General features: G+C 36.3%; 9 protein-coding genes, 1 long non-coding RNA gene, 1 other non-coding gene and 3 pseudogenes across 14 annotated transcripts; 7 read left to right on the top strand and 7 right to left on the bottom strand.

Moving 5' to 3' along the window:
* Positions 1–8185: 8185 nt before the first annotated feature.
* Positions 8186–11672, bottom strand: LOC137739991 (indole-3-acetic acid-amido synthetase GH3.10-like). Of its 2 annotated transcripts, XM_068479768.1 has the most exons (5): positions 11624–11672; positions 11081–11405; positions 10742–10843; positions 9698–10518; positions 8186–8831 (listed from the first exon to the last, which is right to left on the bottom strand). In XM_068479768.1, the coding sequence occupies exons 2-5, from the start codon at positions 11386–11388 to the stop codon at positions 8293–8295; spliced, it is 1770 nt and encodes a 589-aa protein (XP_068335869.1). In that variant the 5' UTR covers positions 11389–11405; positions 11624–11672; the 3' UTR covers positions 8186–8292. The 2 variants fall into 2 exon arrangements, with proteins under 2 accessions (XP_068335869.1, XP_068335868.1); XM_068479767.1 differs by lacking the exon at positions 11624–11672 and having other exon boundaries at positions 11081–11582.
* A 4462-nt stretch (positions 11673–16134) lies between these two features.
* LOC137739423 (pentatricopeptide repeat-containing protein At1g03560, mitochondrial-like) lies at positions 16135–18301 on the bottom strand (annotated as a pseudogene).
* TRNAQ-CUG (transfer RNA glutamine (anticodon CUG)) lies at positions 18294–18365 on the top strand. The gene has a single exon. It is a non-coding gene; the product is annotated as a tRNA-Gln (tRNA).
* Positions 18366–25661: 7296 nt separating this feature from the next.
* On the top strand, positions 25662–33633 carry LOC137741086 (S-linalool synthase-like; annotated as a pseudogene).
* Positions 33634–36497: 2864 nt separating this feature from the next.
* LOC137739422 (aspartic proteinase CDR1-like) lies at positions 36498–37240 on the top strand. The gene is made up of 2 exons (XM_068478989.1): positions 36498–36768; positions 36861–37240. Exons 1-2 carry the CDS (start codon positions 36498–36500, stop codon positions 37238–37240), a joined length of 651 nt encoding a protein of 216 aa, XP_068335090.1.
* Positions 37241–37647: 407 nt separating this feature from the next.
* LOC137740054 (uncharacterized) lies at positions 37648–40978 on the top strand. The gene is made up of 7 exons (XM_068479843.1): positions 37648–38236; positions 38774–38914; positions 39015–39128; positions 39215–39388; positions 40008–40123; positions 40273–40357; positions 40464–40978. The coding sequence occupies exons 1-7, from the start codon at positions 37814–37816 to the stop codon at positions 40467–40469; spliced, it is 1059 nt and encodes a 352-aa protein (XP_068335944.1). The 5' UTR covers positions 37648–37813; the 3' UTR covers positions 40470–40978.
* A 523-nt stretch (positions 40979–41501) lies between these two features.
* On the top strand, positions 41502–42218 carry LOC137738765 (uncharacterized). The gene is made up of 2 exons (XR_011069053.1): positions 41502–41896; positions 42013–42218. It is a non-coding gene; the product is annotated as an uncharacterized lncRNA (long non-coding RNA).
* Positions 42219–51027: 8809 nt separating this feature from the next.
* On the bottom strand, positions 51028–55612 carry LOC137739749 (probable protein phosphatase 2C 52). Of its 3 annotated transcripts, none has more exons than XM_068479439.1 (6): positions 55409–55612; positions 53307–53813; positions 52873–53220; positions 52678–52795; positions 52364–52587; positions 51028–51713 (listed from the first exon to the last, which is right to left on the bottom strand). In XM_068479439.1, exons 2-6 carry the CDS (start codon positions 53565–53567, stop codon positions 51249–51251), a joined length of 1416 nt encoding a protein of 471 aa, XP_068335540.1. In that variant the 5' UTR covers positions 53568–53813; positions 55409–55612; the 3' UTR covers positions 51028–51248. The 3 variants fall into 3 exon arrangements, with proteins under 3 accessions (XP_068335540.1, XP_068335543.1, XP_068335541.1); XM_068479442.1 differs by lacking the exon at positions 55409–55612 and adding an exon at positions 55197–55220; XM_068479440.1 differs by lacking the exon at positions 55409–55612 and adding an exon at positions 53962–54292.
* A 10275-nt stretch (positions 55613–65887) lies between these two features.
* LOC137739619 (photosystem II repair protein PSB27-H1, chloroplastic-like) lies at positions 65888–66850 on the top strand. The gene has a single exon (XM_068479251.1). The coding sequence runs from the start codon at positions 65906–65908 to the stop codon at positions 66518–66520; it is 615 nt and encodes a 204-aa protein (XP_068335352.1). The 5' UTR covers positions 65888–65905; the 3' UTR covers positions 66521–66850.
* Positions 66851–85802: 18952 nt separating this feature from the next.
* Positions 85803–89486, top strand: LOC137740060 (uncharacterized). The gene is made up of 6 exons (XM_068479847.1): positions 85803–86833; positions 87001–87221; positions 87608–87830; positions 88259–88344; positions 88640–88731; positions 88867–89486. The coding sequence occupies exons 1-6, from the start codon at positions 86744–86746 to the stop codon at positions 89124–89126; spliced, it is 972 nt and encodes a 323-aa protein (XP_068335948.1). The 5' UTR covers positions 85803–86743; the 3' UTR covers positions 89127–89486.
* Positions 89487–98576: 9090 nt separating this feature from the next.
* On the bottom strand, positions 98577–99865 carry LOC137738679 (xanthohumol 4-O-methyltransferase-like; annotated as a pseudogene).
* A 1828-nt stretch (positions 99866–101693) lies between these two features.
* On the bottom strand, positions 101694–103100 carry LOC137740961 (xanthohumol 4-O-methyltransferase-like). The gene is made up of 2 exons (XM_068480765.1): positions 102282–103100; positions 101694–102099 (listed from the first exon to the last, which is right to left on the bottom strand). The coding sequence occupies exons 1-2, from the start codon at positions 103068–103070 to the stop codon at positions 101800–101802; spliced, it is 1089 nt and encodes a 362-aa protein (XP_068336866.1). The 5' UTR covers positions 103071–103100; the 3' UTR covers positions 101694–101799.
* Positions 103101–105058: 1958 nt separating this feature from the next.
* Positions 105059–106431, bottom strand: LOC137740984 (xanthohumol 4-O-methyltransferase-like). Its single transcript, XM_068480793.1, has 2 exons — positions 105613–106431; positions 105059–105430 (listed from the first exon to the last, which is right to left on the bottom strand). The coding sequence occupies exons 1-2, from the start codon at positions 106399–106401 to the stop codon at positions 105131–105133; spliced, it is 1089 nt and encodes a 362-aa protein (XP_068336894.1). The 5' UTR covers positions 106402–106431; the 3' UTR covers positions 105059–105130.
* Positions 106432–107508: 1077 nt separating this feature from the next.
* Positions 107509–110378, bottom strand: LOC137741046 (uncharacterized). The gene is made up of 8 exons (XM_068480852.1): positions 110286–110378; positions 109940–110008; positions 109532–109647; positions 109351–109405; positions 109135–109255; positions 108908–108955; positions 108673–108767; positions 107509–108334 (listed from the first exon to the last, which is right to left on the bottom strand). Exons 1-8 carry the CDS (start codon positions 110361–110363, stop codon positions 108233–108235), a joined length of 684 nt encoding a protein of 227 aa, XP_068336953.1. The 5' UTR covers positions 110364–110378; the 3' UTR covers positions 107509–108232.
* Positions 110379–112148: the final 1770 nt, after the last annotated feature.

Raw genomic sequence — 112148 nt, 5'->3', positions numbered from 1 at the left:
GTTTTCTTAGACTTTTTGGCATGTAAACAGCAAAAATTGAAGGAGGATGGGTAATACCGAATCTGTGTTCGTAGGTCTGTGCGTTTCGAGTTTATGGATACGTGATGTCTGAATGATCTTCCCACTTCTCTTCATTTTCCTTACGGATCGAGGGTGCCTCACACACATAACAAATAATGTCACCATGGTCATCTGAATCGGCACATACAAATATCAGAGAGGAAATGAATGCACTTAATCAAGTTAAAGGTGCCTTCTTCGGTCCAGGGTTTTCAACTTTGTCACATCATTCACCGGATTTGGGGTCCTCAGAGTTTTAATTCATTATTTTTCTCATCTCATGGTCTTATAATAAACATAACAGATCACAGTTTAATCAGTTAACAAAGTTACGGTTTATACCCTTTAATTTGCAGATCTGTGAGTTTGGAGACTATCTGCGTATATATCGTTAGTCTTTTTGCGGATCTCAAGTACGTAACATATCCCAGGTATCGTCGGAACCTCCACAGTCTTCGATGCCGGCGGTGGGCACTGCTTTCGCTCCATTCCTTAATCGTCGTACCAATCTGGACAGTCGTCAAACCCCATCACGGCACCCGGGTTTTTGGGGGAAAGGAATGGGTTGGGTTTTTGGGGAAGGTGAAAAGGCTTGGTGGTAAGGGTGGGTATCAGGGAAGAGGAATGGTGTCAGTGGGTGACGGTGGAGGGGATGAAGGGGTGGAGTCGTGGATGGGGTGGATGGGATGTAGGGGTGTCTGGGGAAGACGACGGCGTTCTGGGCCTTTTAAAAAAAAATTATATTAACTTTTTAATTTTTTTAATGACATGTGGCGCCCAGTCATTGTCCACATGGACACCACGTCATCACTTAACAGGAGACTTAACAGCCAAACTAACGGATATATGAGACTGTCCCAAAATTAACACTTTAGGTATCACTCTGGGATGAAAAAAACTTCATGTACTAAATGTTGAAAACCACGAAACTTGAGGGTAGTAAACTGATATTTACCCTAAATAGTATATAGTCATCCATCATATATACTACAAAGAACATCATTTCGATAAAATATGGTATTCCAAAATATTCTCAGTAAGCATAATATCTCATAAAACGTAATCATTAAAATCATGTTTTTCATGTATGCATTTCTATTATTAAAACATGCATTTTAGAAAGGTCCGCTCACAGATACTACGTCGTCGAAGAGCTGTACGAAATAGCAAAGACGGAATCGCCGCTAACATTCACACCTAGGCACATAAAGGGTACAATAACAAAACTATACTCATAAACGGATTTGGGACGTCAAAAAACATAAAGGAGGACCTCGAGTACCCCCACAGGCCGCCACGCGCCACCGTGGGTGGTCGGAAAAGTAGTCGAAAAATTCGCCGCTGTCGGCGCCTCGCGTGTACTCCACGTGCTAGCACCGGCAGGCACCCACGCGGCTAAGCTAAGGTTTTGACTAGGCTTGGTTCCTTGGGCCAAAGGCCCAAGCTACGCACGGCCCAAAGACCTTAGTTTGAGAGGTTCTAGGTTTAGGTTCTGTTGGGCCTTGGGCTTGAAGGCCTGGCCCAAAATAAAAGGGTTTTCAGTTTTTATAAAACTATAAATAAAAATAAATAAACTAAAAGGATTTGGGTTGGGTTGGGTTTATACGGACCGAGAGTTTAGCGGGCCAAGGCCCGAGCTGGCAAGGCTTGAAGGGCTTGGTCTTTTTGGGTTTGGGCTAAAAGGCTCGTTTGGGAAGAAGGTCGGAGCCTCTCGAGCTTCGGTCGCTGTCGAAACTCAACCCTAGGCTACAATCTAGGTACGAAAATGAAGTGCAAGGTGAGAGGAAGTGTTTTCTTACATTCGATTTACTGTGGGATGGGCGGAGGTGGCCAGGTTTAGCTCGAGAATTGCGGAGGTTCACCGTACCTTGTTTTGGGTGCTGTCTGGGTACCTCGAGGCTTTGCAGAGGCAAAGGAGAGGGATATGAGGTCCACGAGGGTGGTGGTGCTGTTGCGTCGTCGTTGGGGTGCCTTTAAGGGCATGCGTGGGTGGGTGGATTCGATCGAGGAGAGAAATGAAAATGAGAGAGTGAGAGCTGAAAGAGAGAGGGAAAGAGAGATATGGTGAGTTAGTGGGATGCCACATGGCAGGCAGGGAGTTGAGAGAATCTGGAAAGTGGATCCGGATTGGGTAGAATAGCGGAGGGTGAAAATGTAAAATTCAAAATACCTTTAAGTGAATTGTGAAATTACAATAGAATTTAGGGATGGGGTTTCACACATATAATACTACATAATAGGTTTTTTGAAAAATCTAGCATGCCTTAAAAATCATTCGTAAAACATATATGTATAAACCAGTGCTCAGTAATGGAAATATAGCCGCCCGAAGGTAAATTCGTAAAACCTCTGCAATCTCATCAATGATGTACTCAACTAGGGGTATCATAGTGGCTCGAAGGCATAACCATCACAAAGGTGAAGCTGTACGACACTGGGTTACGTCAGTGAAGAAATCATGGTCCATCACCTGAAGGTGAAGCTGTATGACTCTAAGTTATTCCAGAGAAGAGATATATGTATATGCAGTGGGTCCATCACCCGAAGGTGAAGTTGTGCGATTCTAGATTACATCAGAGAAGAAACATAGGGTCCATCACCCGAAGGTGAAGCTGTAAGACTCTGGGTTACGCTAGAGAAGAAACATATACATATAACATATCACACCGACACTAGTCCCGGGCTAGTAAAGCTGGGGGTATGTCATAAATATCATCAACTGTGTCATATGGCCATAAACGTCTACATACCTAGTTGTGTGTATGTGAGCACCAAGAACATACCTCAAAAGTCTCATATCAAAATCCAAAGCTCCGACATGCACAGATTTAGGATGAGAAAGAAATAGGGATTAAACCTAGAAGGTGGGATTTTCTGAAGAGCAAGGAAGAAGAAGAAGAGAAGAAAAAGGGATGGGGTTTTAAATGGGGAGAAGAAGAGAAACAGCACCTCAATCTACACCTCTCTCCATAGCCCGTTGTCCCATCTCTCTCTCTCTCTCTTTGCAAATCCCTAAAATCACTCGTAGAAATCCTCCCAAATCTTCTCTCTGCAATGGACCCCTCATATTTCTCTTTGCAAATCGCACAAATCCCTCCCTCCATCGCTATTTGTCTGTCTTCTTTTTCTGTCTCCCATCTATCTTTATCTCAGATGCAGCATAGCCTCCATCCCCGAAACCCTCATAGAATGACAACGAAGCCAAACTTGCCCCCAATTTGCTCAAAACATTAAAGGACAAAATTGCCCTTCCAAACACATCATCCCCACCGTCGAATTTTAACCTTTGATGGGCAGAACTGTCATTTATCGACTGAGGGTTAGATTTAGGGCTGGGCTTTTACAGAAAACCAGTGAAGCCCATGAAAAAAGGGGGAGCAACCTAAACCCAACCCAGCCACATATTTGGTCGTAGTAGTGTAAATAAGGCAAAATCAAGGGACAATAATTTGACTGTAGCTAAGCTACAATCAAATTCCTTCTCAATTTTAGAATACATAATTATGTGGGACCATAGGTTGGGAAGAGAAGAGAGGCCATACGCGGGAGAAAAACTATTTCTTTTTTTAGAAAACCTCGACGGTATGAGAGAAATTTTACTGATAACGAAAAAAGAAGTTACATCTAGTCAGGGGGACATAAAACTTACCCTTCATAATACAAGAAAAAGAAGAAAAAGAACATGAAAAAGAAGGGAGAACATAAATCTTACTCTTCTATAAACAAAATGAAAAAAGGTACAAGGAAAAGAGGGGGTACATAAAATCTAACCCCTCTAAAGCCAAACCTAAAAGGTCTAAGCCTACAAAACCAGTTGAGGAACACCACAAGGGTAGGAAAAAAAAAAAAGTGAGACAAATTTGTACGTCGAGATGCACATTAATTTGAGAGGAGGAAGCCAGGCAAACCAACATAATCCAAAAACAAAACAGCATGAACTGTCGGTGGAGGAGAATCATGCCATACCACAGTTGGAGAAAATAAACCCATATTAGCAAATTTTTCTGTGACAACATTTCCTTCCGATATATGTGAGAAGGGTAGAAAGTCATCTTTTTGAATGAGGTCCAAACAAATAGACCATTGTGTAGGAAGAGGCCAAGGATGATCAAAATCAATCGAATGGACACTTACGTGAGAGAAAATCTTATTTTCATGAGTGGTTGCACAGTTACATGATCTGATAAACGAATCCTAGAATTTGCATTGTTTGTTCTTTAAAATTGGTTTAACATTTTTCTATAGTGAGATTTTTATTTTTCAAAAATCACTTACAATTGACTAAATTTGGGAAAGAAAATTCAAACTCAAGTGGAAAAGCATTATATAATTACTTTCAACAATAATTTCAAGCTGCAGCATCAATTGAATGCAGTACCAAGATTAGCAACCAATACTCATTAGCGTCGATATCTCACCAAATAACTCACTACCCACGCCAAATGTCAACATAAATGATCATACGTTTGGAGATGGGACTAGCATTATAAATGATCATAGTACTGCAGGCCAATGCGAGCCCCATAAAAAAAAAAAACGTGAGCTGAAATCCCTATGTTTGGAGATGGGACTAGCATTATATTTAATTGTCACTAATGCACCACACGAACTCTACAAATGAATTACTCAATCATTACAAATCTATTTTCCTAAAACACTACAAAAATGAAATACAAAACGCTAATCGTACAGCCATAGAACTTGAATGTTCTTTTAAGTGTGTGTTTGGACGAAGTACTTTGAAGTTCGAAGGAACTTTACTTCTCAGTGGTGGTATTAAGTGAGGGGAGTGGCAAAGTGATTTGTTTGGCTAAAATGAGGGGGTTGAGCTATGGAACTTGTAACCTACATGTAGGTTTTATTAATCACATTCAATAGCATATATGAAAACAACTGTTCAAAAATAGAAATGATCACATGATCGTATGCTATTTTTACATCAAACACCATGTAGCTAGCTAGGCATACTTTGGAAGCTTCTTTCCTGCGCCCGTCTCTGTGATTCTTGGAGGAGCATTGTAGTGTAGTGTGTATTTTTTCAACGTAAGAGATGAGGAACATAAGGAGTCAAGGACAAACAATTGAGGTCTTTGTATCTTTTATGTTTTTTTTTCTTATTGTTTTTTTAATTTTTAATTCGATTTTCAAACCCATCAACTTCTTCCGAATCACAAGGGACATTTAGATCTAGGTACAAAAACATTCTACTTTTGAATTGAGTCCAATTCCATGTTCTTATCAATTTAGGTTTAGTTGATCTTTTCTTATTCCCGTTTTGCTCTTTATAATAAAAATGAAAATATATTTACATTTTATCCATCATTTACTCAAATTTAAATTTTAAAATCTTTAAATGTCTTGAATTTACCCAGTGCCTAAGAATTACATTGCAAAGAGATTGTTCTACTACTAGAACCCTTGGCATTTTGGTTCAGTGACCTTTCGGTCATAACATATGCATATGAGTGTAAAATCACAACTTAAGTGAACTAAAAAACATTTAAAAATCACAAACAAAAATAATATGTTTATAACAACAAAAAAAACTTTTTGATGTAGGTCGGTAATTCAATTCATCTGTGATATAAGTAGATTGGATAGTGAAGGTACAACTAACTAAAATTTTGAATAATCAAAGAGAGATTATATTTACACACCCTAAATTACTTCTCTTACAACTTTTTAATTTTTTTAATATTTTCTACACACCACTAGTACACTTGATAGAAAAATATTAAAAAATTAAAAGGGATATCACACTCCTCTTGTTTCTCCTTCACTTTTATGCTTCTTTATGTCCCTTGAACTTTCACCTTATTTTTCAATTTGTCCTTATACTATTTATTATTATTATTATTATTATTATTATTATTATTGTTAATCGATAGATTTGTTAGATTGAATGTTAGATTAAAGAGTCGACGAGATTCGAACCCAAATCGAGGTGCAAGGGCAACATTCCTTTCCTTCACTATGGTAGAGGGCTAGTTGCTCTAAACATTTGTTAATTGAGGTCCATGAGTTTAACAAAATGTGCATTATTGATATTCTCCACCGTCAACTTATGTAAAACAAATATATGTATGTATGTATGTATACGTACTATTAATCTAATGATGTGACATGTATATGAGTCTTGCATATCCAATCTAACTAAGTTTTTAGGGACCAAAACTAAACTACGATGAAAATTCAGAAACTATGCATTTGTTTAATATACGATAAAATTCAGAAACTATGCATTTGTTTAATATACAACATATATATATATATATATATATGTGTGTGTATGTACTATTAATCTGATGATGTGACACATATGAGTCCTCCATATCCAAACATAGTGTGTATATATATATGTACTATTAATGTAATGATGTGACACATGTGAGTCCTTCATATCCAAACATAGTGTGTGTGTATATATATATATGTACTATTAATCTAATGATGTGACACATGTGAGTTCTCCATATCCAATCTAACTATGTTTTTAGGGACCAAAACTAAACTATGGTGAAAATTTAGAAACTATGCATTTGTTTAATATATGACCTTTGGTTTGTATATATATGGGTACGTTTGCTTTTATAAGGAGACATGCATTTAGTTTTAAACATATACCAATGAGTTTTAGGTATGTTTTTTTTTAAAACAATTATTACGTGCATTTGTGTTTTTGCGGTACGTCTGATTTTAAACGTATCAATACCATTGTTCTAAAAATCTTTGCCTAATGTTGTTTAGGTCTCACCTAGGCGTTCGGCAGCTGGCCAACACCCCAATTAATGCATAGACGTTTGAAAATTAAAAAAGGGCGCCTAGACCTATTGAGGCGCCCACCTAGACCGCCTAACTCGCCCAGACCCGCCTAGACACTTGTTTAGGTTGCGACTTACTTAGATAGAAAATAGATAACTTTCCTTTTGCAATTTATTATTTCCAATAAATTGTAAGAGACTTATTGAACACTTAAATAAACACACATTATATGTTTACTCCCCATGTTTTCATTATGTTCCAATATTTCATAATATATATGTCATTATATTTTCTAGTTTATGATAAAATTATATATATATTAAGTATAAATAGACACTTATTTACACGAAATACAATAAATTTACTTAAATCTACCTAAGCATTAGACCCGTCGCCCAACTAGCGCTTAGCGTCTTTTAGAACCTTGATCAATACGCTTTAGGTACATTTTGTTTTAGATGGGGCCATTTTGGTTTCCAATATACATAAGATATAGTTTTGCTAAAAACTATTTTATCATTTTAGTCTAATTTTAGTTTATATTCATTAAAAGGAAGAAAAAACACTAGTACACATTAGTGCTGATGTTTTTTTTTTTTTTTTTTTTTTTTGGTGCCCTTTTCAAAAGGATACCATAGGAAATTTCATTTCATCAAGAGTTAGAATACATCGTTTCATCCATAGCCTATTCCAAGGCCTTACACTTTCTTCTACAAGTAAGTCAGTAACTACACTTGGAGTAGGAGGAGAAATATTCCATTCACAGCTTTGCCTTAGAGAGAGAGAGAGAGACCAATCCGTACGAGTCGGTGGGCAACTGAGTTTGCATTGCGGCGAGTATTGTAACAATAGCAGCTTCAATGATTGAATGGAGTAGCGATTTGATGTCCTCCACAATTTGTCTAATTGATGAAAAATTGAGAGTAGGATCCCTCAACGCCTCCACAATCTAAAGGAAATCAGTCTCAAAATAAATCTTGAAAACCCCTATCAACTGCCCAAGCCAAACCCTCCCTGAAAGCCATAGCTTCCGACTGAAGAGGAGAGAAGATATCCTCAAAATTCCCACAATTTGCTGCCACGAACACCCCTAGCTCATCCTCAAAATTCATGGTAGTGGTTGTGCTTGTTGTATACGAAGGGGTCCATTAATATTTAAATCCTAAGAAACTATACAAGTTTGAATGATAACTTTGTCAGAAACCGCGACTAACACTAATATATCCCTTATTGTTTTCTTAACAAACGGTTTTACTTTTATGTGTTATAATTTGAAGAAGTTGTCGTTTTTATCCTTCACTTATAGGAATGTCTATACATTGAATGTGCACAAAAACTCTACAAATAAATTGGCGACATTAGATAAAGTTAAACTTTATTTTGGATCCAAACTCATGATTTTGACATGTAACTTCTCTGATCCGGAAGAATTTAACCCTCCATATCCTTTTGCCAAATACAATACTGTTGCTAATTAGCATATGCAGTGCTGTAAACCCTTTTAGTGGTGCATAAATTGAGAATGCTCAAGAGCACCTTATTGCTAGTGCACCTAGGGGTCTTGAATTGGCTCAATGCCGATCCATTTCCTATGAAATATTCCAAAATTTTCTTGAACGTTCCCTTCTCCACAATCCGAAGCTCTAGAGGTCCAATCGAATTACTTCGCCTCGAGACAACGTAACCATGATCCACAAAAGATGCATCCATTTCTCTGCAACATTCACCAAGAACCCTCTCTTCAACTTCTCCTTTGATCTCCCAGTATATTATGTAGTGGCCTGGTTGGGTCAGGACATCAGCATGACTTGTGAAGTCAATCAGTTCTGCTTTGGACTTGCTCAATAGTTGAGAGCCTCTCTCCACCACCATTTGAAGGTCCTTTTCAGTGTTTTTGTCTATGTTTACTGTCAATATAAGCTTTCTCCTGCATATAAAGTTCAATTTTGGAGTTCCATTGTGGAAACCTGCCACTTCCACCACATCTCCTAGCCTGTACCTATAAAGTCCTGAAAAATATAGACAGCAAAAATACAATGTTATACAAAAAGCAATTTATAAAAAGCTAAATTTGAACTCGAATAAAAGAAAACAAGCAAAGTATCCTAGCCAATTAAAATAATTAACGTACATTAACAAATTTCGAGTCTTTTTAGAGATATAGACAAAAACAAAATTTTGCCTTTATTTCCATCTGATCAATACATCATGAAGATCCTACTAGGGATCTAGAATTCGCAATGTGGTTTGAAAAAAATGGTTTAAAATATTGGTCTATGTAGCATTTTTCTTTTGACCATGTTATTGTGGACTTAATTTTGTCTACGCACCCTATAAGTTTATAAGTGCCTAATTTTTCCAAATTGCAACTTGTGGTCCACGTGTCAAGGGAAGGGGACCAGATTTTTCCATGATTGCCGCTGATATTTAAATAGTCGACAGTCCACATGCTTTTGTTTCTTGTAGGAAGGCATGTACCAATGATCGATGCTTAAACATGTCCAATTTAAGGCTCTAAAGTGATTTTGTTATAGAGTTTACCCCAAAAAAAAAAAAAAAAAAAAAGGGATTTTGTTATAGAATGACAAGTCGCCACTTTTAAAGAGTATTTTGATAATTCAATTTTTCGCACGTGATTATTTTTGTTGGAACAACAGGTTGAGTTAGACTATTAACGATATTAAAGAAAAATTCATGCAAACCTAAAATGTACATGCTTCGACTTGGGCATTAGGGTTTTTCTATGTAGAATTAGACTATACAAAATAATTTATGGACACTAGTATGTATTTTTGTCACTTAATTTTTTTTACGGGTTTTGGTAAGAAAAAGAAAAGAATGTGAGAAACATAGAAAAACACCAGTGATTACTTACCAGTGAAAGTAGTGAGGACAATCTCATACTCTTGTCCAACCTTGACTTGTGACATTGGTACTGGTTTATCTTCTATGAAATCATCAATGACCAAATTGTAATCTTGCTTCTGTCTATGAAGTGGTATGAACTCAAAGTAGGAAAAAGTTGGCACCACTGCAAATGTCACCTCCTCCGGAGGCAAACAGGGATCCACATTCACTCCAATCCAACTCTCAGTTGATCCATATTCTGCACTTACTAGCGGCACTTCCGCAGCATATCGCCGGAGTTTTTTCAAATACGGCTGCATTGATCCTGTCATTATAGAGTACACATACTTGGCGTTGGGCCAAAGCTTGGGAATCAGACCAAACCAATCCAAATCCTCCAACTCCTCGCAACAAGCTTCAATTTTCGAAGCCAGAATTGGGTTTGGGGAGATGATATCCAAGACCGCTTTTCGCACTTTGGGGAGATTGATTCGTTTACTAAGAGTGCCGTCTCGTATGTCAATGCACAACTCCTTCCAGAGCTCTTCGAAGGCGATAAAGGACTGCACTATGCTGTACGCAAAGGTGGAGGTTATGAACTCTACTTGTTCGGAGAAGAAGAGGCCGAGGAGAAGGTGACAATATGTTGATTGCTTGCTGTCACCGCTCGAAATGACCTCTTCGGGGCTGCAAGTGAATGACTTGGTTTTTTCTTGTTTAATTTTGAATTCCGGGCTGGCGTAGTAGTGAGTTGTGGCTGTTCCTGCTGTTAATCCTCCCTTCGTTTTGAATTGTCTACTGCTGTATATGAATTCCAAGATCCTCCCTCCTCCTCTCGTCGGATAAACCCTACGATTAAGACGAAAAAAGTAAAATTACAGAGCCACGGTTAAACAAGTATAAATTAATACTTTTGGAATATTATTCTAACTAGTGCTGTTGACATATAATTGTAAATATAAAGGTTCATAACTTCATATAAATATGAAAAGCTGTAAAAATAGCTACCTACATATATGACAGTCTAATGAATTCGAATACTGGACTGAAATTTAAGAGAGAAAGTTTAAACCTTGATCTATAAGCTGCAGCCAGCCTAAAAATTTGAAGAGTGGTCTGTGAACTGTGGCGCATAAACGGTACGTACTTTTGTCTTCCTTCTGTGGTTCCAGAACTAGAGAAAATGTAACCAAAGGAGACCATTAGACCCTTCTACAAAGTGTGAACATATACAGGTAATGGTTTTATTCCTTGAATCCAATAGAACAAAAAAAATTTCTAGTTTATTCTAGCAATATTCTAATTTGACCCAAACTAGGTGGATAGATATTCAGACTTGGAAAATAAAGTATATTTACAAGGAATAATTGAAACACACCTCAACTTTAATGAATATAATTAAGAAGCTAACCTTAAGGAGAGAGTAGTTATAGGTTGTTTTGTGAGAATGGGGCCTGATTCCCCATTTGCAATTCTATGAATGTAAGGCTCTAAATCTGCATGTGAAGCAAGAGGCACCAAAGAAGTGTAGAGTGATTCCAACAGACACGCATCTACCTCTTGGATTTCGATGTCCCCCAACCATTTCTTGAGATATTCCACTTCGAAATTCAGTTCAAGTATCCGCCGGAGCGTCTGCGTTTGAACTGAACCTGCCTTCTCCGTCACGTCCTCAAACCACCTAACGATATCGTCTTCTCCACACACAGATGGTTCCATTGGAGAAGTTTTTGTGGCTGCTGGGTTTTCAGAAGAGGAAATAATGCATAAAAAAATAATAACAAAGAACAAAGTCGTTACAGCTTACAATTTTTAGTGGGGGCATACTAAATTTGTAGCATGTAGTGTATGATTATATAGTCCACAACATATATTCAGAAACAACCACAATATATATTCAAAAATCAACCAATCTATCCATGAAACCTGTCGTTTATTCAAAAATTTAACCAACCTTCTAATGTTGGTTGCACAACTCTCTCTCTCTCTCTCTCTCTCTCTCTCTCTCTCTCTCTCTCTCTCTCTCTACTCCATCGATCTTAGAATTGTACGATGGTTTGTAAACCACACCTACAGAGTGTCATCCTTTTCAGGAGAGAGAGAGAGAGAGAGAGAGAGAGAGAGAGAGATTTTTGAACGATAAGACATGAGGACAAGGGTTGCAGGGGACCAAGTCAATCAGCAAAATTGACAGCTAGGTTTACAGCACCATGCTCTAGCTATTTCCCCTTCTGTTAAAAGGATTTTATGACATTGTGGCACAGATGTAGGTGGACACTAAATCAATTATTTCGCAGCGAATATATCATTACGTGAGTGTCTTAGTTATAAGATAATGAGTGAGACATTGCACTGACTTGAAGATATATATCGATGATATTGAAGATTTTCTACAATATGACATAAGGATAAATGATGAACACCCTGCTTAACTACCATGACAACTCCATTGATCAAATCTACAAGTCACTTAAATCTATTATAGTCAAGTAGTTTAATGTCACTCAAACAAGTATATATATTATCAAATCTAGGGTTTAGGGTTCCCTTCTCGACTAGCTAGTCGACAACCCACAATTACTAGGATAGAAGATCAAGACAATGCAATTTAAAATCATGGAACGGAAAATAGTTATATTCACACATCTAGTTTATTTCTTATTCTTCTTTAAATTATCCACGGAAGACTAGAACATCAAAAATTGATAAGCATGAAAATCGTACTCTCATTAGAGTATGCTTAGGATCCCAATCTTTTTTTCATTATATTCTTCAATTATCCTTTGATTTGTCCATCCAAAACTAGAAATACAAAATAAAATAGGGAATTTTAACGAAAAATCCGTGGTATTATTCATTTTAATGAAAAATCATATTTTTACACTAAAAAGTCAAACATGGTACTATTCACTTTACCATTTATTTTGTCTTTATCATTAAATCTCAAAGTTTTCAAGCTATTTTCATTAGTTTTCCTAATAAAATAACGATAATGGAGAAATAACAAATTGGAAATACAAACACTTCCCGCATTAGTGCAGATTATGGTGTAGTGTCCCACGTTTCTTGGTGGATAATCCACAACTGTTGTGGTTAAAGCTTCAATTCTCGGTTGGTCCCTGCCTCCTAAATGTGCTTAGTGCTTAGGACCGTTTATATCTTCATCAACATACACAAATTAATTTTGTAGCTTCATTTTCTCCATGTCACATCACTATTTGTGGTCATGTGCACACCTGTTAAAGCCTGATGCAATTGATATAGTCCAGAAGATATATTATTTTTGAAGAATTTAGTTGTGATGAATTTAATCAAGCATCTGAGTGTCAGTTTAGGAGCCACTCAATCAGAAGCCATAATCCTTTTTCAGATCATGTGGGGTTTCAATTTTGCTCGAGAGAAACTTCTGTAAGATCACTCAAATCAAGTTATCTATAAAATCATTCTCACAAAAATAAACCTCCTTCCGAATAGTTTCACTTGATATAATAATAAACCCAATGATTAATTAAAAAGGTGTTAATGAACTTTGATTAGTTGATAAAATCTCTTGATGTAATACTCTGCCTAAAGTCGCTTTGTGATTTAAGATGTGATGTTTACCTTTGTTCCCTCTCACTTTTATCTCTTCGTTTACGATTTGGCTCAAAGCATATTGCTTTTAGCTTTGCTGTAATCTGGCTTCCCCGAGCCTATTAAGGGTCTTATCATGTTATAATTACAAATCATTAGTAATTAAGTAGAGCAATAGAGTGATTTGTTCTAAATTCCCTCTCATAACATGTAAGTGAAATCATCTTGTATCAGTAGATATAGTTAGGACCAATTCATACGAAAGAACATTACGCAAACTCTTGCAAGAAATAAAAGGACAAGTTCTTCAATTTCAACTAGTTTTCTGCAAGAACATCATTAAGAATGAACAGATTTTAATATAATGACATTACTGATGGGAGAATCATCAATTAGATACACGAAATTAACGTGACCATTTGTATGGTTGATATTATTCATTTGCAATTTGCCACTAGCTGGTGACTCACTTGTTGTATGCTACTGTCCAGAGATGTCACTAGCAAGCACCGACTTTTATTTGTCCAAGAGTTGATACTTCATTTTGTTCCAAGGGAAAAGGGGCACTTTGTTCCAAGGGAAAAGGGGGTGGGTGCTACAAAGAGGATGACAGCGAAGAAGAAACAATATATTTGCCAATATGAAGAATCAGAACAGAAGATACAACAACAACAATAAAATCTTATTCTACTATGTATGGTCGATTGTATGAATCTTGGAATGTCACTGCGCTTGGCTTTGTGCCTTCCAATCAGAACAAAAGATAAAGCGCATAAATGTACCTTATTACAGATGACATTAGTCAACAAAAGAATGGACTACGAGTTCAGCTCCATTCTATGTTATATGTGAATCCCTCTGCATTGCAAAACCCGAAAGTTCTAACACTGCAAAGTTTTTCAGTTAGCAGTTTAATCACATTTGGTGCAAGAAAACAGCAGGGAAAAACAAAAAATACAAAAAAAACAGAAAAATAAAATTTGAAAAGGATTCAAACCAGATGACCAAAATTATAAGAGAGTAGTATTTTCTCCCTTCCTATTCTCATCCCCTTCCCTTCCCTCTTCTTACACATTGGTTTTTGTCTTATTGTCTCTATCAAAAAATAATATAAGATATTAACGTAGTTTAATCGTGACCATTCAAATAGGAAAAAAAGGAATAAGAGAGATATTAAGAGGGGAAAAAAATACTCCTTCAATTCAAAGGACATCAAGATAAAAAGCCACATTCAAACAACAAAGGACAAATGCACAAAGTAGAGGCTTAGAAAGAGAAGCATCTTTGCAAATGATGAAAGTAACCGCTGATACGAGTAGGGTATATACCAGACTTTGGCCTATAAGAATCTCTACACTGCCTTCAACTTGCTCTCGGGGACCCATCCTTTATCCCGGTTTCATCAAAGCATCAGTGTAGACTGTAGATGCTCGCTGTGGCATAGCCACAAAAATATCCGGGCTGAAGGTTTGATTTTGACAGGGATTCAAAGGGAACACACAGATTGATAACTGTACTCCTTGGGGTATGGGCCTTCGCCTGCAGGAGCAATAAGTCTCATAACTTCAGTACAGTTGCAACTTGCAATACAAACTAGCCTTCTCTTTCACTAGTTCAAAATGGATGGTAACTTTGTTCTTTACCATTGTTTATGCATTTTTTGAGTTTTCTGTTATCCATTGTTCTTTACTAGTTCAAAACGGATGATAACGGAAAAGCGATTAACTATAAAATACACCCATGCACAAATATGAAGGTTCCCATACACTTTTTAAGGACTCCTACACTAAGTCGAATGGGAACCTTCATATTTGTGCTTTTTTTAAGCTTAAAGATTTCTAGCACTAGCAGTAAAAGCGATTAACTATAAAATACCCTGAAAATGAAATGGCACCAAGGCGGAATGAACACCACGACAAGAAATTAATTTGGAAGTATAATTCTTAGAATAGGTAAAACTTAGGAAGCAATATAATTCTTATAATTCTTGGAAATATATTACTCAGTTGAGTTGCTTTTTCAAGAGTTTATACTATCCCCGTCTGGTTGAATCTTCACTCTGCAATTTTATTATTTAAGAAACCTTGAAGAGCTAAAGTTTCTAACAGTCATTGATGGAACGTTGAAAATCACCTACAATTCTTCTTCTTTTTTAACTTTCTCGGGTGGTGGGTGGATTGTAGACCCCCGTGAGGAGGAGGATAACAACTCGATTCATTATTTACCCTGTCGAATATGCAGGTCAATATTAGGTCATTTTAACCTTTGATTCCCTCCAGAGTCCAGACTAAAGCTACCTAAGGACCAATCCAAAGTTCTTGAATATGACAGTTTTTACCAGACATATTACTAAGCTACTTCTCTTCAAAATGTCGAAAGAGGTTCCAAGTTCAATTTTCCCCCTCGCCCTTGATCAAAAAGGAAAAAGGATTAGATTTTTCCCGCAAAATTTTTATTAGGATGAACTGCCAATTTAGGTCATGAATTATCACCTCGGTGAAAATTATGTCCTTGAATTATAAAAATTTGCCAATTACATCTCTAACATTATATTCGAAGCTACTATATTCAATTTTCTGTCAATTTAAGTCGCATTACTTGCATGTGAAACACATTGAAGGATAGATTGATAGTTTTTCATAAAGAAATAGTGTTAATTAACTTCGGATGGTAAATTAGACGTTAGATTCGCAACCTATATGAAATGTTAAGGGCTTATAGGTTAGAAAATGACAGTATTATACTCTAAAGTGTGTCAAGTAATTTAAGTTGACAAAAAATTGAATAAAATAACTTTGAATATAATAGTAGTGATGAAATTAGAAATCTTCACTCTGCAATAAATTGAATGGTATAATATACGAGGATTGGAGAATGAACATCAATTCTACATCTTTTGATGGTAAGCGAAATCTGGTGCCATCTTTGAATTAGCTAAACAAAGTTTCTTAGAAATACAGATTTATTAAGACTTAAACTGTAAAAGAGAATTCGGAACTCCACTCGCCTTTTGAGGCTACCCATTCGGTCATACCCAATACCTATCTTACTATGCATCAACTTCATAGCTAAATCTGCATTGCCAGCTTTCCTCAAGGCATTGATTAGAACAGTTCGGATTCGTCCTGGTATTTCCCTACCTGTGTCCACAATTCCATCGGTCAAGTTGCAAGCTTCCTTGACACGACCAGCTTTGGATAACGCATTGATCATATCTTCAAAAGCTGTCTCAGGAATTACACCCATTGGCGCTAGCTCATCCAAAATCTTGCAGGCTCTGGCTACCTTGCCTGAGATACAAACCCAAATAGAGAGGGCCCTGAAGGAAGCAACATTCGGTGTGATGCTCTTATCAATCATCGTGTGCCAGAGCTTCAATGCCTCTTCATTTCTGTGCCCTTAAAATGTCCGCTGATGAGTATTGGGTATGTATAAACCATCTGATCACAACCTTCCTTTTCCATTTTCTTAAAGAGTGCCAATGCTTCATCAGTTTTTCCACATTTAGCTAGGGCGTCGATAAGGGCATTATAGCAATATGAATCATGTGGACATCCCTTCACCACCATCTTATCAAAGAGCCTTTCAGCCTCATCAAGCCTCCCTGCCTTTCCAAGACCGTCGATTAGACTAGGATAAAACATAGCGTTAATGTCATCCCTCTGCCTTCACAAACTCAAAGTACTCCATTGCTTCCTCCACCCTCCCACTCTTACACAATCCATTGACAATAACCCCGTAAGTGACCTCATCTGGTTCAAGTCCCTCATTTTTTATCCTCTCAAAAAGTTTCATTGCCTCTTCAATGCTCCCACATTTCGCATACGAATCAATCAATGCTGTATAGTTTGCCACATTGGTTTTACATCCCTTCGAATCATATCTTCAAAAACAGCATATGCTTCCTCACATTTCCCTCCTCTGCAAAGCCGTTGATCACTAAACTATATGCATGAGACGGAATTTCAAGTCCTTTCTCTTCCATTTCTTGGTAAAGACCCAAACACGAATCAACATCTCCTTCTGAATAACACCCCTGTATTGAAGTCATATAAGTAATCTTATCAGGTTCCACATTCCTCCCCTCCAGAGCTCTAAACTTCTCCATTGCTTTCTGGGTTTTCCCTCCCTTACAATAACCTTTGATCATTGTATTATAAATCATAATGTCCGGTGCAATTTTCCCGCCTTCCATAACCTCAAAAACCCGCTCAGCTGATTCAATAAACATCAAATTCACCAAACCATTCAATAGAAAGTTATAAGCATACAAACTAGGCTCAATCCCAATCTTCTTCATTCTACGCCAAACCCATAACAGCTCATCAACCATCCCAAGACATCCAAAGCTTTTAATCAAAGATTTCGCTGCCCGAGAAGTCATCAAAAAGTTCATTTCTTTAAGCTTAACAAGAACGCATCGAATGTGGTCCAAATCACACCACACGCATATAAAAGTTCAATCAAAGACTCATAGCATTCAAGCTTCTGATGATATTTCCTCTGCCTACCAGCCCAACCAAAGAACCGCAATGCAGTTTTCCCACGAAGCTCAACAGATTTCAATACATACGAAACAAAATTAGGAGACAATTTGATCAAGAATGTGCGATAGTAAGAGTCTAAATTGGCCTCCATCGTTGGAGACCCATCTAAAAGATTGAGAATTTGAGCGACCAACCGAGATGGTTCGAAGTTTTGTGTGTTTGATACTACGTCAGTGACGTCATTGAAAGGTTCTACCCATTCGGGAGGAGGGAGAGAGTTGGTGAAAACCCACCTGGGATTTGAGCTGAAACTTGACGCCGACTAAGAATTCGAAGCTTCTGATGAAGACCCGCCATTTTTGTACGGACGGGGAGGTCTTGCAGGAAGAATACGGGCTGCTGAGAGAGAAAAGGGAGGTCTCAGCAGGGTTCTTCTCGTCATGGTTTTCGGTGTTCTGTTCGCCTGTGTGCTTAGCGAGTGGAGCTGAAAGCCTGAAACGGTGAATGGTGAAGCTTGAAGTTGGAGTGTATATTAAAATCCAGCTCAAAGATTATACCGGCAACGGTCCCATGGTCTAGTGGTTAGGACATTGGACTCTGAATCCAGTAACCCGAGTTCAAATCTCGGTGGGACCTTTTTACATTTGTAGTAGTGCATTTTTCTTCTTTTTATTTTTTTTTTTGGGTTGGTTGCTTACAGAAATTTATTTGGGCTTTTTACTTCCTTTTATTTTTCAACCTTCAGGTATTCATAAGCCCAGTTACCGCGTGCTGGGCTTTGTTTCTGGTTGTTTACAAACTAATATAGGCTTATTTTTAGCTTTTCGATCCCACTTTGCCTCATAAAACTTAAAAGTCGCTACTTTGCTCTGTATAATTCTTGATTTTGATCTCAATTTGTCCCTTGAAACTCAAAAGTCTCCACTTTGTTCCCTGGAACTTGATTTCGATCTCGCTTTGCCCTTGAAACTCAATATTCACTCCACTTTGGTTTGTTTCTATTTATTCTGTTAAGTCTACTCATGTGACACAATTAAGGTCCACTTATGGCTGACGTGGCACAACTATAAAAGCTCACATATCCAATAAATTGGTGCGACATAGATTGACACAAAAAAATAAAATATATTTTCAAACATTGTATATTTAAAAAAGGAAAAGTAAGAAAAATAGCAAAAACAATTCCTGGATTTTATCTCTTTGACCCTTCTCTGTAATCATTGTCCATATATTCATCCCTTCCCCCTCCATCTTCGGCCACCTTTTTATTAGATTCATTGATTTCGTTATTTTTTATGTTTTTATGTTCTTAATGGAGGTGACTGGTCAAAAGAGAAGATGGTTCTTTTTCCTTCTTTACTATTCATTTATTTCAGGGGAAAATTTAGCATATTACCAATTCTAAAGTTTAAATGGATGAACTTACTTTAAAAAATAGAAACAAGGTAATCTACAAAGAATTTTGAGTTTTAAGAAGTAAAATGACAAGTTTTGAGTTTTAATGAGTAAAATTGCGAGTTTTGAGTTTCAGTGAGCAAAGTGAAATCAAAATCTAGTTTCAATGAGTAAAGTGTCGACTCTTGAGGTTAAGAGAGTAAAATGGAATCGAAATCGAGTTCCAATGCTCAAAATAAGCCAATAATATATGCATGGTTTTACTAACTTTTCGTCTTTCTTCGATTCTCACTCTGTTTCCTCAACTCTAGTTCTTATGTTTGATTGCCTCTTTTGATTGAAGGGGTTGGACAAGGAAAGAAAGATAGTAAGATTACATAACAATTCCAGATTATCGTGAGTACTGTGCTTTTTTTTCTTTTTTTTTTTAAAAAAAGGTGGCAAGTTAAGGTTAACTACCCTTTATGGATCCGGAGAGGTTATGAGAGATTTCAATTTGTCCGAGATCACAATTAAGTAGACTCACAGGCTTGAAGCATCGAATTCAAAACCTCTTATATTTTTTTATTTGATAAAGAACAGCAGTTCGCTTTCTTACTACTAGACCACTTGAAGTGGTTGTGAGTGCTGTGCTTTGAACTTGCATATATTATTTGTGGTTGTTGGATTTGACACTGGTGCGTACAACGCCGAAATGTATAATTGTTACTTGTCGTTTAATTAGTCTACATTAATCCACATGGATCACGACCAAGGTACGTACGTACTAGTAAAGCCGAAAATTTTATATCGGGGGACTATAGAAGTAAAGAAGACAAATTGAATCAGACCTGCAGGCACACAATACAAATTGGGACTTTTCTTTCAACATGATTAAGAATATTGTTTAAGACCATTATTAGGTTTACATTAATTAACCTCATGCAAGTAATCGGGATTAGACAGATTGCTGCTTTAGTCTCAATCCTCGCATTTGTAGGCCGCTGTGGTCATAAATCATCTAGGAGAATCCTCGTTGGATTATCTTTGTGAGAATTTTGAGGATCATTCAATAACATTCGTTCATCGTATATCGTGCGGTTAGACATCATTGTAAATTTTTTTATTTAAAATTGAATATAAACAGTACATGACAACAATTGACGCTCGATATACGATAAACAAATATGATTTAAGGATTCTTGGGATCCTCACAAAGAGGATTCGATGAGGATCCTCTCTCATAAATCATGGACCATCTCAGTATTCAGACTAGTTGTGTTTGTTTTGGGCAAACACGTGTGTATTTGCTCGATCTCGGATATTACGGCTACCATGTACTACATATTTAGTAAACACGAAATTTTTGTGATAAGTGAAAGAAGAACATGAGTAAACGTAATAAATTTTGTATTAATGAAGGTCTAGGGTTATAATCTCTAACACAGAAATTTAATCATCTGATTCGATCTTTGAAAATGTAAAGTTTACGTGTAGCGTGGTTGATCAAAGATTGATGTGTTACCACGTTGAAAAGTTCATACGGTACCATTTGGTATGCAGACGGGACAGAACGGAATAGGACGGGACAGAACGGAGCGGAATGAAGATTTCATGATATGTTTGGTATGCACAGGACGAAACGGAAGGGTTGTTCCGTTTTACGTTTGGTAAGCGCAAGACGGAACGGAACCAAAAGATTAAATGATTAAATTAGCCTTGTTCCGTCTGTTATTTGGTGTAGAAAGAAGACTAGCGGCATTGCAGTTCTGCCTGGACGCAGTCATCAAGTAAACATTGTTATGCTGTATAAACAAGTAGCTCACGCCATTAACATGAACAACTGGATCATGAGACTCCGGATCAACCTGAACCGCATCTCAACAAGCATGGAAAGAAAAACAAAATGCCACTATCAATTTCTACTCTCACAAAACAGATCAAATCCAAATTTGCAGGGGAATAATTCATCAACAAGCGACAATTCAGTTTCGTTTTCCTTCGTTTTCTCGGCAACCAATCAGTTCCCCAAACAATTACAAGATAAAAAACACAGAAATTCTGGGAATGGAGGTGTTAGGGTTCCAGATTCTTTTAATTTCTTTCTCTTCAAATCAAACACAGAAAAATCCCAAATTGTTTTTTTTTTTTTGAGGTTTTTTGAAATAGATCCTAATAACTAAAAATTGGACCTATTTCAAAAGTCAAAAATTACTAAAAATTGGACCTATTTCAAAATGTAGTCTATAAAATTGGATCTATTTCAAATTTTCCCTCTTTTTTTTTTTTTTTTTTTCAATTTACAAAGGCTTCGTGGGATCGTCGGATCTGCAAATTCATTTCAATCAATTTCTGCTGCTTCGTCATCGTCTTCCCTGCAGCGTCGTCATCATCCTCCGTGCAGCGTCCTCGTCGTCGTCGGCCTAGCTATGGTGACGGCACCGAAGAAGAAGTTGCAGCCATGGTTGGGTTCGGATGGGTTTGTTGGGATTGGGTTAGCAGTTGGGTTGCTGGGTTTGTGGTGGAGGAAAAGGAGGCTACAAGAGAGACGAGGGTAGAAGAGAGGGAGGTTACAGGAGAGAAAGGGAGGTAGACAATGTAATTAATGAAAAAGAAGAGGGGTATTGTTGTTCAAAAAAATACAATTTTGTGTTCCGCGGGGTGAAACGAGTCGTTCCATGGGGGAAAGGTGGAATGAAAAAGTGACCAAAATCCATTCCACGGGACAGCGCGTTCCATGATTTTTAGGCACACCAAACATAGAACGGAACGCCTTATCCCATTACATTTCGTCCCGTCCCACGTACCAAGCATTACCTATATGTCGGCCAGCTGCCCTCAGCCCTGGGGCATCAATTTTTATTTTATTTATTTTTTGTACTAAACGGCAGTATTAACTCATGTTATAATAGTTTAATAATTTAGTTTTTTTTTTTTTTGTCGAATTAGTAATACTATATCTTAGATTCATGAAATTCAACCTTGTGCAAGCTCGTGGATTAATTAGTATACTAATTCAAATAGTGTGGTAGAAGTTTAGGATACTTACCCTTTTTTAATTGGGTTTTAGTAATGATTAATTAAAAGTCAATAATAGTTCCGATGAGAAGAAAATTTAAATCTAACAGAGCGATTTTGTATTCACCAAGTGATGTTATTTATTAGACACAAAATACTGATACATTTATTTATACATTTTTAAATACAAGCGAGTACAATATACAATGACATGCTATATAAAAAAATGTATAAACAAGTGAGTCAATTTTGTTTTTGTAAATTATTTTTTGGTAGCGATGAGATCATTGTCTCACCATCTTTATGTGAATTATATATGTAGAAATTATAATCAAAACTCACAATAAGAATCAAAGGACAATTAGAACTGCCATGCTTAAATAGGAAGTCAAGATTGAGTATTACGACCGGCCATCATATCTCCATTATGATGAGTTCATCTTTATCTTTAGCCATGTCACCGAGAGAAGAAAAAAAAAAAAATATATATATATATATATATATGAGTTCATCTTTATCAAAAATATCCTTAAAACTATCCTGGTACTATATTGCCCCCACATAGACAGAGAAGTCACCACAAAATATGATGGAGATGAGAAGTCACCTCATAGAATTGATGGCCAGTCTGCAGACATAATGTTATTAACTGCTTTGGGTTGTTAGGTAGTTAGGAGCTTACTTACTCATGTTTCCTAGTTACAATAAATAGTAGGAGAGTCACAGTTGTAAACATCTTTTAATACAAGTACAACATACAGAAATTACATCGTTCTCTCTCTAAATTATTACCACGTCTCTAAGATTTCTTCACATTTTCTTTACTGTTGGTTTGTTAAGAAATGGGAAAGGGCCGAAAAGTTAATCTATAAGAGACGAGACTTAATCAGTTAAAAATTAAGTCATGACAAAGATGAGACATTATTCAACTTAAATTATGAGATGATCGTGTTCGTGTAAGTTTGATATGAACATGTAATATGGGTTTCTTATTAACTACATTTAGAAAAATCAAGAATAATGATGAATTGAGAAAGATCGAGAACTAGAGAGAAAGTTTAGAGAGAGAACTGGAGAGAAAATTTAGAGAGAAATGAGGCTTCTATATTTATGAGAAAATGATTAACTAACTACATTTGTGAGTTGCCATTCCTAATATATGAGCTTAACAACCTAACAAATATTCTAACAATTTTGACTGACATGGCAGTGATAATATAACAACCAATGATCATAAAACATCCATCTTCATTTCTCTCTTTGCACCCTCCACTTGGAGGCTTGATCTGAACGTGAAGTAGGGTTAAAACTTGATGTACATTAAATGGTAAAGTGTATAAAAGATTAAGTCGAAATGCATTGCGGATTTGAGCTTTGATGTCCAATGCGAGGCCATGAACCATCATTTCAAAGAGAATAGTGACACGAGTCAAACTCAACGTTTTGTTGTGATGTATGGGACGTATTAATTAGCGAATTCTATTGTTTGCTAGCACAAAATGGGATTTTAATATTTTAGGACCCTTTTTATTATTTTGTTAATTCATTTCCAATTAGGATTCTTAGGAATTTTTGGGTTTTTAAGTTATATTATGGCTGATGAGGCTTTGCCCCCTCTACCACCCCCTAGTGTAGATAACATCGTTTATTTAAAAAAATAGGTCATCTTATCCTTTAGTTTGTTATCTTTTATATTATCAATCAAGCTTTATGTTTTTTCACATTCTTTTTGGGAATTCCAGTATTATTGTTCATTAACAACTTAAAGTACAACAATAAGGGAAGAATCAATTAATACTTACTTAAAAGGCCAAACCACAAGGGCAACCCACGTTTCTATCACAATTTTGTTTTGAAGAAGCTAATTAATTAAAGGGGCCAACCATGAGGGCATCTCCCCCTAGCAGGGTACACACGGTTGTGGATGGATTAAATGGTGGTAAATTAGGTTTTGAGAACTGGACACGAATGTATGTGATTCACACATGGTTCCCCTTGCAGAGCACACACCATTGTGGATTCATAAAACATCTGTCTTCATTTCTCTCTTTGCACTCTTCACTTGGAGGCTCAATCTGAACGTGAAGTAGGGTTAAAACTTGATGTACATTAAATGGTAAAGTGTATAAAAGATTAAGTCGAAATGCACAGATGAGTTCAAAAGAACAAAGCATTGTGGATTTGAGCTTTGATGTCCAATGCGAGGCCATGAACCATAATTTCAAAGAGAACAGTGACACGAGTCAAACTCAATGTTTTGTTGTGATGTATGAGACGTATTAATTAGCCGAATTCTATTGTTTGCTAGCACAAAATGGGATTTTAATATTTTAGGACCCTTTTTATTATTTTGTTAATTCATTTCCAATTAGGATTCTTAGGAATTTTTATATTATGGCTGATGAGGCTTTGCCCCCTTCACCACCCCCTAGTGTAGATAATATCATTTGTTTAAAAAAAAGTTGTATTATAAAGAGGTCATCTTATCCTTTAGTTTGTTATCTTTTATATTATCAATCAAGCCTTATGTTTTTTCACATTCTTTTTGGGAATTCCAGTATTATTGTTCATTAACAACTTAAAGTACAACAATAAGGGAAGAAGCAATTAATACTTACTTAAAAGGCCAAACCACAAGGGCAACCCACGTTTCTATCACAATTTTGTTTTGGTAAAAGTACAAGAAGCTAATTAATTAAAGGGGCCAACCATGAGGGCATCTCCCCTTAGCAGGGTACACACGGTTGTGGATGGATTAAATGGTGGTAAATTAGGTTTTGAGAACTGGACACGAATGTATGTGATTCACACATGGTTCCCCTTGTACAGCACACACCATTGTGGATGCATTAACTGGTAGTAAGGTTTTGAGAACTGGACACGAATGTCTGTGCTCCGCATACATCATATCCACGCAACTCATCCACTCCTGCATGAGTTCATATGGATTCTTATATTTGTCTTCTTTTTGGACACTCATGTTCATTTATTTGCAACAATGACCTTTTCGTTAATGATGTCGTTTATAGATAAAGTTGAGGTTTCATTATAAAATTAATTGGTAATATGGAAAGTAGTCAAACTTACTTATAAACTCATGCAAGATCTCCTCTCATCAATGTAGGATTGATCATTCTCAACACGCCCTCTTATGTGTGACGAATTTTCAAGCTTAACACATGAACAATACAACGGGGTCGCGTGTGGTCGTTTGGCTTCACACATGAGACAACCTTACTCTAATACCATAAAGAAAGTTGAACTGTATATGTAACAAATGGGTTGACGTCAACTGAACCTAATGACTGCGGCAATTGTATCGAAACTTCGTCCGAGAAAAATGTGGAGTTTGATTTATTAGGTCTGCGCACGCGGGGAAATTAGTTTGTGTATGCTTGTAGCTCTCTATAAATATCATAGAAATCATAGGCTTGATCTGCTAGACATAACAAAATCAAAAAAGAAGTGTACGTACTTAAGTACTTGTGAGCGTGTGAGTATCTAAAAGCACAATATCTCATGTATTCTCAAGAAGTTTTGGTTAAGAATCTTGTAATGAAAATTAAACAAGAACTGTTTTCACCGGATGTTGATCTTGTTTCTCTTGTTCCTCCTTCTCCTTACGACACTGCGTGGCTGTCTATGATTCCGAATCCTCATCGAGGATCAGATGAACCCTTGTTCAAGGGATGCTTGGATTGGGTGCTCCAACACCAAAGCATACGAGGCTTTTGGGGAGATGATGATCATGTTCCAACCCTAGGGTCCCTCACTTCAACTCTTGCGTGCATTGTTGCACTTACCACATGGGATGTTGGCTATGATGCCATTCAGAAAGGTAAGTAAAAGAAACTAGTTGATCAAATTTCGTAACTGGACCCGACCCTGGAAAAAAAATTAAATATGGAAAATACCTGTTTTTGCAGTTGGAGTAATTGGTTGTTACAAATTTTTCTTATATTTATTGTTTAGGGCTGGCATTCATCCATGCAAGTACAGAGAAGCTACTGGAAGAGCAAAATGGTACTTTTCCTGAGTGGTTTGTGATTGTTTTCCCAGCAATGGTGGAACTTGCACAGACCAAAGGACTGCGTGTTTATTTTTCTCATGGTTCAACAGCGCTGGTAGAACAAGTCTTCCAAGAGAGAAAACAAATATTTCAAATGCACAGGTATATATAGTTTTGATTTTACAACTGTACTTTAACTTCTTTTGTAGAGATACAAAAACTAAGTAATAAAGAGGAAATACAAGGAAGAAATGAGGGATAAATTATGACAGAGAGGATTGGTGATGGGAAGAATGCGGATAAAAATACACATAAAATGATAGGCAACATGAAAACTAAAAACTGAAACAGTTTTATCATAGGTTTTCTTATCTAGTTTGGGTTTTAATTTTCTATGGCATTGTCCATTTCTCCCTCCTCCCTCATACCACTCACCATCTTACTTTCATTCTATAAAAAGTTAAAAAAAAAAAAAAAAAAACTAAAAATGGAATGTTTATCGAACAGCTCTAAATATTTAATCTAATTTTCGTTGTAGCAGCAGGTTGGTGCAAAGTGGTGATCAGCAACAGTACTATTCACTAGAGTTTATGCAATACCTCGAAGCTTTGCCTGAAACATATGATATTAACTCCAACGAGACTCTACTAATATCCCAAAGTGAGGAAGATGGACTGTTTATCCAATCCCCATCAGCTATTGCTTACGCTTTCATGAAGACAGGACGCAAGGAGTTTTTGTCCAAGTTGGATTCTATCGTCCAAAGATGTGGGTTCTCAGGTACATGGGACATACATAATAAAAGCATGCATGATGCATGCAAGTCAAATCCATCTGAAAAATGCCAAAATTCCCAATAAAGTTTGTTTTTGTTTTGTTTTTTCCTTCCTATGATGTGATTGTTGGTCTACAATGCGCAGTCTGCTGTCACCAGTACAAATGTCACATACGCACGCACGATATATCTCGGAGTATCGTAATTACTATTTGTTAACCGTTAAATTTTTAATGAAAATATAAAAATTAAGATCTAATATTTTAAAAGTTCCAAACCATCATACACTTCGGAGCATTTTACAACTTTAGATATACACCTCACAACAAAAATGTATCGTGACAAATAAACCACATGAACTTAAAGAGTGAGACAATTCTATAAACGTGTACAGTTCCTGCAATCTACCCCATGGATGAAGACCTTCTAAGGGTTTGCCTCATTAATCGGATTGAGAGGCTGGGACTGGCAGAGCATTTCATGGCGGAGATAAAAAGTATGCTGGGACAAGTTTACAGGTGACTATCTAATATTCATCACTAAGCAATATATGCACACTATCTGGTTGATTAATTGGTTTTTTTTTTTTTTTCAAAAAAAAAAAAAAAAGCAGAAGTTACATCAGTTGCGAAGAGCCAAAGAGCAAGGAGGCGTTACAACTATATAAAGATTCACTCGCATTTCGACTTCTCAGACTAGACGGTTATACAGTATCTCCTCGTAAGGATCAATTAATAGTAAATTGCTCATATATGCTTTTTTATTGCGAAACATCACATAATTTACAAATGTGGTTTAAAGAGTTAGTCTATTTAATATTACTTTTTCTAGTTATATATACTCGTGATTGTTAAGGAAATCAACCCCATCTCATTAAAGGACCTACACAAATCTAGAATAAAGAATTCTAGAACATTCACTAAGGTTGGTTAGCTAGATTATCCAAGTTAAAGTAGTACTTTGTAGAAATGACTAGAATGTTGTTTCTTAAGTTGGTGGAAGAGTCTAGAAGAATGGTGAGGTTTCCACCAACATGCAAGATTAGTGTAGATAATTCTAGCTTAGGAAGTTAGTGGAATTATCTAGATATCTCTAGCATTGTGTGTCCATGCTTCTCCAAGGTTCCATCCATGCCTATAAAAGGAGAAGGCATCCACACCATTTGTATCAACAAATCAACAAATCAACCAAGCAAGCTTGTAAGCAAGCAAGCAAGTGAGAGTGAGAACAAAGAGTAGTCTTGTAAGAGTGTGAGTGCTCTAGAGTTTGTCTCTAGAAAGTGAGTGAGTGTCATAGCTTCCCATGTGTGTCCTTGATAGTTTGTGTTGTAATATTTTGTGTGTGTAATACAAGTAATTAGTTTACTTGTGTTGTCTCTCCAACACTTGTGTTAGAGTTGTGTACTCTAAGTTTTTTTTCCCCAACAATTGGTATCAGAGCGGTACGATCAGGGACCGTCTCTATTAAAGCTTTTGAGAATCATGAGAAGTTTAGTACTTCGCAAGATTATTCGTTAATCTTGTTCGGCTTATCAAGGCTCTGCCGACATGATGGGAGATCTTCAAGTTGTTGGAGTAATCAAGAAGTTGAACAACAAAAATTACAACACGTGGGCGACGTGTATGGAGTCTTACCTACAAGGCCAAGATCTTTGGGATGTCGTTGGCGGTAATGAAGTTACGCAGCCAGAAGAAGACACCAGTGGCGTTTTGAGGAAGTGGAAGATCAAGGCAGGTAAGACCATGTTTGCCTTAAAAACTACAGTTGAAGATGACATGTTAGAGCACATACGGAAGGCCAAGACACCAAAAGAAGCATGGGACACCTTCGCCACACTCTTTTCAAAGAAGAACGATACAAGACTGCAGCTTCTCGAGAACGAGTTGTTATCAGTGGCCCAAAGGGACATGACGATTGCGCATTATTTCCACAAGGTAAAGTCTATTTGCCGTGAAATTTCTGAATTAGATCCTAGTGCTGCCATTGTAGAATCCAGGATAAAAAGAATAATTATCCATGGATTGAGACCCGAATATCGAGGCTTCGTTGCCGCTGGACAAGGATGGCCGACCCAACCATCACTTGTTGAGTTCGAGAATTTGCTTGCCGATCAAGAAGCTTTGGCAAAGCAAATGGGAGGGGTCTCGTTAAAAGGTGAGGAGGAAGCGCTCTACACCAAAAGTAAAGGCAGCTTTAAGCAGCGTGCTGGTGGTGGGTCTAAGAGAAATGGTGACAAGGAAAAAGGTCATCAAGGAGGAGGGAGTTCTCGGCCAGTGGGAGCTCCGAAGTATCACGGCAATCGTGGTCAGTCCCAGAATAATAAAAGATTTGAGGGCAAGTGTTACAATTGTGGAAAGAAGGGCCATATGGCGAATGATTGCTGGTTCAAAAAGCCTGTAGAAAGTAATGTTGCCAACTCAGAGAAGAAAAGTGAAGATGATTGGGACGCCATAGCATATCTAGCTATGGATGAAGAATGGGATGCTGAAGCATCTTCTTGGTGGTGCTCAGAAAATGAAGTGTTGCCTGACTCAAGAGAGATTGAAGATATGTTGCAGGAGAAAATGGGAGACCAAGCTGCCCAAATCCAATCGAGTCCAGATGAGCTCGAGGAATTGCTTGATGGTAACGATGTCAAGAAAGAAGTACCTAAGAGTCATTGGAAAACTGAAGAAGTTAGATCTAGTGAAGTGGAAGTATCAACTCCACAATCACAACTAAGGAGGTCAACAAGAATCTGGAAGCAAAATCCGAGATACGTTAGCACAGCCATAGAAGAAGAAGCAACTGGACCTGAGTGCTTCAAAGTTGAGAGAAGAGGTCGATGCGTTAAAGAAATATCAAACTTGGGATCCAGTGGCAAGGCCAAGAAATGTGAAACCCATCTCATACAAATGGGTGTTCAAGATGAAGCGTTGTTAACCCAGCGTAGAGAGAAGAATGAGATGGTGTTGAGGGGGAGTGTTAAAGAAATCAACCCCATCTCATTAAAGGACCTACACAAATCTAGAATAAAGAATTCTAGAACATTCACTAAGGTTGGTTAGCTAGATTATCCAAGTTAAAGTAGTACTTTGTAGAAATGACTAGAATGTTGTTTCTTAAGTTGGTGGAAGAGTCTAGAAGAATGGTGAGGTTTCCACCAACATGCAAGATTAGTGTAGATAATTCTAGCTTAGGAAGTTAGTGGAATTATCTAGATATCTCTAGCATTGTGTGTCCATGCTTCTCCAAGGTTTCATCCATGCCTATAAAAGGAGAAGGCATCCACACCATTTGTATCAACAAATCAACAAATCAACCAAGCAAGCTTGTAAGCAAGCAAGCAAGTGAGAGTGAGAACAAAGAGTAGTCTTGTAAGAGTGTGAGTGCTCTAGAGTTTGTCTCTAGAAAGTGAGTGAGTATCATAGCTTCCCATGTGTGTCCTTGATAGTTTGTGTTGTAATATTTTGTGTGTGTAATACAAGTAATTAGTTTACTTGTGTTGTCTCTCCAACACTTGTGTTAGAGTTGTGTACTCTAAGTTTTTTTTCCCAACAGTGATAACTTTCATACCTGTTGTTGCTAGTTTTGCTACGATGGTGTAACTTAGTTGTCAAGAAAAATTCAGTTTATTTATTTGTCTACATGCTAAAAGTTGTTACTGTTTGCAGGGAAGTTCTGCTGGTTCCTTGATGATGAAGATAAAATGGTTTACATAGAAGAGCACCATGAAATTTTTCTGCGAGCCATATATAATGTATACAGGGCAACTGACGTGACCTTTACAGGAGAAAGTCAGCTTGAGGATGTTAAGGAGTTCTGTAGAAGAATATTAGAAAAGCAGACATTGAAAGATTCTAAGAATTTGGTTGGGCCTACCAGTATGACTGACTTGCAAGACCAGGTTTATATGACAAATAATCAGGATAAATATGAATAAAAATATGCAAAATAAAACAGAATATATGCTCAATCATTATAATTTAGTTATTTAATCATCTGCTAATTAATTTTGTTGCATATCTCCCTTGAGTAGATTAAGCATGAAATTAGTATTCCATGGCTTGCTCGGTTGGATCATCTGGAGCACAGGAAGTTCATTGAGAGGGAAGAGTCTGTTGGTCCATGGACAGGAAGGGGCTTATCCTACGGGTAATTAAATTAGTACTAACTAATTAAATACATTAAGGCAGTCAAATCTCCGACTAAGCAGTTCAATTACTTAATACCTTGCAGATTACCATGTCAAAGCAACGGCATGCTGCTACAACTTGCTATCGAGAATTATACACTACGGCAGTCCATGTTCAGAAATGAATTAAAGGAGTTAGAAAGGTTCGTATTCACTCTCCACATTTTCACTAAAGATTTTATTTTCTTTAATTTGCCCAAAAACAAAATAAGTAAACACCAGTACCTTTTTTAGTAAAAGATAATGCAGAATTTCCAATTTTTTATTTTATTTTAATACTGGAGTTAATTAATCATGGAAACCATTTTCTTTTTCTGTTTTGGGTGAAAATATAATTAATCGTGAAGGTGGTCAAAGGGCATGGGTCTTGTTGAAATGGGGTTTGCTCGACAGAAAACCGCGTACTGCTATTTCGCCGTTGCTTCAACAGTATCACATTCTTCCCTGTCAAGTGTACGGCTGGCACTTGCCAAAGGTGCAGTAATTGTTACAGTTGCTGATGATTTTTTTGATAAGGAAGGTCCAATGAATGAATTGGAAGCTCTTGCCAATGCCGTCAAGAGGTAGACTACATACATTAAACTATAATTATTGTATCTGCTGGTTAAATAAAATTAGTTAAAGTTCCCTATAAAAAATAAAACTAATAAAAATAGTTTGAAAACTTTGTTAAAGTTCCCTATAAAAAAGAAAACTAATGAAAATAGTTTGAAAACTTTGAGTTTTCACGATAAGAATAAAATAAAGGGTAAAGTGAATAGTACCAGAATTGACTTTTTAGTGTAAAAATATGGTTTTTCATTAAAGTAAACAATACCCGGAGTTTTTCGTTAAAATTCCCTATATAAAACTACATAGCTCACTGTTATGTGTTGAATCTCGCATTCATGTTATGTAACTGAAGTTATATATAATTCGTGCATGCATCCCAACATAAAGCAGTAACTCATAGTATTATTTTTATGTAATTAAATGTGTTCATCCTTAAAAATCAGATGGCAGGACGAAGGATTGGATGGACATGGAAAAACTATATTCAAGGTTCTCAAAGATTTTGTTGATGACATTTCTTGGCAATTCTTCAATCAAAATGGATATGACATAAAGAGTTATCTCCAGGATCTAGTAAGATTAAATTTCGGTAAATGAATTTAGTCGACATAACGGTAAAAAAAATGTGTTACTTATTCTTTCTTTTCTTTTCTTTTTTTTTAATTTTGCCGAAATGAATTTAGTGGCAGCAAACATTTGTAAGCTGGTTAAAGGAAGCAGAATGGAGCAGAAATGGGCATCCCTCGTCAATTGTTGAATACCTCCAGGTAGCCACATGCTCTGTTGCTTCACACACTATTCTTCTTTCAGCTGCTCTTCTGCTCAGTACACCTCCAGAATTAGAGATCCTCAAGTCCCCTCAAAGCCATCCACTTACAAATTCACTTATGGTTTTGACACGGCTTTTGAACGAAATTCAAAGCTATCAGGTATATGAGGAGAAATTTGTGTTTTAACGTCACACAATAAGACTGGATAATCTCTCGAGAAATTCATAATGACGCATTTTTTATTAGTTGTCATCATGTTTAGTAATATTAACTAGTGGGGAAAATTGAAATTAATGATTTAATTGCAGAGGGAGGAAGAGGAGGGGAAACCAAACCTTGTTCTGCTACACATGAAGGGAAATCCCAATTTGGGGGCTGAAGAATCAATTGGAATCATACAAAAGATGTTGGATGAAAAGAAGAAAGAGTTTCTAGAACATGCTCTGGTTATTAATGGCATCAATGGTGATGTTATGCCAGAGGCATGCAAAAAACTCCACCTCTTCTGCGTTAAAGTTTTTCAGATGTTTTACAATTCTACAAATGCATTTGACTCCCCAACAGAATTGCTTGCTGACATCAACAAAGCAATTTATGATCCCTTGAGAGTGGATGCACAAGGAATATCAAAGAAGGATAAAACTAAAATTTTGGCTGGCTATGGAAAATCCCAGACTACTTGTGTTATGAAAGTCCAAGGGAACTTAAGGAAAGAATTTGTGGCCAAACCTTACTTGGGATATGGGGTCTTGTCACTTAAGCTGAGAAAACCAACTATATTTACGACATTTCGGAATCTCAAGGTTTGCAACTATTCCGGCTACTGGGTTTAACACTCCTCCTCTAGCTTCATGTACTCGTCCTGTTAGTGCAGAAAGAAATTATAAATATTCAATTTGTACTACAGATGAATAAAAGATGAGGGTGAAAGTGGTTAGTTAGTCATCTTAATGTAATAATTCATTTTTCTTCTATGGAGAAATGTGGCAACTGCTGCGTAGACCCCTTAATTTGTGTGTCCATGTATAATAATTTCTTAGAGTGGATTTTCACCCCTGTGGCCGAAAGATCACCGTTCGAGTTGTGAAAACAGTCTATTTGCAAAGCAATGATAAGGTTGCGTACGATAGATGTCCCCCCTCACTGTCCCCTCCTGACCTTTGCAAACTGAGAAGCCTTGTTGGGTTGAGGTCATCCTTTTATATAAGCAACTCAGAATGTCAATCAATATGTGACGGTGGAAATGCATCACATATTGTGATGCATTTTCATTTTCTATGACGAGTGTTTGTTGTCATTTAATCATGTTTTCTTATAGTGATATATATATATATATATGATAGGACAATGTTAGGAAGACTACATTTGTAGACAAAATTTGCAAACTAAATGATGTGTAATCAATAGGAATGAACACGTTTATCAACGGTTAAGTAATAAACCAATCATCAACTTCTATGTCCTTTTGTTTATAAAATTTTGTCTACAAATCTAATCTCCCTAACATTACCCTGTATAATACCTAGGCCAAAAACTTTTCTTGCTACCTGTGGTGATAGAGCCCAATAGTTGATCATCAAATGGGATCTGCATTCATTGCGAAAGTGAGCATGGGCAGACTAAGGAGGTCATCATCTATTTCTTACTTTCTTCACATGGACACGGGGAGTCGCCTGATATGGATCCAATGTCAAGGGTGTAGAGATCAAGGACACCATTGCCTTTACCAAAACAACCAATTTTCAACAGTTCAAAGTCCTCTTCTTATCAGAGACTCGCTTGTGGTAGCCACCGCCTTTGCCGACCTGGAATATGCCGTGGAAACTTTTGCACATATCGTTTGGAGTACGAAGATGTTCTGTTACTGAATGTTAACTTGCACTAGAAACCTTTACTTTTGATTCAGACTCAAGGTTCCTTAAAGAGAAGATTTCAAACATGGTTTTCGGGGTGGTACTAATCAGCAAGACATGGATCACTATGGTTCTGAGGGAGGTAATGTTTCACTCATATTAGGGTTGGGATGGAAACCTCACTCCCTTATCGGCCAATTAGGCTCTACAGTTCAGGGAGGTTCTCATATTGCCTCCAAAAAATGGTCAATAACAATCACAGCCGCACTACGTTTTTCCAAATTGGTGCAGATTATATACCAACTAGTCGATATTCTCAAAACACGGACATGTACAATTATGGTGCATTTGGTGCGTACTTTGTGAACATGACAGACATTTTGCAGGAACACCTCTAGAAATCCCACCCGAACATTTTGTTAAGTAATTACTCATGGATTGTTCGACCAGCCTACGAAATGTTGGAACAAGCACTGGTGAATTACTTGTCTAGGATTCCTGGCATAACGAGAATCCAAACGCCGTGAGTTTTCAATTTGTGCTACCAAAGGCCAGAGGGTCAAGACCAGGGTTTGAGAATCTTCCCAATACCACATTCCGTTTTGTAGGTGCTGATATGGTGGTGCACCCTCCCAGTGCCTTTTGGTTGGGTGTCAATCAGAGGCAAGTGGAGTATTTTTGCTTGGCAATGCTACCGTCTCTCGATGCTGAAAGCATAAGCGCCATAGGAGTATATCAACCAACAAAGCACCGTGTGACATATAATCTTACCAGAAGTATGTTGCGTTTTAACCCCAAGATTAATGCACTCGAAATCCATGAAAAGTATTTTCCTGTTCCTAATGCTCATAAGGAATACTATCAGATCAGAAATAAATAAAAGTTTCAAAGATGAGTTCAATCTTCTTTGTCTTGTCAGCCTTGAACACAATTTATTTATTTTTTTTATAGAAAAAAAGGTCAAAATTGTGTTAATAAAGGACATATTACAACTTCCACAAATTAAAACAATTTGGCATTTTTTGAAAAAAAATTTAAAAAATCTAGCATTTCAGATTTGTTTAAAGTAGAGTGCAAGACTATAAAAGTCGAATGAGGATCCGGGGATCCTCCAATTACATTCGTTCATCATACATTGTGTGGTCAGTTTTCTTCAGGTACTGTTTAATTTTAAATAAAAAATTTACAATGATTTCTGGCCGCACGATATACGATAAACGGATGTGATTGGAGAATCCCCAGGATCCTCACAAAGAGGATCCGGAGAGGATCCTCATTCATAAAGTCTTCTAATTCGCACTGTCCAAAATGATCCAAGGGTTCTAACAATGCCACGTATTTAATAAATTAATTATATTTTTTTTTTCATAAAATGTAGAGGATCCTCATCCTAAAAAACCAAAAAGAAGTTTCATACAAATCAAGATCGTCTAATTAATCCGTCTTAACTATCAAATCTCTACTTTAAATTTAAGGCATTTTTCTATTAACAAAAGCTCACAATCTGCATTGTAAAACCTCTCATTTTTGCTCTTAGAATAAACGATCTCAAACAAGATTGCCTACATTTGGAATTTTCATGGCCAACAAAGTAATCTTTCTTTGTCTATACATTCTGTCATCAATTATTTTGTTACCAGGAGTCGAAAATGCAAAACTAGGGTTGACTATTAAGCTCATTCACCGCGACTCCCCGGAGTCACCTCTTTACCAACCTAACCTCACACCACAAAGAACACAAAACCTCGTTCTACAATCAAAAGCCCGCGTCAAATGCCTAAGGAATGAACGTTTACAGCCCAGCAATTTTAACTCAGGTACCAATTTTGTGCGTCCGAAAGTTGATTGCCAGAAGGCGTTACGTTCATGGTGCAAGTGAACATAGGCACATTCAGGATGTCACAGCCCATTGCTTACTTTCTTGACATGGACACGGGGAGTGACCTTATGTGGCTACAATGCCAAGAATGTAAAGGTCCAGGGCACCACAGCTTTCACCAAAACAACCCCGTTTTCAATCATTCGCAATCTTCTTCTTATAGAAAACTTATTTGTGATCGTCATCCCCTTTGCTTTCCTGGAAAATGCATCGGAAACTTTTGCTCATACCATATAGTGTATGACGATGAGGCTACAACTGAAGGCTATCTTGCGTCCGAAACCTTTACTTTTGAATCAAACTCAATGCGGAGTGAAAGGGTTCCAAATATAATTTTCGGTTGTGGTATATTAATCAGATAGGTATGGATGCTTATGGTGAAGAGGGAGGTAATGTCGCTGGAATATTAGGCTTGGGATGGTCACCTCATTCTCTTGTCAGCCAATTAGGTTCTATTTCCGAAGGCCAGTTCTCACATTGCCTCCAAAGAATGCCCTATGACCATCACAGTCCCAACACATATCTGAGATTTGGTGCAGACATACCCAATAGACCATCTTTTCAACAGACTGAGTTAGCAAAATTTGGTAGACTTATTCCTTACTTTCTGAACATGCTAGACATTAGTGTTGCAAGTTTGCGTCTACATATCCCACCCGAACATTTTGCTAGGAGGCCGCAGTTTTGTGGTGGGACACTAATAGATACAGGAACTATGCTTACTCAGGACTTATTCAACCAGCCTACGAAATCTTGGAACGAGCACTCGTGAATTACTTCTCTAGGTATCGTAATATAACAAGGATTCATAGAGAAGACTTCAATTTGTGCTACCAAAGATCAACGGTCAGAAGAGAAGGATTTATGAATCTTCCAACAATCACATTCCATTTGAGAGGTGCTGATCTTCTGTTGCAGCCTCAGGCAGCGTTTCTTGTTGATCTAACCGGGCGGTCCTACAGGCGAGAGTATTTTTGCTTGGCAATGTTCAACGAAAGTGATGATACCGTAATAGGTGCATACCAGCAAACAAATCAGCGTTTCATATATGATCCCGGTAGAAGGACATTGCGTTTTGGCCCTGAAGATTGTAGCAGAACTCCATGAACTTCGTTGTGTCATGCCATAAATAAAACGAAATAAATTAATAAGGCAAATTTATAATCAACCTTCCCTTCTTTTTATATATCTATATATATCTATAGAGTTCGTTTTTGCTCACTCCTAACTCAAAAAAACTGTTATTCTCCTCAAAACTCGTGTCACGTATACAAAAAACTAACCATGCTTAGTCTACATTCTTTAATCTTTTATGGCGGAAAAGGAAAAAAAATTAAATTAAATTAATCAAGAATTTAGATATGTACAATGAAACTAAATTGAAAGTTGTCGATGGTGTAATTTTAACATTTGTTTCTTGCGTCAAAATTCGTATTGATCGTGTCAGACTTTCGCGTTTCAAAAGTCAAACGGAAAACAGTAGAAGCATGTGTTAATGTATGGTAAAGAAGGCAAGCACGATCCTTTTCTCTGTTCCACTCAGAAATCCAAGACTTGTGTTATTTTTTCGATCAAAGAAGCAAACATTTCAGTCCCAAAAACTCCCACGTAAAATCATAGACAGTACATTACGTTGAACTTCCTCAATTTCTCCGAAAGCTCTGTCGATTAACCCGACAAATGTCTACTCTAAACATAATCGCAGCTCACAACCTCCCTTCACCCTCAACCTCCTCCTTCGTTGCTCAATCTCACAAACCCAACTCGCTTTCACTCTTCTTCTGCAACCAAGCCTCCAGCAAACCCGACCCACCAAGGCTTTCGGGCTTCCCGACCCGGAAAAAACGAAGCTGGATTGTGGGGTCGGTCGCTGAGGACAGAGAGGTGGTTCCATTGAAGGAAAAACTTGCAGAGGAGCAAGATAGCAGGTTACTGGTTAATGGGTCGGAAGAGTTTCAGGCTCTTTCGACATCGTCGGAGGAGAAAGGAGAGGGGGATGATTTGGATAAGCTGACGAGCAGAGCAATTAATGCGTTGATTGTTCTGGGATTGGGGACCTTTGCGGTCTCTAAGTTGCTCACAATCGACCACGATTATTGGCATGTAAGTGATCTCATTCATATGTGTGTGTATGTATATCTGTAAATATATTGGTCTGTGTGTTCATGGATAATGATGCTCATATGACTCTTTGAAGGGTTTCGTCTTATGGGTTTATCTTAGTTTGTTGATTAATTGATTAAAGTTTTCAGCTTTAATTCTCGAATTGGTTGATTCTTAATACTTTAATCTATACTTAGTTAAGTTTCTCTGCTGGATTTGGAACATCTTTTAGTAGAATGATGAACCGAATTGAAATTGGTATCTGTGAATTCATGGATTTTGATGCAAGTAAGCTGAAGAAGGTTTAAAGGGTTGTGTTGTTTGGCTTAATTTGTTAATTTGTTAATTTGCTTGAAGTCTTCAGCTTTGTTTTTGGAATGGGTTGATCCTTAATACTTTTTAAGTTAACCTTTACATGTTTGAATGATGAGCTGAATCGAAATTGAGTTCTTTTCTTCTCTATATTGAATAAGGTGGTTGCCTCTGTAACTTGTTGTATTTTGGATGTCAAAGCTTAATTTTTGAGACGTTTTTAAGGGATGGACGCTTTATGAGATACTAAGATATGTACCGGAACACAATTGGATTGCATATGAACAAGCTCTTAAAGCAAATCCGGTTTTTGCCAAAATGGTGATAAGTGGTGTTGTCTATACTCTAGGAGATTGGATTGCCCAAGTAAGTCTCTCTTCACTGTCTTCAGATAAGATTGGATAAAGTTTGTCTCAGTCATGGCTTGTTTTTATGGTTTCTTAGTTGTTTCCTATTGTATGTGAAGTGTTTTGAAGGGAAGCCGCTTTTGGATTTTGACCGGAAACGCATGTTCAGATCAGGCCTTGTTGGGTTTACTTTCCATGGATCCCTCTCCCATTTTTATTACCAATTTTGTGAGGTGAGAATTCTGGTTTATATTTGCTTATTTCTGGCTTGTTTGATGAGTTTCTATGAATGGCTAAACTTATTGACTCCGATTTTCAGGCTCTTTTTCCTTTGGAGGATTGGTGGGTGGTCCCTGCCAAAATAGCCTTTGATCAAACTGTCTGGTCAGCCATTTGGAACAGCATCTATTTTGTGGTTCTGGGGTTCTTGCGTTTCGAGTCCCCAACCAAGATTTTTGATGAATTGAGGGCTACATTTGTGCCAATGCTGACTGTAAGAAACTCTTCTAAATCTTCCTTATCAGTTTTAAATGTCTTGTTTTTGTTTTTGTGATTGTATTTTGCTTGTTTTGAATGGATTGCGAGATTATTTTTTTACCAGATAGAGTTGGATTTCTGTAAAAACACTTGAGGAGGATCTCTTCACTTATATCTGATTTAAGTTCTCTGACCCAGTTATCATAGCTTGTTTTGCTTCATATGCTGCTGATTATATTAATAGATCATGTAACAATAACGGGTAAAAGAACTTCCATATGTCGGTAAAGTACAAAAGTATATCTAAAAGAAGAGAACATTTGAATTTTGAGCTAATGTGGTCTCCAAAAGTAGTAATTGTTTCTTTCACTTGTACGCATACAGTCATACCAGCAGAGGTTAACGTGATACCTTAAAAAAAGTATATACAAGGGTCGAGGGTGGATGGTAAAAACATGAATATAAATTCATTATAGTTTCTGTTTGAACCTAGCAACTAAAATTAAGCAGAAATTATTATGACTTCGATATTTGATCTAAATGCTTCTTGTGGTTTGAGTTTCTATGAATACGGGTTTGATTGGTATATTGTAAGTGGTAACCTACTTATATTCGTGAGTAAATTGGCATGACAGGCGGGATGGAAACTTTGGCCATTTGCTCATGTGGTTACGTATGGCCTGATCCCTGTTGAACAAAGGCTTCTTTGGGTGGACTGTGTGGAGCTTATTTGGGTTACTATTCTCTCAACGTAAGCCTCCAATCTTAGTTTCTTTTAAATGGCGAGAATTTCTGTGTGGGAACCCCTACCCTGATAAGGGTAGTCTGCCCTATTTTGTATGCCTGTTAATTTCAATATGTGTAATATCGTTTCTCACTGGTTAAATTTTCTTTGGGCAGTTATTCAAATGAGAATGCAGATTCCAGTTTATCCGAGGCATCTTCTGGTGCAGATTCTGCTTCTTCGTCAAGCAGTTCTTCAAAGGTATGTCACGTTAGCTGTTACTGTAGGGCCTTTTTCAGAATCTTAATACATGTTTGGGTCCAACAATGAAATCTTCAAATAATGAAATACGTGATTCCGTGTGCAGGACTAAATTCTGAAAAGCATGGTACTGAGACGGTTTTCTACAGCCAATGCAGTAACCACTGTTTCCACCCTATTAGTGTTTGGAAGCGCAAAATTTCTATACGAGAACTGCGAGGAAAGTACTTGTTAGGGGAGATCATCATTCAATGGCTGTGCAGACCACAATATAATATGAAGCAGCATGAGCTATGTAGCTTGGGAGACCAGCAATTATTGGTTATCCTAACCAAACATTATGATACGAAGAATAATTTTCCTGCCAAATCTGTTCTATATTCGTTCTCAAATTCAGTCAGCTCCCCCTGGCGATCTCGTTCTATGTATATTCATTGGAGTAGCTGTAAATTTCAACAGGTACTGCAACTCAGGTTGTAGCTTGGAGAAACTGTATACTTGTAATAATAATGCCATAAAGAAGAATAAGAAGAGATTTTGTAACTACTTGATGTTTCTTGATGTTGAAATGACTGCCTTTTTCGGCGAATTTTGAGAACATTGCTTGGCTTCTTCCTTGGAATGAGCTTCATCTTCTTAACAAATCACAGTTTCACATATATGCTGCAATGATTTATTTAAATATTAAAAGAAATATTTTTGTGCACGTGTCAAACTATAATTACCATTCAAATAAGAACAGCTACTTTTGAGTTTTAAATTAGGACATTTTTAATTGAGCACAATCATCCGTCTTTCTAGCAATTTATAATTTGATAAGTGTAAAGAGAACTCATCAAAAACACACCATAAACAAAAATTGCACAAAGAAAGTAGCCAAGTATCGTCTTTATTTTTAGCTAGGAATTTGTAGTTCAGTTTGTTAAATAACACTCTCAGCTACACCCAAGGTCTAAATTCGAATATCCCCTTCCAAAGTTGAGAAATCTAGTCCTCATCGAAATCCTTTGAAGTGTTCGGTGGTTCTTACCGAACAGATGTATTCACAGCGGGCATTACTATCGAACATCTTTTTAATCCAATGTGGCGTTAAAAGGGCCATTTCCATGGTACATCACATGCAGTGCACGTGACCACCCAACATTTCACAAATCGCGCGGGATCCAACTGCCGTCGACAGAAACCAACTTCCTCTGCCTCCCTCAAGCAAATAGCAGCACCCCAAAATTTTTGAAATTACAGAACGAACCCCAGATCTGAAAATTCTCTTGCACCTCGATCTCGGTACCCCTTTTTAGATCCGATATCGCCTGAACCGGGTCAGAAAACAACAATGGCGAAGGTCGAAGAATTGCGCCAAGAATCTAAGGACGCCAGCGTCGCGAAGAATAAGAAGAAGAGGAGCCACGGCTCCACCGAGTTCTTCGTCTTCGTGGATTACCTCTTCCTCTCGATCTTTTTCGCGTTCCTCTGCTTCCTCATCTTCAAGATTGCATCCGATTTTTTCTCTCTCTAGACACCAGCATTGTTTCGAATCAGGTTGATCCTCCGATCCCTCCTCTCAATTTCGTTGATGTTTTTTTTTCCCTCAATTTTTGGTATTCTGAATGCAATTTGTGTAATGGGTTCCTCCTGTGATTTCTTGATTGTTGTAGGTCCGACCATTTTTGTTGATTTGGGTACAGAAAAGAAACTTTTTGTGATAATCAAGTTAAGGAGCAGCTAAATAGATAGCTTAAATTAATAAATGTCGAACCTTTAATTTGTATCCATGGTGTAATTGGATGTAGCTTGAGTAACTGTATCTGTATTTAGTTTCAAAAAGTAATGTTGTTTTTATTGGAGCGATATTCTATTATAATCTAAACTAGAGGACAGGAATTCGAACTTGGGTGGAGACGAGAAAGCACACTGCTTTAGCCAACTTGGTTAGGCGAGATTGGCGGTTGTAATTGTAATTGAATGGATAGGTAGAGGTATCAATAGGACTTTGAATTCATTGAAACTAAAATGAAGTTTGGTATCTGTGGAGTTGCAATTTGTTCTCTTCTGGGTAGTTGTTGAATTTGATGGCTGGTGTTCAATGTGAAAATTCTGTGGTTGGTGCTGGTATTTATTCTAGGCATAAATACGGCTGTTGAATGCCAAATATGGTAAGTTTCTGCGCATGTTGTTATAAATCCAAACAAACAATAAACTTGTCAGTTCCTTAGATTTTTCAAGGACGAGGAAAATCAATTTCAGGTGGACTATTTTCAAGAGGAGCTGGTCCTGTGAACCAGTTTTTTTCAACTGGTCATTTCTCTATTTACTTGACTAGGATTAATGAAATGCACTCAGATTTAAACGCCGTTTCGCGTCAATTGGCTTATGGTTATATCTAAACCAATGCGTCTTTAGTTTCTGAACATTTTTTAGTATAATGTTGTTGAATGGTCGTAGGGCTCAATCGATAAAATGAAGATTGCTTGTGATTCCCACTTAGAAACGTATGCAGGCTCCAGTTTAGGATTATTGATTAGTAACTATAGCAGTTGTTTATGCATTTGCAGCTGTTTCTTTTAGTAACATTTCTACTGGATTATGTAACATGTACAGGTCCAAGCTTGAAGAACTTCATGGGTGTTGGCTTGGTTGAATTCAGATTTTGCAAACCCAAATTCACGATGTTTTTGGGTGAATCGAAAATTTCTTGTTCCCTTTTGATCCAATGTAATTTAGAAACAGTTGTTTTTTTATGGCTAAACTTCTGGGTACATCACATATGTTCAAGTGTAACATTCATATATGAATTAAGATGATGGATTATGTCTTTCTATTAAGAACTAGAAGGTGTTTTGTGAATTGCTTTCATACCAAAATGAAGTTAACAAGTGGGGTTTATATCTAATCTTTGATTGATGGCACATCTAACCATTTAATAGCAATGGTGAGGGAACGTGTATTGTACGCAGTCTTACCTTTACTTTGCAAAGAGGTTGTTTTCACGATTCGAACATGTGACCTTTGGGTCATAAAGGAGCTAGTTTTCCGTTGTGCCAAGGCTTTCCCTCACCTAACCATTTATTAATTTGACGAAATTTTTTTCTAGCTTTACTAATTCGTTGAAAAGCCTTGATGTTGATTGGCTTTGGAATTAATGTCGGATTTGAACATATTCTTTTTGCTTGCTGGTGTAATTAATTTGTTTCTGATTAGTAGGTCTAGTTGCTTCTTCTATTAGGTCTACCTTGTAAAAATATTTGGTTTGCACAAAAAAAAATAGTAGGGAAGTGATTTCCGCAATCAGTTCCTAACCCTGCAAACACGAGCGTGAAAAATCATTGCCCAAAAAGTAAGCTTCCTCTCTCTCACACGCATACTTGCAAACACAAAAGCATGGTTAAAGAGTCAAGAGAATAACAGCTGCTGACGAGCATTCATTGATTCACACTAGAAGTGGAACTACCAAATAAAAACAGCAAAACATAGATTTATTTACGTAACTACTTTATTCGAAGCTAGAGAAGCAGCAGTCTCTCAAGATTCTAGCTCTCTCAAACTGAATAGACAGAAGAAGAAAAACACATACAACTAGTCGACGGATACAGAATCATGACCTAGCGCGCTTATTCAAATCAAAGCTCATTGCCAAACGAATTCAGGGAGTTGGAGCATGTTAGAATCAGAGCTATACAACTACACAACCAAGACTAACAAGATTTGAGACAAATATTCTGTAAGGTTTTTAAGAAGAAATCAGAGGAAGAAGAAACACACAGAGCATATCTCTGAAACATCTATCATTGTATTTCCCTTACTGAGCAGTAAAGCTCGAAGAGTCATTTAACTGTTAAAAGAGAGAGAGAGAGACATATCCTCTATTCAATCTCAACCAACCATTACAACCTATCTTAAGATCAAGACACTTGTCAAATGATAAGCCCTATGAGACTTAATCAACACATCACAGTTTTACACAATAGCTCAGCCTATGAGCTGAGACAACACACATAACAAACTTGTAACATTTACTAATCAGCTCAACAACTTATATACTAACACTCCCCTTTAAGTTGTGAACTGATTTCACCCCAAGAAGATTTCTCAAATAAGTGAACTGCTCCTTTGCCAATGCTTTTGTAAAGATATCTGCTAGTTGCTCCTTAGTAGGACAGTAAATTAAATCAATTACTCCTTGCTGCAATGCTTCCTTTATGAAGTGATATCTTCTGTTTATATGCTTGGTTTTCTGATGAAAGATGGGATTCTTGGTGATGGCTATGGCTGATGTATTGTCACAATTTATTGGTGTTGCAACAGTTTGCATTTCACCAAAATCCTCTAGAACAAATCTCAACCAAGTAGCCTGTGTTGTTGCTTCAGAAGCACTGATATACTCTGCTTCAGCTGTTGATAATGCAACACATTGTTGCTTGACTGAAGACCAAGAGAAAATCCCATTTCCAAATGTAAAGGCATACCCGGACGTGCTTTTCATATCATCCTCTGAGCCACTCCAGTCACTGTCACAGTATCCCATTAAGAGTGTTCCTTCACCTTTCTTGTATTCCAACCCGAAATCGAGAGTTCCTTGAACATATCTCAATACTCTCTTTGCTGTTCCATAGTGCTTGTTAGTGGGGCAATGCATAAACCGAGCTAAGAGACAGGCAGCATACATTATATCAGGTCTAGTTGCTGTGAGATACAGCAGACTACCTACAATCTGTCTATACTGAGCTTCATCTGCATTTCCACTTCCATCTTCTTTTCTCAGTTTATCACTTGGAACCAAAGGAGTATGTACTGATTTGCAATTCTGTAATCCGAATTTCTTCAGAAGAGATAAGGCATAATTTCTCTGATGAATGAAGATGCATTCCTCAGTTTGAATCACTCTCATTCCAAGAAAGTGATGTAACAGACCAAGATCTGTCATCTCATACTTATGCATCATCTCAGTTTTAAAACCATCCATTAACTCTTGACAGTTTCCAGTGTATATAATGTCATCGACATAGATGGATACTATGATCAAATCTGTGTCTCCCTTGTACTTGGTGTACAGAGTTGCCTCACTGATGCTTTTCTTAAATCCACAGAGCATTAGATATGAATCTATTTCACCATACCAGGCCCTAGGTGCCTGTTTTAGACCATACAAGGCTTTATGTAATCTGTAAACCTTTTCTTCCTCTCCTTGCACCACAAACCCATCTGGCTGTTCAACATATACTTCCTCTTCTAATACTCCATTTAGAAAAGCTGACTTCACATCTAGTTGAAATAACTTCCATTTATTCTTTGCTGCCAGTGCAATCAGAGTTCTAACAGTGTCTAACCTTGCAACAGGTGCAAAAGTCTCATTAAAATCAATCCCAGGCTTTTGTGCATAGCCTTTTGCAACAAGTCTAGCCTTGTTCTTCTGCACTGTTCCATCCAAATTCAGCTTTGTTTTGTACACCCATTTTACCCCAATCACAGGCTTATTTGAAGGTCTTCTCACCAACTCCCATGTCTGATTTTTCTCAATCATATTCATTTCATCCTGCATTGCCTTTTTCCAAGCTGCATCCTGTGCAGCTTCATCAAATGATTCAGGTTCAACAATACATAAGTGACACCTCTCATAGATCTCACTCAAGTTCCTATACCTCAGTGGAGTATTATCATACTGAGGTGAGATCAGTGAATTACTTGACTCACAAATAGCAGTAACTGAAGGACTTCTAGCTTGAATTTGAGACCCTTCAGATTCTTCTTGTGCATGAACATCAGTCAACTCATCAATTCTATCAAACTCTGAAGATTCAGCTGCAGATAAAGGAATACAAACTTCCTTGACTTTGTTTTTCTCCCAATCCCATCTACCATTCTCATCAAAAATTACATCTCGAGATAACAGCACCTTTTGAGTTAAAGGATTCAGTATCCTATACCCCTTTTCACAAGTGCCATATCCAATGAAAACACCCATGACACTTGTTTCTTCTAATTTGTGTCTTAGATTCCCTGGAATAAGTGAATAACAAACTGAACCAAACACTTTCAAGTGCTTAACCCCAGGTTTTCTACCACTAAATTTCTCAAAAGGTGTAGTATCTTTCACTGCTTTTGTAGGACTCCTGTTTAGCAGATACACAGATGTGTTTACTGCTTCACACCAGAGATTGTATGGGAGATCTTTCTCAAAGATCATGCACTTTGCCATCTCCACAATTGTCCTGTTTTTCCTTTCTGCTACTCCGTTTTGCTGTGGAGAGTATGCAATTGTGAGCTGTCTTTCTATCCCCAAGTCTTCACAGAATTTTCCAAACTCGTTTGAGTTGAACTCTCCTCCTCTATCTGTTCTCAACTTCTTAACATGGTATCCACTTTGAAGCTCAACCATGGCTTTAAATTTCTTAAACACATAGAAAACCTCAGATTTGTTTCTCAAGAAATATACCCAGCACATTCTTGAATAGTCATCTATAAATGTAATGAAGTATCGATTGCCACTCAAACTTGATGTTTGCATGGGACCACACACATCTGAGTGTATTAGCTCAAGTGGTTTCTTTGCTCTCCACATTGATTCTTTGGGAAATGGTTCCCTGTGATTTTTCCCCAGTGCACAGCTTTGACACACAGATTCACTGTCTTGAATTTCAGGCAGCCCCAAAACCATCTCTTGACTCTGTAACAGTTTGAGACTTCTGAAATTTAGATGCCCAAACCTCTTGTGCCAAATTCTAACACACTCCTGCACATTTGTCCTCAATGCAAGCTCCTTGTTTGTGTTGAGAATCAAAGGAAAACATTTATTTCCTTTCTGCTTCACACTGACTACCAGATTTTGTAAGTATCTATCATCAAACACATCCACCTTATAATCTCCAAATAACAGAAAATAACCGTGCTCAGTCATTTGTCCCACACTTAACAAGTTTTCTGCAAGACCAGGTACTAACATAACTTCTTTTATATATCTTCGACCCTTTACAGTTTCAATGATCAGTGTCCCTTTCCCTTCAACTTCAACCAAAACTCCAGTGCCAACTTGGACTTTGGCTTTCACTTTCCTGTCTATATCAACAAGTAGATCTTCTCTGGATGTCATATGATTACTACATCCACTATCTATATACCATTCATCACTTATCTTCCTCACTTCTCCAGAATGATTTGCATAAAACAAATTTCCAGTTTCTTCAACCTGATTAGCAAAGTTCACATGCTGCACAGCCTTGTTCATATTACAATACCTTGCAATATGCCCAATTTTGTTGCACTTGTGACACTTAACTTTGTTTTTAAGCCAACACTCTCCATAATGAAGTTTATCACAGAACTTACACTTATCCCCAGTGTTGTTTGTCTCATTTTTCACAGTGAATCCACCCTTATTACTCCAATCACCCTTGTTACTCCATTGTTTCTCTTTTGGCTTAAAATTCTTGTGATATTTGTTACTGTTTGGCTGACCAGTGAACCTATTAGACTTCGGAACAAATTTCAAACTAGCAAATGCTTTCTCCATACTACTCTCTCCATGTCTATCCAACCTTTGTTCATACCCCTTCAAAATAGCTACAACATCCTGTGCATCTATGGTGTCTAAATCCTTAGTATTCTCTATCACAGCTGCAATACTATCATAGGACTTAGGTAAACTAATTAACAATTTCTGAACAATTCTTTGATTACTCAGATCCTCACCATAGCTCTTCATTTGATTAATCAGATCAAACAATTTAGCAATATACACAGAAAGAGATTCACTATCATTCATGCGAGTGTATTCAAAATCTCGCCTAAGACCTTGGAGTTTCACGGATCTTACTTGTTTATCACCAACGAACTCTTGTTTCAGAATGTCCCACGCAGCCTTCGCACTTTCCTGAGTTGCGATCCTCGGGAAAATTTGATCCGAAACTGCACCTTGAATAATACCCAGTGCTCTAGCATCCTTAACGACATTCTCACGCAGCAGCTTCCTCTCCGCCTCTGTGAGTTCCTCCTCCTTCATCGGAGCTCTGTACCCACTCTCCACCATATTCCACAGCTCATACGAGCGAAAGATGGTCTTCATTTTGATTTGCCAGAAATCAAAATTTTCGCCATTGAAAACTGGAGCCCGAAGGTCTCCTCCTCCAGATCCAGCCATACTAGACACTCAAATCACTGCAATAAGCTTTTGCTGTGAATCCGAGCTCACCCACTCGTAGAAACAACGCCCAGAAGTTTTAGATCGAACTCGGCTCTGAGGCCATGTTAGAATCAGAGCTATACAACTACACAACCAAGACTAACAAGATTTGAGACAAATATTCTGTAAGGTTTTTAAGAAGAAATCAGAGGAAGAAGAAACACACAGAGCATATCTCTCAAACATCTATCATTGTATTTCGCTTACTGAGCAGTAAAGCTCGAAGAGTCATTTAACTGTTAGAAGAGAGAGAGAGAGAGACATATCCTCTATTCAATCTCAACCAACCATTACAACTTATCTTAAGATCAAGACACTTGTCAAATGATAAGCCCTATGAGACTTAATTAACACATCACAGTTTTACACAATAGCTCAGCCTATGAGCTGAGACAACACACATAACAAACTTGTAACATTTACTAATCAGCTCAACAACTTATATACTAACAGAGCACCTGTAGGGCTCCCGCCACCATTGCCAGGGGTTGGAGCGTATGTGTCATCACCGCCTGGAACATAGTCGTCACTACTAGGGCTTCCCACACTTCCACCAGTGCTGCCGGTGCTAGGGGGTGGAGCATAAGGTGAAACATTATACAGTGGTGGTAGCATCACACGCCCAATGCCGGGAATGACAAAACTTCCGTCATGGTCATGAAACCACTGAGGTTGTTTCTTGTCATCTTTGTTGGAGGTTGTCCGGACATTTCGCCCGGAAACTGCTCCCCCTACTAGGGCAAGAAGGATAACGGAAATGGAGATGAGAGTGGGCACCGAAGAGCGGGTTTTGTAAGCCATTATCGGAGCAATGCTGCAAAAACCGAGGAGAGAGAAATGAGAGAGAAGGGTAGCTCTTGCTGCAGTTAGCTTGGTGATTTGGAATATAGAAAGAAGGGCTCTTCTTATAGCTGAGGAATTTTGGCAAGTTGGGTGAACTGTTGGCGGTGAGTTAATTGCCAGAGTTTCTAGGCGAAGCCATGGATGGAGAGGAGGTATACAAATGTATACGTGCATGGAGAGAGAAGTGATGTGTTGGATTTTTCTTAGGTCGATAATTTTGATGCACTTAAAGGACTGTGGGGTCTTGCAAAAATTCCAGAAAACAACATTTAGATACCCTTCCTTATTATATTTAACGTGTGCGCTCAGTACTTCAGAGAAATTTTTAGGGCATATGTCTACTTAACAGAAATCGAAGAATAAAATAACTTTAAAATAGAGGAAGAAGGGAACAGAAATCAAATAAATTATTTAAATCTGAACTTTAGATATTTGATTGCGGATTTGATGAGGAAACCCACACTTTTTCAATTTCTTGTTTTATTAACAAGGGAAAAAAACTAAGGAGTAAAATAATTCTCGAACTAATATTCTAATAAACTTGAAAAATTAAAATGATTATAATTCTTAAGAATGTGATCCGCTTAAAAGTTAATGAATAGTGATTGCGAAGAACTTGGGGGTCTTTTCTTGGTTACCAAGATTGAGGTGTACATTAAACATATTAAAATCTGCCAATACGTACCAGCAACTCTTGCGGCCATTAATCATGTGCAGATCCGTCTCTTTCCTCTGTGAATGTGAATCAAAGAGCCTGCAATTTAAGGTTTCATCTTTATTTTTGCAGAACTACCCTTTTTTTCTTCTTTCTGGTTTGTTCCTTTTCTTTTCTTCACTGGCAAGGTATTTAGTGGGGTCATTTTCCACATTGCAATTTCCCGTCTACTCCCTTATTATTGTTGCATCAGTTATTTGCCATAGAAAATTTTTTATAAATATCACCTGTATGTTAGGTATTGCTGCAAAAACACGCCACTTAATTGGAAAATTGAGTAATCAATCACCTCAATTTTGATGTTGTAATTGCCACTTATGACCAGCTTCGTCTATTTTTTTCATCTGTAAGGTTGCATGTGCATCTCAAACTTGACGTGGATTGATATTTCAGACTTCAAAATACCTTTTCAAGTGTTGCTTGTAAATCACGGGACGCAGAAGTAGATGGAGTTAGACTATAGGTGATATATTCGAACAAAATTTTGAATGAATTGGCATATTGCTTCCATTATTTTGTAGGTGACAAAAGCTGCAACAATGCCTAAGGTTTCGAGTGACATTAAATTAAAATTTCACAGAAAGGAAAGAGGTGGTGTTTTTACCGGTTGCCCTCTACCACTTATCTTTAGCAAGGTGTTTATTTCACAATTTAAATGCACATTATCTGAAAATGGTTGCCTGATTACCTAAAACAATAGTATGGCTTTATTCAAGATGTGCATCTTGATCCAGGGAGCAATGGGTTTGGACAGTTCAACAGCTGAATCTTACAATGCATCAACTGTTGCGTACATGATGCTGCGGGATCCTTCACACCGTCAGATATGATCATTTAATTAGAAACATTTATACGTAGACGTTCGACTGAGTAATGTATTGCATACATTTACAGAAGACACGTAGAACATTAAAATCTAGGCTGCATCTACATCTGATCTGAACTAAAGAACGTACAGAACACTTGGAAACACAGAGACAATTATATTTGCCTCAGTTGCCTGATAAGAACAGTTTCCTTACTTTTTGTGCCTTCTACAACAAATGCTGAGGAAATGGAAACCCAGAAAGATTTATCATTCTTTCGGATTTTAATGAGGCAAAAAAATCCCATAATACAACAAAAGCTAGCCGGTTTCGTTTATATTTGAATCACAATTTCTAAGGCCTTTCCTCGGAAAATCTAGGAAGTTGAACAAGGGAGTTCACGCGCGTCACGCCTTCCAAACCCGACCAGTTCTGATCTTCAGCTGCCACTGTTTCTTCATTCCCTTCAATCTCAACCGGTAGTCGACCATAAGTATCACTTTCATCAGATGATCTGACAGTGAAATTCCTCTGCAAAGATGGCTCGGACTTCTGGCCATCATCTGATTCAGCTGCATTGCCAGAGTGATTGCTTTGAATGGTTGCAGATGAAAAACCTTGTTCCTCGTAATCAGATTCTGAATCCATTTTCCCATCCAAAAACAAGCAAACAACAGCACAGTCATCCATCTTCGAAGTTGGGTATTTGAGTTTCCATTCACGAGCAGCTGAGTCCACCACAGTCCTTGCAGCCGATGCCCGGCTTGGGGCTGAGGATACTATCTCAACAACCTCTTCATTGCTTAAGACATCCCAAACCTGTAATGTTACGAGTTAAACGTCTTTGAGAGAAGTTATATTAAGAAAGACATAACAAGGTTAACAATTACGATCAAAGCAGGACACGAATAAGCAGAGCAGTACTCACTGACATGCAGCAATCATTTAAATGTCAATTATGTTATCTCCGGCTTGCCTAGGTTCCCTGAGCTAGCAGGGAATCAGGACAGTTACAAGCAATGCAGTCCTCATAGGTTGGAACCACTTCACATATATCGACGCCTTCTCGTGTACAGTAAAGTAGCAAGAACATGCTAGACGTGAGCACTCTTTTCTCACTCACGTTTTAAGAATCAAGATGTCTAAGACTTTCTTACTGGATTTTTACATCTCATGTTATCTATCGACAATTCCCTGATCATGCTTAAAATGCTACATGTTTGTAATTCTATCACTTCACGGTTGGTTCCTGGAAGCCATTTCAAGCACAAATGGATATTCCTCATTGTTGTATGATTCCTATGTGATTTTCTAGTTTTCTTTGCAGCTTATAAGGAGGTCCATAGGCCCTTACTAAAGCCAGTATTTTCACATTGAAATAATCTACAAACATCGAACCAAAAAGAACAAAAGTAGCGAAAGAAACTGCAGAGAATATAGGAGGATATAATATAAGACGAAATTTTTACCCCATCAGAAGCGAGAACAATGAACTGATCTCTGTCAGTAAGTATCCGGTGTGAGAACTCAGGTATTGAGATCACTCCATACTCCTTTAAACAGAAATCACCGAAGGCTCGAGCCATTGCTAAGCCTGGGGCATCATCAAAAGGCAACCATACTCGAGACACTTCAGGCTCATCTTGCAAAGCAAACACCCTACCCTTGCATCGTTTGATCCTTTCAGCTTCCCCTACGAAATTTTACATAACACCAACAAAGTTAGGTTCAAAACAAGCAGGTAGACAAAACATTGATGAAGAGAAATATATATGGTTCATACTTGGAAGATCGGGCTTTAAATCAACAGTCAACTGGATTGCCACCATTGAATCACTACTGTCCTTTGATCCCAGGATTGCTCGAGAATCCCCAATATAACCCATGAAAAGATTTGACCCCTGCAAAGTGAAGCAATCAAGAACAAAGCAAACGAAATGGGAAAACTTAAGAGTGCAGAAGGTGTTTGCTGCCGTACCTGTTTGACTAGAGTGACAGCAGTGCTACCACTGCAGAAGCAATCCAAATTCGGATGCGACCTCAGCTCCTTGTCCATGGATTTATATGACTTCAGGAAGGCGTCTCTCCATGATAAATTCAATTTTTCTTCAGCCGAACCATCCTTCTCAGTATCTCCACCATCTGACTTCTTCACGCTCCCTTTGAAACATGTTTTACTGGACCCTTTTAACCTCGATTGATATGAATACAAGAAGGATAGCAGCTTCACAGGCAATGCATCCCTTACTTTACGTGCAACAAGATGGCCATGCGGACCATGGCCATCAAAAACACCACAAAAGATCGCATCATCGGACATGAAATCCTTCAAAAGATTACAAAATCAAGAGTTCAGAAATTACCTACCAACATGTTCAATTAGTATTTCGATTGCAGAGTAGAAACACTTACTTCCCACACAACCATGGCATCCTGGTTTATGCCTTTGCGGCCCTGCTGTGTGAATATGCAAGAAGTCTGACTCTTTCCGTTGGTAAAAATGCGGTTGGATAAGGTGTGTAAGTTCTGAAGAGTATAGGAATGGTCAGAGAATGTCTTCTTCGTTCTCTTTTGGCCACAAAATCCAATCCCCAGGCCTGTCTGCGCAACTCTCTCTCCATTGCTCCTGCTACTAAGAGTACTCCGACTACTAGTCGAAACACAACCCCCCATTTCCTCAGCTCAACAAACAAAACATCTAACTTAACAAGGGATAAGTCCTACTTTTGCCAACCAGATCTCACACGAAATTCTGGAATTCACCACAAATGGTCAACCGAGCAAATGACTATCCAAGTACCAAAGATTCCCACACATCCAAACCACCAGCCACTTTACAAGCCCATGTAGAAAAATGAGGTCACTTTATCTTGGTGAAATGAAATCCGTGGATGTATCACGAATCAATGATAAAACCAACTGAGGCGAACGAGAAGACATTAGTTAATTACTTGTTTAATCTCTGGCAACACAGAATGCAAAAATGGCAGCATGTAAAGAACTAACCAAATCAAACAAGATGTATTAAAAAAACACAATTCCATGTGAAACAAGGAATAGAATATACTTAGAAAGGCTGTCCTCTCCTGATCCTATTGCACTTCGTGAGGAATCACACTGATAATAACCAAGTGGTAGGATTTTGAGCAAATTGATTCATATAAAATAGATGGCAAAGACCAGTAGATTATAATATAAATTAGATTAGAATATCGCTTGATAAAAACAGAGGTTAACGGAGACAGAAAAACGGAGAAATGGCACCACAAGAACACGAAATTTTCCCTGTATTCTGCCAACTATGAGATTCAGACCCCAAAATAAAAACGCACCACTTAAAATCGGATAGATGGAAACCAAGAAATGCACCATACAACACGAAAATACCCTGTATTCAGCCAGCTATGCGATTCGGACTCATCAAAATTCAATAATATAAGTAAAATAAACATATGTCGCTTAAAAGATCCTTAGCAAAACAGAACTGCACAGAGATGCAAAAAACCAGAAGAACAATGAGACTATCGAAAATCTTAACTCAATTATATGTGCCCACAAACATATGAAGAAACAATCAAGCTTATCCGACTTGAATTGGATACTAATTAAGCAAACCAGAACGAGATATTCTTGACAACTTGGAATTTTTTAGTATATTTTAAATTTTCCTCCACTTTCACAGCAACCAAACAAAGCATAGGGTCGGTCAACGGACCTGTTTCGGATGGAGGGAGGGGGGGAGAGAGAGAGAGGTAAAGGCAACAAAGAAATTGGTACGAACTGTTGTTTTCCCACTAGAGAGAAATCAGAGAGAGAGAGAAAGCAAATTTCGGAAAAGCAGGAAAAAGACGAGGAGGAATGATCTTTTGCCAAGTAACATCATCAAGCAAACAAGCAAACAAACAAACAAAAGCATACACAGGGTTAATCCTTGTTTGGTTCCTGAGAAAATATCAAGGAAAGTCCTAAAACTTTTGAGCAGAAGAGATCACTCAAATATTACTTGATTATTAAAAAGGGGCAAACAGAGCAGTAAAACCCAAATCACAAACAACCATCAAAATCCAATGGTATGCTTATTTTTCTATGAGAATGCGGTGAAAGTTTCAGTCTTTTACAAAGCCAAGCAACAAAAATATGAAATTTAAGCTGTTTAACTCTCTCTCTCCCTCTCTCTCTCTCTCTCCCCCTCCCTCCCTCCCTCCCTCCCTCTCCCCCTGAATTTTTACCCAGCAGAAATCAAAACTCAAATGAGACATCAAAGTAAATGGATTGGAGTGCAGAGAGAGAGAGAAGTTGTACATGCAGATCTTTGATTGCTCTGTGATTATTACCCCATATCACTCAAGTTTCAATTCAAACAAACAAAAAAAAGCACAAATAAAGAATAACGTTATTGGTCAGAGACAAATGGAAAGCAACTTGTTTAGTGATGAAACAAACAAACCATCCAAAATTAGAAGTAAAATTGGAGTGTGTGAGAAAATTTGAGAAAAGGGTGGTAAGTTTTTTACCTTATTGTTGAATTTTGCTGCCAAGATTGGAGCTTTGGGATCAGAGTGAAGAAAACCAGAGCAGAGCAGAACAGAAGGAAATAAAGAGAGAGAGAGAGAGAGAGAGAGAGTAGATGACTAATATGGTGGGAGACTGGAGGGAGCCCAAGGGAAGGCGGTGCATTAATTGCAAAAGCAGGGCAGAACAGAAAGGGGGGAGAGAGGGAGAGAGAGAGAGAGAGAGAGAGAGAGAGAGGGAAGTTTACTGTGGAGTAGCCGTGCACTCCCGACTGAAACGATGATTGAAATCAATCTCATGATGCAACTTCCACTGTTCATTACACTTTCCTCATAGCGCGTCCAATCATCCTTATCCCCATTTTCTTTTCAGTTCTTTCCTTTTTCTTTTTATTCTTCCAACCTAAGATCATCTTCAATGGTTGGGTTAAAAACTAAATTTTTTAGCCGAAAAATTTAGCTTTTAGCTCAGAAACAACTTTTCTGCTCCAACCGTTCTAGCATAAAATTTTAGCCTGGAATTATTAAAGAATGAACTTAGACTATTTTTTTTGTTAAATTAATTTTTTTTTAAATAAATATTTAGACTATCGTAAATTAATTTTATGAACATTTTAATCTAAAAAAAATTTAAATTCCGATAAATATTGGGTGGAGTCCACTCCCATTTCTGGGCTAAATTTTGGGGGAAATTTGGCATTGGTTTAATATTTAGCATTTAGCCCAAAATTTCCCCTTGGGTTGGAGTGAGTTTGGGGAAAACTTTTGGGGAGTAATTTGACTTTTAGCCCACCATTGAAATAATGAAAATCTCTTTTTATGATGCACAATTTGTTACTTCAAAAGGAAAAATGAAATTCCAATTTTTATGCTTGTAATAAGTCTTCAACAAAAAAAAATGCTTGTAAGTTGTAAGAAATCAAAATAAGTTAAAATTTTAATCAAAATGTAAATGATGAAAACTACAATGTTATAATGTATCATTGAACGCTGATTTATATATGACTTATTTTTCTTAACTTAGTATCCCTTCAATTATATTTTGATTGAAAGTTATAGTCAAAATATTAAAATTTTGTAATCATCATAATCATGATTAGAATACATTCAAACCTAGAGGAAAAAAAAATCCCGATTAAAGGAAAAAGAGAAATCTCCCGTACCCTTGATACTTTGGCTTTGAGTCGGTGACAATCCTGACCTTTTAAGTTTTTTGGGGCAATTGGTTCGAATGCGCCATTGTGGTGTGCTTTATTTAGCTACAGTGTCTATTTCGTGGTCGACCCTGGTGGCAGCTCTTAATCACAACAAGTGGTGTTCTTTGTCTGTGGTTTTTGTTTTGGTTAGCCCATTTTTGCCTTCTTTGTAAGAATTCCAGAAACTCTGCATGAGTTTATTGTGTTTTGTAGTCTCGCTACATGCAAGTTATTTTAAGGGTGTTTTTCTTATTTGTTGTGTTATGTCAATTTGTAGAATAAATTTGTATTAGCAGTAAGTATATTTTGGTGATTAAATCAAATGTTTTATCTTTTGTAGTTAACTTTGTGCTCTTATTTGTCTCAAATGTTATGTTATATTGCATTGTTTTCAAAACTTGGACCTAGTTATTGGTTAATCGTTTTCATCCAGTTCATAAGCATGTTTACTAACGGTAAAAAACATGAAAAATATCACAAAATGAAAAATATCACAAAAATACATTTATCTTTACATGTTATTTTTATGGGAGGATGATTCTTTTGTCTCTCGCCTCTCTTCTTCTCATCCCTTATTTTTAATTTAAACGGTTAGAAAGAAAAAAAAATCTAATGACTTAAAATTGTGCTTCATATTTAATGATCCTTATTTTATTGCTTTTAATGCTTTTGGTCAAATCCAATTGAATCCACAAACTACGATCAAAATTTTCCATCAGATTGAATCCTCTGCTGAGCTCAACCTCCTGAGCCTTCTGAGCAAATCACACGGATTGTTAGATTTTGATTCAACGGTTACAAATAAAGAGTATCTCTAAAATTATAATAATTATAGTCATTAGATTAAAATCCAACAACCTGTGTGATTTGTTCAGGAAGCTCAGGAAAGGATCCAAATCCCATCAAATGTACCATGAGTAACGTGTGGAAGAGGAGGGAAAGCGGTGATGTGAATGGAAAAGGATTCTCGCTGGATCATTTTCTTGGAAATCTTGGGAATTTCGTGATCGTGTTTGTTCATCATACATCGTGTGGTCAATTTTTGTTAAGTACTATTTATATTTAATTTTAAATTTTAAATTTTAAATGATTTCTGACTGAACAATGTACGATTAATGGACACAATCACGGGATTCTCAGAATCCTCAGGAAAATGATCCGACAAGGATCATTTTCCGATGTGAATAATGGTGGAGAAGATGAAAGATTTTTGAACAAAAACCATATAGAAAAAAAAAATTTAACTAAAATAGTCTATGAATTGGCATAATTCATTATTTTGATCCCTAATAATGAATTTTGATAGAAGTGATCTGAAGTTTGTCTACTGTAAATTATGAGTCATTCCATAAAAAAAAACCTGTAAATATCCTCGTTAAGTGGATAAGTTGGTTTGGTAAAAATATGCTTAAAAAGATGGGTCCAGTGATTGTTCACATAACAATTTAACAAGAATATTAATAGATTTTTTTATGGAATGATCAAAATGATCTACAGTGAACAAACTCAAACATTATTTCTATTGATTTTTATTGTTAGAGATTAAAATAAAACATTACATCAATATTAATGACTATTTCAACTAAAAAAATTTTAAAAATACAACTCATTAAATATGTGATACAACTCTAAGTTATTAAATTTCTTTTTGAATGGTAAAAAAAAAAAACAAAGGGAGAGATATAAGAAGAAGAGAATCCAGTCCATTATTACGGAGTGAAGATTGAAAGAGTGTGAACCTGGAACTGGTGTTACTGTTCGAAGTTGAAAAGACAGAAAGGCACCCACCAAACTGACACAAACTCGGGACACGTGCCGTGGCCGAATGTCCCACCCTCAAAGTAACGACGACGTAAACAAAATTTGCCAACTTGCCCAACTTTCCTCCCTCCCTCCCTCACTCAGTCCTTCGGTTCTCCCCATCAACTACAAACCCTACACACACACTCACCTCCCCGTCCGTGCTAGCTTTCTTGTCCGCCTCATTTTCCTTTTTCCCTTCCTCTTTTTCTTCCTATATATTTTATTTTGGACAAAGATCCCCGGATCTCTCCCACCAAGTTCTAAGATCCGAAGATTTAGACTTTTGAAATTTGATACAACGGCTACAATTTTTATCACTTTTAGAAGGTTCCATTAGTTGTAACCGTTAGATCAAATTTTAAGAATCCGAATCTCTGTCCTTTTATTTTGATATAAATATCAAGTTTAAAGTGTTGTGATTTAAATGCTGAGCCTAATGGCGTATGTTGTAACTAGTTGTATGATGAAGTTGAATCTGACTCTAGACGCATAGACACATTCTACTTGTTCCATTATGGATCGATCACAAGTATGATGATTTAAATGAAGAGAGGGAAGGGAAAAAGAAAAGGAGATGGGGATAAGCTAACAACTAAGCTACGGTTGGCAATGACAATTTTGGCAAAAATGAAAGCAACCCTACTTAAAACTTTTAAAAGCGTGGGGATTTAAGTTTTCCTTCTAAGAACACAAATCATGGCATAAGATTAGGCTTTAACCAAACTTGTCTGTTACTTAAACTCCTTATGCAGCTGTCTCAATATGATGTTGAAGAGAAGATGAGCATAATTTTTTTTTTTGAAAAATGATGGTACATATAACATAAAGCATCATTGATCATTGTCGTAAATAGTGAGTTTTGGATGAACATGAATTAGAGAAATTCGGTTGTCACTTGAAAAAGTTCATCTGCATTGGCTCTAGAAAAAGCTTGTTCACTCGTAAAAATTCTTTGGAGTTGTCACATATGAAAAAAAAAAAAAAAAAAAAACCCCTAAAACACGAATATACCCTCTTTGTTTATTTATCTCTCATCACGTGTTCTTTTGTCTCATAAGAAGAAGAAAACATTGAAACATAAGATAAATATACTTTTGTGACATGCAAGTTCACTACGTCGCATAAAACAACTCTCTCCCGCTATGATAATTGCTCTTGCATTTCTTCCATAAGACCCAATGGCCCTCTATGTATAGTTGCCCCCTAAGACCATCTTCAACCGAATAGTTCAGAGGGCCAGAGGGTCGAAAATAGCCTGAAAACCGTCTTCAACTGAGGGCTAGGCCAAAGGGCTAGTAGAATCTAAGAGGGCCCCACGGAATCTGAAAGGGCTGGATTTCTGGCTGTATGACTGGCCAGAAAAATTATTATTCCTGTCAGTTATAACAGACAAGAATCCTTAAACTAAAATTCAAATGCAACAGCTAGCTGACGTCAGCTTGCGATTGCATTTGAATTTTTTTTTTTTTTTATATAGGTTTTTTGGGCCTTTTTTTTTCTTTTTAATTCTTTTTAATTCTAATTTTTTCCTATAAATACCTAAACCATTCATTCACCATTCCTTTAAATTTAATTTGTAGTTTTTAAATTTAATTCGTCGTTTTTAAATTTAAGTTGTTGTTGGATTTGAATTTAAGTTGTTGTAGTTTTTAAATTTAAATAATAAATTATGTTTGGCCCTTTGGGCCTCGATTGGATACGGTTTTTTATAACAAGGCTATAACGAGCCCTATGGCCCTTTGGCCCTCGGTTGGAGACGGGGGCAAATATAATCTTATACTGTTCATTAAAATATTAATATCTTGGAGGGCCAGAGAGCTAAAACGAGCCATCTAGCCAGCTCTCGGTTGGAGACGACCTAAGAACTTCTTGTTCTCCTTGTGCTTTGTTCACATGTTATCCATTTGAGATAGTACTGCAACCCTACAATTCAGTTTCAAACTTAAACCCTAATCTATAACCACAAATCTTGTAGTTGTATACATCTAGCCTGCAAGTTGCAAGGTGAGGTTTGTGAGTCTGACCCAATTAAATTGTGTTCCCCTTCATCGTGAATAGCAAGTCTGGAACAGTACTAAACCAGATCATGTGGAACTGGAAATGATAATGAAGGGCAGGCAACCCAGCTCAAAAGGAATAGGCCTTTTACATTCCCTTATAATTTCTTTACAAAAATAATTGCAAATGGATATCAAATATTCAGTGGTATTAAAATTACAGATGCATACAAAATCATATATATAATCATATTTCATTTTACCAAAACAATACACAATTTCGTCTAAAAAATAACACATTATTTTGTGAGATAGCCACTGTTGACGTATGTATACATATTTTCGAAAAATATACCTCCATGTATTTTAGAAAATAATATCATTCAAGACATATTTTTTTTCTTTGAAAGTATGAGAAGAGCACGTTACATTCACATGGGCCTCTTTTTCTTCTGAAAATGAAGATCATGTCTGCAAATCCAAAATTAGCTTTTTTATTTCTGATAATTTATAACCCTAAGCATTGACCAACCAACATGCGTTTGCATTTATTTTTAAAAGATTAAAAAGTTAAAAAAAAACGGACTTACAAAATAATGACCTATTTTGCAGAATATATGATTCGATATGGACCTACAAAATAATGCATCAAATGCCGACATTGGCTCAAACATGCAGAATAAAAAATTAAGTATGGAAAAGATAATATTGGTCAAGTATGACACTAAAATAAAGCAAATGAAAATTTAGGGACAGACTACAAACTTATATCTATTGTAGCAAAATCCGAAATTTTAAATAAGAAATCCTAATTTTGAGATTTTTTTTTTTTTTTTTTTTAAATCTTTCATTTTGTGTGATGTTTAGGTAGATCCCTTTGAAGCTTCTCAATTTAGTCGAGTGATAAGTAAGATGTCTTAATTTTGACTCTTCTTGTTTAGACTATAAAAAAAAAATAAGGCTACTATGAAATCAATATATTTATATTTACAAAAGTCATGCGACAACGCCCCACCGACTTTAAGGCCCAATTTAGGATAATCCTCTAAGGCTCGGGCGACCGTTTTTCACTATTCCACAACTGCTTAAGGGCTCGAACTCTACCCATCCAAAGCGCATCTACCATGTGGACGACTAATCCTGATAATCTCTCATCTCCTTAAACAATGAGGGACGCATCACCAGACATGTTGGTGTCATGCGCAACAATTGTGCAACGATCGTAACAAGGCCAACAACGAGTCACCAGACATGCATTAAAGAGACACGCCGGTCCCAGATTCCCAGCAGAAGGCCACCAGACACGCTAGCCCCAGATTCCCAAATGAAGGCCAGCAACCAAGAATTGCAATTATTATCAGCATCAAATGATTGATCTATCCTTGCACCAGCTCAACTATATGATCGAGGTTGCTCTTCCCCAGCGGCTTATAAATATGACCAAAGGCCTTCAAACCAAGCATCTTCGTCATTTCTTAATCTTTATGATTAATAACCTTAAGTGGTTCTTCAATCAATCTAACTGCTTTTCAACACAAACCAATTGCTCTTCAGCAACTCTCTCAGGTCTTCAGCTACAACCCTAAGCTTTCATCAAAGCAAACACTGCCTAGGATCATTGGGATCTAAAGCATTTATAGCATTGCAACCTCATGGTATGATTCGGTTAATGAACATTCCAACCAAAACTAATCACCTCTTTGAGACAAAGCTTTCCCTTCAGTCCACCCTCATGGTAAAAGAATTCCTCTAGCATTATTCTACCTTAATTACATGGCCTGGATATTGTTAGAGTTTACTGCTTTTCTTATATTTTACAATTTATTTACTTTTTAAGTCATGTAGACTGGTTCATCAGCCCAATTCTCTTTTGTAAATGGTTCTAATCTCAATTTCTTGAATTTTAAGTCCGCTCGAGGCATAAAAAAGAACTTAACCGAACTAGCATCTCATTTGGCACACAATCATTTGGTTAAAAAGTCTGATTTTACGCAAAACTTTCACAAACATTCAAACACAAACACTATATGTTGGCAGCCTCCAACAGTGGCACGCATATTCTCTCTTTCTCTAGAGCCATCTCACTGCATTGAGACCGGAAGTAACACTCAAGACAAATACGTTTTAAACCCAATTAAATTTTGTCTGAGTTTTAACACCATCACTTCTTAATGACGAGTTTCATACCAATGTAGTTTATATCAACATATCCAAAATTTATTCATTTTTTTTAATAAATAAAACTAGAATACTTTTTCCATAATTTGGATATGTGGACAAACGGTTATGGATACGCTCTAACTTTTTATGTTCCTTTAGCTTTTTGATATATTTGTTTATTTGAAAAATCCAAGCACTAAACCAAAATTGAAATTGAATTCTTACTTTCTTGTTCCTGTTTATTCATAGTCTAACAAAATTCAGAAGAACCAATGTATATCCTTTCCACAAACTTTTTAAAGTCATGGCTTTACTGCTGCTTTCTATCTTTACACCAAATTTTCTTAAAGTGTAGGCCCTCAATTATCTCAACTTTGTTGTGTTCTACCTGTCTATTGAATTGTAGTCCACATATAATTAATTCTTTAATTACAAATGATTATTTGATCATGATTACTGATCATGATTCATAACCATATGGAATGATCATGCAAAGTGTCATAATTCTCATCTAGTGTTCTAATTAGTAATTACCATTGTTCAATACATTCATAACATGGCCCTCGGATTCCTTTTCAATTTTATTTTGTATTTTAGCTTATTTTTTCCACGAAAGGCTTCCCAATTATTATTGGCAGTGATGCTCAAATGCATTTTATATGTAGGCTTGTAGTTCACTTTGTATTAGGCTGTTAACTCAGCAACAATAAACCATAATGCACCATATCGTACTCATTATAAATATATTATTATCGCTTTGTGAGAGTAAATTCGAAACATTCTTTGTTAAGTGATAAGTGAATATTGTGTGCCGCTGGACCAAACTAATCATTGCAAGTCAAAAAAGTTAAGGACAATTTCATTTTTAGATGTATGGGTGCAAGGTAAAATGATGAAAAGGGAACACAAATGTTTACCCTGGCTTCTTTATGAAGCAAGAAGTTTGTACCCAATTACCTTTTTGCATCCAAATTATACTATAAATAATATAAAGATAGGGACTGGGTGGGGTTCATACGTACAAAGTAAAGAATAAAATCTCAACTAAAACCGAGGTTGAGCAACATGGTCTTGGTAAATAAAGTTCAAAAGTAAAATTTGGCAAGCACTAAAGACTGAAATGAAGAATTTGGGGGACAAAACAAGAGATGTAATGACCTTTTTGTTAGGCTTTTGAAACAGATTGCATTATGCAGACTCCACTTGTGTAAAGGCAATGAAAGTGGCTATTGAAATTTCTTCGGCAGAATGCATTTTGTAGACTCCACTTAGGAGTCTGGGACTGAGGGACTTAGGGGATGAGTTTGACAGAACACCAGCCCAAACAAGACCATTTAGATTTGAACATTTGGTCAGAGTCCAAAATCTATAACCCAATGTTTTTATTGCCTGAATTATTTGGGCTCAATATATTTATAGACTGAGGGATTTGGGGGGATATTTCCTTCCATGAGAGAAATTCTTTGTAATTGGAATTTGATATGAGAATTGTTATTAGCACTCCAAAACTCTCATTCTACACTTCAAATTTTCTATATTAGGAAAGAAAAATACACTTATGAGGAGTGTAGAATGAGATTTTTGGAGTGCCAATAACGCTTCCCTTTGATATTTGAAGTTGATTACACATTATAAATTTTGGTGTCAAAACTCAAACAGAGTTTGAACTGGGTTCAATATGTATTTAACCCGAATGTTGCTTTCAGTCTTGACACTACAGATGGCTCGAGAGAAAGAGAGATAAGTGTGCCACTTTTAGAAGTTGCAAACAGGCAATATTTGTGAAAGTTGTGGGTAAATCGACTTCTTAACCAAATTATTGTGCACTGAATAGGACATTGGTCCAGTTATGTTCTTTTATGTGCCTCGAGCAAACGCCGACTTAAAATTCAATGTAAATTTGTGTGTTTTTTCCTAAAATGTAAATAAAAGAGAAGTGGAAACTAAAGTGAGAAACAGATGAATATAATCATTTCATGATGAAGTCGAGATTACAACGTTTACAATACAACGTTTACAAAAGTACAATCTAGGCCGATGGGCCAAGCTACATGACTTGAAATGTAAATAAACTGAAAATATAAAGAAACCAATAAAACTCCAGTAGGATTCATGCCATGAAGGGTGAGATAATGCTAGAATAGCCCACTAAGCTCACTGGTATCATATTGGACTTGGTACAAAACATGTGCCTTGGAGAGAAAATTAGGGTGGTTAGAATTGCATGTCAACCGAATTATTTCATGAGATGGCAAAGCTGTAAAAGTTTTAGATCTCAGGGATCGTAAGCAATGTTTGCTTCGAATATAGGCTTTTGAGATTGTAGCTGAAGAATTAGACATTTGCTGAAGAACAATTGGGGTTGTGTTGAAAATAAGTTAGGTTGATTGAAGAATTCCTCTAGGTTGGGTATAATCATACAAATTGAATTTGACAAAGGTCCTGAGCTTAAAGGCCTCTGGTTCTATTTATAGGCAATGAGGAAAGAACAACCTCAATCATATATTTTGAGTTGGAGTCGGGGTAGATTGGTAAGTTGGGATTGACAATGACTGTAAGTCTTTATTGATGGCCTTAGTTGTGTCCTGTTACGTTTCGCACGATTGCAGCCACGACGTCAGCGTTTCAGGTGACACGTGTGTTGGCCTTTAAGAAGGCGAGATATGCCCAAGTCTGGTGGTCTGTGTGGTAGACACACTTCTGGGGAAAAACCTGTCTGAGCTCTCGAACGAGTTGAGATTGTCTGACTCCTGGAATAGGATCACAAATTGAGGTTCGAAGTTGGTGAGCTGGAGTTGTACGACTTTCTGTAAATAAGGATAGATTAGCCCTATAACAAAACTTAATTTTATTTATGGCTCAAGCAACAAATAACGAAAATTAAAATGATAAATGACAATGCATGCTTGATTTCAGATATTATCAACCTGACAATGGTATTCTAGGTGTATGTAAGTTTTTTTCTATTATATCATACTTCATGGGTGGACTTCTTTTTATCTATCATACGACATACAAAGTTTTTCTTTTGAAATAATAGTATTTTATTCCTATAAATCATACAGTAAGTTAGTTATATATAGTATTATAGATCTATATAAGTCGAGCTTGAAATCTCCCAAAATATTGTTACACCCTATTGCTTAGTTCAAGTTGGCCACCATACTCCAAGTCTAGTGTTACTTGCACAACTTTCTACCCTCTAATTTTGTTGTTTTAGAACAGTCAAGGCCTCACAACTTTATGTAGCGTGAAACTAATTAACAACACATACACCCAAGCAGATCTATATACAATGCCTCATTGGGTCACCTCTCATCCAAAAGACCAAAATATAAGATAAGATGATAAGCACACGTGGCACAAATCCAATAACTGCTTACTCCTACAAACACTCTCTCTCTCCTCCCCAATCCTCTCTTCCTCCACTCCCAACCATGGCCTCACCAACACTCCTAACTCCTACCTCTAAACTCAAAGCTCTTCCTCCAATCAAGTCCACCAAATCCACTACCACCACCACAACCACAATCCCACAACCTCGACGCCGCCAATTCTTATCCTTCGTGGCGGCAGCAGCAGTAGCAACTCTGTCCTCGCCAGCATGGCTCTTCCCGCTCACACCAGCAGCATTTGCCGCTTCGGACGAGGAGTACGTAAAAGAAACGGAGGAGATTATCAACAAGGTCAGAACGACCATTAACATGGATAGAAACGACCCCAATGTGGCTTCTGCCGTGGCGGAGCTGAGAGAAACATCAAACTCATGGGTGGCCAAGTACAGGAGGGAGAAGACTCTGCTCAGTAGGGTTTCTTTTAGAGACATTTACTCAGCAATCAATGCGGTTTCAGGGCATTATGTTAGTTTTGGACCGACAGCTCCGCTTCCGGCGAAGAGAAAGGCGAGGATTTTAGAAGAGGTGGAAACTGCAGAGAAGGCTTTGTTAAGGGGCAGATAAATTTGTTAAGAGATGTACTGGTAACTGATCAGTATTCATGGAGAGATGAGAGAGGAGCAAATTTTAATTTGTGTTTCTTTTTGTATTATTACTATAATTAGTATTTTGAACTGTTTAATTGTTTACATTTTATTTGTTATCGTGAGGTTACAGAGTGAGATTATTGGTAGGGTTTTTACTATCATGAAAATCCTCTTTGATGTATAACACCTCTACAACATGCTTTATCCTCATTAACAGTGGTGCTGTGTAAGTAGGTATATAAGTTTATGTTCTGAAAAGCCTATTACTATTAACTACAAAATGAACACGGAGAAATTGTTGTGTTTTACTAAAGCATCGACACATGATATGTTATTGTTTGCTAATTGTTATGTAACTTTCTTAGCTAAAATTCATTGCTATCTTTGTACCATGGATGATATATGGGGAAGTTTCAATGAAGAAGGTTGCACGTACATCCGATCTCCATTTATTTGATGTTCCTGCAACAGATTGAGTACTTACTGCAGAACAAATATTTGTATAAAAATGGAATCCAGCTCCAATATCCGAAAATTCTAAATCCAAAATATATTGAAGTTTCAAGCTCCACAGCGACAAAACTATTTTCGAAAGGCTTTTGTATATTAGTTCCAAAATCTGGCCTGGTATGTCTTTGCCCTAATAAATTCAGTATTTTTCATTTTGGGCTTAGTAATTGTCCATACACGACCTTTTTATATATAGGAGGCCTCTACTTGCTAATATACAAGGGCCAAAAATGCATTTAACTGGTACCTTTTTCCTTATTTTTTGTTCGACAATGTACGCACAAGGACCCTTTTTCTTAATGAAAATGCTTTCATTCTATTAAAAATCTTCGCTTTACGGTAATGGTAAAAAGTAATAATGGCTGTGCACCCTAATGTGGATTTAATCCCCACTGATCTCTCTTCTTGTTAATAACTAACAATTTAATCTACTAATGTATATCGTTTGTAAAAGAAAAAGAAAAATTAAAGGCAACTTTGGGGTGGATGTGCAGAAAACTATCAAAATAGTCCTATTTGCATATGGGCGGCTAATATACTATACATGAATAGTATGAACTTTGCAGATAATCAGGTGGCTACAATTATTTGGGCCTTAATAAACAGGCAAAGAGCGGTAGTTTTACTCAAGGGGCATGTATTTCTTTAACAAGTGCACTTAAAGAGAGTGAAGAAGGCAAAAATTGCTTTCTGGCATGGGATGTTGTCCTGAATCACAAGCAATTTGCTGACATTTCTCTTAATTATAAGAGAATGTTGATTTAGTCAAATTAAGTGAAGCAATTAGTTTGGTGGTCTCTCCTTGTTAACAATTTGCTTACCTTCTAGTCTGTATATATATTCCAAAATCAAATCCTACGACCATGCACATTAACATATAATCTTATCTAATTATCAGCATGCATGGTTGGCAACTGTTAACTATATTTCATAATTAACAGGGTCCAATTTTATTCAATAGTCTAACCGGCTACGAGGAACTCTTTTTTAAAGTCAAACAATGCCAAGATAATCCAAAAATCCACTTTTCTGGCAAATATTCTGTGCGAATTTTTCCTCGAGAATTATGATAAATCTTATGCAAGTGATATTGGAAGTATGAGTTTAGCCCTTGACTAATTATAATGTGTATGAAACTGAATTAAAGAGTTGTGTAGCCTTAATAGATTAGGTTGACACCATCGCTACCTTTAACCTCACGTTAGGAACAAGCTGATGGTGTATAGGAAAACCAAATTATGGACAAGATCCATGTTGTTCAATTCTTAATGAGTAACCCGTTAGCGATCCAACTCGTTTACAAGTTGACCAGAACTTTAACATCATCTGAATTTGGTTTCTTATACAGTTCAAAGATTCAGCATGGAATTGTTTAGCTGCTAGAAATCTTGCAATTTTAAAAGTATGCTTGTTGCACTTAGACACTGTTAAACCTAATATCCTGTAGGCACCAAATTAGCACGACATCCCTTGGTGTTGTTTAGCGAATATACTCCCTTTTGATCTTTAGGTACCAAAAACTTCGACAATAATTTGGACTGGCAGCCAGCTAGCAAGTACTTCAACCTTTGTAAAGGGGAATTGAGGGGGTGCTTGAAGGCATTTATAGGCCTCAGAATTATCCCCATACATGTGTTTTTACGAGTAAATGAGTGAAAAGTCTATATGAGTCTAGCTTTCCTACTCTCCTACGCATGAAAACACAAAAGAGAACCGTTGACATTTATTCCTTTCATGCGCACGACGACAGGAGAGCAAAACTCATACGCTTACTATTAGGGCTGGTTTGGTATTGTTTGAAAAAAAACTGTTTCTGCTGTACAGTGAGAATAAACTCATTTTTGCTGTTTCACGTTTTCAGCTTTTTTTTCACCCAAAACTGCAAAAATAAGTTGTTTTTAAGTGTTTACCAAACATTTTTTTGAGCTTCGTTTTTTTTATACTCACGTTTTATAAAAGCAGATCAATACCAAACATGTACTTGGAAAGACATAAATTCAATGGGGCTTAAGAGGGGACACTCGGGTAATAACTCCATCCATCCAAGCCCATTAGGTATCATCACCAACCCATCTACGTCCCTCTATCTAACCTATCATCTAAATTATTTAGTTAAAAACCCATCATCCAATTTTTGTTTGCCCATTTTAATTTTATTTTCTGAGATGGACGTGTGAGTTAATTAGAGTTGGAGTCAATTAAGGCACAAAAATCTCCAATTAAATTTTATTTTTTCATCTTCTTCCCCAGGAATATTCAGACTTCATAATCCCCTTCAATTGCGGGGACTAATAAGATAATTTGTGAAAATTTGACGGCTATTGAAAAAGTTAGTCATGCTTATAATATTCTTCAAGAGCGATACTACAACTTGAAAAGAACAAAATAACAACAAAATATAAAAGCTACACTTTTTTTTTTTTTTTTTGTGGTCTCTGTGACTAGATACTACTTTTAAATGAATCGGTAAACACAAATGTTCCCCGCCCTTATCACCCACGCCACCCACCCCTACCCTTTCCGGCCTTTCCTATGCCTCCCACCTCAGTCCCAAATACTGAGATTTGCCATAGAATCCTAGCAAAATTACTTCCCACGCCATTGCCATGAATGTACAAGAAACTCAAGCTATTGAATCCACTCTGTCTCTCTGTCTCTCTCTCCCTCTCGTTACCCCCCCAACCTCATTTCCCAGATATCCCCGTCAAAATCTTTCCAAAAATCAAAATCCAAAGTTTGCATAATACTTGATTTCTAATCTAGATAGAGAACCCGGAAAGCTTGTCACAGCTTGAATACGAATCTGCAATTTTCTGAATCTTGGTCTCTTGCGTGCGAAAGTAGCATACCAAAAGATGGTGGAGACTTCGCCACCGTGTTACGATTCACAACTCTTTACCACATGAGTCGATAAAATAGGGCCTCAACATAGATCCTATTATTTCATTGTTAACTTTTTTTGTAATTTTGTCACCTTTGTAAGTTAAGTGGATCAGTGCAATCGCCACTTGACTCTGACATTATTGTCCTAAGGTTTTGACAATTGCTTAATATTGCTGCACCATCAACCATGTGTTGTCTCTGCGTACGTAAAGTCTGCACTACTCGTTTTTGTTGCCCATGCAATTCATATTTGTTCAATTTAGATTTTTTTTTATATATATACAGTTACATATTTGTTCATTTTAGTTGAAATAATAGCCGCTCACTTTTTCTCCCTAAAAAATTTAGTCGAAATAAATAACCAAAATATTTATACGGACTAGCATGAAATGTGAATGTCAAACTTTATTTCTTTACACAAAATAAGTGGGCGATTTGGACTCCCACTTACAAATAGGAAACAATGCCGTTAAACTTTAGTAGCAAGTGACTACCGGTAATAAAATTTAGTCACCGTGTACTTAAACACACCTAGCCTCATCCCTGTCACGATAGGATTTTTTGGGTATCAATTATTTTCTTCTTAACTATAGAGAATTTTTTTATGATCATAAAATTTTAGAGTTTGTTTGGTACCCTATTTGAATCCAACTTTTTTAATTAAAAAACAATTTTCAAGTTTTAGGCCTTAAAAACTTGTTTGGTAGGACTATTTTAAAAAACTAAACTCAAAACTAACTCAAAAATATAATATATTCTCTAAAAACATAAAAAGTGAGTTTTTAGAGTTTTTAAAACTCACTCATTTCTTTTCTCTTACTCTTCCCCTCTCACTCCAAATCTATCTCTCTCTCTCTCTCTCTCCTCTTTTTTATTTTTACCTTTTTTGTCTCTCCCCCAATCCGCTATCTTCATTCTCTTGATTTTTTCTCTCACCCGTCTTCCTCTCTATCTCGTCCGATCCTCTCTCTTATTTCTCTTTTCTTCAATCATCTTTTACTTTCTTTCCTCCTCTCTCTCCTCTTTCTCCCTCTCCTGCGACTCCATCTTTTTAAATCTCTTTGTCTAGTTTAGGTCGTAAGATTTCAAAATTTTTAAATCGAAAACCAATTAAGTTTTTTAGTCTTAAAGAAAATTGTTTTCAAGAAATGTTCTTAAGAAATATTTTGAGAAATGATTAAAATTTTCAAATAGGATATCAAATAGGCCCTTAGGTATTTGTCCTTTCCAAATGAAGTAATTGTATATTGAATTTCTTTTAGATTTTTTTTAGCCAAAATGGTCTATGAGATTGTCATAACTTCTCACTTTGGTCAATAAGATTTAAACTCAATAGAAGTGCTCTTTGGATTGTACATTGTTAATCGTTTTGGTCATTATGTGAAAAATCTTCAGTAAATTGAAGAAATCACCAGTTCAAAGGAAAAGGTTGATTTGACAAAAATATCTTGAATTTAACGAAGACTTATCACAGAATGACCAGAATGATTGAGGGTGAACAATCTAAAAAATCAGTTATATTGATTTTAAATATCAGAGACCAAAGTGATGAGTTAATTGAAAATTTGATTTTAGAAGGTAGAAACCTTTTGCTTCATGTATAGAATATAACTCAAACAGAAAAATATATAAAAAGGAGTCAACCATACAAAAACACCCAACAAGGAGTAGTTACACATACACTTCACAATTTGGAAGATTGAAGGAGGATTTGTTTTCCCAACCCCCAACTAGCAGCTAGCTTACTACTACTTGAGCGAGGATCCTCATTGGATCATCTTTATGAGGATTTCAGGAATCCTTGAATCACATCTATTCATTGTGCATCAGTTTTTGTCAAGTATTGTTTATATTCAATATTAAATAATAAAAATTTACAATATTTTTTTACCGCACAATGTACGATGAAAGGATATAATTGGAGGATCCCTAAAATCCTTACAAGGATCCTCCAGCTACTACTTAAGGTCATCTCCAACCGAAAAATGGCCAAAGGGATCCATTTAGGCCATCTCCAACTGAAGGGTCCAGAAGGCCGAAAATAGTCCAAAAATCGTCTCTAACCGAGGGTTAGGACAGAGGGCTCGTGGACCCCATGGAATCTGAAACGGCCAAAGGGTTGGCCACATGCAGCCAACCCCGGGCTAGCTAGAAAATTTTGAAATAGTGTTGGTTTTGATGTCGGTTATAACCGACATAAATAAGGAAAATGGTGTCGATTATAACCGACACAAATAGCCGGAAATTTTTTGAAATAAATGGCTATCTGACAGAAGTAGTGTAAGTTATAACCGACACAAATATGGAAAATTTTGAATACAACGGCTAGTTGACATCAACTAGCCGTTATTTTTGACTTTTTTTTTTAAAGCTTTTTTTTTTTTTTTTTAACAAAATTTTTTTAAATTGTTTTTTATTTTTTTATTTTTAAATTCTATTTGTTTCCTGTAACTTCCTAAGTTATTATACAACATTAAATTAAATTAAGTAACATGAAACAACATTAAATTTAAATAATAAATTATGTTTGGCCCTTGGTTGGAAACGGTTTTTTGTGACATGGCTAAAACGAGCCCTTTGCCCCTCGGTTGGAGATGGAAGCAAATATGGCACGTACTGTTCATTAAAATATTAATTTCTAGGAGGGCCAGAGGGCTAAAACAAGCCCTCTGGCCAGCCCTCGATTGGAGATGGCCTTAGCCATATAGTCATCCAAGAAATTAATATTTTAATAAACAATGTCAAGTTATATTTCTTACCATCTTCAACCGAGGAGTCCAAAGGATCATAGGCCAAATATATCCCTGTGACAAAAAATCATTTCCAACCGATGGAGCCAAAGGGCCAGAAGCCAAACATAATTTATTATTTTAATTGAATTAACATGGTTACTTAAATTAAACTACCTTATTTTAATTTATTATTTTAATTGAATTAATATAGAATGTGAAGAATTGAAATAAAATAAAGTAAGATAGTATGAAATTATGAAAATTATGTGAGAAATGATGTAGGAATGACTTAGGTATTTATAAGAAAAAAATTAGAATTTTTTTTTTTTAAATTTTGTCTGAAAAAAAAATTCAAATGCAACAGTAGCCTAGCGTTAGCATGACGTTAGCTATCAACGCCAGGTAGCTGTTGCTATTCAAACTTTGGGTTGGCTCATTTGGGCCAACTGGTTGGCCTAATTTGGTGTTTTTGGTCTTGTGGGGCTCATGAGCTCTTTGACCTAATTCTCGATTAAAGATGATTTTCGAATCATTTCGAGCTATTTTTAATCATATAATCCTCTGACCGAATTGGTTGGAGATGACCTAACCATTCAACTTTAATGCAGGGCCATAAAGAGACAGTCTACTTGCTGATGACTGACCTAATGTATATTATATTACTTTTTTTTTTTTATCAAAGATAATATATATTATATTACACTAAAAAGTTTTTGAATTCTATGAAATATGAAAAATAATTTTTTTTAACAAACATATAATTTATACTAAATTTATTTAAATAATGAGAAGATGAGAATTTAAAGTCTCCGATAACCACGTAAAATAAATTAAATAGACAAAAACTTTTGGTACTTCTCTTTTAATTTTTTTTCTTTCTTATTTCTTCCCCACTTCTCAAGCTTGCTGCCCTTTTATATTTTTTTCTCTTTCCTGAGTATATATAATTTTTTAAGTTCGAACGAACCAGAAATCTTATAACGTTTTGGCACTGACCACTTTTGCTAACTATTTTGCTTCTATATTCATGGTATAATTCCCTTTCAAAGTGCTCCGCTAATGGCCTATGAAAATCAAATCAAATGTACCTCAGTTTGGCGTTCAATCAGAGTCAGAAAGTTATCAGATTGAATGATTGATGCAATATATACGGGAAAGACTTCTATTAAAATTGATTCTTGAAATTGACCTCTCTTTTTGTTCAGTGCATCGACTTCAATAAAGATCTTCATTATCTCTAAATATTATCACTATACATTAATTTAAGATAAATGTTAAAGAAATTTTCTTAAAGCGAGATTTTTTATGAATTATTTGTTATTTTATAATTTAATGTTAATTATTGTGTTAATATTATAAAATATATAAGAATTTCTCTTAATTTAATTATTTTATTTAAGTCTTGATATGATACAAATATAAAGTCCACAAGTTTAATAATATAATGCCAAGTGAATTATACAAAAGACATTGACCAAAAAAAAATATACGAAAGATAATGATTTTTTAAATTATTTAAAAATCTAAAATCCATAAAAACAAAACAGGAAGAGAAAAGAAAAATAAACAAAATAAAAACCACATCCACCACCGTCTCCTCAATCCCTCCAATTTCCCCACCTTCCCACCTACCCACCAGCCCGCGACCACCACCTCCGTACAGTTTCCCCACCCAATTATCTCCTGTAACTTTCTTACAAAAATTACAGAAAAATCCCTTTCTCTTCAACAATCCGAAGCTCCGAGAAGCTGATCATGTGACTGGGTTGGCAGGAGCAAGTGAGGAAAGTACATCTTGTGATAAAAACCCTATGAAAAATGGAGAGCCGTATATAATATCATAATAATTATAAAGCTTTGTCCTCCATTGTACGTGTTTGGAGTCTGGTTATATGTTGCATGCAAGCTAGCTAGGTGGGAAAAGAATCCGGGTTTTGATTTAAACTGATCACAGAATCTGTTAAAGGCTTCTAGTTGATGCTTACTTAGATCAGATTTATGTACAAATTAATCAGACTGCTATTTCAGCCAGTTAACACAAGATATATGCCTTTATAATACAGAATCTGGTTGAATTTACTAATCTTTTGAGAATTTTTTTCTTTGGCATGAAATCCAACAATTCCAACAGTTCAGCACCAAAAATAAAGAGAAACAAATTAAATTTATTCTTTCTTGAAAGGAAGACTGGAGAATGTAGTTGAAATTTTTGAAAGGACGGAAAATGAAGAACAAACATACAAATTCATATTCTTATTTCATTGGCTACAATACAGAAAGAAGACTACAAAATAAAGAAAAAAGACTACAAATTGCTAAGACGGCTACATAATCGAAGGACTACATATTTTCAGAAAATAATTAGAGGGTGAATGTATAAAGACCTAATTGATAACAAACAAGAAAGCAATAGTAAACCCTGATAAATAATACGAAAGCAATCAAAATCATGAGTTTGACTATAATACTTACGTGTATGTAATATAATTAGCATTTGACAACCATATATAATTCATGTGATAGAATGCATAAATACCAAACAACCCTAGCATAAAAATAAACCAAATTACTAACTTTAATATTTTCCAACATATTTGAATGTGGGATATAACTTGTGATAAGTTGAAGAGAAATATCACTATACCAAACACTTTTTCGAGATGAAACAATAGTATTTTATTGATAATCAAGCATTGCAATCTTCCAAAAGAACCTCACAGATAAGATCCAGAGGTTAAATAAACCAAAAAGATTCAAGATCAAAGAACAAAGCCAACTTGGTCGATCTATATGCCCCGACATTTGCAGAGCGTCGGGCATGTATAATGCGACAATTTGAAAGAGAACTTAAGTAGAATTTATTGTCAATTAATGGGTTTAGGATAGAAGCATCACGATGGGCTGCTAAATCAAATATTTTAGCTCACATCCAAAAAAATATCAAAAGTGCCAAATAGGATAAAATGATAATAAATTTCTTCCGATCGATGAGTTTTAAATGAAGTTGAATTGACGCTTAACGTTCCAGGCGTTTTTTTAAAAGGAAAATTAATGAAAATGACTTGAAAATTTTGAGTTTTAGTCAAAATGACAAAAATATGTTATAAGTGAATAGTATCAGAAATTAACTTTTTAGAATAAAAATGTTATTTTTGTCAAAAGTAAACGGTACTAAAGCCGTTAAATTTAAAAAAAAAAAAAAAAAAAAACATCATGGCCTAATAATATCAAATTCATTAATTTGATTTATTTAATAAATGTTTGTCTCTTACGGATCTATCAATCACATACCGTACCCAAACCAATTTCCACAATTTTTTTACTGTAGGTCCCACTGTATATAAAAATAATAATTTGACTCATTTTTTTATAAAAATAAATTTAACGAAAAATTTGCGGTACTGTTTATTTTAACAAAAAATTATATTTTTATACTAAAATGTCAATCTTGATATTATTCATTTTATCTTTTATTTTATCTTTATCCTTAAAACTCAAAACTTTCAATTTTTTTTTATTAGTTTTCCTAATTTAACATCTAACTTCAAATCGTCATGCCAGGATCAAATGAATTTAACTATTTTCATTGAAGATGCTCAGTCAAAAATCTTAAAATTGCCATCCGCAAGGGTTGGGCAGATCTGTTGTTACATCAATTCCAATGATGGTTTCTATTTAATTCCAAGAGTCCTGAAAACAGTAAAACTCATTTGGTATAGAAAATGAATAATATTATGAAGAACAAAATTTTTAAATCAAATTGCAATCAAATGATATATCATCAATAAAAAAAAACATGTTAATTGATATTTAATTAATAATTCAATTATCTATAACCACATTATTTGATTTGCAAATTTGGGTTAAAAATTTGGGTAATGCTAGGGAAACTAAATTTGCAAACTAAATTTTGTAAACTAAATGATATGGAAATTGATGATTAGATTATTACTTAGTGTTGATTAATATGTTTTTTTTGTTATTAGTGACACATTATTTAATTTTCAAATTTAGTCTACTAATTTAATCTCCCTAGCATTATTCTAAAAAAAAATTGATTTCCTTGGCATTACCCATATAAAATTAATGCAACCTCTTCCTACGAAAATAATTGAGTAAAAACGTACTCTCTTATCAACTTTTAGCAACACGGTTAACTTGTAAGTATGTGTCATCCATCTTCTAATAATATATTTTGTAATATATATATATATATATATATATATATAGTTTTCAGAAATTAATCATCATCTAGGATCCCTTAATTAACTTCCTTAAACAATGTTGGAAGTAGCTCGTTCTTGTTACAGGCAACACTTTATTTTGTTCTCGTTAGCTAGCAGACGGTAGATTCATGAAGTGGGGGCAACAAGGATTTGTTTTCTTTTCCAGAATATCATCGTGATATATGTATAGGTGGAAGACCACGTCAAATAAATATGCAGAAAAAACATGTTGCAGATGGGTCCCCTTTGAAGCAGGTTGCTTGCTTCTGATACTGTTTAGCGATGGAGGAGGTGGAGATCCCTTCCTCCTAATTCATAAAAGAGGTATTCATCAATTTCCCCCCTGAACTTGTGACCATTAGCCAATTTCCCCCCTCAACTTTAATTTTGGCCAATTTCCCCCCTGAACTCTCATGATTAGTCAATTTCCCCCCTCAACTTTAATTTAGCCAATTTCTCCCCTCAACTCTTATAATTAGTCAATTTGCACCCTACTGTTAATTTTTTAATTTGATCATAATTAAACAAGTGTGTGTAAGAAACTAAATAAGATGTATGTTAATCATGTTCCTATATCTTTATCCTATTACAAATAGATTAAAATTTAGAATTTTACAATTTATCATAGATAGTATTATTAGTCATAATAAATCAGTATGGAGTAATTTTATTTGATTTTTGACTATACAAAATTGATAACAAAAAGGATTGATGTGTAAATTTTTGTATGTGAATACAATTTTCTTTATAAAAGTGAAAGCTAAGTTCAAGTAAATTGCGGAGAATCGAGCTTTAGTGAAAAAATGGCTAGTCTATTCATAATTTTCGACTCCTTATTAAGAATAACCCATTTTATTGAAATAGGTTTGATCCATGAGTTTAGGATTATTATTTCTTTTTGTTATTATTTCTTCTTCTACATGCTTTAAACCCGATTCATAACTTTTTCTTATAATCAACCCATGTCACATACTAACTGTATTATGTTTTTGTACATTTTACCCTATATTATGCAGGTGAGTTTATGTTAATTTTAGTACTTTGTTGGAAGCTATTAGAAAGATTGAAAATTAAGAAAAGAATAGATGGAAAATTATAAAAAAAAAATTAATAGTAGGGTGCAAATTGACTAATTTTGAGAGTTGAGGGGGGAAATTGGCCAAATTAAAGTTCAGAGGGGAAATTGACTAATTATGAGAGTTGAGGGGGGAAATTGGCCAAAATTAAAGTTCAGGGGGGAAATTGGCCAATGGTCACAAGTTCAGGGGGGAAATTGATGAATACCTCTTCATAAAATCAAGAAACCCGTGTCATTAAAAATTGATCCAATAACTGAAGTTATTATAATTTTTAAAGTATGTCCATATTTATAACTTTTAGATCAAATTTCAATGGCACAGATTCCCTGATTTGATGAATCAGAAGGAAGGGATCACTTTTCAAGGAGGTGCCTAAAAATAAGAAACAATACTTGACTACTCAAAGATAAGTAGGAACTCATACTCAAAATTCTTAATGTTTTAATCGCAACACTTTGTGCTTACGATCAGAATTGTTCATACTATGAAAATCACATTGTAAAAATTATCTATAACAAATATAGAGACGGTTCATAATGTTTTTATCAATACTGTTCATTTGTTTTTAAATAGTTTGATGACTAAACGATCTTAGTTTTAATTGATTTTTTACAGAAACGATCTTTATATGGTGATTTATAATATGAACAGTTCTGATTATAAATACATAGTTCTATAAATTGACAACGAATAATTTTGATAAATTTTAAGTAGAAGTTCTAACTAATTTTTGAGTATTTAAGTATCATTGGAAAATAAATCCAAGGCACATGGAATCATGGATAAATACAGTGACATTGCGAGAATGTTCTACAGATAAACGTGGCACCACTACCTTGCAGTTGCAGACTTACAAACGCATCCCTGGTGTCATTTTCTTCTTCTGTAACCACAACATGTCACAACAATATTGCAGAGAAATTCAGTAATTATTATAAAAGGAAAAAAAAATAATGAAAATGGTTTTAAAATTTTAAATTTTAACAATAAGGATAAAATAAATGATAAAGTGACTAGTATCAGAATTAAATTTTTAGTGTAAAAATACGATTTTTCATTAAAGTGAACAGTACCAAAAACTTTTCGTTAAAGTTCACTTTCTCGTTGACTTAATGACTTCGGAGGTGGAACAGACCTTCATTTTTACTTCAGCCAGAGCAATGGTAGCAATTCTTCAAAATTTTACTTTGAATTTAGCATCTCAATCCTTAGAAGAGAGATGTGACAACCCATTGAGGTGCTTATATGATTCATTATGCATCGCACAATGACTGTCTATATGATTTGAACTCGATATTTTCTTCAAAATGAGATGAGTTGATTTGTTACGTATATATTGGATGGAGTTGTGCCCAACTTAAAGACTCAAGTCGTGCTTAATGTGATATCACCAACAACTTTCTGAACAAATAACAACTATAAAGCTTTGGTTTAGCTAGCTTCCATCATAATTTCAACTACTTTCATACTATGCTGAGTTCTAAGTTCACTTGGTAACTCAGTAATCAAGATTTTCTCTTTAACAAAGTGAAAATTAAATATCGCTGATATCAAATCATCATTCCGAGCCATCCATTAGGTTAATTAAGCTAATGAGAGTTTTAACGAAAAGTTCGCGGTACTGTTCATTTTAACGAAAAATCATATTTTTACACTAAAAAGTCAATGTTGGTACAATTCACTTTACCCTTTATTTTGTCATTATCGTTAAAACTCAAAGTTTTCAAATATTTTTTTATTAATTTTCCTTAAGCTAATTCTAGATTTGAAATTGAAGAAGGTAACCGAAGAAAATAAGATAAAAGTGACTTTTATTTTTTTATATATTATTATTCAAAAAGGACGCATAGAAAGCGTGAAACATGTTGCCAAAACGACACATCATACCCCAAAACTTTGTCTTCTAAACTTAGGATTAAACAAGTGTCTTAATCTTTCGTGGTGTTATCTGCATAAAATTCGGATGCATATGATCTTCTACATGTTCATACACATCACTGTCAGACTTATCACCTGCAAAACCCAATGCCATCAAGCTACTCGTCAAACTGGAAGGGACCCACTCTCATTTTCAATCTCAAGATCAACTCACTCCACATCAACGCTGTCGTGCTGGATATCTATCTACTTGTTCATACTGTTGAGTAATTGCTGACAAATTAAATATTTTTTTTAAATAATATATACTCAAAGCTAATTGCTTCTGTATATTAAAGCGGGAAGGGGAGTTACAGACATTCTACGTCGTTGTATTTTACCTATTATTTTGCGACAGTGGTGGTGTTGTTACGTTCACGCGGTTTCCCAAATGCCAAGATTTGCTTCTTCTCCTCGAACCTTAGTTTGCCTTGCAGCAATGACTTTGACTGTGATAGGAAATAATATTATTATGATAGGAAATAATATTATTAATAAGTGAAATTAACTAGTTAATGTTCCGCAGCTATGGAACAAAAACAGTATTACTAAAATAATTACAAATTAATTCAATTGGAGTAGGTATGGTTCGCCTTCTCAGTCTTGATCTCCTGGGCCTAAAATCCATATTTTCTTGTCAATTTCTTCACATTCTAAACAAAAATGACACGTTTTTGTCGACATCATAAACATAAATTTAATATGATATGAAAAGTGTAGAGGATTGGACTATTTTATTTCTTTTATTGTGTTAGGGGACATGCGATGATATATTATTTATTTTATTGGCATAAAATAAAATGATGCAATTATGAGATGTACTAGTGATGAATTGCCTGCATTTTCTTGCTAAAAGAGAGAGAATACTTGCACTTTTTGGGTCCATAATTTTAGAAGTTGGAAATGGCGGAATCTCTAATTTAAGTATATAAGAATAAATTGTGAGATATTTACAAAGGAGAAAAAAAAAATATTAAAAAGGGTTTGAAAACTTTGAGTTTTAATGAATAAAAGGTAAAGTGAATAGTATTAGAATTGATTTTTTAGTGTAAAAATATAATTTTTCGTTAAAATGAACAATACTATTAACTTTTCGTTAAAATTCCAATAAAAAAAAAGAATGGTGAGATTAGAAGGTGGTTCTTGAGAGTGATGCGTTGGTGGTGGTGCAGTCTCTTGCCAGCCTTAAACCACCCCCACCCCACCGAGATTGATTGCAGAGGACACTAAAAAAATTGAGTCATCCCTAGTTTGTCATATTCGTAGATTTGCCAATACAATAACATGTAAAATGGCTAAGTTGGCTTTGTAAGTTTTAAGTTGACTTCGTCGTCAGCTTTTAATTTTTATTGGTTTGAGGAACTTTCGAATTTAATTCAGAATAGATTTTTTAAATATTATAATACAAGTTGTGACATCCCACATCGCCCAGGGGAGCGATCCTTAAATATATATTCCCATCTCTACCTAGCACGAGGCATTTTGGGAGCTCACTGGCTTCGGGTTCCGTAGGAACTCCGAAATTAAGCGAGAAGAGGGCTAGAGCAATCCCATGATGGGTGACCCACTGGGAAGTTGCTCGTGAGTTCCCAAAAAACAAAACCGTGAAGGAATGGTAAGCCCAAAGCGGACAATATCGTGCTACAGTGGTGGAGCAGGCCCGGGAAGTGGTCCCGCCCGGGCGGGGATGTGACAAATTGGTATCAGAGCCTATCCCTGGCCGGAAATGTGCCGACGAGGACGTCGGGCCCCAAAGGGGGGTGGATTGTGACATCCCACATCGCCCAGGGGAGCGATCCTTAAATATATATTCTCATCTCTACCTAGCACGAGGCATTTTGGGAGCTCACTGGCTTCGGGTTCCGTAGGAACTCCGAAGTTAAGCGAGAAGAGGGCTAGAGCAATCCCATGATGGGTGACCCACTGGGAAGTTGCTCGTGAGTTCCCAAAAAACAAAACCGTGAGGGAATGGTAAGCCCAAAGCGGACAATATCGTGCTACGGTGGTGGAGCAGGCCCGTGAAGTGGTCCCGCCCGGGCCGGGATGTGACAAATTGGGTAGAGATGAGAATATATATTTAAGGATCGCTCCCCTGGGCGATGTGGGATGTCACACAAGTAATGTTAAGAAAATTAAATTTGTAAAAAAAGTATTGAAAACTAAAATATATGAAAGTTGATAATTGATTTATTACTGACACGTTGATAAATGTGCTTATTCTTATTGATAACACATCATTTAGTTTGCAAATTTAGTTTTCAAATTTGATATCCTTAGCGTTACCATTATAATACTGCCTAATTTTATCAATAAACACTGCCGCTTCGCCTAAAAAAAATTGAAACATGGACAACCTCTTGTGACTGGCTTTAAAACTCCTAGAAAATAAAACGCAAATACAACTCCCAGAGGTTGAGATTGGCCACTAATGAAGTTATAGAAATCTTCATAACTTATTGTTGAATGTGGTGTAGTGATAAATGCATTAATTTATGTGGGGAAAAAAAGAAGAAGAAGATAAATGCATTAATTTTACTCCGCTCAATTTTTGAGGGTTTCTTTGTTTTGTTTTGGAATTGTTATTAACACTCTAAAAATCTCATTTTGCACTTCAAGTTTTTTATAATTAGAAAGGAAAAATACATAGGAGTGTAGAATGAGATTTTTGGAGTGCTAATAAGAGTTTTTTTTTTTTTTTTTTTTTTTTTTTTTCATAAAGAATTTTATGATCTTATCTTAGTCAAAAAATAAATCCATAATTCTACTTGTAAAAACTGTTTTTCAGTTAAAAACATATTAATTTTCGGTTAAAATAAGATAAAGAGTTTCGACATTATTTGGCAATATTATGAACCAAATTAAGCACGATTTTTTTCCTTTCAAATCCCCCTTTTCCTATTATTTATTTATTTATTTAATTTTTTGTTATGATAATTGCAGTGTTGAAAAGAAAATAAAGAATTCAAAGGCGATTATGCTACTTACCAAGCAAGCCATGGACCAAGTCTCATCCAGTTAAAGAAAAATAAAAATAAAAAATCTTCTACTGCCTGCATTTCCTATTGAATTAAAGGGCGACTCAAACCAATAAGGTTTGCGCTTTGCGAAGGTAGGAGATCATTTATCGTACACAATTTTACTTTTTATTTTACAAAGAGTTGTTATCACGACTCAAATTCATGATCTTTAGGTCAAAATAAATAAAATTTTCTTTATACCAAAGCTTGTCTTCTCCTATTGGATTGTATTAAGGATAGGGTATGCTATCTACACATTTATTTTTAATTCTCACACACCTCTTGTTCATTTTTGTCCTTTAATCTTCTTTAATTCATTTGATCCGACGACCGAATAGAAAGGTGTCTGAGAAGTAAAAAATGTGTGTGGATATCTCATTTCTTAGACCATGTCTAAAGGAGATATCAAATCCTAAGTGGAATGTCATGTAATCAAATTTGAAGGTAGGAGCAAGCTCTAACCCATATGTCAATCTTATGTGGATTGATATATGAGTTTTCATATGTCAAATTTGACATATGAGAAAATGTGCTCTCAAATAATTTTGGGTAAATTACACTTTACCGTATCAGGTTTGAGATCTATCACAACCTCATACAACATCTTCAAAACATTTCACTGTAATACCTCACGTACTATTTTATTTCAATATAATACATCCGTTACATTTTTCATCAATTGTTCAGTTAAGAGCCGACGTGACTGCCACATTTGTGCCACGTGGCTAAACAATTAATAAATAATTTAAATAATTTTAAAAAGTTTTTTTTTTTTTTTTTTAAAAAGAAAGAACCCAGAAACCCATTCCCTCTTCCCCCCCCCCCCCCCCCCCCCCGCGGTGACCCACATCCCTCTCCTCCACTCTTCAGCTCCCCTCCCATCCAAAAACCCACCCCACCCCCACCTCCCCCGCAAGCCCCACCCCATCCCCACCTCCCAGGTGGTTGCTCCCACTGCTCATTGTCTTCTCCGACGATTCCCTATGCACCCATACGATTCCAACGGTGGCAACACCATCATTCCCCGTCAATGTTAGACCACCACCATGACCCAATGTTTCTCGTGGAACAAACACAAGTATGTGCTTGGTGATTTTCAAACCCCAAGCCCTCGAATCGAAGAGCCCCGTCTCGGACTTGACTTCCCTTGGCAAAGTTCTCATCGTTTTCGACAATGGTAAGCCTCGAGGACCACAGAGGCTCCAACGGCCTATGCACATTCATCCCCGACACCTCTCGTTCTTTAATCTGTTTAAACATTGAGACCCCAATTTCAGGGACATCCGTAACACCGTCTTCAGTTAACAAGCCTCTTAGGTGGATAAGAAGATGTTGGAGCGAGAGAGAGATGAAGGGAGGAAGAAGAAGGAGAGACCTATGAGAGTGAGGGACCGCTCGAAGGCGGAAGAAGAAGAACATGCAGTGGGGGTGGGTTTTTGGATGGGAGGTGAGGTGAAAAGTGGAGGAAAGGGAGATGGGTGGGTTTTTGGGTTCTTTCTTCTTATTTTTTAAATTATTTAAATTATTTAGCCACGTGAAATAAATATGGCAGTTACGTCAGCTCTTAACAGGACAATAGATGGAAAATGTAACAGATGTATTATATTGAAATAAAATAGTATGTGAGGTATGAAAGTGAAGTGTTTTGAAGATGTTCTATGAGGTTGTAATAGACCTCAAACCTGAGATGGTAAACTATAATTTACCCAATAATTTTTAATTATTTTATTGTGTAGGTCTGATTAATGCATTAATTATAGATCTTAAAAAATTATTTTAATTGATTTATTTTTAAAATGAGCTTTACAAATATCATTTATAATAAAAAAAAACATCAGTTGGAAAAAGAAAAAATCTGACATTATTACGTTATCTATCAAATTAATATTTGACATTTATTTTTTAACATTTTTCATTGAAGATGCTCTTAGACCATTTCCCATGGTTGGGCTAAAAACTAAATTTCTTAGCTCGGAAAATTTAGCTTTTAACCAAGAAACATCTTTTCTGCTCCAACCGTTCTAGCCTAAAATTTTAGCCCGAGATTATTAAGACCAACTCCAATGGTGGGCTAAAAGCCAAATTACATCCCAAAATTTCCCCCAAACGCACTCCAACCCAAGGGGAAATTTTGAGCTAAATGCTAAATGCTAAACCAATGCCAAATTCCCCCCGAAATTTAGCCCAGAAATCGGGGTGGACTCTACCCAATATTTGTCGGAATTTAAATTTTTTTAGATTAAAATGTTCATAAAATTAATTTACGATAGTCTACATATTTATTTATTTTTAAATTAATTTAACAAAAAAAAAAGCCTAAATTCATTCTTTAATAATCCCGGGCTAAAATTTTAGGGTATAATGGTTGGAGTAGAAAAACTGTTTTTGGGTTAAAAGCTAAATTTTTCGGGCTAAAAAATTTGACTTTTAACCCAACCATTGGAGATGATCTAAAGAATGAACTTAGGCTATTTTTTTTGCTAAATTAAATTAAAAAAAAATATGTAGATCATCGTAAATTAATTTTATTAATATTTTAATCTAAAAAAATTTAAATTCTGATAAATATTGAGTGGAGTCCACTTCGATTTTTGAACTAAATTTTGGGGGGAATTTGGCATTGGTTTAGCTTTTAGTATTTAGCCCAAAATTTTCCCTTGGGTTGGAGTGGGTTTGGGAGGGGAAATTTTAGAGGATAATTTGGCTTTCATCTTAAAGATATTATAATATCCAAAGAAATTTAAAAAAAAATCCACGGAAATTAAAAATATAAGCAACAAGAAAGAAAATTCATAAATTTATATGGTTCATCTTTTTAGAGGGAGGAGGGGCCTTTGATTGAGACAGATGAGTCTGATAAATAATAAATCTGGTATTCTGATGCCTTAATTATTGTTGGTATCCAAATCCATTATCTCTACAAAATCTCGCTCTTTCTACAACATAAACCTCAGTTGCTATTTTCTCTGATTCCTTCTTTCCTCCCACCGTCTCTCACACTCTGTTTGGTTTTTTTCCTTTGCTTTCTCTGCTTTTCCGGAAAAGTTGAATCATTTTCTCGCAGTTCTGTTACAAAATCGTGTCTTTGGTTGCCAAACTACAAAAACCCAGAAATCTCTCGCGCAGAAAACTTGGTTTTCAGCTCTTTTTGTTCTGGTTTTCTAAAAATTTTCTGTCATTTTCTCGGGAAAATTCGATTGAAAGGCAGGTTTTTTTCTTCTGGGTTTTTTATAATTTTGATTTGTGGGATTGATTTAGCTTCAAGGTTTAACGTTGAATTGTCGTGACTGTGATCAAGGGACTTAAAGTTTTCTTTAAGGTTGGTGAAGAGAGAAAAACGATTACAAAAACCCGAAAAAACAGGGAGAGAATTCCGTGTCCGGAGGATTGACCGGAATTTGAATTCTCCGGCCAACGGAAATCCGTTGGGAATTGATAGCATTGCCAGCGAAGACTCTTATCTGTGAAGAGAAAAAACGGAGAAGCGAAGACTCGCCCGTGAATTGTTGTGTCCAAACGTTAAAAAATAGAACTCTTTCGTAGGCCCATTTCCCATTTTTCTCTCACTTGTCAAGGGAAATCTAATCCCGACATTCAGTCTCTCTTCTCTTTCCCATTTCTCTCGCTTTCTCTCTCCTCTGTTTCTCTCTCCTCTCCTCTCCTTTCTCTCTTTCTCTCTCTCTCTCTGTTTTTTTCTCTTTTAGAAGGCTCGTTCTGTTTTCCTGGTTGGGGTGAGAGAAACATTTTTTTCTCTCTCTGATTCAGGGTGAGCGAAAAACTCAAATTTTCTCTCTCCCCTCTCTCTCTCTCTAGAATTGCAGAGGAAAGAAAAAGAAATGATTTTGGACAAAGGGTCAATGCAATCAAACCTTGACTGCTTCCTCCATTGTACAACCCCAGTGCTCCGACCCCAATTCCTACCCAAGGTTTGTAATTTACTGTTTAGGGTTGTTTCATCAATTTGCAAGCTGATTTTGTATTGCTGATTGTGCTGCAGCCTGATTTTCTGTTTCTGGCTTGTTTTTGAATGAATGATTTTTTTTATCAATTTGTATGCTGATTTTTCTTTATTTTTGGACGTTTGGTGTTGCAGTCTGAGATGAGGAACCTCAATCGGCTATGGCATCCGTGGGAGAGAGAAAAGGTTGAGTATTTCACATTGAGTGATCTCTGGAATTGCTATGATGAATGGAGTGCTTATGGCGCCGGAGTTCCGATCGCCATGGACAGCGGCGAGACCCTTGTGCAGTACTATGTGCCTTACCTCTCTGCTATCCAAATTTTCACTAGCAATTCATCTGTGAATAGCTTCAGGTATCAATATTTCAGGTCTCACACAAGCAATTTCGCTTTTCGGGTTAAAATGTTGAAATTAAATTGCCTTTGTACTTTGTAGTAGCTGTGTCTGCTTGATTTTCGCAACCTGATTGTTGTGGTGATCGAATTTGTAAATGCTGGTTTGAATTGGCTTAAAACCGATATTGAATCAATTAAGTTTTGGTTGTGAATTGTTGTAGACAATCGAAATGCTAAGATTCTGATATGGGTTAGTTGGACTACTTTGATTTGGTGATTCTATGCCCATCGCCATCGGATACAGTTTTACTTATTGTAATTTCGTGTAATTTACTAGCAAAAAGGGGTAACTGTCTTTGTAAAGTTGCTGTAATGGCAGAATCACATTCCAATGAATTTTTCAGGGAAGAGGCCGAATCAGGCGACTGCGAGACTAGGGATTCGTTTAGCGATTCGTGCAGCTTTGAGAGTGAAAGTGATAAGTTGTGGAGATGGGATGGATGCTCTTCGGAAGATGGCGGGTTCGAGCAAGACAATCTCTGGCATGTGAATGATAGATTAGGGTGCCTATATTTTGAGTATTTTGAGAGATCTACTCCCTATGGAAGAGTTCCTCTCATGGATAAGGTATCCTTTTGTTGTTCATTTTCCTCTTGTGCAACCCTTACTTTGTGCCTTTCTTTTTTTTTTTTTTTTTTTTTTTTTTCCGGTTTGGTTGGTGTCTTATCTGATTAAACTTGGTAGTAGTAATAAATTAACGGGTTTGTTATAGTCACATGATTACTTTCTCCTGTTTAGGTATCTAAACTTTTGACCATGATATGTTGAAATCCATCTCTCTTCATGAGAATATGTTCTTGTTTTGGTTGTTCTTTTATCTTTTTGACTCTTTCTTTGTAAGAAGAATATTATATAATACGCTTCAAGATATGAGGTTCTAATTTTTTGGACGATCGTGACCACTTATGCTTGTTAGTTTCTCAGACTCCATATTGTTACAGGCATACTAAAAGTATGTCGGTTTGATTGACACTTTGTTCGTTATATGCTTTCAGATCAATTCGTTAGCTCAAAGATACCCTGGCTTGATGTCATTAAGGAGCGTTGATCTCTCACCAGCTAGTTGGATGGCTGTTGCTTGGTACATCTCTCTCTCTCATGCCTTAACATGTGATGTGACACCCAAATAATTACCAAAATAGAATCAGAGTAAAGCGTGCAATTTGTCTTGAGCATACTACTTAACTTTATTGTTTTGTTGCTTGTGAAAGCACTGAATGGGCAACATTTTTGGAAAATCACTCCGACGTCGGTTATAATTACACGTTGTAGAGAATAAGTGCTGCTTATAAATGACCGTGATTACACAGACGAGCATGCTTCCTTATTAGGATAAAGCAAAAGTTATTTAACTTTGTTGATGTGATTATTTTCAGGTATCCAATTTATCACATTCCAATGGGAAGGACTATAAAGGATCTGTCCACATCCTTCCTCACTTACCACACCCTTTCATCTTCTTTTCAAGGTATGTATTCTCCAAGTCCATTTCGCTTAGTTTTGTTTCCATGCTCAAGCCTTTTTCATCATAAATATCTAAGTTCTTCGATAGCTATGTATATGCATGATATGTACTTACATGCCTGATATGCACTCTATGTAGACATGGACCTTGAGGATGATATTGGGAACAACGAACAACAGAAGCGTAAGAAAGGGGAAGGCATCTCTCTCCCTCCATTTGGTTTGGCCACTTACAAGATGCAAGGAAATGTGTGGGTATCAGGCAATTGTGGAAAGGACCGAGAGAGGCTCATGTCGCTATTGAGCGTGGCGGATTCTTGGCTAAAGCAGCTTAGGGTCCAGCACCATGACTTCAACTATTTCACAGCTATTCGGCGTGGCCAGTGCCACTACCTTTAAGTTTTAAAAGAACTCCTTCACTTGAAAGTGAAAGTGATGGACCGCTGAACTCCTCTTATCGGATCATCTGGTTTTCGTTGACCTTTTGTTTTGGAGTTTAATTAGCCGATGCGGCTGATTAAGGATTGTGGTTATTTGCTAGGGTGTTTTAGTGTTGAGCTCATGTTTGAGGTCAGTAGATGAGGGTATGTGATGAATGACTTTGACTCCTTTTGTTGGGACTTTGTAGTAGAGACGGGTGAGGTTAGAGAGAGGCTCTTTGAATCATGAGTTTATAGTGGTTTGTGTAAATTATTATATGTTCTCTTGACCGTCTATGGAACTTTGGGGAGACGAGGAAATTGCCCTATGCTTTTGCAATTTTTTAATTTAATATTTCTCTTAGAGTAATGCTATTCATACTATGTTTTTGTACTACATTTTTATACCATGTTAGGTGGTATTTGATGTGGACAGAGACATCATTTGAATTAATCAGAATTTTAAATTTAGTTCATTATTTAATAAACTAATAATTAAGAAAAACTAATTAATTAAATGATGATTGTGGTATACGAGGAGTCTCTCTTATTCATTTCCTTGGGTTTTACAAATTTTTCAAATGATGTGGCTGTCCAAATTAGATGTCACGTAAGGTGGTATAGAAATGTGATATAAAAACATGGTATGAATAACATTACTCTTTCTTTAATATTGGCCTACCCCTAACGTGTGGTCATTTCTCTTGACCACATTGGGTTGTCAACAAATTGGGAGAGAATGTTGCATACGACTATGTATATCCCACTCTACTTATAATACTAATGATGCGCTCAGGATATGTACTGGATGAGAAGGAATTCTGTGACACGAGAACACTATTGCGAGCTGCGATCCTCCCCTAGACTTGTTCTCTGGAAAAAGTTGGTAGAAAGGAAAAGTAAAAAGGATGAGTCTGTAGAAGTAGAGAGATATGGCTTATGTCGACTAGAAGGACAAGCCTATTGAGGGCTTTTGTGGATAATGTCAATAAAAATTATAAAAATAGAGAAGAGAAGTGTCCTTGGTGGTCCTTGCATCAACCAAAACCTCGCTTTATTAGTTTAGGGTAGCTCTGTGTAATATGACTAGTTCATCTTGTTAGTTGGAAACATGGAATGCCAAAACCAAACAACCAACCAAAACACTTTATGGCTTTAAAGGTTGCCTAGAGTCCTTGACTTCATGCAATTCTATATCATTCTATGTGCTCGCGTCCATTGAACCACCGCATAAGACATAAGTTGTTTGCTTTAAGTAGATTGGTTGCACGAAGTTATATTATATTTGGGATTAGAGTCAGCATAACTCTGCCAGTAATCATGCTTTAATTGTGGTGCAGTGAAATGGTGGGTGTAATCGTGTCAAAACATGGAAAATTGATCAACATGCAGATTTTTCAACTTTCGTTTTCTTCTTTTGCTTTGTGGCACAATGATACGGTGGGTGTCTTCGTGTCAAAATATAGAAAATTGGTCGACATGCAGATTTATCTACTTTTTGCACTCATTTCTTTAATTGTGTTCAACGAGTATCTTTCGATTTATTCAACTTAAAAGCTGCTAAAAATAAAGAACGTGAAAATCATTAACTAAAGAATTATTATCGGGATATTCATTTTTGGTGAGGTTTAAGAATTTGTTTGGGCTTGGAGTTAAGAGTATCAAAGGTGTTATTATCAAAAGCTCTTTTCGGTGCTTGGGTGAAATTTCTATATGCTAACTTTTAGTTTAAGTCGTTAAAAGTATTTACTTATACACAAAACCCTAACATTTTATTTTCTACCTTGTAACATATGGGACCGGATATGAGAATGGTGCGCGGCATGACTCTTGGCAGCTATTGCCTATTGCATCGAGTCAAAACATGCTAACTAGCCTACAGTTTTAAAGGAACGTTGGCACGCTGGAAAACTATCACTCTCCCCCTTGGATTTTCAACTCTTTAAAGACAATAATGACTCGCATGACACAGGGAAATAGCCCATCCTTGCACCGATGAATTAAAGGCATATGTTACGATTTTATCTACGTTGACATCCCTTTGTGAATGATTTAAAAAAAAAAAAAAAAATTCTTTAGTTTGTAAACCTCGTGCACACAACCACAATTAAAATGCATGAATGTTATTATGTTAGTCTTGACTCCATGGATTGGTTTTGAACATTCGAGATGGGGAAGAACCGAAGAACTCACTCTAGGAGTATTTTAGGGGTTTTGAGTGTGTTTGAATCCCATTAGGTCATCTCCAACAGAAGGAGGGCCAGATGGCTCGTTTTAGCCCCCTGGTTCTCCAAGAAATTAATATTTTAATGAACAGTGCATTGTCATATTTCTTACTACCTCCAACCAAGGGCCAAGCCAAACATAGCACTGTCACAAAAAAACCATCTACAACCAAGGTCCAAGGGGCCAAACATAATTTATTATTTTAATTGAATTACTATGGTTACTTAAATTAAATTACCTCAATAATTTTATGTTATGGATTGTCAATAATTTTCATGTTGTTAAATTTTTTTATGTTCTTTAATGTTACTTAATGCTTAATGTTATTTAATATTGTTTCATGTTACTTAATATAAAATAAATAATAAAAAAAACAGTTAAAAAATTGTAAAAAAAAAAAAAAAATCAAATATGACGTCAACATGTGGTCAGGCCGACTGGCTGGCTGGCTCATTTGGGCCGTCCAGTTGGCCATTTGGCCCTTTTTTGTCTAGTGGAGTCCACGAGCCCTTTGATTTGGCCTTCGGTTGAAAACGATGTTAGGATTATTTTTGGTCCTCTGATCTTCTTGACCCTTCGGTTGAAGATGATTTTAGTGCTCGATTACTGGTTGAAGATGATTTTAGTGCTCGATTACTTATCTCTTGGCCATGTCATGTCATCCATACAGCACAGAACCTAATTCTTTGCATATAAAATTATATATTATAAACCCACTTCTAGCTTCCATTCCATCGGAACCCCAATGCCAATTATTATATTTAAATATACTAAGATATACACATGGCACATGTAGAATGTTAGTGGTTTCTAAAGACAATCCCATTGACAAATCTGAGAGGTCCTTTTTGAGTGCAACCGACTATGTGATCCACTTGTGGCTTTGGTTGAAAAGTGGGGAAAAACCAAATTTCTCTATCTTATCTATAAACAAAGAAACGTCACATCATTTTAATCTTAAAAGTGCAACCACTAACCATATGTTGTAACATGTTGTGTATGAACTGATATAAATAGCAAGGACTTTTGGAGTCCAACTACCAACATACATCAAAATTGCACCACGCATGGGCAAGCATTTGGCATTGGGTTTTGTGGGTCTAGAGACATTGATCATGGATGGGTCATGGGTTTGCTGTATTGCACTTCATATACTTCACTCAGTCTGATAACCCACTTAGACTTCACTCAGTCTGATAACCCACTTAGACATTGGTCTTCTTCTTCTTCTGTTTTTTCTATTAGTTCACTGAATTCTTGTTCAAATTTGTAATTTAAAAAATAACGACATAAGCATTTATGTGAAGAAAAAAAGTCTAACAAGAAACAAATGCTTTCCTTCTGAATAAGTTGCTGTGTTTTTGTAAGTATTTGAGTAAAATTTTCTCCAAGTGGTATATTATACCTACTAATTAATTTTTTTAGCTACAAATCAAAGACCTTAGATATTTTGTTTTTGTTAAAAAAGACCTTATATATATATATATATATATATTTTTTTTTTTTTTGGTCAAAAAAGACCTTCGATATTAAGAGCACATGAGCTAAAAACAACAACCATTAAGTTGAGAATTTCAATATATTTGCTGTCTCAAACTTCATGTATATTACATACACCATATATGACTCCTACCTTCATAACAAGCCTTGTATAAGTAAAGTGATTGATTGTGTAATGGATCCTAAATTAAGTACGTAAATGTTTTTCAGAGTTTAATATGTGAAGTCGCATTAAGTACATCCTAAACTAGTCATGTTAATAAAGCACTCTAATAATTTTGGGTGAATAGCAAATCACAACTTGTACATCCAATTCTCTAAGTGGAGTATAGAATTTTTTATTTATTTCGTTATTATTCTCTTGTGTCTAGTTTTACATAATAACCAAATAATTGTTGAGTTATTTATTTATTTTTTGCATCGTACGTATAGGTCGAGAGCTACTATATAATTAAATCTTGGTTTCCAAAAGATATTGGCTCTTGATCTTGCGATCGATAGTAGCAGACGTTACTCCCTGAATTGGCTCTTGATTTTGTGATCTTATATTTGGCGTGTGGACTTGGTCCTAACGAATTGATAAATGGCTAGTGGGTTAAGCCCAGCATATTTAAACCCTTGATAAAGGCTACCCGAGCCTAATCAATTGATTAGCGGGTTGTGACTCAACCCGAACCAACCCGAACCGAACCTCCTCACATCTACCCTTCCCAATGATCAACACACAAGGAAAGTTATCAAACTTTGCCCTTAAGTGCACTGAGAATTTCAGAGTTTCTTTCGAGTATTCCACTGTATTTAAACAATATAATTGTACAGCCAAATCACTTATTGCATGCAAAGTATTTAATCGCTTCATTATATACAGGTAAAATCTTTATAAAGTATTGGGATCAAACTAATTTTATAATTTTTAAAAAGTTATTATCAATAGAGGTGCAATTAAAAAAATCCTTTAACTTGTTTATTCTTAATGAATGTTGTATTTCCTAAAGAGTTGTGCTATCTATGCACTCATTTTTTCCTCTTACACACAACTTTCAATTTTCGACCGTTAGATCGAATGAATAGACGAAAATCAAGAATCCTGTGTAAAACTTATAAATTCCCGTAGTTTATTTAAAGGGAAACAATAATATTTAATTAACAGATGTATGTAGCCATATTAGCAGCGCTCGAGTATGAATTCTCTTTAATATAATTTAAATTGAAGTATAATATCGTCATTTCAACAAATTCAGTATTAAAAATTATTAAAAGAAAAAAACCAAAAGGGAAAAATTCAGCATAAACACCAGGATTCAACAATGTGATTTTTTTAATTTTTTTTTATTTTACAACAATGTAAAAACTATTAAAGCATTTGGGACGAACACTGATGCTTGTTGGTGCTCTTTTATTCATGCATTTATTTTCTCTGCTTCAACTCAAACTTTCCTCCTTCAGTCTGCAGTTTATTTTGCAGTGCCAACAATGCAAAGCCATTGACCCACAAAGATACTGTCACGGTTGAGGTTAGGGTTGATTTCAGAGAAGTGAGAAGCATTCAGTTTGAACTTCTGAATGATTCCATCGCAAGTATCCCCAAGTTTTGCCCCATATACCTTTTGGCATCTTGGGGCTCTTGGAGCTGCTTTGAGGCCCCCAAACCCAACTACACAATCGAATATTCAAAAGAAAGAAAAAAGAAAAGTTAAAACACAAAAGGCAACGTATTAGTATCCAACGTATACATAAAAAATGAAATTCAGTAAAACATTGATTTTATTCAAACCGAAATAGATAATCGTCTATAACTAGATAATTAAAATTCTAATCTTGTAAAGCTTACTGCTGCCTAGTTGTTTTCCCTCAGCAAAGGAGATGATGAGAAGAAGGCAGAACAAGAGAACCAAATTACGGGACATGGCTGCTTTTTTGTTAGAGACAATCACAGCCATTATTGCTTTATATGTGATTGTAATTAGTTTTAGTAAGAAGCTAACTCTGTTTAGTGTTGGTTGATGATTTGTTGAGAGTGTAAAGCCATATATATAGGTAGAGATGGTAATGCCTTGTTACAGGCCGGTTTGTCCAACGTCCCCTTCTAGTGTGTTTATCCCAAAGAAATAAATATATTAAGCAATCTTTTAAGAACATGTTGTGTATGGGAATATTGCGCATTGCGCAGGCTTAGTTGTTTTTGTTTTTGCTTTTGTTTTTTGTTTTTTGGTCTTTTTCTTGTATTGCTAACCTCTTTCTGCTGTCCTACATATGATTATTGGTCCTTTTACTACCACACAAAAGGATCACTCCAGATATTTATTTGAAGTTCACACGCACACACATATATACACACACACACACACAAATATCTGAAGTTCACACGCACACACACATACACACACACACACACACACACACACACACACACACACACATATATATATATATATATTCGTGAGAATAAAATTAAGTCAAATAAGTATTTTATGATATAAAACAGATGGATGAGAGGATAGAAGACGCAATGGACTCACGGAAGTCAAAAGAACGCAGCAGGAATTTGCAAATTTGACGTCCAAGTTCCAATTTGGGCCCATAATACTTCTCAGAAAAGAGAACGACTCTATGGTTCAAACACATTGCTTTGCTATGATATACTATGGATTTCGGCCATTTGCGGTCGTCTAGGCTTCCAAAATAGTTTTTTAATTTTTGTAATAAAAGTTGGACTTTTCATTTGCCATTCTATTAATATCGTTTTGATTTCGTTCAATTCCCTAAAGCCCTTGAGCTTGCATTTTGATTATGTTGTTAAAGCTGTTGGCTTCATTTTAATGTCGTCTTTCAATCAATAATGAAACAAAATTTTAAATTTTCAACCAAAATCTAGTGGATTCTAGAATTTGTTCTTTAAGGACTTACGTTGGTATCTCATGTTAACTTCGTGCTGCATCATTTTATTGATTTACATAAGTTTCTAGATCATCTATCTAATTTTTGCAAGATCTTTTGCATTCGTAGTAAGGAAAAATTATAACTAGGTTATTTGTTACCGATTCTTATTATTTATTGAGTCATAGCGGAGGCAGAACTAGTAATTTTGAATTATTTTTCTGTTATTTAGGTTAAAATTTTAGTGAAGAATATTTATATGGCTCAATAAAGCGTGCTCAACTATTGGGTTTACTCATATAAGTGCATGTAAGGTCTATTAATTTTCGATATGAGATTTACTCTAGACAACAACATTTTTCTTGCTACGATCAAAAGATTTGACTATAATTTAACCGTCGATCTTTTCACAAAAATTATGAGCCACAAGTCACCATTTTTTTATTGGTTTTGAGAAAATGTACAAGAATCAAGATAAACTTTTTATTACTTATGTCACATAATGAATTGTAAGACCATTTCCGAATCCCTAATAACCTTTTTTTTTAGAAGGCACTTAAAAGATCTTGCTAAAACTCATCGATTGAACTTTTCAGGTTTCACTACAACTGTGACCTGTCATGATATTATTTTCACACAAATTATGAGTTGTCCTAGTTATTTTGTACTAATTATTTTATTAAAGTAACTAGAAAAAATTACCTTCAGGATTAGGCTTAGTTTATAGAAACATAATCTCTCATGGGCAACTTTGCCCCCTCCCTCACTAGTTACAGTGCTATCTCGGGATCGGCTTCCATGTCCTCCATCATCTTTTAATTGATGTTTGATAATGGAATCACTATTAACCTCTTCCTCTTTTGTTTCACCTGAGTGATGTTCAGTAGTATTTGTTTTGATTATCTTAGCTGTATTTCGCTACTGCTGCCTAATTTGTATATAGCACTTTCTTTTTTATTTTGGGTTTTGCCTTTGGGCTATCATAGGCTTTATTTGTACTTGCTGCCCCTTTTTGGGTCTTTAATGAAGTTTTCATTTTGCCAAAAAAAAGAAAAAAAGATGCTAGGTTCAACCCGATTTCTCATCCTTCAAGCAGCCTCGTGGCTTCCGCATAATCCTCTTCCTCTTCTTGTGTATTATTACTGGGCAAAATAGTAAACATGCGAAGAATTAGTAGAACGGCGAACGTTGTCGCTTAGATGATGATGATGATGCTGATCTGGTTGAGCTGATGCTGGTAATAAGGAGGCATTGTCGCCGAGGCAGTGGTCGATGGCGTACGGCACCAATTTTTTTTTTTTTAAGTAATTCATTCATGGTGCAGCCACAAGCTAGCCAGAATTATAACCATGGGTCAAAGATAGGGAAGTAGCTTATGTGAACAAATTAAAGGAAACAGACTCGATTATTTATATTCACTTGTAGTTAAATACATAATTATACACCTTGGAAGATTATTATCTAACTTTCGAAATTCCTAGATGGCAAGGTTGAATTTAAAGTCATCTCATTGAATTCATAGGTTTTAGGTAAACTCAAATGACAGAGACATAATATGTTCTAATTACTAGAAAAATTGGCAATAATTATCGTCGTTGCACATAATGAGGTGAATAAAAGATCTATTGGTAACTAATGAGCTGTATGAAAAGTATACTGGTGGCTAATACCCACATTAGACACTACATTATGTGCAACTAACGTCATTAACTATTGTAAAATTTTGTGGTAGTGAATAGGGCATATTTAAAACACGAATAATGTGACAATCACAAAGTAAAATAGTAGTAGCCGGAAAAATAAAATATTTAAATCTATTTTCAACTTTGTAGTCATGTCACATTGCGTCATTACAAAGACAATTTGTACCTTGCAGTTTACCATTTTATTTATGACATGTAAATTAAGATGCATGTCACAATCATTAAGTTATTGACTTTAAAAACATCGTTAACTAACCAACATCTAATCGGTACGTAGATAGTATACGAAGATAGCATGGCCTTAAATTTGAATTTGTACTGAGGAAGTAAGTACCAAAATGAATTATACTTATCGCTACCAAAAAATTTTGAAGTACTAATCCAGAATTGCAGATGAAGAGAGTGCTTTGCTATTTGCTAATGGGGGTGAGAGGAAGCAGTAAATTGAGCCAGTTAATAGGAGCGAAAAGACTAAAAAGTTCTCCTTCTACAACACCGAAGCGTTACGAACTTACGTGCCTGTTTGTGGATGGTGACACTAAGCGTTTCATGATTCATATCAAGTTGTTCCGTCATGCAGAGTTCTTGAAACTCCTATATAGATCAGCTGAGGAATATGGGTTTTGCAATGATGGGGTTTTGAGGATTCCATACGAAGCCAAGGATTTTGAAGAGTATTGGATGATCAAGATGCGCAAACCTAATATTTACAGGGTTCAACCAGTTTAATTAATTATTTGTCATGGGTTTGTCAGTAAGTAAACTGTATGATGTAATTATTTGAATAAATGATCTTAGTTGGGTCCAACGGAAGTGTTTTTTTTATTTTTTTTATTTTAAAGAAAACCTCGATGGTACGAAGTAATTTTATTGATAACAAAAAAAAAGTTACACCTAGTCAGTTGGGTCCAACAGAAGTGTGTTTTTTTTTTATTTTTTTATTTTTTTTTTTTTTTAATGAAGAAAACCTCGATAGTACGAAGTAATTTTATTGATAATGAAAAAGAAGTTACACTAGTTAAGGGATATAAACCTAACCCCTTGTAATGGAAGTGCTATGATTCAGCATCGTTTTATTGGCATTACATAATATCTAAAACATTTGCATGATAACGTAATTTAGTTTACATAGGGTAGGCCTCAACAATGGATGCTAAAGCTGGAATTTTGATGACTTTGTGGCGAGGGAAACCTCCTTCTTCCAATATATTCTTCCATTCAGTCTCAGTCCTCTCTCTTCCACCTGACGTGTGTGCAATCATCAATAAATCAAAGACCAATCGTGTGTCATCCAGAATCCCTTCACCATTTGGCTCTAGAACTGTATCAACAATAATGATCTTCTCACTTTTTTCGGGTATTGCTTTTCGACAATTCTTTTAAATCTTGATGCAATCACTATCACTCCAATCGTGCATAATCCACTACATTAATAAAAAATTAATTAGTTTGTCATTTCAAATTTAACAAATAATACTATATCTAACTAACAACGTTTCTTCAAAACCAAGGGCTATGAGATCGCCCCTTTCAAGGTGACAAAAGGAAAGAAATTTATACCTACAAGGCTACAACCAAACCATATAACTCGAATGTAAAAGATTTTATGGTGACTTACCTTCATGAAAACTGCATCAACATTTGGAATACTGCCCTCAAACATATCACCACCTACATGTGACACACCATGGTACACCGGTGCTGTGGCTACGACATGGGGCAGATCAAAATTGAAACCTTTGATGTTGGGATAGGACTTGACAATCTCAGCCACTGCGCTTCTAGTCCCACCACCTACATCCACCAACGATCCCACACCATCAAACCCATGTTCATAACCTGTGAGTATTGCCTTCATCACAACCCTAGCAGTACAGGCCATACCATCATTGAACAATTTGTTGAACTCTGGATTTTGGGACGCATAGTCCCAAATCTCAAGTCCATGGGCCATCTTAAAGGCATATGGACCTCCTTCTTTGACGCATTGGCTGAAATAGTGCCAAGGGGCCATTAGGCAATGGTGATTCTCCATCACAAGCATTGGGGCTAGGCTCAGTTCTGCGTTATGTAACAACCATCTTGATGAGTGTGTCAACCCGTAAAGTGGTTCCCCGCCATCAGATGGGTGATGAATGGCAAATATATTCCGGTGGACAAGAAGTCTCATGATGCGTGTGAGGTATGTCATGTCTGGGGAGGGTGCTATGGATGAGGCTAATTGGGACAAAGTGATTATAGGCTTTGAGTTTGAGGCACCATCAGTAGGACTATGGGAGTGTATGATATCGGCAATGCGTAGCTCGACAGCACATTTTAAGGCCATGGAATCAGCAAAACCAAACATGTACTTCCGTATATCTGCTTGGCCTCTTAGGCTTGCCTCAACTTCTGTTGCTTCCTGCATTTCCATCTATAGAGTGCTTTTGAAAAGATGTGCTAATTACATGAGTTATATAAAGAAGGGAAACATATAATATATAGTCTCAATGGTGTATACGAGTTATATGGATAAGGGAAAAAAAAATATTATATAATCTGAATAATGCTGAAACCTTTTGGTAAAGTGTAATACTCAATTGGTGGAGCAAGTAATGTTGCAATTAAAATTTATCTTTTCTCTCTCTACCTTAGTTTTTTCTCCTCCTCTTCGATGAACCCAAAAGCATATGAAGAAATCATTAGATAGTACTGTATCATCACGTCAGCTGTAATACTTTGATTAAATTTTAGCAATGATTTCTTAACTTTAACTCAATTGGAGCAATAATCTCTCAACTAAAAATTCATTATCATTGGGGCTAGGCTCAGCTCTGTGTCATGTAACAACCATCTTGATGAGTGTGTCAACCCGTAAAGTGGTTCCCCGCCATCAAATGGGTGATGAATGGCAAATATATTCCGGCGGACAAGAAGTCTCATGATGCGTGTAAGGTACGTCATGTCTGGAGAGGGTGCTATGGATGAGGCTAATTGGGACAAAGTGATCATAGGCTTTGAGTTTGAGGCACCATCAGTAGGAGGACTATGGGAGTGTATGATATCGGCAATGCGCAGCTCCACAACACATTTTAAGGCCATGGAATTAGCAAAACCAAACATGTACTTCCATATATCTGCTTGGCCTCTTAGGCTTGCCTAAATTTCTGTTGCTTCCTGCATTTCAATATATAGAGTACTTTTGAAAGAGGTGCTAATTACATGAGTTATATAAAGAAGGGAATATTATATAATCTCAATAATGTTGAAACCTTTTGGTAAAGTGTAGTACTCAGTCGGTGTAGCAGGTAGCAGTTAAGATGAAGGAATCAATTAATTATTGGAAATATGTTGAATGTGTGGATTAATCAACCTCCTAATGCACATGCACTAACTACCCGACAAATTTACTCTTATTTGTTTAAGAAATAATGTGATAATTTATACTAAATTTATCTTTATTACGGACAGAAGGATTTAAACTTAAGTGCAATAAAGGATTACATTACTCTAATCAATATGACTAAGCCTACAATAGATTACTGTTTAATATTGCACATTTTAGTAAATAGGTCAATTCAAAATCATACTTGGATCATAAGACAGATATCTATTTAGTAAAATATGATATAATATGTGGCTTCCTTCGGACATAAGCTCTTATGTATGTGTAAACATGATAAATGAATTATAACTATTTTCAAATAGATCGGGATCGGGGAGAATTTCTGAAACGTGAAGTCAATATATCCATATGTATTAGGAAAGCATATGAAGGGGATGTTATTATTTTAGTTTGGATCTAAGAAATTCGATGAACAATAATTACATAAATAATCTCAAAAAATCAGAATACGACACCTGAATTTTTTTCTCAGAAAAGATAAGATTGCCTTCATTAAATGGGGGTGAGAAGAAGCGGCAAGTTAAGCCAGTTAATAGGAGCGAAAAGACTGAAAAGTTCTCTTTCTACAACACCGAAAGGTTACGTGCCTGTTTGTGTTGGTGTGGATAGTGATATGAAGCGTTTCATGGTTCATACCAAGTTGCTCCTTCACGAAATGTTCTTGCAGCTGCTCTATAGATTAGCTGAGGAATAAGGGTTTTGCAACGATGGGTTTTTGAGGATTCCATACGAAGCCAAGGATTTTGAAGAGTAGTGGATGATCAAGATTGAACCAGTTTAATTAAGTAGTAGTCATGAGTTTGTCAGTAAGTAAATTGTTTGATGCAATTATTCGAATGAATGATGTTAGTTTCTAATGGAAGTACAGCAAGTGCTTAAGCCAGCTGGAATCACTACGATTAAGCATCGTTTTATTGACAATACATAATAACTACAACATTTGCATGATACTGGAATTTAGTTCACATAGGGTAGGCCTCAACAATGGATGCTAAAGCTGGAATTTTGATGACTTTGTGGCGAGGGAAGCCTCCTTCTTCCAATAACTTCTTCCACTCATTCTCAGTTCTCTCCCTTCCACCTGACACGTGTGCAATCATCACTAAATCAATGATCAATCGTGTGTCATTCAGAGTCCCTTCACCATTTGGCTCTAGAACTACATCAACAATAATGATCTTCCCACTTTTCTCTGGTATTGCTTTTCGGCAGTTCTTCAAAATCTTGATGCAATCACTATCACTCCAATCGTGCATAATATGCTACATTAATAAAAAATTAACTAGTGTCATTTCAATTTTAGGCAAGAATACTATATCTAACTAACAACGTTTCTTCACAAACCAAAAACTACGAGATCGTCCCCTTGAAGGTGACAAAAGGAAAGAAATCCTTACCTACAAGGCTACAATCATACCATAACTGGAATGTAAAAGAGAATTACCTTCATGAAAACTGCATCCGCATTTGGAATATTGCCCTCAAACATATCACCAGCTACATGTGACACGCCATGGTACACCGGTGCTGTGGCTACAACATGGGGCAGATCAAAATTGAAACCCTTGATGTTGGGATAGGCCTTGACAATCTCAGCCACCGCACTTCCAGTCCCACCACCTACATCCACTAACGATCCCACACCATCAAACCCATGTTCATAACATGTGAGTATTGCCTTCGTCACAACCCTAGAATTACAGGCCATGCCATCATTGAACAATTTGTTGATCTCTGGATTTTGAGAAGCGTAGTCCCAAATATCAAGCCCATGGGCCATCTTAAAGGCACATGGACCTTCTTCTTTGACTTTTCGGCTGAAATAGTGCCAAGGCGCCATTAGGCAGGGATGATTCTGCAGCACAAGCATGGGCGCTAGACTCAGCTCTGCGTCATGTAACAACCATCTTGATGAATCTGTCAAACCATAAAGAGGTTCTCCACCATCAGATGGGTGATGAACGGCAAATATATTCCGGCGGACAAGAAGTCTCATGATGCGTGTGAGGTAAGTGATGTCTGGGGAGGGTGCTATGCATGAGGCTATTTGGGACAAAGCGATCATAGGGTTTGAGTTTGGGGCACCATCACTAGGTCTACGAGAGTGTATGATATCGGCTATGCGTAGCTCCACAGCACATTTTAAGGCCATGGAATCAGCAAAACCAAACATGTACTTCCATATATCTGCTTGGCCTCTTAGGCTTGCCTCAATTTCTGGTTCTTCCTGCATTTCAATCTATAGAGTACTTTTGAAAGTGGTGCTAATTACATGAGTTATATAAAGAAGGGAATATTATATAATCTCAATAATGTTGAAACCTTTTGATGAAATGTAGTACTCAGTAGGTGTAGCAGGTAGTAGGTAGCAGTTGAAGTTGAAGGAATCAATTAATAATTGGAAATATGTTGAATGTGTGGATTAATCAACCACCTACTGCACATGCACTCACTACCCAACAAATTTACTGCTATTTGTTTAAGAAACAATGTGATAATTTATACTTAAAGGGTTATGTTACTCTAATCATAATACTAAATATTATATAATATCAAGAATGTTGAAACATTTTGGTAAAATGTAGTACTCAGTCGGTGTAGCAGGTATCAGTTGAAGTTTAAGGACTCAATTAATAATTGGAAATGTGTTGAATGTGTGGATTAATCAACCTCCTAATGCACATGCACTAACTACCCAACAAATTTATTGCTATTTGTTTAAGAAACAATGTGATAATTTATACTTAAAGGATTACGTTACTCTAATCAATAATACTAAATATTATATAATCTGAATAATGTTGAAACCTTTTGTTAAAGTGTAATACTCAGTCGGTGTAGCAGGTAGCATTTGAAGTTGAATGAATTACTTAAAAATTGGAAATACGTTGAATGTGTGGATTAATCAACCTCCTAATGCACATGCACTGACTAGTGAACAAATTTACTGCTATTTGTTTAAGAAACAATGTGATAATTTATACTTGAAGGATTACGTTACTCTAATCAATGATACTAAATATTATATAATTTGAATAATGTTGAAACTTTTTGTTAAAGTGCAGTACTCAGTTGGTGTAGTAGGTAGCAGTTAAAGTTGAAGAAATCAATTAAAAATTGGAAATGTGTTGAATGTATAACAACCTGTTCTGGGGTTTACAGAAGGAAAATGGTATTTTTGTATTTTTACTAAGTTGAAGGGATATTTTTCTTTTAAAAATGATTTTTAGGTCTTAAATGGGGTGCCCAAGGTCCACCCCTGATTTGTGTCCCCGGTCTCTCTCCGTTTTCTCTCAGTTCTCTCTCCTTCCTCACTCTCCCTTGGGCGTTTAATTTTCTGTTTTCAATCCTTCAGGAGGTTCTGCAAGCAACAAGGACGCAGTTGGAAAGGGAGTTGTCTTTAGAAGATACTCAAAGAATACATGATTTACCAGCTTACAATCTACTGTACCAGTAGCTAGCTTTAGAGGTAGTACAGAATCCCCTTGAAAACTTGCTTGAATGGTTGCTGGATAGCAATGAATAATGATGATCAAAGCAAGATTGCAATGATTTGAGTATCTACAATTATTGTTGGAGAACTTTTGTAATGCTTCAAGCCGCGTAATAACTACGTTATCTTTCAAACTCCATTCACCCCACATCTAATGTTAAAGCGAAAATACAAACAAGTTTTATGGGTACAATGAAGACCAACCTAATGGTATGTGTTACCGTTGTGTTTGTCAATGGGTTTTAAAAGGTTTGGATCTAATGGGTTTTAGGGTTTAAATAAATGGGTTTAGGGTTAACGTCCTAAAGGAAATGGCCCAAAGGCCTTTAATTTAAATAGGGATAAAAATAAAACAAAACTAAAAAGAAATAGAGAAGGGCTTAGTGATCCGGCCCAAAGGCCTGGGTTTGGATTTCAGCCTTGGGCTTGGATAATTGGGTTGGACCATGGGTTAATGGGTCGGGTTGATCCATTTTCAGGCGAATGTTTTGGCCGGTTTCTGGGCAAACTTTAAACGCCCATAACTTTAAACTGCATGTAGGACGATGGGTTTTTGAGGATTCCATACGAAGCCAAGGATTTTGAAGAGTAGTGGATGATCAAGATTGAACCAGTTTAATTAATTAGTAGTCATGAGTTTGTCAGTAAGTAAATTGTTTGATGCAATTATTCGAATGAATGATGTTAGTTTCTAATGGAAGTACAGCAAGTGCTTAAGCCAGCTGGAATCACTACGATTGAGCATCGTTTTATTGACAATACATAATAACTACAACATTTGCATGATACTGGAATTTAGTTCACATAGGGTAGGCCTCAACAATGGATGCAAAAGCTGGAATTTTGATGACTTTGTAGCGAGGGAAACCTCCTTCTTCCAATAACTTCTTCCATTCAATCTCAGTTCTCTCCCTTCCACCTGACGCGTGTGCAATCATCACTAAATCAAGGATCAATTGTGTGTCATTCAGAGTCCCTTCACCATTTGGCTTTAGAACTACATCAACAATAATGATCTTCCCACTTTTCTCTGGTATTGCTTTTCGGCAATTCTTCAAAATCTTGATGCAATCACTGTCACTCCAATCGTGCATAATATGCTACATTAATAAAAAATTAATTAGTGTCATTTCAATTTTAGGCAAGAATACTATGTCTAACTAACAACGTTTCTTCACAAACCAAAAACTACGAGATCGTCCCCTTGAAGGTGACAAAAGGAAAGAAATCTTTACCTACAAGGCTACAATCATACCATAACTGGAATGTAAAAGAGAATTACCTTCATGAAAACTGTATCCGCATTTGGAATATTGCCCTCAAACATATCACCAGCTACATGTGACACGCCATGGTACACCGGTGCTGTGGCTACGACATGGGGCAAATCAAAATTGAAACCTTTGATGTTGGGATAGGCCTTGACAATCTCAGCCACCGCACGTCCAGTCCCACCACCTACATCCACTAACGATCCCACACCATCAAACCCATGTTCATAACCTGTGAATATTGCCTTCGTCACAACCCTAGAAGAACAAGCCATGCCATCATTGAACAATTTGTTGATCTCTGGATTTTGAGAAGCGTAGTCCCAAATATCAAGCCCATGGGCCATCTTAAAGGCACATGGACCTCCTTCTTTGACTCTTCGGCTAAAATAGTGCCAAGGAGCCATTAGGCAGGGGTGATTTTGCAACACAAGCATAGGCGCTAGACTCAGCTCTGCGTCATGTAACAACCATCTTGATGAATCTGTCAAACCATAAAGAGGTTCCCCGCCATCAGATGGGTGATGAACGGCGAATATATTCCGACGGACAAGAAGTCTCATGATGCGTGTGAGGTAAGTGATGTCTGGGGAGGGTGCTATGCATGAGGCTATTTGGGACAAAGCGATCATAGGGTTTGAGTTTGGGGCACCATCACTAGGTCTATGGGAGTGTATGATATCGGCTATGCGTAGCTCCACAGCACATTTTAAGGCCATGGAATCAGCAAAACCAAACATGTACTTCCATATATCTGCTTGGCCTCTTAGGCTTGCCTCAATTTCTGGATCTTCCTGCATTTTAATCTATAGAGTAATTTTGAAAGTGGTGCTAATTACATGAGTTATATAAAGAAGGGAATATTATATAATCTCAATAATGTTGAAACCTTTTGGTAAAATGTAGTACTTATTAGGTGTAGCAGGTAGCAGTTGAAGTTGAAGGAATCAATTAATAATTGGAAATATGTTGAATGTGTGGATTAATCAACCTCCTGATGTACATGCACTAACTATCCAACAAATTTACTGCTATTTGTTTAAGAGTTACGTTACTCTAATCAATAATACTAAGTATTATATAATATCAATAATGTTGAAACCTTTTGGTAAAGTGTAGTACTCAATCGGTGTAGTAAGTAGCAGTTAAAGTTGAAGGAATCAATTAATAATTGAAAATGTGTTGAATGTGTGGATCAATCAACCTCCTAATGCTCATGCACTAACTACCCGACAAATTTACTGCTATTTGTTTAAGAAACAATGTGATAATTTATACTTAAAGGATTACGTTACTCTAATCAATAATACTAAATATTATATAATCTGAATAATGTTGAAATTTTTTGTTAAATGTAGTACTTAGTCGGTGTAGCAGGTAGCGGTTGAAATTGAAGGAATCAATTAAAAATTGGAAATGTGTTGAATGTATAACAATCCGTTTCGAGAATTATGAAAGAAAAATGATATTTTTGTATTTTGACTAAATTTGAGGGATATTTTTCTTTTAAAATGATTTTTGGGTCATAAATGGTGTGCCAAGGCCCACCCCTGATTTGTGTCCCCGTCTCTCTCGCCCTTTTCTCTCAGTTCTCTCTTCTTCCTCACTCTCCCTTATCACTCCCTTTGACTCTCTCTCCCTGCACACCCTCATCTCCCTCATCATCAATCACCACAACAACAACAAAACATCATCACCTTCACCCTTGTGTTCTCAAAAACGAAGAAAGAACACCCCAAACCCCTCTCTTCCATTCGGCCGGTACTGTTCATCATCTTCTCCGTCGTGTTTCGTATTTTTCCGACGTTGGTAAACTTCTAAAAACCCTTGGGATGTGTTTTAGGGTTAGATCGAAGCTTGTTTTAAGTTGTGTATACATTTGAATCGCAGAAAATAGCTCGGAGTAACCTTTCCAAATTTTCCGGGAGCACCGCCACTTTGGAGGCAATTTCCGGCCAAACCACGGCGAGTTGGCTATCGTGCAAGGTATCAATCTCTTCGTCTCGCTGAGTACTACAACTTTTATTTTTGTTTCACCCAATTTCGTTGAGCATCGAAGAAGTTATGGGCGTTTGAAGTTTGCCCAGAAACCGGCCAAAACCTTGGCCTGAAAATGGATCAACCCGACCCATTAACCCATGGTCCAACCCAATTACCCAAGCCTAAGTCTGAAATCCAAATCCTGGCCTTTGGGCCGGATCACTAAGCCCAAGCCCATTTCTTTTTAGTTTTGTTTTATTTTTATCCCTATTTAAATTAAAGGCCTTTGGGCCGTTTCCTTTAGGACCTTCGGTCCATTAACCCTAAACCCATTTATTTAAACCCTAAAACCCATTAGATCCAAACCTTTTAAAACCCATTGACAAACACAACGGTAACACATACCATTAGGTTGGTCTTCATTGTACCCATAAAACTTGTTTGTATTTTCGCTTTAACATTAGATGTGGGGTGAATGGAGTTTGAAAGATAACGTAGTTATTACGCGGCTTGAAGCATTACAAAAGTTCTCCAACAATAATTGTAGATACTCAAATCATTGCAATCTTGGTTTGATCATCATTATTCATTGCTATCCAGCAACCATTCAAGCAAGTTTTGAAGGGGATTTTGTACTACCTCTAAAGCTAGCTACTGGTACAGTAGATTGTAAGCTGGTAAATCATGTATTCTTTGAGTATCTTCTAAAGACAACTCCCTTTCCAACTGCGTCCTTGTTGCTTGCAGAACCTCCTGAAGGATTGAAAGCAGAAAATTATGCCCGAAGTTAAACAAGAAGCTGTGTTGCAATGAATGCTCAACTCTAATAGTTTTAAGAGTTTGAAATTACCAGGAAGACGTGCTATCGAAAATAAGCTAAGAAACGAGTGAACAAATATAAACCAGCATTAACTAAAGGGCATATCTTGTTAAGTAGAATTCTAGGTATCAAATACGTTCTTCTAATATTTGACAAGTGTTGAAATTGCTAGGCATGATTTCTGAGGAATTCGAACATCAGAAAGTTGTGCGCGCATGCTTGTGGTAATGTGCGTGTTTGTTTACGTGCATGCTTAGAGCGAGAGAGTTACATTAAACTGCATGTAGGATGCATTCACTGCGAGCCACTGAGCATCAACCATTTCGAAAGCTATACAATACAGTACATCAAAGGCGGCTTCATCTTCTGCAAGCAACTCATAATTCATGAGGGTCGATGTCAGTAACCTGTGTTGTTTTTTAACAGTTCTCTAACTCTTTAAGACATTTGATCTGTAACCAAACAGAAGACATTCGAGCACAACCTTGTCTGAGATGTACATTTACCTCCTAATAGTTTCACGAAATTTATTCCTGGAAGACACCTTGGTTTTTCTGCAAAGGATATGAGGAGACAAGGAAGATCCAAGAACAATTAGCTTTCCTTATATAAAATTTTGTGAAACAGATGGTTTGAATCGCTTCAAGAAGGAAGATGATTTCAATTTGACGTTACAATTAAACATGATAAGAAAATCTATTGATGGTATAGATATTAGAACTTCTTTACAAACCTGAGCAAAGATCCAGCATTTCAGTCAACATAAATGATATATTTATGCCAGCAACAGCAAACGGGTATTCCCAAGTTGCTCGATTTCCCTCTCGCTTGAACAATAACCTATGAAAAGATGCCTTCATTTTGAATTTTATATGATTAGTAAGCTAAAGGCACAGAAAAAGAACATGTGAATATTTGCAGGAGCTACACAACAGTCAAGAAGGCATACTGGATAAGTCCTGGCGTAAAAAAGCAAGTTCTCGAGGGAGATAAAACCGCAACCCCTGAAGAGAGCATTTCAATGAAAGAGAATAAAATGTGGAATTGCAATAGTACAGTTTAGTAATAAGACGAAGTGTTTCAATTTCAAACTGTCAGACTAACTTTGTGTCAATCGGATAGAATTCTACCTAAAGTCGGTAGAGGGGTTAGAACCTTGCCAACCCATCTCTTTCCATTGCTCGGAGATCAGACCTTGCAGAGCAACATCTGGAAAGGCAGCATGCCACAATGCTTTCAAGGTTTCCTGAATTTAAATGGAATAACGTAGACTTATTCAACGATGAAGAACCAAATAGCTAATGAAAAGGGGTTTAGGCTTCCTGAAGGATAATGGTAACAAGATAAGATTTAAATCATGTACTGCTATTGAAGATTCGGCATGAAAACTAAATTGCAATCAAATGGTGTAGTCATGATAACAAATCGTTTCTCTAGCAGACTGGAATCATAGATAATGAAATAAACAATGAACAAGAAAACAATGGACAAGAGTAATAATAAAAAAAACATGTTCGGAACCAGCATGAAGAATATACTTGATGATCAGGGCGATTCTCGTCAAAAGGTACTTGTAATCGTGCTTGAAGCCTCAGAAGTCTCTGTTCCTGTATATAGAAGTTGAAAATTACATTGGAAGTCCAGTAAGGTGGATAACAGCAAAGTACTTAACTTTAAGAACCTAAAAGTGACCAAAGCTAGAATTGCATGCTCAAGTCTTCAGAAATTCCAAGAAAGTTTTTAAATACAAAGTGACAATGTCATACTATTTCACACGCTACGGCAGTTTCACATATATCTATACAAGTCTTTAGAAATGAACTGTTCATAAAAAAATTCAACATCAGAAGCAAAAGTTGGCAAGGGAACACCACAACTATATACCTGAAAAGGACTTAAAGAGTGATTTCGTCTGTTATTTGAGCGGGTAAATAGTCCTGTCCATGATCGTGGTCCAACCATAGCATCAACTACAACGACTAAAATCTCGTTAGTGAAAACTGAAATTTTGCGAACAGAGCGTAATAGGATCATATGTACAAATTTTATTATAAACTTTTGGTAGTTTAACAAGAACTTGATCAGCAGCATTGGTCTCAGTGTATACAACGGATATCACAATTCAAGAGATTTGCTTCAAGTCGTCAAATGCATACGATATAACAGATGAAATGCGTGCACGAACTAAAGGCATTTTGTTCCTCATTTCGAAGTAAATGTCGTCACCATAATTATTGATAGAAATACACGAGACACAGTGTTCCTCTGTTGGGAAACAAAAGAAGAATGGAAGAGAGATAGTCTACTCACTAAAACATTGAGCTAACTGCGATTTGACATGAGTTGATGAATTGTGTGGCCATTCCAACTCTTCGTTGCACTTTTTCCGTCTCCTATAATTTTCATCCTCATCAACCTACATTTGGTAGCATTTCAATACTTATAAATTGTTGCACATCACACGATAGCATAGAAAAGGTTTCAAATTATGGACCGATCCAGTAACCTGTAATCTAATGTGATAACATCAAACATTTAGAAGCCAACAGAGCACGCAGAGCACACAAACGAAGGGCAAAGTTCTAACTCCTTAAAAAATGGCAAACACAATAAAATAAAATGGTTCAACTGATGTAAACACGTTCTGAGGAAAAAGTAAAAACAAAGCCTATCATGAACCATTAGAAAAGGCTCTAAGAGTAAATATCAGTGGGGAGAAAAAATCAACAGTTAGTAACACGAATCTTCGATTCACAAACAGAGAGAGATGGGACTAATTAAAAGCTCACTTTGCGAAAGGAAGAGCAAGAAGGAAAGCATTGTCTACGCTTCCTTGATCTCATGAGGAGGCTAAAATCCAGAGAGAGGAAGAGAAAGAGATAATCTTTCACCCTCCTTAACCGAAAGCGAAAAGGCCAAAAACAAAAAGGATATGAAAATAAAATGGTGGCAAAGGCAAAATGATTGCACTCAACAACTCATGCCCTTCAGTATTCTCCTATAATTTAACCTCACAATTATTCAACTTTTTCTCCTTTTTTCTACCCCAAATCACTTTAAGGAAAAACACAGAAAATCAAGGAATGGAATCATGGCATAATTACTTGGTGCCCCAATAGCTTTGAAGATGGGAACTTTTTAGAGGGAAAAGATTAATAGCACAATTAATGGCCTTCCTTTTGCATAATTTACGATCAAAGATTGAAACTTTCTGAAAAGGTGAGGTGGGTGGGTACCTCGGCACTCATAGCATTGACATACAAGACAAATTTTATGTACGTTGCAACATACAATCCATAGAGGAGAGAGAGTACCTGCTATGGCATCTGAGGAGACATGTTGGCAGTGGTGGTTCTGTTGCGATGATGGTGTCACGGCAGGGCCCACTGGAAGAAAGTGGTGGTGGTGGGAGCAGGAATGATACAGAACGAAGAGGAGGAGGAGGAAGAAGAAGAATGACATCATCCCTTTTTTTGTTTTTTTCAGAGTTGACAGTTTTGCATTCAAAAAAGGAAATGTTTTGTTTTGGGAGGTTTTGTCTCAATCTGTCAATGGCACTCAAACCAGTCAATTTCCTGCAAACCAGCCTAGACATTAGCTCTCCCTCCGGTGCTTCTCTTTTGGCCTTAGGCAGGTTTGTTCTGTTCCCTGTGGCCTCGCACGTGCAAAAATATGTTACTCTAACACCGGTTTGTATGTACCAACGAAAATCATTTGACCCACAAATATAAACATGACGATATAAAT

This window comes from Pyrus communis, chromosome 7 (genome assembly GCF_963583255.1).
Source record: "Pyrus communis chromosome 7, drPyrComm1.1, whole genome shotgun sequence".
NCBI lineage: Eukaryota > Viridiplantae > Streptophyta > Magnoliopsida > Rosales > Rosaceae > Pyrus > Pyrus communis.
This window is presented reverse-complemented; position numbering and strand designations above follow the sequence as displayed.

What these genes read in the sequence shown, in the direction of transcription:
- LOC137739991 (XM_068479768.1), bottom strand. Translation starts at nt 11,388, where the DNA reads ATGGAACCATCTGTGTGTGGAGAAGACGATATCGTTAGGTGGTTTGAG. An exon ending in ATAACTACTCTCTCCTTAAG is followed by an intron (nt 10,844 to 11,080) that starts GTTAGCTTCTTA and finishes CATTTTCTCTAG; the next exon opens with TTCTGGAACCACAGAAGGAA. An exon ending in TGTCCTCACTACTTTCACTG is followed by an intron (nt 8,832 to 9,697) that starts GTAAGTAATCAC and finishes TATATTTTTCAG; the next exon opens with GACTTTATAGGTACAGGCTA.
- LOC137739422 (XM_068478989.1), top strand. Translation starts at nt 36,498, where the DNA reads ATGGATGCTTATGGTGAAGAGGGAGGTAATGTCGCTGGAATATTAGGC. An exon ending in GCTAGACATTAGTGTTGCAA is followed by an intron (nt 36,769 to 36,860) that starts GTTTGCGTCTAC and finishes ATGCTTACTCAG; the next exon opens with GACTTATTCAACCAGCCTAC.
- LOC137740054 (XM_068479843.1), top strand. Translation starts at nt 37,814, where the DNA reads ATGTCTACTCTAAACATAATCGCAGCTCACAACCTCCCTTCACCCTCA. An exon ending in TAGGAGATTGGATTGCCCAA is followed by an intron (nt 38,915 to 39,014) that starts GTAAGTCTCTCT and finishes TTGTATGTGAAG; the next exon opens with TGTTTTGAAGGGAAGCCGCT. An exon ending in TTTATTACCAATTTTGTGAG is followed by an intron (nt 39,129 to 39,214) that starts GTGAGAATTCTG and finishes TCCGATTTTCAG; the next exon opens with GCTCTTTTTCCTTTGGAGGA.
- LOC137739749 (XM_068479439.1), bottom strand. Translation starts at nt 53,567, where the DNA reads ATGGGGGGTTGTGTTTCGACTAGTAGTCGGAGTACTCTTAGTAGCAGG. An exon ending in TTTAAAGCCCGATCTTCCAA is followed by an intron (nt 52,588 to 52,677) that starts GTATGAACCATA and finishes AAAATTTCGTAG; the next exon opens with GGGAAGCTGAAAGGATCAAA. An exon ending in TTGTTCTCGCTTCTGATGGG is followed by an intron (nt 51,714 to 52,363) that starts GTAAAAATTTCG and finishes GTAACATTACAG; the next exon opens with GTTTGGGATGTCTTAAGCAA.
- LOC137739619 (XM_068479251.1), top strand. Translation starts at nt 65,906, where the DNA reads ATGATAAGCACACGTGGCACAAATCCAATAACTGCTTACTCCTACAAA.
- LOC137740060 (XM_068479847.1), top strand. Translation starts at nt 86,744, where the DNA reads ATGATTTTGGACAAAGGGTCAATGCAATCAAACCTTGACTGCTTCCTC. An exon ending in GACCCCAATTCCTACCCAAG is followed by an intron (nt 86,834 to 87,000) that starts GTTTGTAATTTA and finishes TTGGTGTTGCAG; the next exon opens with TCTGAGATGAGGAACCTCAA. An exon ending in TCATCTGTGAATAGCTTCAG is followed by an intron (nt 87,222 to 87,607) that starts GTATCAATATTT and finishes TGAATTTTTCAG; the next exon opens with GGAAGAGGCCGAATCAGGCG.
- LOC137740961 (XM_068480765.1), bottom strand. Translation starts at nt 103,070, where the DNA reads ATGCAGGAAGAACCAGAAATTGAGGCAAGCCTAAGAGGCCAAGCAGAT. An exon ending in CGGATGCAGTTTTCATGAAG is followed by an intron (nt 102,100 to 102,281) that starts GTAATTCTCTTT and finishes TTATTAATGTAG; the next exon opens with CATATTATGCACGATTGGAG.
- LOC137740984 (XM_068480793.1), bottom strand. Translation starts at nt 106,401, where the DNA reads ATGCAGGAAGATCCAGAAATTGAGGCAAGCCTAAGAGGCCAAGCAGAT. An exon ending in CGGATACAGTTTTCATGAAG is followed by an intron (nt 105,431 to 105,612) that starts GTAATTCTCTTT and finishes TTATTAATGTAG; the next exon opens with CATATTATGCACGATTGGAG.
- LOC137741046 (XM_068480852.1), bottom strand. Translation starts at nt 110,363, where the DNA reads ATGGTTGGACCACGATCATGGACAGGACTATTTACCCGCTCAAATAAC. An exon ending in ACTCTTTAAGTCCTTTTCAG is followed by an intron (nt 110,009 to 110,285) that starts GTATATAGTTGT and finishes TTCTATATACAG; the next exon opens with GAACAGAGACTTCTGAGGCT. An exon ending in TTTCGTGAAACTATTAGGAG is followed by an intron (nt 108,768 to 108,907) that starts GTAAATGTACAT and finishes AGTTGCTTGCAG; the next exon opens with AAGATGAAGCCGCCTTTGAT.